Below are 144,179 nucleotides of genomic sequence, written 5' to 3'. Positions count from 1 at the left end.
TTCCTTACTGTATTATACAGTAAGTAGCTGGTATGTGGATTCCTGGGTAGTAAATCAAGTCTGTTGTGAGGATTCCTTGTCTTTGTTTATTCCATTTCAACAAAATTGTCTTGTTTTCCAGTCCCCGAGCTCTTTTGCCCGCGGCTCCATCTACTGAGGCGCCCCAGAGGGGCATGCGGGCGGGCACAGGCGCAGCGATGCCTTGTCTTCAGAGCAGCTCGCCGCTGTGGGACCCCACCAAAGACTTGCGTGCGATTGCGAGCAACTTTTGCTATCTGGAAACGTCAGGTATGAAGTACTGTTTACATGTCAGTTTTGCGACTGAAAGTAACACTGATGTCTGTGTATGTGTTTGCAGGATGGTACTGGGGGGGTATAAGTGCAGCTCAGGCCCACGATGCACTTCAAGGGGCCTCGGAGGGGGCTTTTTTGGTACGGGACAGCAGCCACCCTCTATACATGCTTACACTGTCGGTCAAGACAGCGCGGGGTCCCACCAGCATACGCATCCAGTACAGCTGCACTCAGTTCTTGCTGGACTGCAGCTCCCCGGCCAGACCGAGCCTGTCGTCCTTCCCCAACGTGCCCAGCCTGGTGCAGCACTACATGGGCTCAGAAAGGAGACCGGAAGACGGGCGGGCGGCGGAGCAGCAGGCTCTCTCTAAGGTGAGCGTCCAAGATGAGGCGTCGTCGTCGTCGTCATCGTCGTCGGTAGTGCTGAAATTAAAGCAGGCCGTGTACAAGCCCCAGAGCCTGCCGTCCCTGCAGCACCTCACTCGCCTGGTCATCAACAGGCACTCAGACCACTGCGCCCAGCTACCACTCCCTCGGCCCCTCCTGCGCTTCTTACAGGAATATCCCTTCAAGGTGTGACAAACGGGTTATTTTCCTAAACCTGGGAATGACAATGCTGCTCTGGAACTTGGCGGAGGAGGACGTCAAAAAAGGTTGGACACAGGGTTATTATTTTTATGTAACACTTCACTTTATATCCTCCTCTGTGAGTGAGTGTGTCACATTTGGACTGGATTGCATTAGTTGTACATACAGTGGTTCTATTTACACACCGTTGCCATTTTATTTTTCTCAGTAAATGATTTTTCTACCTTTTACACGTGTAGGCTTTTTTTTCTTCTTTGGCCCTTCTGACACGTCTTCCAAGCAGTTGTTTTTGTTTTTAAGATTAAGATTAAAGATTAAAGTACCAATGATTGTCACACACACACTAGATGTGGTGAAATTTGTCCTCTGCATTTGTCCCATCCCCTTGGGGAGCAGTGGGCAGCAGCGGCGCCGCGCCCGGGAATCCAGCAGGATTGCACTACTCCTTCGGCACAGAACTTTACACGAGGGGTGGAGCATGAGCCATTACATTTGGCAAAAGATCAGGAAATTTCCCAACCTTTTTTGTTTTCGTGGAAAAGTATCGTTTTACATTTTAGGTAACGACGCTAAAGGTGTTGATTCAAATTTGTATTGTTCCCTTAATTAAAATAGTCTGTGGCCTTTGAGTTTCCATAGTGAGATTGTGTGAGGCTGTAAAGGCCACAATCTGCGTGCATGTGTGTGTGTTCAACAACACACACATGCACGCACACAGGGCCTGCATCTGAGTCAGCTTGAGTGGACGGGCAAAGGGGAGGAACGTTCAGCAGCCGATTCACAGAACTACAAAATGCTTCCTGGGAGGAGGGTGCGATTCTGAGAGGGAGTGTTCTAAGAAAAGCCTTGGTAATTACCTTCAGCTTTGAGCCGCTTCTGTGCCATGACACACACATTTTTTGTGCTATTGAAACACAGGACACGCAAAAAAAATAAAAAAATACACAAAATGAGCGATTTAAAGGATTTGTGCTCCAAAAAAACAAGTGAGAATGTGGAACGATGGAAGCGGTGGCGCTAGTAAGCGTGTTTAACGGCTTACGCAGGGGTGGAGACGGGGGATCAGGCTATGGCCACCTGGACGAAAGCCAGCGTAATAGGATCTGACTTTCTCAATCCAGGTCCAGTGTGTGGACATTGGACTTCTTTCTCTGAAGGATGCAAAATCGGGGCCTAGGAATGAAAAAATAAATGAGTGTCATCTTTTCTGAGTTTGGACGCACAAAGCACGAATGTACCAGCTCGAATTTTGAAATGAAATTACAGATGATGAAATCTAATAGACAAGCCATGGGCTTGCAATATGAACTTTGGTGTGGACGGGACCTGCTGCTGATGTCGTGATGCGTCTCCACCAAATGCAGCTGCTTCACGTTGGTCTCCACCCACTGCCCAATGATCCCGGGGTGCCTTGGCTCCACCTCCAAGTAAACATGGCTGTTGAAGAAAAACAAAATGGCATATCAATTAACCTGAACTCTTATGATATTATTGCTGGAACATGCCCGTCATTTCACCCGTCGTCTGCCAGAATGTGTGGAGCCAGAGTCAGAATCTTCTGGATTACTTTCAAGCCGTCCTTGCCTCCGTCCAAAGCGGCGTGGTCCTCAAACCTGGCAAAGGAGTCGACATTCTTATTCATTTTTTTTTCATATATAAATATAAGAGCTGTCAAAGTTAACACGGTAATAACGTTAATTTCCCTTAACAACGCTGTGGAATACAATGGTCGCCCAAAACAGTCGCATGCCTCGACTGTCGTGAAGACTGAGGAGGCACCCTATCAACACGCGAACCCAGGCAATTTTTTTATTGCTATTTATTGTAGGTTTCTTTTTAAAGTGAGCCAGTGTCAAAAGTGGTAAGCATTTGTAAGACAGTATTGTATGTTTGTTTGTATGAGAGATAGTGTGTGTGTTTGCTGCATGATATATTGTCCCACAAACTATTGCAGATAAATGGTATCACTGTCAGCATTATTTATTAAGCACTAATGTAATCATATAGTATGTAATAACGATAATATAATAAAAGTAATTAATTTCAAAAGCAATAAATTGATTTCTCATTAGTTTTTTTTATCATTTTAATTGGAAGATCAGGAACTTTTTTTATTTTCATTAATTTAATCATCCTAAATATGTAAACAAACAAACAAAATTAACACTAAATCTCTGTTGGTTAAATATTGAACTTCTTAAATAGCAGTTTGTCCTCTGTTGGAAAAATTGGGTAGTGTGGCTTATTTTGTTCTTTTTTGCAATCATTTTTTTACCAATTTGACCAATGCGATCATCCGTGCAGAAGGGCTCAAGTTGTTCATTCGGTTTGAACCTGAAATATTCCCAGACAGGACTTTTGGCTTTGCAATCGTTTTTCCTCCTTAATTTTGTTACCTCGCGGTTCAACAAAGATTTGCATAGCGCAGACAAATTTTCTATTCTCATGATTAGGGATGGGTACTGAATCTGGTACTTGTTTGGCCACAACCAAATCCCGCCGGTCCTACCGGGCACCGATTCAAGTAAAATCCACGGTACCTGGGTTGTGCGTGACATCCTGCCTGGTTGCTGACTCTTCGCACTTTGGCCCTTGGCGATCACTCCAGCAGCACTGAGAACGGACTCAGCCAAACTACCTATATGTAATGTTGTCATTTCCAATGTCAACAAAGCAATTGACTAAAAAAATGCTCCAACATAAGTTAAGTAAGGCTCCACTTTTCCAAAAATGCATTAGCTTGTTGCTAATATACACTGGCTTTGCTACTGACAAGCTACTGGGTAGCATTAGTGATTTTACATGGCAATTTCAACCCCTCCAAATTTGTTAATGAAAACTACAACTAAGATGCATGTTACAGTCAAACAGCTAATGGGTAATGAGTACAATATTTACAGTATTAACACTTTTTAGGGCACAAAAAAAAGACTAAACTGCAAAGACTGAACTGACCAGCCAACACACCATAATCTATACACTAGTGCCAACTAACATCTTGGACTTGCAACTGTAATTGAGACTCAGAAATGTGATAATAAAACAATATATAGCAACTGCAAAGCAAATATCAAAATCAGCTCATTTTTAAATGTTGCACAAAAAATTATTTTAGTATATATTTATTAATACACACAAAAGTACCGTTGAGTACCAGTATTGATTCCCAGGTACGGTATTGGTGCACGTAGCCTAAGGTTCAAATGTAAACGGTATCCTGTTGATACTGTTAAAAACTTGAAAATGATCTGTCAAAGGTACACTTATTAAAGATAAAGATGAACCATGATTAATTACTCAGTTTTGCTTTTGTTTATTCATTGTGTACTATTGACTTTGTTTTGATCAAACAATTGTATGGAATCACAATTTATCTTGCCTTTTGCCTGAGTGCAGCTGAGATAGGCTCCAGCTTATATATTGTGTTGATATCGTTACACTGTCAATAGCCCTCGCTATACATAAAAATGTACAGTAAATACATGGGATTGGTGTTGAAATCAGCAACATAAAACCTTGATGGAACATCCTTAATTTATGTAGAAAAAAAGAAAGGGGGCATTTAATGTTCAAGGTCGCCAAGCCTTGTTTGCTGTGTCTCACTGAGCGTAAATATTTTGACACAGCTCTTTAACTGGATCAATTAGATACTGGTGGCTACTTCCTTTGTGCACAAATATTTTACACAATGTTATCAATTTCTGCACTTATTTTTTACCTAAAAATTTCCGGTTCCAGTGATGACAAATCCTCCGTGAAGAGATAAGGAGGGTTGCTGACTAATGCAGTCACGTTACGGCACAGCTTCAACACAGTGTCAGCATCTGGCAAGACACAAAAACATCAATTCCCTAGTATGTTTTTGAATCTACAGTACAGTACAGTAATATCTACAGCAGGGGTCACCAACCTTTTTGAAACCAAGGGCTACTTCTTGGGTACTGATTAATGCGAAGGGCTACCAGTTAGATACACACTTAAATAAATTGCCAGAAGTAGCCAATTTGCTCAATTTACCTTTAACTCTGTTATTATTAATAATTAATGATATTTATCTTTGTGGAAACACTGATCATCTTAATGATTTCTCACAATAAATATATATAGAAACAGATAAATATCAATATGCAACACTTTATTTTTATATTTTCTCTAAGTGCACATTTTTCAAATTGAACATTTTCAAATGATCACTTCTAAGACAGTCTTGTGAAATCACAATATCCCATTTTAACTAGCTAGCCACTAACATTTTTTAACAAATCATGAATTACTTTGCACCATGTTTGTACAAATAATAACTCATGTAAAATACAAAAGTAAACTCTCAAATTTTTAAATCATGTCACACTTTGAACTGGACACCAAATCTGTTATCTGTTTCTTTGTCAGTTAGTGGGAAGCCTGGCATTGCATGCTGTTAACTAGTGTGTTGTACTCTGGTGTGTAACTTGACACTGCAACTCTGAGTGAGTCTTGCAGATGTGCATCAGTGAGGCGTGTTCTGTGTTTGTTCTTGATGAAGTTCATGTCAGAAAAGGCTGATTCACAAAGATAAGATTTTTCCTCATTGTTTGCGGAACCTTCTTAATCTTTTGGACATATTTTCACAGCAATCTGGCCTTAAGCTTAATTATGATAAATGTAAAATGTTAAGGATCGGAAATCTAAAGAGAACGTCCTTTCGAATGGAATGCAAAGTGCCTGTTTTGTGGACAGATGGACCAGTTAACATACTTGGTGTTGTTGTCCCAGAAAATCTGGAAGATCTAGGCTCAGTAAATTATGATAATCGACTAAGAAAGCAGGACAAAATTATGCAATTATGGAAAGGGAAATCCCTAACCTTGTATGGTAAAATGTTTATTGCCAACTCGTTAATTATTCCTCAATTTATTTATTTGTTTTTGTCATTACCAGCTCCATCACAAAACTTGTTTAAGATTTATGAGCGGAGGGTCTTCGATTTTGTCTGGAACGGCAAACCAGAAAAGATTAAAAGAAAGGTTTTGTACAAAGAGTATGAATATGGGGGCCTGAAACTTCTCAACCTTGAAGCTATGTGTCTGTCTTTAAAAGCATCAATCGTTCCAAAGATGTATTTAAACATTGAGTGGTACACAAATGTCCTGTTGGACAAAAAACATGTACTGTATCAAAAGAAATTGTATCCTTTTTTACAAGTGATCCCCTCCCAGAGAGTCTGCTGGGAAACATGGCGGGGTTCATAAAGGAAACAATCCACTCATAGTGGTGTTTTCAATTTTATGTGCCAGAAAAAAGAGACGATATTTTGCAGCAGTTAATATGGATGAACTCTAATATTGTAATAGATGGAAAGCCTTTCTTTTGGAAAAATATGTTTGAAAGAGGAATCATTTTTGTCAATGATATTATCAATGAGAATGGTAAAATTATGAAGTATGATGAATTTAGAGCTATGTATGGTGATGCTTGCTCAAGCTTTTCATTTTATCAACTAACTGGAGTAATTGGGAAAAGATGGAAACAAATAATTAATTATGGAACTACTAAATTATTAGTTTGTAAACCTCTAATAAGAAATTCTAGTTGGCAAAAAGGAACTAAAATAAATAGAAAAATATATAATTTTTATTTAATAAAGAAATCTTTGAAGGCTGCCTCATACAACACAAATGGAAAATGGGAGGACTTTTTTGACTGCCCGTTGCCATGGGATGCCATATTCAAACTAATCTATAAAACCACTATCGATGTGCAAAATCGTTATTTTCAAATTAAAATTATTTATAACTTCTTACCCACAGGGAACATGTTAAAATTATGGAATATGACAGAGTCAGATGATTGCCGATTTTGTTGTCAGGAACCTGAATCCACCCTGCATTTGTTTTGGTATTGTCATATTGTGTCTTTGTTTTGGGTGGAAGTTGAAAAAATGTGTTTAAGGATTGGTTTGTTTATGAAGCTTAATGTGGTTTCTGTTATTTTAGGAGAGTTCATTGACAATCATGATTTAGTCAATTTAATTATAGTACTCGGTAAAATGTTTATTTTTAAGGCCAAAAACAGATATTCACTTAGTATTACTTTCTTTAAAACATTGATTCAGTATTTTCTAACTTTAGAAAGTTACATGGTTGAAAACGATAATGATGCCAAAAAACATTTAAAAAAAAGATGAGAAGTCCTCAAAGGCTTATTTTGAAAGTATAATTATGTTTATAGATTATATGATATCTGTTGTTGTGTTCCCTAATTTGAGTGACCTGGACATAATCTGGACTGTACATAAATGCTTATTTTGAAAATGTAATTTTGTTTATAAATTATATGCAATCTGTTGTGTTCCCTAATTTTTTTCTGTGTACATGAATGAAGGTGTGTGTTGCTGAGTCCTACTTGGACATTATCTGGACTGGGCCTGGTTTAAAAAACCCTTTAAACAAATCTAATTTCATTGACAACCTGGTCTGTTGAAGATAAGGCCCTTTTTTTAAAAATAAAATAAAATAAGATAAATAAATAAAAAACATTTTCTTGGATAAAAAAGAAAGTAAAACAATATAAAAATAATTACATAAAAAATAGTAATTAATGAAAATGTTAATGGACCAGCAGCCTATACAATCATGTGTGCTTCAGGGACTGTGTCCCTTGCAGATGTGTTGTCTATGTTGTGGGAACCAGAATATTGGTAGCAGAAAGAAATAACCCCCTTTGTGTGAGTGGGTGTGGATGAGTGTGCATGGGGGAGGTTGTTTGGGTTGATGCACTGATTGAAAGTGTATCTTGTGTTTTTTCTATGTAGATTTAATTTTAAAAAAATAAAAATAAAAAAAAAAAAATAATAATAATAATTTTTTTTTTTTAATTTTTTTTTTTAGAACAGGCCCGCGGGCGACTCATCTGGTCCTTACGGGCGACCTGGTGCCCGCGGGCACCGCGTTGGTGACCCCTGATCTACAGTATGGTATTGTTGCATTTACTTACCTTCCATGACATCCACATGATAAACCTTTAATCTATCCTGAAGTCCCAGCCTGTTGAGGAAATCCGTCATTCTGAGTAGATTTATTTTGAAATGATTGAAGTTTGCATTACCTTGATGCATTTTCTTTTGTCAGTTCCACGGCATCCAGACTTTGATCTAGTGCGATGGCTGTAAGCTAGAGAGAGAAGTAAGTAAACACACATAATTGGCATGATTGTGTTATTGTGCATCAAAGGAGAACTGCATCTCACTGAGATATTTCAAAGATCTACTGAGAAAAATATAAATATTAACAAGCAGAGATGTCCGATAATGGCTTTTTTGCCAATATCCGATATTGTCCAACTCTTAATTACAGATTAATTAATTCTGATTAAAATGTTTAATCGTTGTCCAACCCTAATATATGTCCGATAATGGCTTTTTTGCCGATATCCGATATTCCGATATTGTCCAACTCTTAATTACAGATTCCGATATCAACCGATACCGATATATACAGTCGTGGAATTAACACATTATTATGCCTAATTTTGTTGTGATGCCCCGCTGGATGCATTAAACAATGTAACAAGGTTTTCCAAAATAAATAAACTCAAGTTATGGAAAAAAATGCCAACATGGCACTGCCATATTTATTATTGAAGTCACAAAGTGCATTATTTTTTTTAACATGCCTCAAAACAGCAGCTTGGAATTTGGGACATGCTCTGAGAGAGCATGCGGAGGTTGTGGCGGGGGGCGGGGGGGGGGGGCTCTATATTGTAGTGTCCCGGAAGAGTTAGTGCTGCAAGGGGTTCTGGGTATTTGTTCTGTTGTGTTTATGTTGTGTTTATGTTGTGTTACGGTGCGGATGTTCTCCCGAAATGTGTTTTTCATTCTTGTTTGGTGTGGGGTCACAGTGTGGCGCATATTTGTAACAGTGTTAAAGTTGTTTGTACGGACACCCTCAGTGTGACCTGTATGGCTGTTGACCAAGTATGCCTTGCATTCACTTGTGTGTGTGAAAAGCCGTAGGTATTATGTGATTGGACCGGCACGCAAAGGCAGTGCTTTTAAGGCTTATTGGCGCTCTGTACTTCTCCCTACGGCCGTGTACCACTACGTACAGCGGCGTATTAAAAAGTCATACATTTTACTTTTTGAAACAGATACCGATAATTTTGGATATTACATTTTAAAGCATTTATCGGCCGATAATATTGGGCTATCTCTATTAACAAGGATGGGCATAGTAATCGAATAATTGATGGTTAATAATTTGGTTGATTGTGTGCAATTGAGTCGAAAGGAGGTGCACCACTTAGTTGCAACCAGCAGGTGCTGTAGATTCAATCTCCCTATTTCACTGATAGGGAAACGGTAGTTCCGAAAATTCAAGTTGATTCTCCCATCCCATCTAAGTATGTGTAGCATTATGTGTGAAGAAGTGACCTGAGGCAGGCTCTTGAGCAGGCTGAGAGAAATGGCCCCAGAGCCGCATCCCACTTCCAAACATGTAGGTGAGCCTCGTCTGCCGTCGTTTTTCCTCTGCAGATCCTTCAGTACCAGTTCTACCAACTCCTGCGACACACAGCACACCACTTAATGCACGCCGGTGCTGTTTCACAAAAGAAACCAGCAGCTCAACCTGTTGGTGTGTGTGTGTGAGGTCATGGTTTTGTTTACTATAGACACCAACATTAAATGACACATGTTGGAGCAAGAGAAAAGGTCACCAGAGAGCTTTTGTAATCTGCCGATAACTAATGTTGCACCTGAAGCAAGTAACACCGCATTGCTTACTGGAGTCAATCAAACAGCACACCAATGCGCACACTTGTAGAGTGTCCTTTCTAACCTCTGTTTCTGGTCGTGGGATGAACACAGGAGGCTTCATCTTCAGTGTCAGATCTCTGAAGTCCCACTCCTCAATCACATATTGCACAGGCATGCTGGAACACATACACACATTACTGCAAGGTTCTCGGACCAAAAGAGAAACATTAAAAAGTCCCCTAATGTGCAAACGTGGTGGCTTTTTAGTCAGAATCAGAAATACTTTAATAATCCCCGAGGGGAAATTAACATTTTCAGCACCTGTTTCAGTAATGCTGTAACAGTAACTTGTGGGTTTTAAGAATAGACAGAGAGGAAAAGTATTGCGGAAAGTGATTATGACTGGTTAATTTATCTTCTTTTGACTTATTTTTTGCTTAAATTCATTCTTGTTTCTGGTTATTGTTTTTATATTGATATTATCTTGATTTTGTATGCACTTTATGTCATATATTATTCATTGTGGTACTTTTTCGTCACTTAGAATATTGTTTGTCTTTGCTACACTAATGTGTATATGGTAGGCCATTGTTTTTTGGGGGGGGTTTTTTGCAAAAAATATATATATATTTTTATATTGCTCTTTTTTATCTTTGGTGTGAACATTATTATGTAAACTCCAAGTTATTGTATTTTTGTTTTTTGTTGTTGCTATTTTTGTATTACAACATTTTATTATTGATCATGTTGTACTGCATTGTAATCTTTTGTTTTGTGATTGTGTGATGTTTTTTGCCTGGACCCCAGGAAGAATAGTCTCTACTGCGGTGTAGACTAATGAGGGTCCTTAATAAACTAAACTAAACATGTATTTATTACAATTTTGGACTCATGTTTGTTATTTTTCCTGTTTTGTATCACCTTCCTGTCCAGCTTGCGCTCTTACTTGTTTTTTTCCATTTCCTGTTTGCTTCCATATGCCTCTAGTCTGAGCACTGGTTCCCTCACCTGTTCCTGATTGACAATCAGGGGACACACATGTCCCAGTTTGTCAATCAGGATATTTCTTATGCCCAGCATCTTCAGATGGTTGGCACTGGTTCATTGATTCTGTTTGCTGCATGTTGCTAGATGTATGTATGCAAATTATTGTGCGATCTTATCTGTGTTAGCGATGCTCTCTGCCCTGCTGTATTCACCAGCGGTCCACCACTTCGACCATGCTGGTCTCCTTTGGTTGTCTTTGCCTATCGTCTCTGCATCTTGGAGTTACGTTGGCATGCTCAAACGTAACAATTTGCTCCAAATGAGATAAAAATGTATGTGAAGGTGAGTGTAAATATTGTCTGTCTATCTGTGTTGGCCCTGTGATGAGGTGGCGACTTGTCCAGGGTGTACCCTGCCTTCCGCCCGATTGTAGCTGAGATAGGCTCCAGCACCCCTCGCACCCCAAAAGGGACAAGCGGTAGAAAATGGATGGATGGATGGATTTCTCTCACTTATTTGCTCTACTTTTAAAAGGCGCTCAAATGCTCGCTTTTCAAGTTGAAGTTGACTCGCATCAATTACACAATAGCAATTATTGGAGAAGCATATGATCTGTCGGAGACAAACAGCGCATTAGCGTGTCCCTGTAGGGCTTATTAAAAAACATTTTGAAACGGTCTAAATGCTAGCATTATGGCTAACTCTTCTGCTGTTCTACACTGTAAATCACCAAAAATGATTCCCGGGCGCAGCCACCGCTGCTGCTCACTGCTCCCCTCACCTCCCAGGGGGTAATTAAGGGTGATGGGTCAAATGCAGAGAATCATTTCGCCACACCTAGTGTGTGTGTGACAATCATGGGTACTTTAACTTAACTTTAACTGTCGTCTGCTGGGGAGTTCACACCTTCAAAGTGAATAAGCTAATACGTAGGTCTAATTCTGTAATTAGCATGACCTGGACTCTGGTGATATTTGCACAGAGAACATCTTAGACTTAGACTTGACTTAGACAAACTTTAATGATCCACAAGGGAAATTGTTCAACACAGTAGCTCAGGTACAATGATTCTGGACAAACTGCTGGCCATCATTGATGATGCCAGAACAGCTGTTGTTACTATTGTTTTGTATGCTCCATACAATGTTGCTGCTATTGGAACCTTAATTTCCCTGAGAACATACACCCAGGGCATCGATAAAGTATGTTCGAATGCATCACAATAGTCAAAAAATAGTATAACATTGAACCTGGAAAGGCGCCTCTTGCAGAGCGTCCATATTTGCTCTGTTTCCTCTTGAGTGAGAAAGGCGGACAATCGCTCCGGATCAACACTTTGAATCTGAGCGACAGAAGATTAAAGTCAAATCAAATCGTAGGGAATAAAGCACCTTTATGACTCACAGTTTTAGCCCCGAGCACATGAGCGATGATGTAGTGGCTGGAGAGGTCAGGTTCTGTCATACTTTTGACCTCAAAGCGTCTCCTCCAAAAGTCTGCAGCCTGTCTTGCGGTCATCCTGGCTGCAGGAGATGTCTCGGTACTGCATGGACGCACTGCACAGGCACCCCACAGTTCCTAAAAGTATTAGGTTAGAGCAGGGATCGGCAACCCAAAATGTTGAAAGAGCCAAACATGACCAAAAATACAAAAAAGTAATCTGTCTGGAGCCGCAAAAACTTTAAATACTTATGTAAGTGTTATAAGGAATTAGGCAACCCATGTAAGTGTCTATATTAGCTATATTAGCCTACTATCAAAATGACTATGTGTCGCAGGCTAACGCAAATCTTCGTTGAAAGAAATGTTGAAATGTAATATTTATTCTACACATTTTTACAACATTGGAAAACATTAGTAAAACTTCTCAGAAGGTGAGATAACTCCTGGAAATTACTGTCTTAGAATGGCCAAAGGTATTGATGTGTGTGTCCAAGTTAAAGGAAACGGCAGGCCGTCTTCTTCTAATGGATTTATTACAATCTTTGCAAGCTGGCTAACGTTTGCTGTGGTCTGGTACAACATGGCACACAAACAACTATCAGAAATGCAGCTAATATTACATACAGATAATGTGTCATTAGACGTGCACATAAAAATTAACATAAGTAAAGGAAATTAAATTAGCTCAAATATACACTACCGTTCAAAAGTTTTGGGTCACATTGAAATAATGGAGGTGTAGTTGGAGCAATATTCTTAGACCTCCGCAAGGCATTCGATACAGTCAGTCACCCCACGTTACTTACAAAATTAACATCTTTTAAACTGTCAACAGATACTCTGGCCTTTATTATGTCATATCTATCTGGTCGGACCCAATGTGTCCGTATTGATAACACAACATCCAGTTTCACTGCTACTGATATTGGCCTGCCACAAGGCTCTAATATCGGCCCTCTTCTTTTCTCCATGTATATAAACGACCTGCCATCTGTATGTGACGATGTAAATATCCAGATGTATGCAGATGACACGGTTATTTATACTTGGGGAAAGGACGCTGAAACGGTTGCCAGAAAACTTACAGCAGCCATGGAGAAGGTGGCAAGATGGCTACATGACTCTTGTCTTACATTAAACATTAAGAAAACTGCAACAATGTATTTTGTAAACAAATATAAAATTTCATCCTTTCCAAATATAACGGTTAATAAGGAAATAATACATAATGTTAGTGAATATCGTTACCTGGGTGTCATTTTAGAGCCAACACTTGGCTTTAAAAAACATATCAAACAGATGTGCCAGAGTCTTAAATACAACATAAAAACGTTCAAATGTATCAGGAATTCATTAACACTGGAGGCAGCTCAAACTTATTTTAATGCAATGATTATGTCTCGTTTTTATTATTGTATAACATGTTGGTCGCAGGCAAGCAAAATGACACTGAGGCCATTGGAAACTTTGCAGAAACAATCCCTCAAAATCCTTGACCGAAAACCACAACACCACCATCACTGTTTAGTTCTCCAAAAATATAGATTGTTAAATTTAGCTAACATTCAAAGATTAGCATCAATACGAATGGCCCATCGAATCCTAAATAACACTGCACCAGCGCCACTTAAGCACTTTGTCCAGTTTACATCTGCTGTGACAACTACAAACACACGAGCCTCCACCAGGGGGCAGTGTAGCGTACCCAGATGTAAAACCTCTTTTGCACAATCAGCCTTTTCATATAAAGCCATAAAGGAATGGAACGACCTCACAACAAACTTGAAAAGTCTAACAGATTACTCTTCATTCACAATTGAAGTTAAAAGGTGGCTTTGGAGCAATCAAAGCTGCTCACACGGTCACTAAGGTGGGCATTATGTTTGACACATCAACCTAATGTGTATTATATTTATCCATGAGAGCATTTTTATTGTAAATTGTGAGGTGTGGCTGTTAAAATCATGGTTGTTTTTACAAATGATGACAGATGTGAACAAAAGCATGTATTGTCTTTGTGTGATGATGTAAATGAGGTGTGGTTGTATTGTATATTAAGTATGTGTACATGAAAGGGCATTTTATGACTTTTCTTAATTTAAAAACATGCTACAGTATGTTTTTATTGTCATAATTTTATTGCATGAGTTTTGTATCCCTTTAATTTAGGTGGCCAGGGACTGCAGATGGAAATTAGCTATTTAGCTATAATCTGGTACAGAACATATCTGTCTTTGAGCTTAATGTTTCTGTGCATTGTCCCTTCAAATAAAGACTAAACTAAACTAAACTAAATGTCCTTATTTTTGAAGGAAAGGCACTGTACTTTTCAATGAAGATAAATTTAAACTAGTCTTAACTTTAAAGAAATACACTCTATACATTGCTAATGTGGTAAATGACTATTCTAGCTGCAAATGTCTGGTTTTTGGTGCAATATCTACATAGGTGTATAGAGGCCCAATTCCAGCAACTATCACTCCAGTGTTCTAATGGTACAATGTGTTTGCTCATTGGCTCAGAAGGCTAATTGATGATTAGAAAACCCTTGTGCAATCATGTTCACACATCTGAAAACAGTTTAGCTCGTTACAGAAGCTACAAAACTGACCTTCCTTTGAGCAGATTGAGTTTCTGGAGCATCACATTTGTGGGGTCAATTAAACGCTCAAAATGGCAAGAAAAAGAGAACTTTCTTCAGAAACTCGACAGTCTATTCTTGTTCTTAGAAATGAAGGCTATTCCACAAAATTGTTTGGGTGACCCCAAACTTTTGAACTGTAGTGTACCTACAAAGGAGGCATAATGATGCAATATGTACATACAGCTAGCCTAAATAGCATGTTAGCATCGATTAACTTGCAGTCATGCACTGACAGAATATGCCTGATTAGCACTCCATAACAAGTCAATAATATCAACAAAGCTGTCCTTTTTGCATTCACCCACAGTATAAAAGGTTTGGTGGACAAAATGAGACAAAGAAGGAGTGGCATAAAACACGTTTTTCTGTGGCAGCGTCGGAGAAAGTAATACATGTAAACAAACTGTTGAGTCACAGTCCACACAACGGTGAGTTCAAGGGCCGCTGAAATTAGTAGGACAAAACGGCGCTCGCCAAATACTCTCATCAGTGAAGCATAAACACAAACATACTAAAAAGTGGGCTTTCTAACAATTAGGATGGTTGGTGTCGTGTTTGTCCTCCTACAGAGACTATATTACAACAAAAAATATATTTTTCACCCCATTTTTTCCCCATTTCTATACATTTTTGGGAAAAGCTCCATGGAGCCACCAGGGCGCCGCTCAAGAGCCGCATGTGGCTCTAGAGCCGAGGGTTGCTGACCCCCGCCTTAAAATATGTCTAATTCATAACTATTTGACAACCGTCATTGGTGCAAACTCATTTGCATATGGTAATTTTTGTCATTGGGTGATGCAGTAGGGTTGTACTGTACACAAATGTAATGACAACTGTGTAATACTGAAAGGTGTTTTGTAAATGGACTTTTGACACGAAAGGTAAAAAGTTTACATAACTGTTAATTGTGATAATTGTTAACTATTAGTGACAATAAAGCGTCACTAATAAGTTATTAGGCGTGTTCGTCAAACATTAGTAAGCGAGTAACATATAACTAAGCACATGATTACTGCTAATTAATAATATTATTAATTATTCATTAATAATAACACAGCTTTCTGACGTGGGTCAAATGAGACTTACCTTAAAACTCCTTCCCACTAAAAAAGTATTTACTGCACTCACTGTCTTCCTCCACATTTTTGCAGTCGCTGCAGTTTAAAGGAAACACATTTAAGCGTTTTTATACGTATTCAAGTTCATTTTAACGCCCATCGTTGAGATTATTCGACATATTCGGCGTTGGCAGGAAGTAGTGTTGCAGCTTTTTAGACGCAGCGACAATTTTCTCCAACCTCTACAAGTGACGTCACTTGCAGTTGTGCGCAACGGCCGCGCAAAATTGACTCTGTTGAGGAGAGTTGCGTTTGGGAACGATAAAGAAAGAGGTGTTTTGCTAATTTACAATTTGCTCTCACTAATTGTATGAAGTTCGAACAACCGTGAAACAACCACGGACGGTTCCGAAATGTAATGGAAAGTACAAACCCAAATAGCAGTTGTGTCACGAGTGGGTTTGTTATTCAAGTCAAATGTAGATGTAGCTAACACAACCCCGAGTAGCCATTAAGCGCATCAGGGTTGTTTTCCAGCAAGGCGTGTGTGATTGCAAAACGGAAAGTAAATGTAAAATAACATACAAATACTCTGTGTGATCATTTTGGGTTTTTATGTCACTCCAAAACAATTGCAAATGTTTCAGTAGTTTGTTGTTTTAGTTTTGGAAAAGCGAGACGCTAAAATAAGAAGAAAGGTGTAGGTCATCTGAGACAGTTTGGAGGTCCATACATCCGTCCATTTATTACCGCTTGTGCCGTTCGGAGTCGTTTAATATATTTAAAATGTCATGGTTGTACACGATACACATATTTTTGAAGCATATAAATGTTTAGATTATTAAGATACCGTTTTTTATGACAATGTTTGAATATATGTGGGTTGATTCCATGGCGGAACCATGTTCGTGCGTGTTCTGTTGTGGGGCAGTAATGATTGGTGCACTATGTGCCACAGAGAAATAAGTCACTCTCAAGTTGCCTGTGGAACCAAAACAAGCTCGATTTACTCCTGTAGTGCGCATGCGGCCAATGAGGGAACATGAAGGCAATTATTTTTGTACTCTTGAGATGCTATTTGAAGATACTATGTTTAACGTCAATAAGTGTGTGCTATACATAGTAGAGTAATATTATTTACTCAAGTACACTTTCTATTAGAGTTGTGAATATGTTGTTTATATTTTCTACGAGAATTACATTGTTATTTCCCATTTTAATCATATTTTGTATTTGTACACACTTGACAGCAATGATTCACCCCAAAGGAAGACCTCTGGAGAGAGTAACTAAAGGCATAAAAGTGGAAGCTCAGTGAAAAGCATGGACACTCGACTAGAATGCATCTTCTTTAGCGAGTTTCACCCTACATTGGGTCCCAAAATAACATATCAGGTAAGTGAAATGTTTCTGGTGTTTTGTGTACAGAAAAATTAAAGGATGTACAAAACTCAAAACCAATGAAGTTGGCACGTTGTATAAAATCGTAAGTAAAAACATTATACAATTATTTGTAAATCCTTTTCAACCTATATTCAATTGAATAGACTGCAAAGACAAGATTTTAACATTTTAACTGAACATTCGAACTGGAAAACCTTATTTTTGGCAAATATTAGATCATTTGGAATTTGATGCCTGCACATGTTTCAAAAAAGCTGGTACAAGTGGCAAAAAAGACTGACAAAGTTGCGGAACACTCATCAAACACTTATTTAGAACATCCCAGAGGTGAACAGGCTAATTGGGAACAGGTGGGAGTCATGAGTGGGTATAAAAGCAGCTTCCGTGAAATGCTCGGTCATTCACAAACAAGGATGGGGCGAGGGTCACCACTTTGTAAACAAATGCGTGAGCAAATTGTCGAACAGTTTAAGGACAACATTTCTCAACGAGCTATTGTAAGGAATTTAGGGATTTCACCTTAAATTTTCAAAAATTGGTCTCCTCAGTTCCCAAACGTTTACTGAGTGTTGTTAAAAGGAAAGGCCATGTAACACAGTGGTAAAAGTGCCCCTGTGCCAACTTTTTTGCAATGTGTTGCTGCCATTCAATTTTAAGTTAATGATTGTTTGCAAAAAAAAAAAGTTTCTCAGTTCGAACATTCATTATCTTGTCTTTGCAGTGTATTCAATTAAATATATGTTGTCACCCCAAAACAATTGCAAATGTTTCAGTAGGATTTGCAAATCATTGTATTCTGTTTTTAGTTACATATTACACAACGTGCCAACTTCACTGGTTGTATGCATAAAGATACTAAAATGTAGGTTAATAAATGCTAAACTATCTGAACAAAACCTACAAGCTCTTAGTGCTGTGTTATAGCTGACCAAATAAATTAGTGTAATATTTAACCTACCCCCTTGAAATATTAAATTTGTTATTCATCTTTACAAATATAATTATTGCGCCACCTAAAACCTTTTTAAAGTGCTTCAGAAAACTCAAAAGTGTATTTGTACATGTTCATGATGGCAGGATGCATGGAATCAACATACATATATAGTATACCATATACAGGCCATTTTTGGTTTTCAGGTGCCATTTTCGGGGGGGATTTAGGCCGGTTACATTTTTTCTTTGTTTTTGTGCCTAATGTTCTTATCTGTTCTGTTTATTTTGTTTTTAGAATGTGTCGCAGGCCGCAAATGTTTGTACACCCCTGACATAAGGATTGCAGCTTTTGACAAAAAGAAATGAAAAATGACATTCATTGCTCTCATTTGAGGTGGAGATGCACCCTCATGTTCATGATTTCTGATTGTGTCCTCTTGCAGGTCCCAGAGGAATACATTTCAAGGGAGCTCTTTGACACAGTTCAGGTTTATATTATTACCAAACCAGAGCTGCAGAACAAATTAATAACAGTGTATGAAACTTCAATACAATTTGATCACGTTGATTAGTTTGACATTGTTATGCAACCTAACATCCTATTTGTTACTTTTGTAGCACTGCGATGGGCAAGAAGTTAATCGGGTGTCCAGTTTGCATAGAACATAAAAAGTACAGCCGCAACGCCCTCCTCTTCAACCTGGGCTTTGTTTGTGATGCGCAAGCCAACACCTGTGTCTTGGAGCCAATTGTCAAGAAGCTCTCTGGCTATCTCACAACTCTGGAGGTACAATTGTTCATATCATTTCATTTTCCTATGGAACCTTAAAAGTGGAACACTTAAAAAAAAAAATCTTAAAAGTCAGTTTCAAAGTCGAACACTGTATGACAGCAACGTTACGCAACATCTGACGCCCAGTAGGCAATAGGGGTGTAATGATTACTGGTATAATAATAAACTGTGTAAAATTCTAGACTCTTAGTATTACTGTTTAGAATTGTGATGATCATAAAACGGTGATTGATTACAACATATTTAAAAACTCACGGTTATATTGTAGATACCACTGTATTGCGGTTTCAAAATCTCCACAATAATGCTGTGACGTGTGACTGTAGCAAGCGAAAATTCTGTTAGTAGAGCTGCACGATTAATTGAAATCGGATCGGCATCAAAGTTTTAATTAGTGCAGTAAAAAAACGCAGGAAGGTGAGGGGTTTTTTTTCTTCGCCATTGACATCCATGTTCGCCAATCAGAATTGTTTAGCCTCGCGTTTGTTCATCTCTCGCTTCAAACAGGAAGAAAGACGTCTTACTTTGTGCAACGCTCTCAACACCTGAGCGTGTTTATTGAACAGTGGAATTAACTAAACAGAGTGACCCTTCTTAATCATTCACAATCTTTGTCTCAGCGCCTTCCGCCAACACACTCACAGTACAGAGAACCTCTAGACTCGCCAATGAGAAGTGTCGCAAAGTAACACAAATTTGGAGGAAAAACATAAGATTACAAAGCCAAATGTCACGTTGTGGTAAGATTTCAGCTTCAAATCGGATGGGCAATATGAGCCCATCAACACGGATGAATGAGCGAAAATGCCGGCATGATCACGTGACAGTAATAAAGAAAAAGACAACATTTGACCTCATTTTTCCAACTGGGAAAAAAATGCACTTTAAGATGTTTAATATCTATTTAGGACCATTTTTGCTGACAGAAATTAGTCCATTTGATAATTTTGTTTCTTTATTTCTTTAGAATAACAAAAGTATTCACCTTCCAATCACCTTACAATGGTAAGCAATTCTATAGTAGACAAATAAAAGTTTATATCCTTTTAAATGGTTCCCTGCATTATTATTATATATTATGATTACATTACATTATAAACACTGTATAGTTTTTATCGATAATTTTTTCAGTTAAGGAGCATGATGTAGACAAAAGCTCATTGACAGTCTAAAAGTAACATGTCTTCCTTCACTTGTTATTTTTGCAGTTTTATGCATTTACAGATATGAAATATAAAAAATCTCATATCTAACCGGAATTTTGGAGAGAAAAATGGCTATTATCTTTTTTCACCATATTGTGGACCTCTACTGGTGAGTGTAGTTTTTCCTGGCGCTTTTGTGTTAGCCAATATGAAAATAAACTACATTTCCCAAAATGTTCTGTACAGCGCAGTAAGGAGCGCAGTACTGGCAAAGTGGGGCCGTGGAACGGCGTAAGGAGGAAAAGAAGAGGAAGCATGTAGAAGTGGGTTTATAGTAGATAAGAGTAGTTTTTTTCTGACATTTTCTGAAAATTTCATCAAAATTTGTCCATAATATTTTTAATTATGTTGTTAACAAACAAACAGACCCATGCAAAAATATAACCTCTTTGGCGGAAACAATAAAGTCTGCGTATTGCAAAGCAAAGTGTGCCACTTTTTTCCCCGAGCGTTTCCAAGCCAACACAGAGGGAAAGCGCCCGGAGGTAGCACAGACACTGCACACCGCAGGGAATACGAGTAATATGAGAGGCTACTTGATAAACCATCATCCGGAAAATATATTTGAAGCCAGTGAGGCTAAACATAAATTTTTGAGGTATTTACATTACTGCATTTGAATTCAAATTGTTTAACTTTTCTTAAAATCAGCATTTTCAAAACTGATTTTAATATTCAATTAAATATAGGTTTAAAAGGATTTGCAAATCATTGTATTCTGTTTTTATTTACGATTTACACAACGTGCCAACTTCACTGGTTTTGTTTTTTTGTATTTTTTTCTAGGTAGCTGACAAAAGATTCTTGAGCGTTTTAAAAATTTTGATATAAATGTTACATTCTTGAGTGATTACCATTTATGTTTAATTTTGTTAAATTCTACAAAAGAATATTTAATTCTTAAATTTATTTGAAAAAAAGTATTTTTTTTTTCTATGCTATGTGCCTCTTAAGACCTCATTGTTGGTGTGTAAGGACATATTAGCTCTAAACTAATTACAATTCATTCTAATCTACCTTATAAGAATCAATAAGAGAACCGTTAAAAGAACCCATTTGTTAAGCAGAATCAAAAGTGGAATCAAAATCGGAAAAATCTTACCAATTCCCATCCCAAGGTGATGTGATGTTAAACAGTTTTCTGAACGACTTTTTAGGATGCGCCGTGGTAAGGCAGATCTTAATTACGTGGCTCCACTTCGACAGCGTCTTCTCCCTGTCATAATTGTTGTAGTTGTTAGCGCTTCCATAGCGAGGCTACTGACAGATTAAGATTGAATAGGCTACTTTGCAGCTGGGATAGGCTCCAGCACCCCTGAGAGGGACAATAGGCTACAGCACCCCCTTGACCCCTGAGAGGGACGAGCGGTAGGAAATGAATAGATAGATGGATAGATACGCTACTTTGCATTAGAAATGGCAACAGTGAGGAATGAATGCCCCACAACAAAAGGATAGAAAAATAAAGAAGCTTATTGACTACAGTGTGGGCTACAATGGCAGACATGTGAAAATGTTTGGGACTTTTGCATAGCCGAAATGCACATCAACAGTTACCAATAGGTAAGAAAAGTTAGTTTAGCATAATAGGTTGAAACAAAACGACAGATAATGCCTCCTAATAGGTGCCATTTTGGGGTCCATATACACACACATCATAATAATACCCGTAAGACATGCACCTGGGAATAGGTTGATTGGCAATACTAAATTGGCCCAAGTGTGTGAATGTGAGTGTGAATGTTGTCTATCTGTGTAGGGAAAAGCGGTCCAAAATGGATTGGTGGATAGATGTTGAAGCACAGCTGACTACGGTAGCCGTAATGCTCCGACAATCCATTAAGCAGTGCGAGTTTGTACTAATGGTACTAAAATATTCTGACAGATTTTTGAGCGCCATGTGTGATGTTCTGTATTCTCAATGAAACATCAAAGGTTTAGTCTTACCGGTGCTTGCTAGAGTCATTTATTGAAAAGGTTTCATTCAACCTGCAGTCCACATGTATTTCTCAGTCGTGTATAAAGAGAGTTTGGCCAACTTGGTTTCAGGCGATCTCCTCAATGATTGGTCAAAAAGCACTCACTACAAGACTACAGGACTCTGGTATCGCTTATGTGTGACTGCCATCTATTGGTCACACTTATCATTACACCATGTACCATTTAAAATTGGTTCGAGGTCCACACAAGAAATTATTCATACACAAGGCACACCAAGTTATAAGATGCACTGTCGATTTTTAGGAAAATGAAAGGATTTTAAGTGCGCCTTTTCGTCCGAAAAATACGGTACTCAATTACAGAAGGTTTAGCGAAGGCTTCGAAGGTCAAGACATTGTCATGCAGCGACATTAATGCTATTAACTTGTACAACACGTTATGTACAACATTTTAGAAGTATTTATTCAGGTAGAAATATTGCATATTACATTATCAAACATCTTTGACAATGAAACCATGATTGTAACAATCCAGATTTTGCTCAAACTGGTACCAAACATGGAAGTGTAGCCCCTCTCTAATGTAAGTTCTCCTACAGCAGAAATTTTAACTCTCCAAAGCACTGCTTATAAATGTATTTTACTGTCGATAAGTGTGTTTATGTCCATTTTGTGTTGAGCTGTTTAAAAGAGGCATACAAATAATAAACATGTCATTAAAGCTAACTAAATGTCCAGTCATAGTTTTAAAAACCTGAAAATGATATGTCTCTGGTACACTTATTAATAGGGTTATGTATCATTATAATTTTATCAATACTATACCCTCAATATTCCTTATTAATACCGGTATTTATCAGTACTGTTATCTGTACTATATGTAATTGATTTAGAGAAATCAATTACATTTGATTTGTTGTAGTTGTTAGAGCTTCCATAGCGAGTCTACTGACCGATTAAGATTGAATATACTACTTTGCAGCTGGGACCCCGAGAGGGACAATAGGCTACAGCTGGGGGTGTACCCATTAGGCTACACTCCTATATGAGCAAAGGTACATCCAATTATATCAATTATTAATTACATATCTATGATATTAATATAATTGACTAATAAATTAAGATGTTAAAAAATGCATTTTTTTTTTTACAATTTTTATTGGCACAAGATTAACAAGGTTAACATCATGTAACATCTCACAGCAGGGAAGTCTTATCAATACCTGCTTTTTAAGTCTTTAATAAGTCAAATATGTTTGCAGTGCAAGGTGCAATGCAGTTATGTCATCATCTTGTAAACACCACACAGGTCTATCACTGTGTTTCTATTCGTTACAATTAAGCGGAAGATGGATGGATGGACAATTACACTGAGCTGGAAATAATATATATTTAGGCAGAGCACAGATCTTTTACATGGTACTGTCGATCATATAATGCAGGGGTCCCCAAACTAAAAACATTTGGGGACCAAAAATCCCCAAAATCCGGCCCGCGGAAAGTCCCAAGTTTTTTTAATTATAATTTTTTAAAATCTGTCCTTTCTAATCCATTTTCTAGCCGCTCAGGCAAATCATATTGTCTAAAAATGCATTTTCCCATCGATAACGTGAAATCATTGGGCTTGGAATATATATATATATATATATATATATATATATATATATATATATATATATATATATATATATATATATATATATATATATATATATATATATATATATATATATATATATATATATGTATACAGTACATATATACATATATATGTATACATGTGTATATATGTATATATATATATAAATATATATACACATATATATACATACTATATTCATGTATGTATGTATATATATATATATATATATATATATATATATATATATATATATATATATATATACAGGTAAAAGCCAGTAAATTAGAATATTTTGAAAAACTTGATTTATTTCAGTAATTGCATTCAAAAGGTGTAACTTGTACATTATATTTATTCATTGCACACAGACTGATGCATTCAAATGTTTATTTCATTTAATTTTGATGATTTGAAGTGGCAACAAATGAAAATCCAAAATTCCGTGTGTCACAAAATTGCGTTGACCCTGGATCTCAGGAAACAGAGTGGACCGACACCAGCAGATGACATGGCACCCCAAACCATCACTGATGGTGGAAACTTTACACTAGACTTCAGGCAACGTGGATCCTGTGCCTCTCCTGTCTTCCTCCAGACTCTGGGACCTCGATTTCCAAAGGAAATGCAAAATTTGCTTTCGTCAGAAAACATGACTTTGGACCACTAAGCAGCAGTCCAGCTCTTTTTTCCAGGGTCAACGCAGCCGTCTGCCAGCAAGTTTTAGAGCACTTCATGCTTCCTGCTGCTGACCTGCTCTATGGAGATGGAGATTTCAAGTTCCAACAGGACTTGGCGCCTGCACACAGCGCAAAATCTACCCGTGCCTGGTTTACGGACCATGGTATTTCTGTTCTAAATTGGCCCGCCGACTCCCCTGACCTTAGCCCCATAGAAAATCTGTGGGGTATTGTGAAAAGGAAGATGCAGAATGCCAGACCCAAAAACGCAGAAGAGTTGAAGGCCACTATCAGAGCAACCTGGGCTCTCATAACACCTGAGCAGTGCCAGAAACTCATCGACTCCATGCCACGCCGCATTAACGCAGTAATTGAGGCAAAAGGAGCTCCAACCAAGTATTGAGTATTGTACATGCTCATATTTTTCATTTTCATACTTTTCAGTTGGCCAACATTTCTAAAAATCCCTTTTTTGTATTAGCCTTAAGTAATATTCTAATTTTGTGACACACGGAATTTTGGATTTTCATTTGTTGCCACTTCAAATCATCAAAATTAAATGAAATAAACATTTGAATGCATCAGTCTGTGTGCAATGAATAAATATAATGTACAAGTTACACCTTTTGAATGCAATTACTGAAATAAATCAAGTTTTTCAAAATATTCTAATTTACTGGCTTTTACCTGTGTGTGTATATATATATATATATATATACAGCCCAGCCCCCGGCCAAATTTTTTTAATCCAATGCGGCCCCCGATTCAAAAAGTTTGGGGACCCCTGATATAATGTATATCAAATATATCATATAAATCAATACAATTAGCATATTAGGTGGGTGTGCAGTTAAGCAAGGTGTTTTGATGTCACGCAAACGTGGCCCATGGAGTGACGTCGGACTGTGACTAGAGACTTGTCAGTGAATGCTATCTTGCTTCTGAGCACCTTTATGGATTATTATGTTACTTAAATTTTTCACTTTTTTGAGTGGATTAATTATTGGCCTTTGGATTACTGGATTGGTAGACACTGGAATGTGAGGGTCTTTTGAGGATAAAATATTGTTGTTACAAACTTTTGTGGGGTGTTCCCTCCTTAATTGTGATTACTTCAAGCTAATTATCACATCCTAGGGTTGGGTGATACGGAAACAAATGATCCAATCTCAATTAATATCAAGATTTTGTACCTTGTTTTTAATCTGCCAGTTTTATAGCATCTATACTGAAAACCAAATCAACTGTGAAATAATTAGTTTTATTAACATTTTAAGGAAATAAAAAAGTAAATTAAATAAGAAAAAGCACAAAAACAATGCACATGTTTCCAAGTAAAAGATTATTTCAACACTAATGGTCCAACTATAGTATTAGAAGCTGTCAAGTTATCAATAACTTACTTACCAATGAAGATGTCTAATCGGTGGTTGCTTCTACAACTGGCTGCAGAGTAGCAGGTGTTTTTCACACAGCTTTGTAGCGACAAGTAGTCATCATATTTGCAAAAAATATCAGTTTTGGAAAATATTCGGCTCTGTATTTTGGAGTGAGTTTGGTAGTTCGAGGTGCAAAGAGATGGCCCCAGAAGTGTGCAGGGCTGCTATATATAGAGTCCTGGCCCCTGGCTCCATGGAGGTGAATGTTTGTCAAGTAAACATGATTCTCTCTTTTCAATTTTCTCAATTACAACATCTCAGTAACATTACGCCAAATTCCGCTACTTTCCGCTTTTAGATTCTGTTTTTAGCAAACATTGATTTAAAATGTGATTCCAATGCCGCGTACCGTATTTTTCGGACTATAAGTCTCAGTTCTTTTCATAGTTTGGCCTGGGGTGCAACTTATACTCAGGAGCGACTTATGTGTGAAATTATTAACACATTACCGTAAAATATCAAATAATATTATTTAGCTCATTCACGTAAAAGACTACACGTATAAGATTTCAGCGGATTTAGCGATTAGGAGTGACAGATTGTTTGGTAAACGTATAGCATGTTCTATATGTTATAGTTATTTGAATGACTCTTACCATAATATGTTACGTTAACATACCAGGCACGTTCTCAGTTGGTTATTTATGCGTCATATAACGTACACTTATTCAGCCTGTTGTTCACTATTCTTTATTTATTTTAAATTGCCTTTCAAATGTCTATTCTTGGTGTTGGGTTTTATCAAATAAATTACCCCCAAAAATGCGACTTATACTCCAGTGCGACTTATATGTTTTTTTTCCTTCTTTATTATGCATTTTCGGCCGGTGCGACTTATACTCCGAAAAATACGGTAAATATATGATTCTGTTTACTTCTGCATACTACGTAACCGCAAGTGGCGCGGTCAAAACTGGACTCTGATTGGCTGTTGCACCGTGTCTTTTTTATGCTTTGCAGTGCTACCTGAATGAATGTGACAGCGCACGCATGTCATAATTACAACGGTCAGCTGCATGAAAAAAGTACCGATAGCAGTATCATTAGTCCAGAATTTTAACTATCCACTTGGACCAATCCAATTAGGAACCGGTATCGAAAAATACCGGGAGTCGGTATACATCTCTACTTATTAATGATGAAAAAAAAATCCTAGCTGCGATTAAGAGCGATTAATTTAGAATTAACTATGACAAAAATGCGATTGAATATTTTAATTGGTTGATAGCCCTAATTAGAACATTTGAGCATTATGTTTGTGTTCAATTACAGTAAATGTGTTTATCCTAAACATTCTTGCCATTTCATTTTACACACTGACATTTTCACCAAGTTTTTTATTTTTTTGGGCAATACCACAATGATATTGTACCGTGGCTTTAATACTGTGAGATTTTGATAACGTTACATTCCTAATACATAATAATGTGTATTATTTGTGTAGTAGTATCTACTGTATGTACTGCTTTTTTGGTTGTTGCAGCTGGAAAGTGGCTTCATCTCCAAAGAGGAGAGCAAACAGAAACTTCTGCCTATCATGTCCACCTTGCTGGAAGAGCTCAACGCGACAGGAGCTTGTACCTTACCCATAGGTAGAAATATTCCTCCTGTTGTGTTTATTGTGTCTCTAAACAGTTTAACCTTGTCAATATTTTTCACAATTACTAAGTTTAAGCCGTAAAACTTTTTACCGGCCCGAATAAAACAATTGGTGTTTACGGCAGTCGCTTACCCTGTCTCGTACACACAGGGAGCGTGTGCGCACATTTAAAAGCAGTCGAAGAGATGCAACTAACAATTTGCAGTCATGTTGATGTTATGATAAAATATTCATTCAATGACAGCTAAAGCTAGCTATCCAAATTGCTACCATTAGCCAGCAACACCTAAAGGTAATGCGCGTGCATGTGTTACATACGTATATATTGTGCTTTATTACATTCTAGAAGCCGAAAGACGGCGGGGTATGTGTAAAATATATTGGAATGTTAGCACCCTCTAGGTATATGTGTAAATGTTGCAAACAGCCCACTTAAGCATACATATCCCATAGCTGTAATTTACTCAGTTTTTACCCTAAACTAGGGGTCCCCAAACTTTTTGACTCGGGCGCCGCATTGGGTTAAAACAATTTAAAAAAAACTGTATATAATATATATATAGATATATATATATATATATATATTATATATATATATATTAGATATACAGTATATATATATCTAATATTTATATATATATATATATATATACTGTATATGTCTTAATTTGATTATCCAAAAAATAGTGCTCGATACCGTGGTAGAGCGTAATATGTATGTGTGGGAAAAAATCACAGGACTATTTCATCTCTACAGGACTGTTTCATGAGGGGTTTCCTCAATCCTCAGGAGATTTTTTTTTTCTTTTCTTTTCTAATCTCCTGAGGATTGAGGAAACCCCTCATGAAACAGGCCTGTAGAGATGAAATAGTCTTGTGATTTTTTCCCACACATACATATATATACTGTATATATATTAGATATATATATATATATTAGATATATATATATATATATATATATATATATATATATATATATATATATATATATATATATAGCGCACTTTCCGCGCACGTGATTTTGTCACGTTATCGATGAGAAAATGCATTTTTAGACAATATGATTTGCCTGAGCGGCTAGGAGACACCGTGAGCAGCAAGCGGTACAAAGTAGATAAGAAAAAAAATAATAATAATAAAAATAAAAATAAATTGTATACTTGGGACTTCCTGCGGGCCTGATTTTGGACGCTGGCGGGCCGGATTCGGCCCGCGGGCCGTAGTTTGGGGACCCCTACCCTAAACCATCTGTTACTCAAAAAAAAAAGTTGAGTTAGTGACATAATTCCTGTTTGTTATAATGTGGATCAGTACATCTTAAGTGATGTTATACACTTTAAAAAAAAATAATAATAATAATAATTTCTACTTTTGATGCTTCAGTACAATAAACGTTAGGTACTTTTGGACTTTAACTCAAGTAATATACAATAATAAAAATGACCTTAACTATGACTAAAGTGATTTGCTTTCAAGTACTTTAGACAAAACTGCTTAAAAGTGTTGTCCATCTATGATGTACTATTATGATTGCAGACATGGTGACTTGCAGACATCATGTGCAGAACACAATGTTCTAGTTTAGTGCTGCATCTCAAATGATAAAAATGGATCAGAAAAATTTGTTTTACAATTTATATTAGTTGTGGTTATTATTCTGTCATGTGTAGAAATAGACTGCGGAAATGTGCAATTTGTTTCAGTCTGGTTGTAAAAAGTGCGGCTCTCAATGTTATTAAACGCTAGACTGCATGAACATTGAAAAGCTGCTCTTGTTTTTTTTATATTATTTGGTCTAAATTTGCCATATATCTGTGTGTTTTTAGACGAATCTAACACCATCCACCTAAAGTTGATCCCCCTACGAAAGGATCCCCTAGTGGTCCAGGAGTACGATGTTCCTGTCTTCACCCAGAGCAAAGACCACTTCATTCAATCCCAATGGGATCTTACCACTCAGCAGGTGAGCTTTACGTCCATCCATTTTCTACACCAATCTTCCTGTTTGGGGTCACAGGTGACTACAAACATACAATAAACCTTTGTTTATCGCTGACCGTGGTAAATTAATTTCCACAAATTAGGATTTATTAATTATCCATCTTCTTCCGCTTATCCGAAATCGGGTCGTGGGGGCAGCAGCCTAAGCAGAGAAGCCCAGAGTTCTTTCTTCCCAGCTACTTTGTCCAGCTCTTCCCAGGGGATCCCGAGGCGTTCCTAGGCCAGCTGGTAAGCGTTCGGGGGGCATCCTGTCCAAATGCCCGGACCACCTCATCTGGTTCCTCTCGATGTGGAGGAGCTGCGGCTTTACTCTAAGCTCCTCCCGAATGTCATAGCTTCTTAACGTATCTCTAACGGCGAGCCACCAGACGGAGAAAACTAATTTCAGCCGCTTGTACCCGAACTTGTCCTTTCGGTCATAACCCAAAGCTCATGACCATAAGTGAGCATGCGACATAGATCGACCAGTAAATTGAGAGCTTTGCCTTCCGGCTCAGCTCCTTCTTCACCACAACGGTCTGCATCACTGCAGACGGTGCACCGATCAGCCTGTCGATCTCACGATCCACTCTTCCCCCACTAGCATTACCATTAGTATCACGGTATTGTTGAATGTGTTTAGAAAGTACCAAAACACACACATAGATATTTTAACAAAGGTTTAAAAAAAAAAGAAAAAAAAGACAATATATTTTCTTGTCGATTGAAACATTTAATATTTTTCTGGCTTCTTAAGAGCAATATTATTTGTTGACTGTTTAAGTATGTTTATATTTTTCCATTTTAATTTGTAAAAGTTTTAAAGTGTTTTTTTTTATGATAAATGCAAAACAGGTGTTTAAATGTCAGGTTTATGTGATGTCACAAGGGTTCACTTCCTGTTGTAGAAACCTCTGTCATATTCCTAGTATAGAGTATAAAAGGATCACTCTATCTGAGACAGCACATTGTTTCAATATGCACAATAAATTAGTTGCTCTGACATTGTCTTTTTACAAGTTTAGGTTGGGGTATGTTGGTTCTGAATGGGGAAATACATAAATGTTAGCTTTTATGTTAGCCATTACCGCGCTAGCTTGCCTCACCAGTAAATGAGCAATACTGGTCCTTGCGTTCATCGATGTGCAGTTATCAATCACGGTTTTACTTTGCTCGTTTGAGCTATTTGACATTTTCGTAGTTAAATAACATACTGTATGTTTCAGACTTTTGACCTGCGATATATTCAATATTACACAATTTAGAATGACATTTGTTGAATTGTTTTTGTTTTTAATTCAAGTTATTTACCTTCTAATGAACCTAAAGGACTTGGCGGTGGACTGATACCCTTTCTCAAGTTTTTAAACCTTCTTTACCAACAGAACAGGAGGTTGTTGACTTTCATCTGTTGGTGTCATTTGTTTAAGATACGCTCGTCTGAATGCATATACATTTGGAGGAGTGTGCATTTTTTAAAATGTCCTTGTTGGTGTGGTCAAAGTCATGTGACACGATAAGGCATCCCAAAATACCAAGAAAGACCAGGACAAAGTTTAAAGCTCTCTTATCATCTACGGCTGAGAAATCATTCATGCAGAAGCAGAAGAGGGTAAATAATTCCCAGGAAAGGAAGTAGCAGTGAGGAAAATAATTAATCTTGCAACTTTTGTGTGTTAACCTTAACCAAGAATTTACGCAAAAGAAAGAAAAATGCATGAAATGTTTCAAAGAGTTGAAATTCCAAACACGTTCTAATTGTATAGCATGAGAAAGTTTTAAGTGCCAACGTATTTATTGGTTATATATGATGTCCGATTTAATCCATCATGTCTGCCTGCGAGGAAACATCAACTAGTATTTGTCAATGACAAAGCAATGTTGATGACAATTTTAAAAAGTTACCAGTAGATTCAGTAGTCCAAAATTTGGAGACACCTTATTTTGTACGTACACCTTTGACTTCCCTTATTTTGCGATCCTGTGTCAATTTATATTTTTTTTTAAGTGTTAACTTGACAAAAACTCTTTAAATGTCACAAGAGAAGTTAACGATCTTGTCAGATTGATTAATTATAAACACGTTTTTTCTCCATGCATAATGTGACAAATGTCAAAATCGATAGGGTTCTTGAACATTTGAAAAAGATGAGGCAGCGATTTAACCAATGACCTCAGCAACCATGCAGTATTGTGACAAAATTCCAAATTCTGGCTTCTTATCCAAAATAAATCCCTTATTTTCCACTAGGGTTGTGCGATATTTACATGATATGATAAAATGTTGGCTGACGATGCAGATTTTAATTCTATCGCCATATCCTGATAATCCATGTTGATGACACATTCTAGCTGTGTCCTGCAGATTTGACAGCAACAAGCTGCAACAAATGCATGCACAACGCTATGTGGAGTCTTCGCTAGCAAGCTAACAGCCAACGTCCCTCCAAAGTGTGAAGCTAAGCTAAGACACAAATAAATAAAGTATGTTTCTAAATATAAGCATAATTATCATTAGAAGACAATGAATAGTAGCTAAACATGCTACACTACACACAGTAAGACGATGCAAGAAGCCATGGTAACCACTATGGTAAAGCTTTTGAATGTAAACAGATACAAAATATCGACTGTAACGATACAAAGTAGAGTATCAGTACCGTATATGCTTTTTTTCGTCATTTTGGTTACTATTTTTAAATTCAGGAAATAAGTCCTTGGACACAGAGGGGATTTAAGGTCAAAAACCGAATGTTTTAAATCAAAGCCAATAGCAGTTTCAGTTATTTTACATCAAAATCAGATTTATTGACCAAGTATGTTTATTAACACACAAGGAATTTGACTTGGTAGTCTGTGTTGTCTTTGTTCTGACTTTTATTATAGTTTTGGCCGGATTTTTATGAAACTTTAAAAAAATGTCCGAAGAACAGCTGATTTGGAGATTTTCAATTTTAACCATTTCTACTACTTGGGGTGCCAAAAAAAAATTGATTCACATCCGTTAACGTCAAAATTGTCAATCGATTTTTAGAAATGCGCTCAGTCGTTGCTGATATACATCATACGTCAGCAGCCAAGAGGAGCTGATGTTACCTGTTTTGAAAATGTTTTTTTATAATGTGTATACCAAATAATGAATTGAGAATTGATTCTCAATCAAAAATCGTCACCCTAAGAATCGGAATCGAATTGAATCGTGAGTTATTGTAAAATTCCAATCCCTATCTGCTGTTACTTTACGTTTACGCTTCTGCGTATGTGTGTGCGTGTGTCTATGACAGTGTGCGTGTGCACACGCGATGGAGTTTTTCATTCCACTATAGTTACTGTAATTCAAAATGTTATGAGCAGATTTTCATCAAACATTCAGAAAATGTCCGAAATTTAATGTGCACATTGTCGCTTTAAAACCGTAGGAAAAGACGTTCGCAAAAGTGGGCTATGTGAATCCTGGAAAATATGTCGTAACAAGGTGACCAATCACAGCCTTTTTTTTTCAACAACATAACAAACAACATTCAAACAATCAGAACATACAAGTAAACATGTCTTTATACATTTTTTCAAAACATGTACCGTACATAGAAATAATTTTTCTCTATAATTTTCAAACAGTAATTAAGAAATTGAAATTACTTATTTCCTTATTACCATAAGGAAAGAATAGACAAAAGAAACATGAAATATGTGCAAGGGGTATCAAAAGAAAATAGAATATAAAACTAAAAGCATTATATTATTATTATTTTTATTTTAACTTTGAAAATGTATTTTAGGATGTGGGAAGTTTTTATGACCATTTTGTTTTTCTTCGTCATCATTAGTGAACGCTGGTCAGAGCCCTTCGATGGTAAACCCAGAGAGGCATTCTGCGCTGTGTGCTAAATGACCTCCAAACTTTTCTCAATGGGCATCAACGCGGTGAAATCACACAGGCCATTAGCTAATCACAAGTCTGCGATTTAAAGGCAGGCAGCAGTTAAGTGTCAAATTTTTTTGCCGTGACCTACAAAGCAACTTTTGCTGTATAAAATCAATTAAAATAGAAATACATTCTCACATTAAACAGTCTTGTGAACCAATTCTATTTCGCTAAAGTAACAGTTAATGTAAAATGTTCAAATATTCTAAATTGTTGTCAAATACTTAACATTTTGTCTATAAAGACAATTGTAAGATTTTGCTTATATGTAATAACTATCTGCAGTAGGACATGAGCAATGAATGTATTTTAGGTGACATTAAAAAGGCATGAAAAAGCATTGAATTAGACTTGCTGGTGATACCTGCAGAAACCCCATATTATCATTTATATGCCAAATAATGAGGGACATGCCGATCCAGCGGCCACGATCAGCATCAGTCGATTTTCATAAAATATAATGTGATCGTCATTGCAGATTAATGCCTATCAATGCTGATCACAAATGCCAATCCCTCTGGATGTCACTGTATTTATTTTTAGTACTCTGGCTGACAAGCTGTCTATCACAGTGTGAAGCTTCTCCCCTAAGTTGATAATTATCACTTTCATTACAAGAAATAAACTGCATCTCTTTATACTTTAAGTATTATTATCAAGTATTAGGACAAGGCTAAACATGATGTTACACACCGAGAACAAGCCAGGAGCAGGCATGTAATAGCTAAGCTAGCCGCTAAGCGAACTTGAAACAACAGAAGAAATAAGTGCTTAGTGAAGTTTAAGAAGTGTAGATGGTAGCAGGTTGAAGCAGAAAGTAAGCAGTTGTTAACAAGTAGATTAATAGGAGTTAAAGAGAGGATAATATAACAACAACTGTTGGTGTGTCAGCATTGTCACAGACAATACACGACACATAATTTATGGCAAATCCATCCATAAATTGGTGGTGTTGATACCAAGAGATTTATCAGTACATGATCGATACTAGAGTGATTCGGACGATATTTTTATTTTCTCAAAATCTTTTTTTGTGTGTTAATGTTAACAAATTCAGGGAACAATTCCCTGGACACAGAAGGACTTTGGAAGCAAAAACCAAATGTTTTAAAAAGTAGTAGATAATTATTGTGTTATTGTGTACTATTGACTTCGTTTTGATCAAGCAATTGTATGTAATACAAGAGAATAAGGAACTGGTTTAAATAATGTGTTGATTTTGTTAAACTGGCAATAGCACTCACCACAATCAAACTGAAAAATCTACTGTTAATACATGTGATCAGTACCGGTATTGGTATCAGCCGATCTCATTCGTGGATGATTGGTAAGGAACACTCCACAAATAATATGTTGTGATGCACTTTATATTGTTAAAGCAAGAGGCTGCAATGTGCAGTATATATCGCAATGTAGGTTTTAGGCCAAATTGCTCATCGCTTACTTGCACCTGCAAAGAGAGCTGCAAAGTACTTCAAATGGAGCTCATCATCATGTACATTACGTTGTTGTTCATAAATTATTCATTGTTTTGTCTTCAGGTCAGTACAATCCTGTCTTCTTCCATATTATCCTCAGATTCTGCCCTATATAGACGGCTATCGACATGTCCAGAAAATCTCAGCTGAAGCAGACGTGGAGTTAAATATTGTTCGTATTGCTGTGCAAAATCTCCTGTGAGTACTGAGTACTTTGTATTGTGTACTTCACAGCAAAATATGTCTTGAGAGATTCAGACACTATTTGATTCCAATTGTATTGAGATTAAATTCCAACTCTCCTTTTCCAGGTATTATGATTTGGTGACTTTAGTGTCCATATTTCAGGTACAACACTCAGCAAAAGTCTCTTCAATGACATATTGTGTTATTTGTCCAAAGAAGGATTACGTAACATTCCCATGAAACTTGGTAGAAGCGTTGCTAAAGTGTCAAGGAAGAATCCATTACATTTTGGTGCTGAATTAAAAATGTCAGTTATAAAACAAAAAAAACGGCATCAATGTTAAGATAAATTAAATGTTGCTGTCAAAAGTTTGATAAGCTTGCTTGAATCAAATTAAGAATGTCTAAGACTGTCTAAACCCCCCTACCAAAAATACAAAATGATATGTGCCACTTGTATAGAGGCAAACCTAACATACAACACTTCACTCAGTATGTTTTTAAACAGTTGCATACCACAACAGTATTTTGTAACAAGGATGAGGAGATACAAGAAAGGTAAAAGTACACTACTTCTGCCTGTTGCAGCATAGGAGAAAGTTAGGTATAAGTTTCACTTTTGCATCTAATTGCACATAACCATGGTGCGTTGAAGGACCCTTGTTTATAGTTAACAAGCTTTAAAGACAAGTGGAACTCTTAGCATATGCACTAATAATAATAATATGGGGGTTAATTTGTGTCTTTATTACGAAAGTTTTTTTTTGACACTGAATTTATGTAACTGAATATTTTGCATTTGAATTTTTTTACATCAAATCATGCTGACAATTTCATTGAAAATTGTGTTCGCAAAATGCTTGTGTTTAAGAATGTAGTTTTTAAACATTCAGTGTAAAAAAATTTAATATATTAAACTGTTGTGTCGAAAAATTTGCAGCAAGACTCGCTTTCAGTAAATTAAGACGGAAGCAATCGATTCTGTCTCAGAACCAGCCAATGAGGTGTCAAGTTTGAAGTCACTTGACACGGGTCTTAAAACAGCATAAAAAAGATAGTTAAGTGGGCTACTTGGGCATAATACAACAATTTCAATGCGGCCCACTGGATATTTTCAAACTATAGAAATGATTCCAATGGTTAGAATCTGCACTTTTGAGTGACATACGGGTTACTACGGTGACCATAGGAAGCACTGCTTCATGCCCGCATGGCACGGGACAAAGTGGGCGGGGTAGCAACAAGCCTGAGACCTCGCAAATGTGAGTGTCAGACGGAGTCAGATTTCTACAGCAAAGTTCTGCAGAACATTGTTATTATATCAAATACGTGTTTGTTTTTTACCCTTTTGCCTTTATGTTTCTCCGTGTTTGTTGCATCTTTGTTGTTCTTGCCTGATTATAAAAGATGTCAATAAAGGAGGTGGTCTGCTGTAGAGGAGCAACGTTTATATATTTTAAATATTCCGTTTTTTATCGTTCATAGTTAGAATTGTAAATCCTACATTCCGTATTTTAATGTACATTCTGAGTGTTTTTCTTATTCAGTAAAAAAAAAAATAAACAGACCATCTCAAAAACGGACTGACTTTAGTTTTTTACTGAATTAAAAGACAGTCAGAATGTACATACAAATATAGAATGTGGGATTTACAATATTAACAATGAACAATAAAACACTCAATAGTGATAATTGTTTTAACGTTCCTTCTCTACTGCAGACCACCTACGTGATTGACATCTTTTATAATCGAGCAAGAACAAAGATACAACAAACACGGCGAAACAAAAACGCAAAGGGTAAAAAAACATTTCTATAGTTTGAAAGGATTTTATTTATGTTGTATTATGCCCAGGTAGCACAGTTAACTGCTTTTTTAATGTTTTGCGAGACCCGTGTCACGTGACAAACTTGACACCTCATTGGCTGGTTTTGAGACGGAATCGATTGCTTATGACTTAATTTACCCCAAGTGAGTCTTGCTTTTTGAAGCAGCACATTTTTTGACACTGACATTTTCAGCACTGAATTTTTTTACACTGAAACACACCCATTTTGCCAACAATTTTTTTCAATAAAAATGCCAGCATGATTTGATGTAAAAAAAAAAAATCAGTTTACAAATTCAGTGTCAAAAAAGCTTTGATAATATTTAATATTTAGCAAATTAACCTCCACATATTATAACCATCATAATGATAATATTGTACAAGTAGATAAAGCAGTTTCTGTAGAAATTGCGTGTGAATGTTGAAAAACCGATGCTGAACTGAAATGTTATAAGTTCCGATTTTAATTAAGACTTGATATTAGGGAATTTGGGTAAAACTGTGAAATGTTTTGAACAAAGCTCCTGCCACCCCCGCCACCCAGAGAGGGACAAGCGGTAGAAAATGGATTGATTGATGGTTGGATAAAAAATAGATAGCATGAATGTTCTGGTGAAGTGGAATGTTTTGATGGTGGAATTGTTAAAATCTGTTGAAAAATGTGATAGGAGTGGTCAAAAGAAAAAAAGGGAGAAATAGGGTTATAAAATCAAATGGAATTTTTTTTTTAAGTGGGACATTGGTAGTTAAAATTTATAGGATGAGTTGAATCTGTTGGAGGTGGAATGGATTGAATCATTTATTTTGAATGGCAAAATGTCAAATATTTTCAACGGGCTTTATGGGTTCAAGCATTAACTTTGAAAAGACAACGTGGTGGTCAGACATTGATGGTCCATGTGGTTTGTGTCCTCCAGTATTCCAACGTGTACTGCACCACCCCCAAGGTGCAGAGTTTGATGGATGACAAGCTTATCCAGGAGGACTGTCTCACCTACGTCACCAAGCAAGGTTGGTAAAGCCTGACGTGTGTAATATGTCCCTCCGCGTCTTTACAAGACACACCTTGTGCCCGTCAGGCCAGAAGCGTGCCAGTTTGAGAGACGTCTTCCAGCTGTACTGCGGTCTGAGCCCGGGAACCACGGTCCGAGACCTTTGTTCCCGTTACTCGCAGCAGCTGCAGAGAGTTGACGAGAGGTCAGTGGCACTCGTCTCACACACCAGGAAAGAAAAAAAACATGCGTTAATGTCAGTTGGCGGTCGGCTGGGTCATGCGCTAACTGTGCTCCCTCAGGAGGCTGATTCAATTCGGGCTGATGAAGTCTCTCATTCGGCGACTGCAGAAGTATCCAGTCAAGGTGTTGCGTGACGAGAAGAGCAGGCCTCCTCGCCTTTATACGGGCTGTCACAGTTACGATGAGATCTGCTGCAAGACAGGCACTGCTCCTTTGTTTTCAATGGGGGAATCATGCTGACGATCGATTATTGATGATTGATTGCTCTACAGGGATCAGCTACAAGGAGCTGGATGACCGCTTGGAAAATGATCCCAACATCGTTGTGTGCTGGAAATGACATCACAATGTGCTCCTCGAGAACGGTTCTAGACACATTTTTACCAGATGGGCCAAGGAGGGGCGCACTGACACATGGCAACAAATGATATTCAAGTATATGAACATGAAATGAGCAAATCCGCAAGGTACAACAATATGATTGTTTTCCTATTCATGGGATTTCCACTTTACTGTGTACAGTTTGAGTCCACAAATGACTTATGTCCACACTTTGCATGTACTGAAAACTCTGCATCGCTCATATTTGCCTTTTTTTAGTGTTTACGGGTATTTAGTGTGTTAAAATGCACTCCTCATCTGAGAAAAGTATCCAGAAGCTTCAATACACCCAGAACATCCCTGCCAGCATCCTGCTTGCCTCTTTGTCTCGTCCTGTCTTGTTTAACTTCAACTTTCTTGTTGCCTCTTTTTGCACCGCTCTCTAAAATCTCAACAATGGAATTAATCAACTTTCCTCTCAACAAAATTGACAAGGTCTCGGGTTTAGGGGAACCTGTTTGTCCTGTCAAAACGGTTGTTGCTGGACACACGACGGATTCTTGGGAGAAGAGGAGTGCTGCGTGCTTTGCGACCATTTCAGTGGAGGACAGTGACGATATCTACTAAGGGTGTAATGGTACACAAAAATAAGTACCTCAGTTGAGAGGTCACGGTTCGGTTCATTTTTGGTACAGTAAGAAAAAAACAAAATATACTGTACATTTTCTGGCTATTTACCAAAATGTGTAAACAATGGCTTTATTCTTTTAACATAACAATAACATACATATACACACAGGGTCGATTGCCAGGGTTAATGCAGTCAACATATATAAAATAAAAACTAAATAAGATAAGGCTCAGAATTGGTTTCTTAATAAAACCTTTCTACATATAAAGTGCAACATTTCCACATATAAAGTGCAACATTAAACTGCTTCAAGTTGTTGCTCAGATTAAATAAAATGACAAAACTTTTCTTCTACATACAAAAAGTGCAACATCTACCTATTTGGAACCATGATAACAGGACATCTGGAGTAAGCGTTGCCTGATGTTGGAAGCCATTCAAAGTACCCTAAAGCTGCCACAAATGATTGGAAGATGCTCAGACTTGGAAAACATCTGACCGTCTGCCCTTGCCCCATAGAGCCCAGTTTGAGATTTACTTTTTTTTTTTTACCCATCCTCCCCCAGCGTTTGCTCCTGTACGATGTTTGTTTGTCTAATCTTGAACGGATAACATTCACACCCTGGACAATGGGCATAAGCACACACACTCCCAGCCCATGCCACCACTTAAACCCCTTAAGGGTGGTGGACGGCTGAGCAGCGCTTAGAGAGCAGCAGCCTGCCACCGTAGCGCACCCCCTTTCCTCCCCCATTGCAAGTTGTATGGTGTCTGTGTAACATGTTTTTGTGTGTTGGTGGCTATACACCTTTTCACCACCTTTAAGGGCCGTCAAAAGTGGCAGACCTAACAGCGTTCTGTTTCTGTCTTCCTGTACAATGCATGTCTGCTCTTGAACGGAATTGTGCTGAAAACCCAAATTTCTCCCTGGGGATTATCAATTAAGTATTTCTGATTTCTGATTATGATCTTGATGAGGGTGCGCAAATACAACCACATCACTATTATTATGACATTTTTTTCACTGGCTTCTTATTCGATTCCAGAATCGAAAACAAGGTCCTCCTACTTACCCACCAGTGCATTTATGGACATGCCCCTTTCACTCAGACTCCACACGTTCCCTCTACCCTACATCCACATAAACCCACCAAGGTGTCTGGGCCTTCCTCTGCTGAATGCCCCACAGACTACAGCTGCATTTGAACAAAACTTAAAAACCTGTCTTTTTAAGAAAAGCATTTTGCTAAAAAGTCCCTGTAGGTTCTTCCTACAACTTTTGATTTTTGCTCTATAATACTTTTTACTATTAATTTATAATCAAATATTTTCTTGTTTCTTTTCCACTCTATAGCACTTTGAGATTCCAGAAATATAGTGTTATAATTTTTTGTAAATACATTTAAAAAAAAGTGTGTGGTAAATAAAAGATTACCCTGGAATAATTATTTTATCATGAGTCACCATTTGTGCGAATGCTGAAACAAACTCCAGTCAAATACTGTATTTTGGTACTTTGCGCTATCAATTTAGCTACCTTTGCAGGTATACGCCTATAGCAGGGGTGTCAAACTTGTTTTAGATTGGGGGCCACATGGAAAAAAATCTACTCCCAAGTGGGCCGGACTGGTAAAATCACGGCACGATAACTTAAAAATAAAGACAACTTCAGATTGTTTTCTTGGTTTAAAAATAGAACAAGCACATTGTGAAAATGTACAAATCATAATGTTGTTTGGGGTTTTTTACACTTACATGTTGCGGTTAATAGTATTCTATCTTTGTTTGTCGTTATTTATACTTTTTGAATAAATTATGTGATAATGTTCATCAGTCAACTCAGTGTTAATTTTCAATCTATCAAGATGCAAAAAAATAGTATCAAAATCAAATTACAGGATGTTATTTATGTAATTTGCTCATGTTCCTCAACTGGTGCACTAACATGTGGTTTTGGTTTTTTTACATGTGTAGCATAATCTACAAAGATACAAATAATTGCTATTGCGACATCTAAATGGTAAATGGTTGTACTTGTATAGCGCTTTTCTACCCCTTTTTAAGGAGCCCAAAGCGCTTTGACAGTATTTCCACATTCACCCATTCACACACACATTCACACACTGATGGCGGGAGCTGCCATGCAAGGCGCTAACCACGACCCATCAGGAGCAAGGGTGAAATGTCTTGCCAAGGACACAACGGACGTGACTAGGATGGTAGAAGGTGGGGATTGAACCAGTAACCCTCAGATTGCTGGCACGGCCACTCTCCCAACTTCGCCACGCCGTCCCCTAGTGGACACATTTAGAACAGCAGTTTCTTTCATTCAAACATTTCGGCTCTTTTTTTATACTTTGCAAACTCATCCCGCGGGCTGGATAAAACCTGGGCCGTACACTTGACACCCCTGGCCTATAGGGTCACATAACTATGCAAACTTGTTTTGCGCACTTTGCAGGTATACACCCAAAAGTCGTACATTTTGTAACTTGATGCTATCTGGCTAACGAGCTGTTAGCATTTCACTTGTGCATCGGCTTTTCAGAATTCACATTTCTAACAATTTCTAGTAATTGTATGCAAACCATTCCACGTATCTATGAGATGCTATAATTTTTATTTTTTACAAAAAAATCCCACATTTCCAGGAATTTACTCATCCCAAAGCATTTTCACCATTCGAAATGAATGCACAATATTTCCAACATCCGCATTTCTCAACCACGACCAACACATTCTAGTGAAGGGAATTGAAGTGAAGTGAATTATATTTATATAGCGTTTTTTCTCTAGTGACTCAAAGCGCTTTACATAGTGCAAGGGTGTCCAAAGTACGGCCCGCGGGCCAAAAGCGGCCCGCCGGCGTCTTCAAATTGGCCCGCGAGACGTCATGAGTTTAATAAGGAATCTTATATTCATTTAAAAAGTACAACATTTTAAATGCTGCTATTTTGACACAATATAGTGGATAACATGAGTTTTTCCTGGTCAAAGACTTTTCATGTTTGGAATGTGCAGCATCTATTTATATGACCAAATGCAAACAACATTCCTAAATCTAAAAAAAATTTGTGGATATAAAAATTAAAAAAAAGTCCATTCACCATAAAAAGAGAAAATCAAAATTACACCCATTTAAATCCATTACAAAGCATTATGGGAACATGCTTTACACTCTCCACACTTATCCATGTTTGGTGCATTTAAGCTGCTTGATCATTCTGATTGATTACAAAACTTTAAGTAGGTTGTCACTAGTGGTTAGAGTGTCCGCCCTGAGATCGGTAGGTTGTGAGTTCAAACCCCAGCCGAGTCATACCAACGACTATAAAAATGGGACCCATTACTTCCCTGCTTGGCACTCAGCATCAAGGGTTGGAATTGGGGGTTAAATCACCAAAAATGATTCCCGGGCGCGGCCACCGCTGCTGCCCACTGCTCCCCTCACCTCCCAGGGGGTGATCAAGGGTGATGGGTCAAATGCAGAGAATAATTTCGCCACACCTAGTGTTGTGTGTGACAATCATTGGCACTTTAACTTTAACTTAACAGAAGTAAACAAGGCAGAAGTCAAACTTTTGCATACTCTTAATATCCAATTGTATTAATATATCATGTGTGTGTGTGTATATATTATATATATATACATATACACTGTATATATATATATATATATATATATATATATATATATATATATATAGTTACTTTATATAGTTACTTTATATGCAGTCGGCTTTTGGCCCTCAACGACATTTTTTTAGCCCTATGCGGCCCCCAAGTCAAAATGTTTGGACACCCCTGACATAGTGAAACCCAATATCTAAGTTACATTTAAACCAGTGTGGGTGGCACTGGGAGCAGGTGGGTAAAGTGTCTTGCCCAAGGACACAACGGCAGTGACTAGGATGGCGGAAGCGGGGATCGAACCTGGAACCCTCAAGTTGCTGGCACGGCCACTCTAATCATCCTGGACTTTCAAAATGAACTTTCAAATTTCCAAAAATTCATGCTTCTCCTAAAAATCCCATGTTTCAATGCCAGTTGTTTTTTTTCCGACTACATCTCCCACATTGTTCATCCAATTTCAAAGCATTCAGGCTATTTTTTTTAATGTCAGAAGGTTTCCTGCATTCCCCGCCTTCCCGTAAAATTTGGTTCCTTCACGCATGTTAACTGTAAGCATGCTAGCTTTTTCTGTAATTTTGCAGGGACATGCCTCAGAGTCACGTTTATACTATGTTGACCATTAGAATGTTGATATGCTAAAAGTTTTTTATTAGGCATGCAGCCATGACTCAAATATTTTGTTACTTGATGCCATGGCTGGCGTGCCAACTGTTTTACAATTAAACTGATTTACCCAAAAGGAGGACCACAAAAACCGAACGACAGGTCAAGTATTTTACAAAGTTTATGAACAAAAATGTACTTGTGTAAAGTAAATTTAAAGTCAAGTCAAGTAAAGTACGAGGGATAATGAGGCCATATGATAACTAGGTGTAGAATGCAATAAATAGGACGCTTTAGTCCATAACCCTTCCCAGGCAGGCTTGGAAGGCCTAAGCACCAACTGCCTCAGGTGCGCCAGGTGTGTGCCAGTGGCTCCGCCCCGGAACGCCACAGGAGGTAATGCAAGAGCAAGCAGACAGGCGGCCGTAGAAAACAATCACCCACAAAGTCGATCACCCAGTCCCAAGTGTCATGCAGCAACCTCACCATACTCCGGTACAGTTATGGCTGAAAATTGCCAGAAAACAAGAAAAAAAAACTAATGCAGACCGTAAAGCAGGGGTGCCAAACGTATGGCCCGCGGGCCGGATCGGGCCCACGAACAGGTTTTATCCGACCCGCGGGATGAGTTTGCTAAGTATAAAAATAAGCCGAAATTTTTGAATGAAAGAAACTGCTGTTCTAAATGTGTCCACTAAATGTAGCAATAGCAATTCTTTGTATCTTTGTAGATGATGCATGATACATATGTAAAAATATGATGTTAGTGCACCAGTTGAGGAAAATGAGCAAACTACATAAATAACATCCTGTAATTTGATTTGGATATTTTTTTATCTTGGTAGATTGAAAATGAACACCAATGAGTTGACTGATGAACATGATCACATCATTTAGTCATAAAGTATAAATAACGACAAATAAAGATAGAATACTATTAACCGCAACATGTAAGTGTAGATTTGTACATTTTCAGAATGTGCTTGTTCTATTTTTAAACAAAGAAAACAATCTGAAGTTGTCTTTATTTCTAAGTTATCGTGCTGTGATTTTACCAGTCCGGCCCACTTGGGAGTAGATGTTTCTCCATGTGGCCCCCGATCTAAAATTTGCTTTTGACACCTCTGCCGTAAACTTTTAGCATTTCAGTTTAGCTTTTCAGCATCACATGCAGTTTCTACAAAAATGTTCTAGTTGTTTAGTGTTCTGTTTTATTATGAGGATTCAGTATTATTCAAATGTACAGTTAATACTTTTAAATTGCTGCTTGTAATCATTTATAGTTTATTATTAGTAATATTATATAGTTATTGTATTTTAATATAAATGAAATGTCACGGCATTTGTGATTTATTTTATTTTTAATGTTAGCAGTATTTCCATTACACATTAATGACAGATTCCATATTAGTTACTAAAAAGCTGAATGATACTGTCCGATTTTTATTTTATTGTTAATATTACAAGTGCTGTATTAGCTACACTTTCGTGAGTGTATGTGAACTTTACTCCCTGACGTCTTAAGAGTTTGCTGGACATGGAGCAGGCAGCCATGCCTTTAGCTTCAGGGCCGGTGTTGTGCCTGAAAACGCACCCCTGCCATAGAATGCACCCCCTGACGCGGGAGCGCGCTTACGTCACTCGCTTACGTCACTCTTCTCGAAAAATATATCTAAACTCGGCTGTAATCACCGAAGTGGCTGATATCGCCTCTTTTAAATCGCCTCTTTCGGCATAAAAAAAGTACATAAAGTGAAATAATCCAAGTTTTCTTTACTTTTGGATGGATTAAAAATTGTGAGCCTTTAATGATTTCGCCGTCATTCAAGTGGCTGAAATCGCCTCTTTCGGCATAAAAAAGTACATAAAGTGAAATAATCCACGTATTCTTTACTTGTGGATGGATTAAAAATTGTGAGCCTTTAGTGATTTCGCCGTCATTAGATCAGATAAGGCGAAAACAATAACCAATTAATATTGGAATATTTGCTGTCCCGAAAATGTAGTATTAATTGTCTACCTTGACAGCTTACTGTAAAGAATATATACACCAAAGTAAACCTCACTATGTACTTTTTTAGAGACATCAAGGAGAACGAATGTTTGCTGCTTCATTCGACGTGTTGTCGTGATCCAATACTCGTATTTTAAAAAATATGAAATTTTCTTTAACTTTAAGAAGCTCATGGGTGGATGGATGAATAAATAAATGAATGCAACTGATATCTACGATTGATTTGGTTTTAAGAAGTTTCAAATTGAACATTCACAAATAACGTTAAGTACCCGAAGTACCAGAGGTGGAGTTATGATGGGGGTGCATTTTCCACAGCTGCCGTAAAATGCACCCCCTATCTATCTCTGGTTAGGAAGTTCATAGAGACTTGGCACTCATCCTGGTGACTCATCATAGCCCCCTCAGTGCACAGTGAAAACCATGTGAAAATTGGACCACCAGAAGTGGAGTTAGGGTGGGGGTGCATTTTCAGGCAGGACGTTCAGGCCTGCTGCCTGAAAATGCACCCCCTATCTATCTCTGGCTAGGAAGGTCATAGAGACTTGGCACTCACCGTGGTGACTCATCATAGCCCCCTCCGTGTACAGTGAAAACCATGTGATGATCGGACTACCAGAAGTGGAGTTATGATGGGGGTGCATTTTCCACAGCTGCCTGAAAATGCACCCCCTATCTATCTCTGGCTAGGAAGGTCATAGAGATTTGGCACTCACCCTGGTGACTCATCATAGCCCCCTCAGTGCACAGTGAAAACCATGTGAAAATTGGACCACCAGAAGTGGAGTTAGGGTGGGGGTGCATTTTCCACAGCTGCCTGAAAATGCACCCCCTATCTATCTCTGGCTAGGAAGGTCATAGAGACTTGGCACTCACCCTGGTGACTCATCATAGCCCCCTCAGTGTACAGTGAAAACCATGTGAAAATTGGACCACCAGAAGTGGAGTTAGGGTGGGGGTGCATTTTCCACAGCTGCCGTAAAATGCACCCCCTATCTATCTCTGGCTAGGAAGGTCATAGAGACTTGGCACTCACCCTGGTGACTCATAATAGCCCCATCAATGTACAGTGAAAACCATGTGAAAATTGGACCACCCGAAGTGGAGTTAGGGTGGGGGTGCATTTTCCACAGCTGCCTGAAAATGCACCCCCTATCTATCTCTGGCTAGGAAGGTCATAGAGACTTGGCACTCACCCTGGTGACTCATAATAGCCCCATCAGTGTACAGTGAAAACCATGTGATGATCGGACTACCAGAAGTGGAGTTATGATGGGGGTGCATTTTCCACAGCTGCCTGAAAATGCACCCCCTATCTATCTCTGGCTAGGAAGGTCATAGAGACTTGGCACTCACCCTGGTGACTCATCATAGCCCCCTCAGTGTATAGTGAAAACCATGTGAAAATTGGACCACCAGAAGTGGAGTTAGGGTGGGGGTGCATTTTCAGGCAGGACGTTCAGGCCTGCTGCCTGAAAATGCTCCCCCTATCTATCTCTGGCTAGGAAGGTCATAGAGACTTGGCACTCACCGTGGTGACTCATCATAGCCCCCTCCGTGTACAGTGAAAACCATGTGATGATCGGACTACCAGAAGTGGAGTTATGATGGGGGTGCATTTTCCACAGCTGCCTGAAAATGCACCCCCTATCTATCTCTGGCTAGGAAGGTCATAGAGACTTGGCACTCACCCTGGTGACTCATCATAGCCCCCTCAGTGCACAGTGAAAACCATGTGAAAATTGGACCACCAGAAGTGGAGTTAGGGTGGGGGTACATTTTCCACAGCTGCCGTAAAATGCACCCCCTATCTATCTCTGGCTATGAAGGTCATAGAGACTTGGCACTCACCCTGGTGACTCATCATAGCCCCCTCAGTGTACAGTGAAAACCATGTGAAAATTGGACCACCAGAAGTGGAGTTAGGGTGGGGGTGCATTTTCCACAGCTGCCGTAAAATGCACCCCCTATCTATCTCTGGCTAGGAAGGTCATAGAGACTTGGCACTCACCCTGGTGACTCATCATAGGCCCCTCAGTGTACAGTGAAAACCATGTGAAAATTGGACCACCAGAAGTGGAGTTAGGGTGGGGGTGCATTTTCAGGCAGGACGTTCAGGCTGCTGCCTGAAAATGCACCCCCTATCTATCTCTGGCTAGGAAGGTCATAGAGACATGACACTCACCCTGGTGACTCATCATAGCCCTTTCCTTGCAGTGGGGGGTGCATTATATATATTTATATATATATATATATATATATATATATATATATATATTACACACACGCGCACACACACACTCTCACACACACTGCTGTGTCAATCCAAAACACAAAACTTATTGGTCTCTTAGCATGTTTCCAGAAGAAAAGAAAATGATGGTTTCAAAGTTGGTTCCTTTTGGATGTTCCAATTCAGAAGAAGTGCAGTGTTATTTCTATGTAACACAAAATAAATAAAAATCTATACCAATATTACTGCGTTTGTTTTTATTTGCCAGTGATTTTGATAGGAAGCCATATTACCTTCTCACAATTTACGTTTTCTTTTCTCGATTAAACTCTAGAGTAAATTTGAATAAACTAATCATAGTTGATTTTACCTTATTGTGTATCAATGTATGTTGAATTGCAACAATATCATTTAAGCAAGCTGTAATGTTTGTAGGTGTACTTTATGCATCAGGCGTAACTGTTGTGACATTGTCCACTATAGTGCGTGTTGACGTCACCACGCAGCCAGCGTATATCTAAATATCACACAAGCATATTAACTTCTCACAATTTACGTTTTCTTTTCTCGATTAAACTCTAGAGTAAATTTGAATAAACTGATTATAGTTGATTTTACCTTATTGTGTATCAATGTATGTTGAATTGCAACAATATCATTTAAGCAAGCCATATTACCTTCTCACAATTTACCTTTTCTTTTTTCAATTAAACTCTAGAGTAAATTTGAATAAACTAATTATAGTTGATTTTACGTTATTGTGCATCAATGTATGTTAAATTGCAACAATATCATTTAAATCCCTTTGAAGGTGACATATCACCACGGGTGTTTTTCCATTGCCAGGTATCAATCCGCGGTCGCACTTAATTGATAGCTTTCAGATTTTGAGGAAAATCGATAGTTTGGCAAATGTGCAAAGTGGTTTCAAGATTTACTAGTGGAAATGGATCCTTCGTTGTACAGAGCTATTTTGGACTATAAAACAAAAGGTATTTATTCAACAGCCATCTCCAAAGTTGAAAAAAATGAAATTCGCCGAAAGTCCGCAAGGTACAATGTTGAAGGTGAGTGTCATTTTCAGAAACTTTTATATTCAAGAGATTTGAAGAAGTCACATGTCATATTGGCCTACTTTTAGCTATGTAACTGTGCAGGATTGACTCCCCAAGTATTATCCAAGACACTTAGTAAACAACTTAGAGCGATATATGTTGGCGCTAGAGAGTTTTTCTGACAAGTTTGGCATGTTCTTTCTGACATGTGTTTATGTTATTCCCCTGGGAATGTGAAAAAAACATGAAAACCAGTAATACATTTGCAGATACAGAACTTGCACTCTTTGACAATAATGGTATTATATAATTGTGTTATCAAATATATATATATATGTATATATAGTATATATATATATATATATATATATATATATATATATATATATATATATATATATATATATATATATATATATATATATATACTGTATATATATATATATACAGTATATATATATGTATATATACTGTATATATATGTATATATATATAAATATATATATATACATATATACACAGTATATGAATATATATATATATATATATATATATATATATACATATATATATATATATATATATATATATATATATATATATATATATATATATATATATATATATATATATATATATATATATATATATATATATATATATATATATATATATATATATATATATACATTGTCTTTATAATCTGTTTTGTCATTGATGTTAACATTGATGTTCATCAACATTTAACATTGTCACGTTATCAATGGGAAAATTCATTTTTAGACAATATGATTTGCCTGAGCAGCTAGGAGACATCAAGAGTAACAAGCGGTAGGAAATGGATTAGAAAGGAAAGATTTAAAAAAAATTAAATTAAAAAAAAATAAAATAAAAACTTTTTGTTTAACTTGGGACTTCCTGTGGGCCGGATTTTGGATGCTTGGGGGCCGGATCCGGCCCACGGGCCGTAGTTTGGGGACCCCTGCTCTAGGTAATACAAGACAGTCTTGATTTTAAGCATTTGAAAATTGGTTGACTGCTTAACATCTTGCTTTACTTTAACACATTTAAAAACAGATTCTAACATGTAAATATTTCTCGGTAAATGATGACGTATTTCAAATTAGGTTTGCCACTAACATTTTTAAACCATAAAAAATATTGATGGCACAGATTAAATCAAATAATCAGGACAGCCTAATACAATTACATATTACTGGAGTTTATTTTAATTTCAGCAAGATATTTGAAGAAATTTGAGAGTGAATATTGATACATACTCTTTTTTGGAACAGATGATCTCAGCAATGTCTGTCACAGCTGTGGGATGGAGGAGAGCGAGAACCCTCAATGGGTATGTTTTCACTGTGCAATACAGTCAGGCTGTGAAATAGCAGGGCGTAGATAACATAATTATTGTAGTATATAGAGCTGTAACAGTGATAATGATGAATTATTTAAATCCGGAATTTATATACAGTACATTTAATGGCCCAACTTATCTGCCTCCTCACCTCCATCCTCTCTCACCTTAGATCTGCTGTGACATCTGTGACAGGTGGTTTCACCACGAGTGTGTCCTGAGGCCAGATGTGGATGGGGATTACCTGTGCCCTGCATGTTCATGATGAGGGATGGGGGGGTTGGAAGTATTAAACTATATTTATGTTACAACCTTCTGCCCAATATCTAATAATATTTCTGTTTGTAGATGTATAGTTGCTTCTGAGAAGTTAAATTTTATTACAAAAAAGTGTTCTATTTTGATTGTCTTTGGGTTTACTTTATTTGACGTTTGACTTTGAATATTGTATATATAAATGATTTAACTATGTGTGGATTTTGTTATTTGTTTGCATTAAAAGAAATTGCATTATACCTTGTTTGATAAGAAATTATATTTCTTCTCCTCTGACCTGAAGACTGGGGACACTGTACATACCAAGAAAAACATAGGGGGTGCATTCTCAGGCAACTGTGGAAAATGCACCCCCACCCTAACTCCACTTCTGGTAGTCCGATCATCACATGGTTTTCACTGTACACTGAGGGGGCTATGATGAGTCACCAGGGTGAGTGGCAAGTCTCTATGACCTTCCTAGCCAGAGATAGATAGGGGGTGCATTTTCAGGCAGCTGTGGAAAATGCACCCCCACCCTAACTCCACTTCTGGTAGTCCGATCATCACATGGTTTTCACTGTACACTGAGGGGGCTATGATGAGTCACCAGGGTGAGTGCCAAGTCTCTATGACCTTCCTAGCCAGAGATAGATAGGGGGTGCATTTTCAGGCAGCAGCCTTAACGTCCTGCCTGAAAATGCACCCCCACCCTAACTCCACTTCTGGTGGTCCAATTTTCACATGGTTTTCACTGTACACTGAGGGGGCTATGATGAGTCACCAGGGTGAGTGCCAAGTCTCTATGACCTTCCTAGCCAGAGATAGATAGGGGGTGCATTTTCAGGCAGCAGCCTTAACGTCCTGCCTGAAAATGCACCCCCACCGTAACTCCACTTCTGGTGGTCCAATTTTCACATGGTTTTCACTGTACACTGAGGGGGCTATGATGAGTCACCAGGGTGAGTGCCAAGTCTCTATGACCTTCCTAGCCAGAGATAGATAGGGGTGCATTTTACGGCAGCTGTGGAAAATGCACCCCCACCCTAACTCCACTTCTGGTGGTCCAATTTTCACATGGTTTTCACTGTGCACTGAGGGGGCTATGATGAGTCACCAGGGTGAGTGCCAAGTCTCTATGACCTTCCTAGCCAGAGATAGATAGGGGGTGCATTTTCAGGCAGCTGTGGAAAATGCGCCCCCACCCTAACTCCACTTCGGGTGGTCCAATTTTCACATGGTTTTCACTGTACACTGATGGGGCTATTATGAGTCACCAGGGTGAGTGCCAAGTCTCTATGACCTTCCTAGCCAGAGATAGATAGGGGGTGCATTTTACGGCAGCTGTGGAAAATGCACCCCCATCATAACTCCACCTCTGGTACTTCGGGTACTTAACGTTATTTGTGAATGTTCAATTTGAAACTTCTTAAAACCAAATCAATCGTAGATATCAGTTGCATTCATTTATTTATTCATCCATCCACCCATGAGCTTCTTAAAGTTAAAGAAAATTTCATATTTTTTAAAATACGAGTATTGGATCACGACAACACGTCGAATGAAGCAGCAAACATTCGTTCTCCTTGATGTCTCTAAAAAAGTACATAGTGAGGTTTACTTTGGTGTATATATTCTTTACAGTAAGCTGTCAAGGTAGACAATTAATACTACATTTTCGGGACAGCAAATATTCCAATATTAATTGGTTATTGTTTTCGCCTTATCTGATCTAATGACGGCGAAATCATTAAAGGCTCACAATTTTTAATCCATCCACAAGTAAAGAATACGTGGATTATTTCGCTTTATGTACTTTTTTATGCCGAAAGAGGCGATTTCAGCCACTTGAATGACGGCGAAATCATTAAAGGCTCACAATTTTTAATCCGTCCAAAAGTAAAGAAAACTTGGATTATTTCACTTAATGTACTTTTTTTATGCCGAAAGAGGCGATTTAAAAGAGGCGATATCAGCCACTTCGGTGATTACAGCCGAGTTTACATATACTTTTCGAGACGAGTGACGTAAGCGAGTGACGTAAGCGAGTGACGTAAGCGAGTGACGTAAGCGCGCTCCCGCGTCAGGGGGTGCATTTTATGGCAGGGGTGCGTTTTCAGGCACAACACCGGCCCGTGGCATAGGCCGTATAGGCCAGGGGTCGGCAACCCGCGGCTCCGGAGCCGCATGCGGCTCCTTGACCACTCTGATGCGGCTCAGCTACATGCATGCCGACCCCCTCGATTTTCCCAGGAGACTTATGGATGTCAGTGTCTCTCATAGACTACTCCCAGGGAAAAATAATCCTATTAACACTCTGATTACTATATAAAGGGCGTGCCCTAATTGCACTGCAGTAATAGTCCGCTTTAGCATTTACTTACAGCATGCCAGGCCAGTCACATGTTGTATGTTATTACTTGCTCACACAGGAGACAGCAAAGCATAGTTACTCATCAGCCACACAGCTTACACTGACGGTAGCCGTATCAAACAACTTCAACATTGTTACGTTACAAATATGCGCCACACTGTGAACCCACACCAAAAAAGAATGAAAAACACATTTCTGGAGAACATCCCACTGTAACACAACATAAACACAACACAACCATTACCCAGAATCCCATGCAGTCCTAACTCTTCCGGTCTACATTATACACCCCGCTACCACCAAATCCCCCCACACATCAACCCCCCCCCCTCTTCGTGGTTGGTTGAGCGGAAGAGTTAGGGCTGCATGGGATTCTGGGTATTGGTACCGTCAGTGTAAGATGTGTGGCTGCTGAGTTAGTAGCCTTGCTGTCTCTTACGTGAGCAAGCTAAAGCTGCATTCCACTTGTGATCGAGCAGGTACACTGATTGGGCAGACTGTAGAGGGCGCCAAATGCAGTGTCATCACGCTCTGATATTCGGGAGTCTTCCGGGAAAAATGAGAGGGTTGGCAAGTGTGACGCAAGCGACATTAATCCAAAACTCGCGGGCTGCACTAACATCCAATTCCCACATTAAAGTGCGTGCCGGTGCGTGTGTCTGAGACCCCTGGTTAACATAGCACAAAGCATGTAAGCTTTGTATGCGGTGTTTTTCATTTTAAATTTTAAAAACATTTTTGTGGCTCCCATTACTTTCTTTAATGTGTGAAACTTGCCAAAATGGCTCTTTGAGTGGTAAAGGTTGCCGACCCCTGCTTTAGGAGGACAAACATGACACAAACCTCCCTAATTGTTAGAAATCCCACGGTTTATATTAAACATGCTTATCTGATGAGAGTATTTGGTGAGCGCTGTTTTGTCCTACTAATTTTGGCCGTCCTTGAACTGACCGTAGTTTGTTTACATGTATAACTTTCTTCAAGGATGCCACAGAAAGACATATTTTATGCCACTCATTCTTTGTCTCATTTTGTCCGCCAAACTTTTTATGCTGTGCGCGAATGCACAAACGTGAACTTTGTTGATGTTATTGACTTGTGTGGAGTGCTTATCAGGCATATTTGGTCACTGCATGACTGCAAGCTAATCGATGCTAACATGCTATTTAGTCTAGCTGCATGTACATATTACATCATTATGCCTCACTTGTAGGTATATTTAAGCTCATTTAATTTCCTTAACTTATGACATCTGTGTATTTAATGTATATTATGACATATTATCTGTATGTAATATTGCCTGCATTTCTGATAATTGTTAAAGACCATAGCAAACTTTACCCAGCTTGCATAGATTGTTATAAATCCATTCGAAGAAGACAGCCTTTCCTTTAACTTGGGCACACACACGGGGACTGCGTGGCGCGGTTGGGACAGTGGCCGTGCCAGCAACCTGAGGGTTCCTGGTTCAATCCCCACCTTCTAACAACTTCATCATGTCCGTTGTGTCCTTGAGCAAGACACTTCACCCTTGCTCCTGATGGGTCGTGGTTAGAGCCTTGCATGGCAGCTCCCGCCATCAGTGTGTGAATGTGTGTGTGAATGGGTGAATGTGGAAATAGTGTCACAAGTATAACCCATTTACACATCTATACTTATGGCCATTCTGAACCAGTAATTTCCAGGAGTTATCTCACCCTCTGAAAAGCCTCTGTTTTACTAATGTTTTCCAATGTTGTAAAAATGGGTAGAATAAATATTACATTTCAACATTTATGTCAACAAAGATTTGTGTAAGACTGCGACACATAGTCATTTTGATAGTAGGCTAGCTAATAAAGACACTTATATCATGTGTTGACTTCATTAAAACACTTATAAAAGACTTTGATTGTTTTGCAGCTCCAGACAGATTTGTTTTTTTTTTATTTTTGGTCCAATATATGGCTCTTCCAACATTTTGGGTTGCCGACGCCTGCTCAAAGTATTGGTACCTAATCTAGTGTCCTAATGTGAGACTAGCTCTTTATGATGTAGCGCCCCTTAGTGACGAATTCTAGGTACTGCACTCGGTCGGCATGCTGCTGCCATGGCGACCGTCGAGTAACAACAACTTGGGCTCGACTGTTCATTTATCCCCGTAAACTCGTTACCGGTACAGAATATGGAAGGTTCGGTACTTTTACCAGTGGAGGCAGAGGCTTTTGTCGAAGGTTTAGAGATACTTTCTCTCAAAGACGTGGGATCGACGAGGTAAGAAGCTCATAGCTAACAATTGAATGCAAATTAAGATAGCTTAACTCGTGGCAAGCAGAAATTGATCGATATATCGTTTTAAACATTCGTTTACAGGTAAATAGAAATAAACACGATATGATTTGAAAATAAAGGTCAAAAGTGCTGAAGAAAGTACTTTAGTGCACACATTGTACTGTAGTCGTTTGTGATGTTTCTGTGTGTGATATCTGTGCGATACCATGGATTTTCTTTCTGATCAGATACTGAGTCAAATTCAGTCTGGTATATCGGCTATATTGATCCGATACTTTGTGCAAATATACATACAATTATGTTATATTCCTGTGCAAAATCAACAAACTATACAAACTGAGGTAGAAACTATTCAAAAGGATTGAGTTAGGGAAATTAAAGCTATGCAATGTGTGAACAATTTTAACAAACGAAAAACTAAACACTTAACAGACTGACAGTGTTGCAGTGAATCACACACTGTTCACTTTCTTTAAGTTTGTACAGAAGACAATTATTTTCACAGAACTATATCAATGTGCAGTGTCTCATACAGCCTTTAAAATGGGGTTACCAATTTCATTTTACACCTGTTTGTTTTCCGCTTTAGCATGTACCTCTTGCTTGGTGTACTTGCTCGCCCCGGTGTAAACCATTTGCTTGCCTAACAGAATTGCTATTGTGACATCCAGTGGACATATTTAGAACAACAGTTACTTTCATTTAAAATGCAGCTCAATTTTACACTTAGTAAACTCATCTCGCATGTCTGACGTCCCTAATCGAAAGCTTATTTGATGTTTTTGCAGGTGGTTCAGACAACATGAGCACATTGAAAAACTCAACATGCAAGCAATACTGAGTGCTTCTGCCATGCATGACGAGTTCATCAAAGACATGCTGGTGACTTTTGCAAAGGTGACCTCATGCTACTTATTACACAACCAGCTGAGTAGGTTTGCTTTTTCTCAGTCTATCATAGCAAGTCTAACATTACACACATATGAGGGACGATACATCACAGTATATCATAACGATCTCCATATTTCGTACATATGAAGGATGACATCATGATGACAGCAACCTGACTGGATGCTTTGTTTGCTTTAGGCAGAGAAAAATAATTGCTCACTCAATTTGAACAATTTAAAAGTGGGATCGACACTCTTTTAGAAGTAGTTGTATTTTAAATTAACTCTGGGCTCTGTACCGAGGATGTCGTTGTGGCTTGTACAGCCCTTTGAGACACTTGTGATTTAGGGCTATATAAATAAACATTGATTGATTGATTGATTGATAATACATTATATTGCCAAAAGTATTTGGCCACCCATCCAAAGGATCATAATCAGGTGTCCTAATTACGTGGCCTGGCCACAGGTGTACAATATCAAGCACTTAGGCATGGAGACTGTTTCTACAAACATTTGTGAAAGAATGGGCCGCTCTCAGGAGCTCAGTGATTTCCATCATGGAACTGTCATAGGATGCCATCTGTGCAACAAATCCAGTCGTGAAATTTCCTCGCTCCTAAATATTCCAAAGTCCACTGTCGGCTTTTTTATAAGAAAATGGAAGAGTTTGGGAACAACAGCAACTCAGCCACAAAGTGGTAGGCCACGTAAACTGACAGAGAAGGGTCAGCGGATGCTGAAGCGCATTGTGCAAAGACTTTCTGCACAGTCAGTTGCTACAGAGCTCCAAACTTCATGTGACCTTCCAATTAGCCCACGTACAGTACGCAGAGAGCTTCATGGAATGGGTTTCCATGGCCGAGCAGCTGCATCTAAGCCATACATTAGGCAAGGCAAGGCAAAGCAAGGCAAGGCAAGGCAAGGCAACTTTATTTGTATAGCACTTTTCATACACAAGGCAGACTCAAAGTGCTTCACAGATAACAAAGTGAAATGAAAGAAAATAAAAGCAAAATTAAAATGCAGACAATAAAAATAAAAACAGTGCAAAAGTTAAAAGACTAAAAGATTGAGCTGAAAGCTAAGTTGAACATAAAAGTTTTCAGTGTAGTTTTAAAAATAGTCAGAGTTGGGGAAAGTCTGACATCTTCAGGAAGTTTATTCCAGCTATTTGTTGCATAGTGCCTGAATGATGCTCTCCCTTGATTTGAGTTTACTTTGGGAACCGCTAACAGATTGGTCTCAGAAGATCTTAGTGATCTAGAGGGCTTATATAGTGGGAGCATATCAGTGATGGCCCTAGACCATGTAGTGATTTATATGTGAGCAGGAGGATTTTGAAATCAATTCTCTGATGTACAGGGAGCCAATGTAAGGATTTAAGATTTGGTGTAATGTGCTCACATTTTTTGGTCTTTGTTAGAACTCTAGCAGCAGCGTTCTGAACAAGTTGTAGTTGCCTGACAATTTTTTTGGGAAGACCTGCAAGGAGACCATTACAATAGTCTAGCCTACTGGTAAAGGCATGTACAAGTTTTTCTAAGTCTTGAGCTGACATGAGCCCTCTAAGTACCAAGTCCAATGCAAAGCGTTGGATGCAGTGGTGTACAGCACATCGCTACTGGACTCTAGAGCAGTGGGGACGCGTTCTTTGGAGTGATGAATCACGCTTTTCCATCTGGCAATCTGATGGACGAGTCTGGGTTTGGAGGTTGCCAGGAGAACGGTACATTTCGGACTGCATTGTGCCGAGTGTGAAATTTGGTGGAGGAGAAATTATGGTTTAGGGTTGTTTTTCAGGAGATGGGCTTGGCCCCTTAGTTCCAGTAAAAGGAACTTTGAATGCTCCAGAATACCAAAACATTTTGGACAATTCCATGCTCCCAACCTTGTGGGAACAGTTTGGAGCGGGCCCCTTCCAACATGACAAGCAAGGTCCATAAAGACTTGAGCTTTGTCCCAATTCAGGGTCTGCATCCTTTGTAGGGCGAATTTAAAAGGCCGCTTACGTCACAACGCTGCGCGAAGGCTGTCCCAATTCAATCAAATTCGAAGGCTCCTCCAAATGCAGTCGACGAATGCGCCCTCCTTTTCCCTGTATTCGGAGGATGCACCGCGACTATCCTTCGTGGCCTCACATATCCCAAGATGCTTTGCGCGCCTTTGTTCAACCCGGATCTATTTGACGATGACGGAAAATACAAGCAGCGGCACCGGCAGCGGCACCGGCAGCGGCACCGGCAGCGGCACCGGCAGCGAATACACTTTCAAATGTAAGTATCCTCCGCAGGCTAGACTGTCCCATTTAACAACGGGTGACGCATCCTTTGGAGGTGCCTCCGAAGGTGCAGCCTTCTGAGGCTGCTTAGGCCGGGTCCTTCAAAGGATGCAGACCCTGAATTGGGACACAGCTATGGATCAATCAATCAATCAATGTTTATTTATATAGCCCTAAATCACAAGTGTCTCAAAGGGCTGCACAAGCCACAACGACATCCTCGGTACAGAGCCCACATACGGGCAAGGAAAAACTCACCCCATTGGGACGTCGATGTGAATGACTATGAGAAACTTTGGAGAGGACCGCATATGTGGGTAACCCCCCCTAGGGGAGACCGAAAGCAATGGATGTCGAGTGGATCTGACATAATATTGTGAAAGTCCAGTCCACAGTGGATCCAACACATCAGCGAGAGTCCAGTCCATAGTGGGAGCGCAGAGATGTCCCCAACCGATGCACAGGCTAGCGGTCCACCCCGTGTCCCGACTCTGGACAGCCAGCACTTCATCCATGGCCACCGGACCTGTGCAACTCCCCCTCCACAAAGGAGAGGGGAGCAGAGGAGAGAAGAAAAGAAACGGCAGATCAACTGGTATAAAAAGGGGGTCTATTTAAAGGCTAGAGTATACAAATGAGTTTTAAGATGGGACTTAAATGCTTCTATTGAGGTAGCATCTGTAACTGTTACCGGGAGGGCATTCCAGAGTACTGGAGCCCGAATAGAAAACGCTCTATAGCCCGCAGACCTTTTTTTGGGCTCTGGGAATCACTAATAAGCCGGAGTTCTTTGAACGCAGATTTCTTGCTGGGACATATGGTACAATACAATCGGCAAGATAGGCTGGAGCTAGACCGTGTAGTATTTTATGCGTAAGTAGTAAAACTTTAAAGTCACATCTTAAGTGCACAGGTAGCCAGTGCAAGTGAGCCAGTATAGGCGTAATATGATCAAACTTTCTTGTTTTTGTCAAAAGTCTAGCAGCCGCATTTTGTAGCAACTGTAATCTTTTAATGCTAGACATAGGGAGACCCGAAAATAATACGTTACAGTAATCGAGACGAGACGTAACGAACGCATGAATAATGATCTCAGCGTCGCTAGTGGACAAAATGGAACACATTTTTGCGATATTACGGAGATGAAAGAAGGCCGTTTTAGTAACACTCTTAATGTGTGACTCAAACGAGAGAGTTGTGTCGAAGATAATACCCAGATTCTTTACCGAGTCGCCTTGTGTAATTGTTTGGTTGTCAAATGTTAAGGTGGTATTATTAAATAGATGTCGGTGTCTAGCAGGACCGATAATCAGCATTTCCGTTTTCTTAGCGTTGAGTTGCAAAAAGTTAGCGGACATCCATTGTTTAATTTCATTAAGACACGCCTCCAGCTGACTACAATCCGGCGTGTTGGTCAGCTTCAGGGGCATGTAGAGTTGGGTGTCATCAGCATAACAGTGAAAGCTAACACCGTATTTGCGTATGATGTCACATAGCGGCAGCATGTAAATACTAAAGAGTGCAGGGCCAAGAACCGAACCCTGGGGAACTCCGCACGTTACCTTGACATAGTCCGAGGTCACATTGTTATAGGAGACGCACTGCATCCTGTCAGTAAGATAAGAGGTAAACCAAGACAAGGCTAAGTCTGACATACCAACACGTGTTTTGATACGCTCTAATAAAATACTATGATCGACGGTATCGAAAGCAGCGCTAAGATCAAGAAGCAGCAACATAGATGACGCATCAGAATCCATCGTTAGCAGTAGATCATTAGTCATTTTTGCGAGGGCTGTCTCCGTAGAGTGATTTGCGCTGAAACCGGATTGAAAAGGTTCACAGAGATTGTTAGTCACTAAGTGTTCATTTAGCTGCTGCGCAACAATTTTTTTGAGAATTTTGGAAATAAACGGAAGGTGGGAGACCGGTCGGTAGTTTACCATGAGGTCAGGATCGAGGTTAGGTCTTTTGAGCAGAGGATGAATAACCGCTTTTTTGAATGCTAGGGGAACAGTGCCGGAGGAAAGTGATAAGTTTATAATATTTAACACTGATGGACCTAATAAAACAAAAAGCTCCTTGATAAGTTTCCCAGGAAGTGGGTCAAGTAAACATGTTGTTTGTTTTATCCCACTTACACGCTGTAATAATTCCTCTAATGTTATTTCATCAAAAATAGAGAGACTATTTTGGAGGGTGGTATCCGTGGTATATACAGTCGTATTCGTGTTAATAGAACCCAGTTGTAGCTGGGATGCGTTGTCTTTAATCTCCTTTCTAATGAGTTCAATTTTCTTATTAAAGAAATTGATAAAGTGGGTGGAGTTACTGGGAGGAGTCCCTTGTTGGGTTAGCGATGCTACTGTACTAAACAGAAATTTAGGATCGTTTTTGTTGAGGGGGATGAGATTTGAGTAATATTTAGCTTTAGCTAAGGTAAGCATGCTTGATCACTCCATGCTTGATGGAAAACCTCAAGTTTAGTCGCGCACCATTTGCGTGCCAGCTTTCTACATGATAATTTATGAGCTCTAATTTCTTCTGTAAACCATGGGGTACGCCTTTTAGGGGCCCTTTTTAGCTTTAGCGGTGCTACACTATCAATGGTTTCGCACAGGGCATCGTCAAAGTTGTTAGTGAGGTTATCAATAGAGCCGACATAATTTGGGAATGGTGCCATTACCGAAGGCAGTAGGTCAGCAAGAGTCATCGTTGTAGCAGCATTAATGTTGCGGGCGCTATAACAATTATTATTATTATTAGTTTGTTGACAATGAGTCAAAACTTCAAATTTTATAAGGTAATGAACGGACATTACTTTAGTAAATGGAAGTATCATAATTTTGGAGGTGGTGACACCCCTGACAAGCACTAGATCTATCGTATTACCGTTGCGATGCGTGGGTTCATGTATTATTTGTGTAAGACCACAGCTATCAATTATGGTCTGGAGCGCCACGCACTGAGGATCCGATGGGGTATTCATATGGATATTAAAGTCCCCCATTATGATTATATTGTCGGCGTGCGTCACTAGATCAGCAACGAACTCTGAGAATTCACTGATAAAGTCCAAATAGGGCCCAGGGGGGCGGTAGATAACAGCCAGGTCGAGAGGTAGCGGTGTGACAGACCTCATAGTAAGCACCTCAAAGGATTTATATTTATTATTTAGGTTAGGGGTAAGGTTAAAGTTTTCATTGTATATTAGTGCGACACCCCCTCCCCTTTTAAGAGGACGGGCAACATGGATGACAGAGTCTGGTGTGGATGAACTTGACTGGCCTGCACAGAGTCGTGACCTGAACCCGATAGAACACATTTGGGATGAATTAGAACGGAGAATGAGAGCCAGGCCTTCTCGGCCAACATTAGTGTGTGACCTCATCAATGCACTTTTGGAAGAATGGTCGAAAATTTCTATAAACACACTCCGCAACCTTGTGGACAGCCTTCCCAGAAGAGTTGAAGCTGTAATAACTGCAAAAGGTGGACCGACATCATATTGAACCCTATGGGTTAGGAATGGGATGACACTTCAAGTTCATATGTGAGTCAAGGCAGGTGGCCAAATACTTTTGGCAATATAGTGTATACTGTCAAGCATCCTTGGATCCCTTGAAAGGCAATTGTTTGTAGGAAATGTGAGTACTGGACTCTCTCGACAGTGTAACAAACTTAAAATGTTGTCTTTCCTCCTTTGCAGATTCCAGTCCTGGTCCATGAGATGATCCTGACTGAAGTATGGAAGCACAGAATATTCCCTATCTTATGCCAACTGCAGGATTTCACCCCCAAGAACACATTTCCTCTTTACATGGTGGTGAGTGGATCAGCAGCTTGTCATACATCAGGAAAACATGCTTTTGTAGGTGTTTTCTGACGTCTCAAACTCACCCTTGTATCTAAAATATGAAGGAAAAAACAGAAGGCTTCTCTACACATCCTAAAATAAAGCCTGCAGCCCTGCTAACTATTCATCAGTAGTTACAGATGTGAGAGTTGAAATTTTGATCACTTTTTTCTTTGCCAGTGAATATGCTAACCTAATGCATACCTGTCAACCCTCCCGATTTTACCGGGAGACTCCCGAATTTCAGTGCCCCTCCCAAAAATCTCCCGGGGAAACCATTCTCCTGAATTCCTCCCGATTTCCACCCGGACAACAATATTGGGGGCGTGCCTTAAAGGCACTGCCTTTAGCGTCCTCTACAACCTGTCGTCACGTCCGCTTTTCCTTCATACAAACAGCGTGCCGGCCCAGACACATAATATCTACGGCCTATACACACACACGTAAGTGAATGCAAGCCATACTTGATCAACAGCCATACAGGTCACACTGAGGGTGACCGTATAAACAACTTTAACACTGTTAAAATATGCGCCAAAATATGCGCCACACTGTGAACCCACACCAAACAAGAATGACAAGCACATTTCGGGAGAACATCCGCACCGTAACACAACATAAACACAACAGAACAAATACCAAGAACCCCTTGCAGCACTAACTCTTCCGGGACGCTACAATATACACCCCCGCTACTTACCATATGTCCGTCGAGTAATCTGTCTTGTCTGTGTGTGTCTTCATGGCAGATCCACTATGAAGCCACCATCATTAACCTGCTAGAGACCATCCTGTTTCATAAGGTGAGTGCAGAGGCTCACTGCCTGATCACCTGCCACCATCACAGGCGTCAGCTGCAGCGTAATTGCGGCCTTTAAAGGACATTTTCTGTCTTGTGTAGGAATCTTGCGAGGCCGCTGATGACGCCATTCTCGACCTGGTGGATTACTGCCACCGCAAGCTCATCCCCCTGGCCGCCAACACCAGCAAAGATGGCAACGAAACTCGTAAGACGCACAACAACGCGTCCGGCGAGGCGCTTCTGTGTTCCAAAGAGGTCAAAGAATAATAAAGCAAATACAATAATGGGATGGTCTTGATGAGCCTTTTCTTATTTTCCAGGAGTTGCAGATTCAGGCTGCTGAGCTCGAGTTTGACATCTCGTTGAAGGCTCTGTCTGTGCTGCGATACATCACTGACAACACTGACAGGTGGGTACTTAGCATTAGCATCTGTCACCTTCTCATTTATTCAATGTATAAAGCCGCTAACATGAAAAAACTATTATATTTAGACATTATCGTACTTCTTTGTCCCTATTCAATAAAAATAAAATGCATTATATTATTTAATGTCAATAAAAAAATGACAGGGTGCTTATGTAAATATACATACATATAATATATACATATATATATATGACGTATATATATATATATATATATATATATATATATATATATATATATATATATATATATATATATATATATATATATATATATATATATATATATATATATATATATATATGTATGTATATGTATATTTACATAAGCACTCTGTCATTTTTTTTATTGACATTTTACAAACTGTATAAATCTCTCGATGGTCCTGCTCTCGTCCCTATATATATTGTACTTTAAACTTAAGTTTATGATGTCACTCACCAGTTTAAATCTCCTATGAACGATCATGACTGGCTCTTAAGCGCATCTGACCACTGATTGGCCAGCTGGCGAGAAGGAAGGCAACCTTAAAAAGCCAATTTAATGAGCTTGTGGGCGATCGAAAGGGACATGTTTCTGTCTGAGCGGTGGTTTTGCGTCTGGCACAAGTGTTTGACTCGCCTCCATTCAATAGCGTTACCTTATTTTTGGACATTAAAAAGTGCAGGGGACAAACACCGCCCTTTGTAAAATAATAAAACCACATTGCTTGGTAGAAGTAATATTTGTTTCTCTGATTTTATGCCAGTCATTTATGAATGAAATGTGTTGATGTACAGTATCAGTGCCCTAAACCGCATGCTGTGCACACACAACGTGCCGTGTCTACTGGTGCGCCTGTTGGAGATTTGTCCATGGAGTCGCTGCAGATCAGGTCAACCTCAAACTACACTTTTGTTTCTTCTTGTGCTACAAAATGAGCGCTGCTTCACTTTCTTTCCCGCCGACTACTGCCCTCTGTAGGTGAGGTAGAAAAGTACATGAACGGGAAATGGGAGACAATTCCAGTGGAAGACCGAGTGAAGATGACAAAAGTGGAAGGACAGGTGTGGCTTTCACTTTACAATCTGTTGCTGAAGGAAGACTGCCAAAGAAAATATGACTTCAACACTTTTAATAAGAGTCAGCTTTTGAAGGTCAGTGGAAAAAACAGTAGTACATTAAGTACTTTGCAATATATTAGTACAATACACCTCAGTATACTACAACCCCTTGCAAAAATGATGGAATCACCAGACTTGGAGGATGTTCATTAAAAACCTTCCTTAAAGAAAGGTACATACGGTTAATGTCATAGCCTGTAAATAGTCCAAATCTCAATCCAATGTAAAGTCTGTGGTGGAAATTGACAAAAATAGCCCATGACAAGACTGCAACCTGCAAAGCTGATTTGACAACAGCAATCAAAGAAAGTTGGTGCAAGATTGATGAAGAGTACTGTTTGTCACTCGTTTTGTCCATGCCCCGGAGACTGCAAGCCGTTATAAAAGCCAGAGGTGGTTCAACAAAGTACTAGTAGTGTGTTTTTATCTTTGTTTCGATTATTCCATCTTTTTTTTCTTCAGAATTGAGTGATTCCATGTTTTTTCATTCTTCTTGATCTAAAAATTAAACTGTTACTGACTATCACAATTATTATTTTTTTATTTACAGTATTTTAGTGTTTCTAAATGCCAGAAATTTTGCCATTTGAAATGACTATAGTAGTGATGGGTCCGGCAACACCGATGCATCGGCGCATGCGTCGAGCTCATAGAGCGATACCCTGTGTCGGTGTGCGTATCGCTTTTAGAAAGTCACGTGACCGAACACGAGCTGTTTTGGTCACGTGACCGCTCATGAGCTGTTCTGGTCACGTGACCGCTCATGAACTGTATCGCACTGACGCCTGCGCGCCAAACTGTGTTTATTAGGAAGCGGCGCAATGCGTGTTGTTGACGAACACCGTTAGGGCCGCTTGTTGTCACTGTCACTCAAAGTTGCATTTCAAAATTACACAGAATAAATGTGTTTATTTTGTTTAGAATTCAGATGGGTTTGATTTGGTGCGCGGCATATATTGGCTGTGCGGCGCACGGTGTGCGCGGAGGACGCTTGAGCACTGCGCAATTGCGCAGGCGCGCACCTTAGAGGGAACGTTGCTCACAGGGCACAGAGGAGGCGTCAGTGCGATACAGTTCGCGTATCGGTCACGTGACCAAAGCAGCTCATGATCGGTCACGTGACTTTCTAAAAGCGGTACGCGCACCGAAACAGGGTTTCGCTCTATGAGCTCGACACATGCATCTGTGTTGCAGGACCCATCACTACTGTTACTAGAGAAGATACAGGAATGACGGCGTGGTGAAGTTGGTAGAGTGGCCGTGCCAGCAATCGGAGGGTTGCTGGTTACTGGGGTTCAATCCCCACCTTCTGCCATCCTAGTCACGATACATGTTCACATTATTTGACTGTATCTAAAAAAGATTAAAATGTATTTTTATTTAAATGAAGATATTAAATAATCCTAAATGAAATACAATGACTTGGTTTATATTATTGTATATACTAAGTCATAAAATCAGTGTCAGTTGAGTCGGTCCATAGGTTGCCTGTAGGGATTTTTAATGTCCAGCAGATGTCAGTATTTAGTGACACAGTATCGACACAGTATCAATACAGTTTTGCAATGTGTCGAAACGCTTCATGAGGCCTCATCAACCCAACACTAGACTATAGTTTTGTGTCATGTCTGTCTTTTTTTCTACAAAATTAAACAACTAAATAAACATCCTCCAAGTCTGCTGATAATATTGTTTTTTTCCAGGGGTTGTACAATACAGTACATTAGTATATTAATTGCCTTCGAGTAAATTAGTATAATATAGTAGTACAGTATAAAAAAAAACATGCTATGATTGTTTAGACCAAGACGTTTCTTATGACCAATTTACTCATTCACTTCCTCTTCATATTTCTCCATCACCTTCTCACACTTCATGCATTTGTGTGAATGTTTGGGATGATGATGATGATGATGATGATGATGATGATAATGATGATGTCTGACAGCTGCGCAGCTTCCTGACAGAAGTGTTGGTTGACCAACTTCCAAACTTGGTGGAGCTTCAGCGCTTCTTGGCTCATCTTGCAGTGACAGAAGCTGAACCTCCAAAGAAGAGTTTTCTTCTAGAACAGGTACACCTGGTCAAATGATTAGGTACACCTGGACATATGATTAGGTACACGTAGACATATGATTAAGTACCCTTGGACACAGGATTATGTACATCTATACTCATATTTAGGTATACTTGGCCTCATAATTAGGTACACCTGGACACATGAATAGGTACACCTGAACACCCGGATAAAGGTACACGTGGACGTATGATTAGGTACACAAGGACATATGACTAGGTACACTTGGTCACAGGATTAGGGACAGCTAGACTCATAATTAGGTATACCTGCCCTCATGATTAGGTACAGATGGTTAGGTACACCGAGACACATGATTCAGTACATCTGGACACATGATTGGGTACACCTGGACACAATTAGATACACATGAACACATGATTAGAAACACTTGGAAACATGATTAGGTACACCTGGACACACGATTAGGTACACCTGGACACACGGTTAGGTGCATCTGGACACATGATTAGGTACACTTGGACACATGATCAGGTAGACTTGGACAATCATAAGACAGAAATAATTAATATTATCAAATAATTGTGTTTATTGTTGTTTGCAGTGTTGTGTGTTCACCCAAATTAATATATTTGTAAATACTATTCTTAATTGAATGGGAGAATCTCTCTTGGAAAGTTCTGAACTCCTGTTTCATTTTATGTTAATGCAATTGCTCAATTTAACTCAGCGGAAGGATGTTTGACTTTTTCGGACAGTAAATTGTTAACCAACAGCGCCCCTCTTGGTTGGTTAATATACTTAACATTCTATTTGACAGAATTCTTAGGAATCACTTCTTCAATGTATTGATTGTTATTGTAGTGAAGAGCTGCACTGTGTCACAGGTGTCATGACCGGTCCCTCCCGGTAATTTTCTGTGCTGTGTTTGTTGTATATATTGCCTACGCTAGTGTTTAGTTCTTGTAGAGCGCTCCTATTTTGTTTTCTCCTTCCTGTGTGTATTGTGCTGCGTTGACGTAACCACTCACCAAGCGCTGTTGTCCTCACCTTTCCCTGTGTTATGATTTGTGTTCCAACCTGTTGCCACAACTAATCACTCCCCTTTATATATCCATCTGACCCTGCCAGTCCTTGCAGGATTTTTTATCTTCCTTGAGGACAGTTACGTTTGGTACAGTCTCTGCTACTGTTGGTTTGTTAGGCTAGCTCCACACTACTCCCTTTTTTCTTGTCATTCATGCAATGCCAAGTTTGCCGTGAGCTCCACGCATGCTTCCTTGTGGCGCACTGTTTTTGTATTTTGCCTGTCTTACCTGCACGCTGCTTCCTGGCAGTCTTTTCGCGTACCAGGGAACAAAACCTTCACAGACATGCGACCCAAACATGACAACAGGTTAATAAAATAAACAGTAACATAAATCCACTGCCTGCCTGCTCCACTAGGTGCGTAGACCAGATAACCATCTTGAAAAGCGGGCTGAATTGTGTGCACCTAACAAAAACCATACTACATTCAAAAAGAAGACTCCAGCTCTTCGAATTGAAAGCTGGAATGTCAGGATCATGTGTCCTGGCCTATATAATAACCAATGTCAACACCAGTCTTGCCCAAGTCAACAATCATTGACAAAGAACTAAACCGTCTGATCATCGACACTGCATTTCTCTAAGAAACAAGACTAGCTGAAAGTGGCAACAATCAAGAAGCTAATTACACTTCCTTTTGGCAGGGTAAATCCCAAAGTGAACCTAGGCATTATGGGGTTGGGTTTGCAGTAAAAAACAAATTAGTTGCATCAATTGAGATCCCGCCATTTAGATCTGAGAATATACTGGCCCTCCGTCTGTCAACAAATACTGGAATAGCCCAGATTATTAGCATGTATGGACCAACTCTACACTCATCTCCTGAGGAAAAAGATTGGTTCTATAAAGCACTGACTGAAGTGACAGACAGGATTCCCAACACTGATAGTCTCTACTTGCTAGGTGACTTCAACGCCAGAGTTGGTAGACATTATGAAGCATAGCCAGGCTGCCTCGGTACTCATGGACGAGGGAACTGTAACGAAAATGGTCAAAGGCTACTTGAACTATGCTGCTTCCACAAACTCTGTGTTACCAATACTTTCTTCAAATGTAAGGATATCCACCAAGTGTCCTGGAGACAACCACGTTATGGCCACTGGCATCAGCTCGATCTAGTTATCACTAGAAGGAAACAACTCAACAGTGTGCTTTTAACATGCAGTTAGCATAGTGCAGATTGTGACACAGAGAAGACCCAACAGTTCGGGGAACTATTCAAAGAAGCTTTCGCTTTCGAGACACTGTGTACAACTCGGCCATTGTTGTCTACGGAAAGAAGGAGCACAATATATAGCAGTATAGCAGTATAGCTCGGTTGGTAGAGCGGCCATGCCAGCAACTTGAGGGTTGCAGGTTCGATCCCCGCTTCCGCCATCCTAGTCACTGCTGTTGTCTCCTTGGGCAAGACACTTTACCCACCTGCTCCCAGTGCCACCCACACTGGTTTAAATGTAACTTAGATATTGGGTTTCACTATGTAAAGCGCTTTGAGTCACTAGAGAAAAGCGCTTTATAAATATAATTCACTTCACTTCACAATTCAAAAACTCAGACTGGTACGATACATAATCTGAGGAAATGGAACCAGTGACAGAGAAAGAGACAAGCTCTTATCAACTATAAACTAACGCCAAACCCCAACACGCTGGAAGCCCTCATGACCGCCAAAAGAAATGCTCAGCAGACGGCCCGCCATTGTGCTAATTCCTATTGGCGGAACCTCTGTGACAGTATACAAATAGCTGCAGATACAGGGGATATAAGAGGGATGTGTGACAGCATAAAGAAAGCGGTGGGTCCTGTTGCTACTAAAACTGCCCCAATCAAATCAAAAACAGGTGAAGCTATAACTGACCAGAAAAAGCAGCGGCAACGATGGGTCAAGCACTACCTTGAACTGTATAAAACCCGAAGCGTAGTCACTGATGAGGCCTTGAACACTAATCCTCCCAGTCATGGAGGATTTAGATATATCACTGTTAATAGAAGAGCTCGAAAGAGCCATCAACGGTCTCATCCCTAAGAAAATCCCAGGAGGGGATGGCATACCAAAAGATAGATAGATAGATAGATAGATAGATAGATAGATAGATAGATAGATAGATAGATAGATAGATAGATAGATAGATAGATAGATAGATAGTACTTTATTGATTCCTTCAGGAGAGTTCCCTCAGGAAAATTAAAATTCCAGCAGCAGTGTACAGAATTGAGATCGAATTTAAAAAGTGAAAAGTAAATAATGGGGGTACAAATGGAAACAAAAAAGAAACAAATTACAATAGAATAAAAATAAAAAGCAACAATGAGAATACAAATATAACAGTTAAATAAGAATATAACAAGAGAAACTAGACAGTAGTGACCATGTTATGAAAAAGTATTGCACTGTTATTGTTTTGCATCCCCTGTCATCCTGGTACCCTCCCTCCCTCCCAGAGAGGAGTTGTACAGTCTAATGGTGTGAGGGACAAAGGAGTTTTTTAGTCTATTAGTCCTGCACTTGGGATGAAGCAGTCGAGCACTGAACAGGCTCCTCTGGCTACTGACAGCGGTATGCAGAGGGTGACTGGCATCATTCAGGATGCTCATTAGTTTTTCCACAGTCCTCTTCTCTGCCACCGTCACCAGTGAGTCCAGTTTTATTCCGATTGTAGGACCGGCCCGCCTGATCAGTTTCTCCAGTCTGGAGCTGTCCTTCTTAAATGTACTGCCCCCCCCCCCCCCCCCCAGCACACTACGATGTAGTACAGAACACTGGCAACCACAGACTAGTAGTACATCCACAAGAGTTTTTTTTACAGACGTTGAAGGAGTGCAGCCTCCTCAGGAAGTACAGCCTGCTCTGTCCTTTCCTGTACAAGTGGTCCGTGTTAACAGTCCAGTCCAGCTTATAGTCCACCCACACCCCGAGGTACTTGAATGAGTCCACGGTCTGTACCTCGACTCCCTCGATCACAATAGGTTGTGACCTTGGACTTGACCTCCCAAAGTCAATGACCAGCGCTTTGGTCTTTGACGGATTGAGCTGCAAGAGGTTCCTGTGGCACCAGACAACAAAGTCCCTCACCAGCCTCCGAAACTCCTCCTCTCTGCCGTCCCTGATGCACCCGACGATGGCTGTGTCATCCGCATACTTCTGGATGTGACACATCTCTGAGTTGTAGCAGAAGTCAGCGGTGTACAGGGTGAAGAGAAGAGGGGCCAGCACCGTTCCCTGCGGTGCTCCGGTGCTGCTGATCACAGTGTCAGATGTGATGTCCTTCAGTCTGACGTACTGTGGTCTATCGGTGAGGTAGTCTGAAATCCAGGCAACCAGGCAGGGGCCCACTCGCATTCTGTCCAGCTTGTCCTGGAGAAGGCGGGGCTGGATAGTATTAAAGGCACTCGAGAAGTCCAGGAACAGGATCCTCACAGCGCCATTTCCCTTATCCAGGTGTGAGTGGGCTCGGTGCAGCAGGTAAAGGATAGCATCCTCCACACCAACGCCTGCCTGGTACGCAAGCTGCAGGCTGTCCTGGGCATGTTGCACCTGTGGTCTGAGGAGGCTGGGAAAGAGCCGCTCCATTGTCTTCATTATATGAGAGGTGAGCGCCACTGGTCTGTAGTCGTTCAGCTCACTGGGGCAGTTCTTTTTGGGAACTGGAACGGTGCACGACGTCTTCCAGAGGGTGGGCACTCTCCCCAGCTGCAGGCTGAGGTTGAAGATCCGCTGGAGTGGTTCACCCAGTTCTGCAGCACAGGTCTTCAGGAGTCGGGGGCACACCTTCTCTGGGCCTGCTGCTTTCCTAGGCTGTAGCTTCCTCAGTTGACCTCTGACCTGGTCCGCAGAGATGACTAATGTCTGCGTAGAGATGGTGGAGGGGGGTGTTGCCATGGCTGGGGGGGAGGTTCGTTGAGGGGAAAAGAAGAGGGGGTGGCTGCGATGGGGAGTGAGGGGTGGAGAGGACACGGGCTGGTTGAACCGGTTGAAGAAGTTATTCATCTCATTGGCCCTTTCTATTGTCCCCCCAACAGCTCTGGTCTTTGCCTTGTGGCCTGTGATGGTTTTCACACCTTCCCAGACCTCCCTCAGGTTGTTCTGCTGCAGCTTCTGCTCCAGCTTCTTCCTGTAGCTGTCCTTAGCTTCCCTCATGCGTCATTTCACCTCTCGCTGTGCTGCTCTCATTGCCTCCCTGTCTCCACTCCTGAAGGCAGCTTTCTTGTTGTTGAGGACAGCTTTAACCTCTTGTGTTACCCAGGGTTTGTTATTAGGGTAGCATCGGACAGTCTTAGGGGCAGATCATGTCCACACAGAAGTTGAGGTAATCCGTGAGACAGTGAGTCAGCCCATCAATGTCCTCACCCTGTGGAAGCAGCACGTCCCAGTCTGTGGTGTTGTTGCAGTCCTTGAGGGCATCTTCCATTTCAGGGGACCACCTCCTCACAGAGCAAGTGTTAACAGGCTGCCTTTGGACCAGGGGGTGTATTTTGGCTGCAAATGGACAAGATTGTGGTCAGACTTCCCTAGTGGGGGGAGGGGTGTGACCTTGTATGCATCCTTGACATTAGCATACAGTAGGTCAATTGTCCTGTTGCTTCTCGTGGGACAATCCACAGCCTGGTAAAAAGCAGCTAACGTTGAGTCCAAAGTAGCATGATTGAAGTCCCCAGAAATGATTAAAAAAGCCTCAGAATGTTTTGTCTGTAGCCTTGATGTGATGGCGTGGATCAGGGGTCACCAACCTTTTCGAAACCAAGAGCTACTTCTTGGGTACTGATTAATGCGAAGGGCTACCAGTTTGATACACACTTAAATAAATTGCCAGAAATAGCCAATTTGCTCAATTCACCTTTAACTCTGTTATTATTATTAATTAATGATATTTATCTTAGCGGAAACACTGATCTTCTTAATGATTTCTCACAATAAATATATATAGAAACAGATAAATATCAATATGCAACACTTTATTTTTATATTTTCTCTAAGTGCACATTTTTCAAATTGCACATTTTAAAATGATCACTTCTAAGACAGTCTTGTGAAATCACAATATCCCATTTTAACTAGCTAGCCACTAACATTTTTTAACAAATCATGAATTACTTTGCACCATGTTTGTACAAATAATAACTCATGTAAAATACTAAAGTCAACTCTCAAATTTTTAAATAAATCATGTCACACTTTGAACTGGACACCAAAACTGTTATCTGTTTCTTTGTCAGTTAGTGAAGACCAAGTCTTTAAAATAATTTCTTGGTTTTTCAAATTCTATTTGAGTTTTGTCTCTCTTAGAATTAAAAATGTCCAGCAAAGTGAGACCAGCTTGCTAGTAAATACTGTACATAAAATTTAAAAAATAGAGGCAGCTCACTGGTAAGTGCTGCTATTTGAGCTATTTTTAGAACAGGCCAGCGGGCTACTCGTCTGGTCCTTACGGGCTACCTGGTGCCCGCGGGCACCACGTTGGTGACCCCTGGCGTGGATCATCTCACATGCATTGGCTGCATCTGCCCTCGGGGGAATGTAAACACAGAGGGAGATCACGTGACTGAACTCCCTCTGCAGATAGTATGGCCGGAGGCTAACAGCTAGTAGGTCCAGGTCCGGGCAACACAAGACTGTCTTCATGGAGATGTGTCCCGGGTTACACCAGCGGTTGTTAACGTATATGATGAGCCCCCCACCTTTGCTGTACTTAAGTTGTACTTAAGAGCGGAAAAAGAATACTGCTCCAGCCCCGTTATGAGCTTTTCTGTTTATGATAGGAACAAGGAAGCATTCCACAAGTTACGTGTGATGCTAACATCGTAACCTTGTAAAAAAAAAAAAAAAAAGGGGCGACAGAAGTGATTGCAACAATTATCGGGGAATCTCACTTCTGAGCACTGTTGGAAAGACCTTCGCCCATGTCATACTAACTTAACCTGCAGACTCTGGCCTCATTCATATACTCAGAATCCCTAAAACTGTGGTTTTAGTGCTCGCCGTTCAACAATGGACATGATCTTCTCACTGCGTGAGTTGAAAGGGAAGTGCAATGAACAACGCAAGCCGCTATTCATTGCCTTTGTGGACTTGACCAAGGCATTCTCATTGTTATCCCATTGGGTTGAGTTTTTTCTTGCCCTGATGTGGGATCTGAGCCGAGGATGTCGTTGTGGCTTGTGCAGCCCTTTGAGACACTCGGGATTTAGGGCTATATAAGTAAACATTGATTGATTGATTGATTCGATCAAGTTAGCAGGACAGGACTTTTCAACCGTTTACAGAAGATCGGGTGTCCACCTCGACTTCTCAAGCTGATCGCCTCATTCCTTGATAATGCAGGGTACAATATCATTAAAAAATACGTGTTCTGATGCCTTCTCTGTCCGCAGTGGTGTGAAACATGGCTGTGTCTTTGCACCAACCCTTTTCTGTATATTTTTCTCTACGCTTCTGCACTTCGCTTTCAAGGACTGCAGTGAGGGTGTGTACATCCATACATGAGTTGATAGTAAACTTTTCAACACTGCCCGCCTATGCGCCAAACTAAAGTCACAAAGGTCTTAATTTGTGATTTGCTGTATGCTGATGATGTAGCCCTAGTATCTCACACTCAAGATGGCCTTCAACAGCTGATTAATCGACTATATCATGCTTGTCAAGAATCCTCACCACATAAGCACAGATAAAACAAAAGTAATGACATAGGGTGTGGATCACCCACCCCAAATCAACATTAATGGCCAAAACCTCGAGACCGTTGAGAAATGAACCTCAGGTCTAAAATTTCTAGTTCTAATGCAATAGACGCTAAATTAAACAATAGAGTGTGGAGCAACTCTTGCCTCACTGAGAAAACCAAACTGCGTCTGTCATACATGTATCCTCACCACGCTTCTCTATGTAGTGAATCATGGACCACAAACGCATGGTATGAAAGGAAACCCTATAGTTTTCACTTGAGGTGTTTCCACTGCACTTTGCACATCACGTGGGAGGATAAAGTGTCCAATCTTGAGGTGTCGAACAGAGCCAATATAGACAGCCTGTTTGCAACCCACTGCGAACGCCGCCTCCGTTGGTTTGGTCATGTTAGAAAAATGGAACCGGGAAGAAAACCGAATGACTTATTGTATGGCCAGCTGGCGGAGGATCTCTATCCACAGGACAACCTTGTCTCCGTTTCAAAGACGTGCGTAAACAAGATATGAAGAGATGCGACATCAACACCACGTCATGGGAACACAGTGCTGACGATCTGTTAACCTGGCGTCTAGCTGTGAGAAAAGGTGTTCAAAAGTCTGAGACTTCTAGGATGTTAAACAATCCAAAAAAAGAGACAGAAGGAAGACAGCACAAAATCAACCCCAACCGGCGTCTCAGTTCGCATGTTCAACATGCAATCGCGATTGCCACTCTTGAAGAGGACTGCTCAGCCATTCACGACAATCTCCCATTTAATACCTGTTTGGAGCTACACCACCATCGTCTCTCGTAGATGGAAGGATGCCAGAGACAGAGAGCTATGGAGTTAAATCATTGATTAAATAATTCATGAAATAATTAAAACATGAAATAATTAAAACATTGAATAATTAAATTGTGAAATATTAAATTGTACAATAATAAGTAATTATTGAAATATATTAAATGTTTAAATAAACAAGTACTTAACTAAATGATTATAATTCTATATTACATTAATTAATGACACTTTCATTTATTTATTTATTATTATTATTATTTATTTATTATTAAAGATGTAGTTGTCTCCTTTTTTCCCATTTAACGCGCCATAATATCATAGTGACGGTTATTGTTTTGTTCCTCTTATGTGGATAAATAAATCAATCGATAATGTACTACGTAAGATGCACAAGCATCAACATATTATTCGATGACTACCTATTTTCTTGTATTAGATGTCATGAAATAGATCTACTATATACTGTTGTTTCATGCTTGTCATGTGTAGGTGCCTGAAATGTGGAACCGTATCGTGAAGGAAAATGCTGGCAAGTGGAAGGCAATAGCCAAGTATCAAGTCAAGGAAACGTTCAGCGCTTCTGAAGAGGACCTGAGACACCAAGCTCGGAGGTAGCACTGCTAAAAGAGCCTGAAACGATAAAGTACTGTAAGTTATAAAAGGAACTGTTGATCCAGGCTGGCTCAGACGTACAATCTGGACGTAATGGAGAGTCTACTCCCTGACAAGCCGAAGTGTGGATGCTGCGGAAAAGCGGCGGCCAAGAGATGCTCTCGATGTCAAGAGGAGTGGTACTGTCACAGGTGAGCACACCTCAGACGCAGTACTAGTACCACGAGTACTGCTAGTACTAGTTCCAGTTTTTCAATGACGTCCATGTGTTGTTTGTAGAGAATGTCAGGTGAAGCAGTGGCCCAAACACAAGAAGGCCTGCCAGGTCATGGTCGAGGCCAACAAGAGGATCCAGACAGACTTGTGCAATAACAACAACCAGAAAGCCCAGACCTAAATCCAACTGCTCAAGAACCCTGCTCATTTGTTCACATTTTCACAAGTACCATAATTACTTTAATAAACCAGTCTTTACATTGACAGCTTTATTACAGACTTTTTAAATCATATCTTTAATTGTAAACATTTTCTTTACAGCTTGTCCTAAATAGGGGGTGAACAAGGGTGATGGGTCAAATGCAGAGAATAATTTCGCCACACTTAGTGTGTGTGTGTGACAATCATTGGTACTTTAACTTTTAAGGTCACAAATACAGTAAGCTGCAGCATATTTGGATAGAATAGCTAAAAATTGTACTCAGGTAGGAGTACTGTTACTTTAGAGTAATTTTTAATTACAGAGTAACTGAGTTATTTGTACTTTTTTTAATAGTACTGTCTTACACTACAACTTTAATTGGTGGCGTGTGAGAGAGAGGGAGCGAGAGAGAGAGAGAGAGAGAGAGAGAGAGAGAGAGAGAAAAGCATGTACTACAAAAGATACACATTTTACACAGCATGTACTACAAAAGATACACATTTTACAGTCACTTAATGATGTGATAACAGGGCTAATGTTAGCATATGAGCAGCTAAAACAAAAAAAAACATCTCAACCTTACCGCAACATGTTTTCTCTAGTTGTAAGTGGAATTTTTGTAGTCTGAAATGTGAACATTTCTACTGACACCGATGACATAAATGTTATTTTTCATAGTTTGTAAGTAAACATTGCAGAGTTATGACATGTCACTTTTTACAGTGTGCAGTTTAAGCGCAGTCATGGCTGCATTTGATTGGTTAAATGGAGGCAAAATGTTGTGTACAGGAGGAGTAGACGGCACAGACAACAAGGGACATAGTACAGCTCTATGATTTATTATATATATACTTTATATATATATATATAATATTAATGAACAAGGGAATGGAGTGTGACAAATATCAAAGGGTGTATGGTGTGCGACTATGTGTGAATTAACTGTTGTGGGTTACTGGGAGTGTTCGGCGAAAGGCGGAAGTCCCAGAGGGGAAAGGCAGGCTCGAATGTCCGTAAGACAGGCAGGTAAGTCGGGGTATAGCGAGGCTACAAAGGGTCCGTGTCCAAGCGGGAGGTCGAGATACAAGAGGCAGCCAGGGAAGCCAAGGGAACAAGGAAAGACGAGCCACACAGCTCGTCAACGCGGGAACGAGGTCTGCAGTTGGAATGACAAGGAGGACACGAGACAATCAATACGTCGAGGAAGAAAACAGCAGGATTGCACATAGCGTGGAATACGGCTTACTGTACGGGAACAGATGATTACGTTCTGGCCCGGAACGCAGGTCTGCACTGGCTTAAGAAGCCCAGGAAGATCATCAATGACAGGTGCGTTGAGTGCTGATTGATTGCAGCTGCTTGCTGCCACCGGAGTGACGCGCGCAGGAGATGAGCGGCTGTGGGCGTGTCCTGAGGTGCGCTCCGCAGGGCTCATTGATGAATGCGCAGCAGCATGCGCTTGCGCCGTGACACAAAGGTCACTAATGCTTACATTGGATTGGTGACAGAAGTCTCTCTCACAAGCCAAATCAATACATCTTTGCAAGCAATCCATCCATCTATGTTCTGCTGCTTGTCAATAGATTATAAATAAATATATAATGATGATGTAAATAAATAGTGAATGGAATGAAAGTTGATGTAACAAGGTCAAAGAAGCTTTCTTCACAAAAATACTCAAGGAAAAATAAAAACCATGTTGCATTAAAACTACATATACAAAAATAAAACTACGGTGACAAGCACAATTTATACAAAAAGTTACTTGAGTGAATGCAACTTAGTAAATTTTGTGCTTTATTACACACCTCTGCTATCAATTGTACTGTATGTATTTTCTTTAATTACAGGTACAGCAGGGGTGTAAAACTCATTTTAGACCGGGGGCAACATGGAGAAAAATCTACTCCCAAGTGAGCCGGACTGGTAAAATCCCGGCACAATAACTTAAAAATAAAGACAACTTCCGATTGTTTTCTTTGTTTAAAAATAGAACAAGCAGATTCTGAAAATGCACAAATCATAACATTGTTTCTTTTTTTTTTTTTTACACTTACATGTTGTGGTTAATAGTATTCTATCTTTATTTGTCTTTATTTATACTTTCTGTCAGGGGTCGGCAACCCGCGGCTCCGGAGCCGCATGCGGCTCTTTGACCCCTCTGATGCGGCTCAGCTGCATACTTGCCGACCCTCCCGATTTTCCCGGGAGACTTCCGGATTTCAGTGCCTCTCCCAGAGCTAATATTCTCCGATTTTCACCCTAACAACAATAATAAGGGCGTGCCGTGATTGCACAGCATTTAACGCCCTCTACAACCTGTACAAACAGCGTGCCAGCCCAGCCACATGATGTATGCAGCTTCTGCTTGCACATGTAAGTGACAGCAAGGCATACTTGGTCAACAGCCATACAGGTTACACTGACGGTGGCCGTATAAAACAACTTTAACACTGTTACAAATATGCGCCACACTGTGAACCCACACCAAACAAGAATGACGAACACATTTTGGGAGAACATCTGCACCGTAACACAACAGAACAAATACCCAGAATCCCATGCAGCACTAACTCTTCCGGCTACATTATACACCCCCGCTACCACCAAACCCCCCCCCCCTCCCCTCCAACCCTGCCCCCCACACATCAACCCTCCCCCTCTCCGTGCGTCGGTTGAGGTGGGCGGGGTTTGATGGTAGCGGGAGTGTATAATGTAGCCCGGAAGAGTTAGGGCTGCATGGGATTCTGGTTATTTGTTCTGTTGTGTTTATGTTGAGTTACGGTGCAGATGTTCTCCCGAAATGTGTTTGTCATTCTTGTTTGGTGTGGGTTCACAGTGTGGCGCATATTAGTAAGAGTTTAAAAGTTGTTTTATACGGCTACCGTCAGTGTAACCTGTATGGCTGTTGACCAAGTATGCCTTGTTGTCACTTAGTGTGCAAGCAGAAGCTGCATACTTCATGTGGCTGGGCTGGCAAGCTGTTTGTACAGGTTGTAGAGGGCGTTAAATGATGTGCCATCACGGCACGCCCTTATTATTGTTGTTAGGGTGAAAATCAGCAGACATTCGAGAGAAAAGTTGCCCCGAAATTCGGGAGTCTCTTTGAAAAATCGGGAGGGTTGGCAAGTACAAAACAATACAAAACTCGCGGGCCGCACTAACATTACATTTTCACATTAAGGTGCGGACTGCGTGTCTGAGACCCCTAGTTTATACATAGAACAAAGCAAAAAAAACTTTGTATGCAGTGTTATTTCATTTTAAATTTCAAAAGAGTTTTGTGGCTCCCATTGTTTTCTTTAATTTGTGAAACTGGTCAAAATGGCTCTTTGAGTGGTAAAGGTTGCCGACCCCTGAATGATGTGATAATGTTCATCAGTCAACTCATTGGTGTCAATTTTCAATCTATCAAGATAAAAAAAATAATATCAAAATCAAATTACAGGATGTTGTTAATGTAGTTTGATCATTTTCTTCGACTGATGTACTAACATCATGTTTTTTTTTTTGTTTTTGTTTTTTTTTACATATGTAGCATAATCTACAAAGATACAAAGGATTGCTATTGTGACATCTAGTGGCCGCATTTAGAAAAGCGGTTTCTTTTATTCAAACTATTTCGGCTCATTTTTATACTTAGCAAACTCATCCCGCGGGCCGGATAAAACCTGTTCGCAGGCCTGTTCTGGCCCGCAGGCCGTACGTTTGACACCCCTGGTGTAAAGTCACCCTTCGAATTCCAGCAGCCATTTTTGTGACAGATGTCTTGTCGGGGGATAATATCAGTGATATGCGGTCAGGGGAGGCCGCTGAGACAGTCTTTTCTAAAATTTATAATACAATAAGCTAAAATAAACATGAGTATTTGTACATTAAACTCCGTTAAAAAAGTATTTTCTGTATAAGTATAAATCGTTTTCAGCACTTTGTGAAGGAAAGATTGCTGCACACAAGCGTGTGTGTGAAATGTGCAGCAATCTTTGGGGCGGTTTGCTCGGTTGGTAGAGTGGCCGTGCCAGCAACTTGAGGGTTCCAGGTTCGATCCCCGCTTCCGCATAGTCACTGCCGTTGTGTCCTTGGGCAAGATACTTTACCTACCTGCTCCCAGTGCCACCCACACTGGTTTAAATGCAACTTAGATATTGGGTTTCACTATGTAAAAGCGTTTAAAGTCACTAGAGAAAAGCGCTATATAAATATAATTCACTTCACGCACACACATAGATTCTTACTGTTGAGAGTTGCGAAGATCCCGGATGTTACTGCTCATCTCCAGATGTAGTCTTCTTCACGCACTAATGTTTGCAACCAGCGCCCAGGAGGCTCTCCTCCGTGACTGAACTAGGAAGATATTACTTTGCTGCATTATTGCTTTACTGCTGAATTAATGTACTACAGTATTGCTTAAATGCCTTATTCCATCACAATATGAAGCTGCTCACCGCCGTTATTTCTAACTGCGGCGAAAGTTTACTTCAGAGGGAAGATGTCTTTGAGACAAAGCGATCTTTCCTCCGGTCGGGTGAGTTAAATAAACACGCCGAACGATAGCTATTTTACGTTACATTTGGAAAATAGTTTTTATTAATGACTTCAGTCGGTCAGCGTTTACATCTTAACGTGTCTGGTTAAAAAGTGGCTATTTCTTCATGGAAATCAAGCGTTCATGCTAGGCTAATACAGCGCGACTAGTGTACACTTCGCGTCCCGTAAAAAACTTTGCTTGTAAAGTTTCAAACTTACACTTCGAGCTCATACTTCAGTCAGTCTTGGCTGTTTTGTTTAGAGGCGTTGTTTTTCCTTAAAACACATACAACGAGAGTTTAATAGAAAATGTACAATCAAGTATTTTGTAGCTGTATTCTAGCTCTTGAGTGAAAATTATGTTTACACCTGAAGGCATCAGCACATCAAGGCGTTACTGCTCCATTTTCACCATTTCTTAATTGATGGGATAACTAGTCAGTGTAGCATACATAACATATACAACACCAAACTTCTAAAAGTAAATGATAAACACAAAAATACATAATTAAATTGCATTACATTTTCATTAAATACAACTTTTGACTGTTGTAATAATAACCAGGGGTGTTTGGATACAACTTTTTCACGTCCGATTTAATTAAAAAGTTGCAAGAATATTTTTTAATTTAAAAAGAGTTACAAAAAGAGACAACTGGCATTATATCAAAATTATTTTTTGATTTTGATTGGACGTGTCATTGTGAAAATGCTTAAACGAAAATTAAAAGTATGTTGGAGTTTGGGTGTTTGTGGAGGGAACAGTGATACAGTCATCTAAAATAATGTGTGTTAAAAAAAGGGGGCAGATAAATATAAGAATGTTATTATTCCATCTGTTCCTTTCTGATCATGGAATTGTATAAGAAACAAAAACAAAAAAAACACAATGAAAGTGTGAACTGTACATGGCTTGTATATATGCATTTTCATGAAAGGAATAAAAAGAAATGATGATGATGCATTTGACATTCTTGTTTTATGGTATTCTTTTTCTGCCTTTAAAAGCGATCATGGAGGGATAGACGTTTCAACGCGGCGCAAAGTCCATGGGGGAGTTCATCGAACTCCAGGACCTGAGGCCAGGCGAGAATCACGTCCGATTGGCGGCCGCACATTCGCCATGCTGGCCTCCGCGTCTGGAGAGAGCCAACGCCCTGAGGATCAGCCCGGGGAAGGTCCCGGATATGCTGAGCCGGGTGGGCATCATCCGCATCCTGAGCAGCTCTGAGCTGGACCACCACCTCACGGAGGAGACGGGAGCAGGTCATGACTTTCAACCCTGCAGCCACGCTCAGCCCACCTGGTGTGACCTGTGTGGAGACTTCATCTGGGGTCTCTACAAGCAGAGCCTGCGCTGTGCCAGTGAGTTTGCCTATGCCATCTTTCTCTTTTCTTCAGCCGAAGGTGGTGTTCAAATGTTTACGTTAAGAACTCTGCAGTAACTTCACACTTATGTAAAGTACTCGCCTCTTACTCATCTCTCGCTTGAATATGAAACAAAGTCTTCAACTTCCTGTTCTTCAACTGAAAGCCTCACAAAACGAGCCTGCGGTTTGTTGTGCATACAGTGTGCAGCAACACTTCTAAAGATTATTACAGCAAACGTCAATTGTTCTGTAATAAAGCAACAGTTAAAAGTGTTTGCAAATATCTTACACACATTTCTTTCAAATTAATGCGGTAGACAAGAAATTATGTTTGTTAAACATTGGTTTAAATCAGTGGTTCTCAAACTTTTTCTGTCAGGACCCCTTTCAGATGAAAAAAACATTTGGGTCCCCCCTCACACCAACAAAAGTCACAATAGTCACAGAATTAGTCAAGTTTAGATTTATTGACATAACATAAATATGTCTTTTTCAAAAAGATAAAACATCTTAAAGTTTTTTTTTTAATGTGCAAAAAATGAAAAAAAATGCAGCCATTTGGTGAAAAGATGAACAGTTTACTTTGCTAAAAAAAATAGTTTTATCACAGCGTTAGTGGCTGCAATGAGCCTGTTTTGCACTGCACATTTTTTCAAAGCGGGGTTGCAGGCTTGATACTGCCACTCTTAAGTCATGCTCAACGTTGAGTTGAGATTAGAAATTAGGGTAGCTAGCTACTTTCTGATATTCAGCGCGGTTTTTGTCTTCTGCTTTCTGACTTGCGGTGGGCGTGACTCGCGGTGGGTGAGCGGAACAACGCGATTTGTTTATTAAGTCGGCATAGAGATGGTGTTCCGCCGTAAGAGACATTATTTATTCCTATTTTTATAGTATGTTAATTTAATGCTTGTCTGGGTTTTTAAATGAAATGACATATGTATTTGTATAAATAATAATAAAAAATTTAAAAAAACAATTTGTTAAAAAAACTTCTCGTCACTCGCGCCCCACCAGTCATGCCTCCGTGCCCCTCAACGGGGGCCCGCCCCCAACTTTGAGAACCACTGGTTTAAATAAACACACCTGGTGGTTTCTAACCATAGGGCCGTGGCCCATTGTTGGGCTGTGAGCTCCCTCTAGAAGGCCACCAAAATATATCAATTTCTCAGTTGTGGTCCGTATGGGCCGCAGCAGTACCAAGGTGTAATACCATTTTCTACCACTTGTGGCAGTCATTGACAATCTCAAACAGAATCGTGTATAAAGAGAGTGTGACCAACTCGGTTTCAGGCGATTTCATCAATGATTGGTCAAAAGACACTCACGTGACTACAGGGCACCATAACTGCTACTAACTTTGAACTGATCCTGTGTGTTTGTGGCACTTCCTCGTTAGGTTTTCGACATGTGAAAATGTCCTGTTGTTCATGGTGGGGCTGCTCCACCCGTGAGAATTGTGCATGTTAAAAAAGAGAAAGATCAGTTAGAATATTATATAATGAGTGATACACTATATTACCCAAAAGTATTTGGCCACCTGCCTTGACTCACATATAAACTTGAAGTGCCATCCCATTCCTAACCCATAGGGTTCAATATGATGTCGGTCCACCTTTTGCAGCTATTACAGCTTCAACTCTTCTGGGAAGGCTGTCCACAAGGTTGCAGAGTGTGTTTATAGGAATTTTCGACCATTCTTCCAAAAGCGCATTGGTGAGGTCACACACTGATGTTGGTCGAGAAGCCTTGGCTCTCATTCTCCGTTCTAATTCATCCCAAAGGGGTTCTATCGGGTTCAGGTCAGGACTCTGTGCAGGCCAGTCAAGTTCATCCACACCAGACTCTGTCATCCATGTCTTTATTGACCTTGCTTTGTGCACTGGTGCACAGTCATGTTGGAAGAGGAAGGGGCCCGCTCCAAACTGTTCCCACAAGGTTTGGAGCATGGAATTGTCCAAAATGTTTTGGTATCATTCAAAGTTCCTTTCACTGAAACTAAGGGGCCAAGCCCAACTACTGAAAAACAACCCCACACCATAATTCCTCCTCCACCGAATTTCACACTCGGCACAATGCAGTCCGAAATGTACCCTCCTCCTGGCAACCTCCAAACCCAGACTCGTCCATCAGATTGCCAGATGGAAAAGCGTGATTCATCACTCCTGAGAACGCGTCTCTACTGCTCTAGAGTCCAGTGGCGACGTGCTTTACACCACTGCATCCGACGCTTTGCATTGGACTTGGTGATGTATGGCTTAGATGCAGCTGATCAGCCATGGAAACCCATTCCATGAAGCTCTCTGCGTACTGTACGTGGGCTAATTGGAAGGTCACATGAAGTTTGGAGCTCTGGAGCAACTGACAGAAAGTCTTTGCACTATGCGCTTCAGCATCCGCTGACCCCTCTCTGTCAGTTTACGTGGCCTACCACTTCGTGACTGAGTTGCTGTTGTTCCCAAACTCTTCCATTTTCTTATAATAAAGCCGACAGTTTACTTTGGAATATTTAGGAGCGAGGAAATTTCACGACTGGATTTGTGGCACAGATGGCATCCTATGACAGTTCCACGCTGTTAGAGTGCCTGCTGGGCACTAAACACTGCAGGAATGTACCAGTTGAGTATGTCAAATATGGCCACAAAATTATACTTTCACAAAATCAAAGCATGTTTTATTGTAAGTTTATGAGCTATATGAAGTATGTTTACAACTATTTATAGACATATTATTTTGGTGTATGTTGTCAGAAAACCTAACGTCAAAACAACTGCAATTCCATGCATTCAGGCACAGCCGCACACGTCCTTGGTAGCAGTCATGGCGCCTGTTGTTTAGTTGGCCATACTCTCTTTATACATGAGTCTGATCTCAAAAAAACAGAAGAAGTCTGGAGATAAAGTCATAAATAAGTTTCTTAAAGGCAAAAATTATGAATGAAGTGGTGAAGCTGTATTTTCATTTGTCCTTAAATTTTACTGACAGGTTATTTAAAAAACATGTATATATATATATATATATATATATATATATATATATATATATATATATATATATATATATATATATATATATATATATATAATTTTTATTTATTTATTTGTTTTTTTTAATTATTAATGTAGATATAATTTATTTATTTTAGCATTGGGTAATTGTAATTTTGTTTTTTTCATCAGTTTTTTATGAGTCCCTTATTTTGCAGTATATTTGATTAGTATTTATTTTTTCAACCAACCAGACAGAATCCTTGATATTAATCTTTCTGAATAACATGTTTTTATATCATTTGATAAGGTTTATCCTGATAAACTGTAAGTAGGTTAAATATAGATATTGAATATGATTAAAATCAAGAGTAAGATTACTAAATAGGTGTAAATATTTGAGTGGGACCCAGGCCCCTCTGTAGTGGTAAAGTACAGTATTGACCATGTTGGCTTGTCGGATTTCAGAGGGTTTGGTAGATGACAATAGCGTCTAATTTGCATGAAGCCAGCTAAACTGAGCCTTCTGGTTTTTGTCATCAGAAATATTCTGTCATGTTTTTAAAGTTTATCTAACAGCAGGACATAAAGTATTGGACTTGAAAGTGTTTCTTTCTTTCCATGCTGCACGAGCTATTTAAAACACTTCCTGTATGGACGGTAAACTGGGACAAAATTAAATAAATCAATAAATCTTTAGATACTAAATTACTTACAGGTGTTATTAATTGATTACAATTGAAGTAAATGCCTAAACCTGTTATTGTGTAATTAATTATTTTAATGTTAAAACACAAATATTTAATTATTTTATTAATTATGTCATTACTTATTTAAATATTTCACAATTTAACTCTACATTTCATGATTTCATTGATTATTTCATTATTTTCATTTATTTATAATTAATTGTTTATTTAATTATGTAATTATTTCCATGAGCCTGTGTGGCACAGAGGGTCAAATGGGACAGAATAAAATAATACATCTTTGCATAATTAATTAAATGTGTCATTAATAATTTAAAATTGTGATTGAATATATATGTGTTATTAAATGTGACATTAATTAATTTAATGTAAAATATATATATTTGTAACTATTTAATTAATTATTTCACAATTCAATTAATTGTTTTAATATTTAATCAATTATTTATTTAATTATTTCACAATTCCGTAAAAAAAATGTTTGTTTTAAATAACAATTTCATGATTAATTATTTCACGATTTAATAAATTATATCATGAACACATTCTTTTATTTGTCAAACTCACCCATAAAGTCAGTCAGCAGAGATATTAGGATTCGCCCACTGACTTTGACGGCTAACCTGTAACTTCGCAGACACATTAGGTACAATGTCACCAGTGCGCTAATTCACGCAATTTGCACAGAATTATGTGCGGCCTTGCAACTTTGTCCAGAGCCCATAATCGGCGTAATTTTTGCCAATGCAATCTGTCTCTGTGTGGCGCTCAAACTTTTCAACTGTCTAATCTAAATGTATGTATGTTTCACATGTCGACGAAACAGCAACGTGTAAGTTGTAACAATATATCAACTCTTTATTGATCAAACCACACAACTATTGTCCTCCCACATAGTTCAGAGCTACTTCCTGTTCCAGTCTACAGTGCAGTATATAAACATGTTACTTCCTAGTTTACATGTATTTCTATATTTACCCAACATTTATTTATCCAAGGTAAGACAATTAAGAACATATTTTCGTTCGCTATGCTGACCTAACAAAGAGGCAGCATTTACATGTTAGAGATGGTGAAGTGTGATGATAATCTCTCATTGTCTCTTATGTACCAACCAAAATTAGTGCTGTAGATAACTCTCAACAGTTCACAAAAGCTCTTAATGTGAGGGGCTAAATGTGTTGGAACATAAATGAATGTTTAAGATGGACAAATACTTTTTAAGTGTAAAACATACACAAAGAATAGCTGCACCTTGTGGACTACAGAACAGATAGCGGACAATAAGGTAGCCTTTGATGATGCTTCTGATTGTAATTAGAATCAGTTATTACTATTATTAGATATAATGAACGAAAAGACTACAGTAATTTGACAATGAGTTCTAAGTACAAACGTACATGCTTTTTCTGCCATCAAGTATCTACTTATAAGTCTGTTTGGTATAAAATGAGTAAAACACCAATACAGGATAATTTTTTCAACTTTGTTGAAATCCTGTGATTTTTGAGGTTTTGAGGAACACTTAAAAGATTGATGAACAAATTCCAAGAATTACAAGATGATTAACTGTTATTTAAAAAGCCTCAAAACATGGCAACTTTTGCCACAACATTTCTAAGAAAAGGGCTTCAGCAAATTCAGGAATTTGACTTGTAGGGGTGTCAAAAAAAGTTGATTTTCAAGTGTAATCACAATTCTTATTTGCAACGATTCTTAATCGATTCAAAAATCTATTTATTTATTTTCCCAATCTGTCCTGTCCAGCCACTCAGGCATATCATATTGTTGATGTAGATGTCCATATTTGCTGTCCAGATTTACTTTAGAAAAGAGATGTGTTGGATACTTCTCTTGTTGACTTATTTGTATTTGACTTTATTAAATGTTAGGGCAGCATTTTATTAAACAAAACTAGTTTTGTTTTAAGTAATATAGAAATTAATCAGAGCTGTTTATCTATTTTACGGAGTAATGTAGATAATCATGCAATTGCCAATCAATGTTATTTGAAAAAAATTTATAGATTTTGTTTCGAGAATCGTTTTGAATTGAGAATAAAATCTGAATAGAAAATAATCGAATCGAATCGTGTGGTGCCCAAAGATTCACAGCCCTATTGTTTTCCATTTTTTTGTTGGAAGTCCTGTGCTTTTTTGCTTTTTGTGGCTCAGGTTACAAGAAACACTTAAAACATTGATAACAAAGTCATAGAATCACATGTTAATTAGATGTTATTTTAAAAAAGCCTCAAAACATCTAACTTTTTCTGCAGCGCTCTGAAAAAGTTTCTGTCTGCATTAATTTTAGGCTGCAAGAATTATCCGCCAAACCCTGGAGTCACTGAAAATAGATATCAATGCCTGACACTGTCAGGAAATCATAGAACAAGATGTTCATTACCGTGCGTGTAGCGTGCACTGGTGTACAGCTGTACATTAACGTCACGTTTGTTATGTTTCATGAATCTCTTCCAGATTGCAGGTTCACATGTCACTACCGCTGCCGTCCGCTCATCCGCTTAGACTGCAGCTGGGACCAAGGCTGCGACCAAGCGTGTGTGGTAGAGCTCACCATAGAAACTGACACAAATGTGGTAAGACAAAGTTACACGACATACACTTGATGTATAAAGCACTTTTCACTGTCATCCCAGCAGGCACCAGACAATAAAACAACGTTGAGAACTTGTTGAATTAGGTCCTGACGTTGAGTAACTCAAACATAACGATGAAACAACATGCTTTTTGACTATGTTTAATCAATGTTGGGTTCTGACGTTGATTTGACCGTTGAATTTTGGTCATTTCCCAACTAATATTCAACACAAATACGGCGTTGAAACCGCATACTTTTTCACAACGTTTATTCAATGTCAGGTTGTGATGTTGATTTGAGCATTGAAATTTGGTCATTTCCAAACCAACTACATGAATCCAACGTTGGACATCAATGTTGTCTCAATTTACAAAATACTATTTTGCAACATTGTTTTCGAAGTCAGTTTTAAAGGACATGTATGTATAATTAACGTTGTATCAATGTCTTGTGCCTGCGGGGATTCCATCCTACCAATTAGTTTAACTGTTTGCCTAGGTGTGCTGGTTAACAGGATTAAGATTAAATGAATGTGTAAAATTATACAAGTGCATTTACAATCGTTTCTAAAGCCAAAACAGGAATTACATGTCATTCAACTATTTTTATTGTTGACAAATTAGATTAGACGACTTGTCAAGGGTGTACCCCGCCTTCCGCAAAAATGCAGCTGAGATAGGCTCCAGCACCCCCCGTGGCCCCTAGAGGGACAAGTGGTAGAAAATGGATTGATGGATGGAAATTAGATTAGATTACATTTGATAAATTAAGGTTTTAATGACAGCGGTAGGTTAGAGTTCAAATCCCAGCCGAGTCATACCAAAGACTATAAAAATGGGACCCATAACCTCCCTGCTTGGCACTCAGCAACAAAGGGTTGGAGTTGGGGGTTAAATCACCAAAATGATTCCCGGGCGCGGCGCCGCTGCTGCCCACTGCTCCCCAAGGGGATGGGACAAATGCAGAGGACAAATTTCACCACATCTAGTGTGTGTGTGACAATCATTGGTACTTTAAAAAAAAAAAAAAAAAAAACAACAACAACAATTAGTAGCTTTTATTAGGTAAGAATAAAAATACAATTAAAAAAATGAATCATATTTATATACTCATAATTAACATAAATTTGCTAATATATTTTGTGTCCATCTGCTGCTACTATTGTACATATAATAATAGTGATGTGCGGGCTTAAACTTTGCGCAATATCTCAATGCTGCTAAAGACCGCTGCACCTCTCTGTCACTGCTTAACTGCTTGTCTTTGTATTAGTATACTTCCTTAACATGTCTTTATTTTTCAACATATCATGGGTACACTTTATATCTACTGTATATTCATAGTATTTTTTTTTAAATGTCCTAATGCTTCTAGAAATTGGAAGCGGAACTCTGAAGTTTCATTTTATATTGTATGAAATGTCAAGAAAAGCATTTTATAATATATAATTATTAAATACGTTAAAATGATGAGTAACATTTCCAATTGGGTCTTTATATTTGACTGGTCCCTTGTACTGGAACATTTGGGCCCTGAGGTCAGCGGGGTTAAGAACAATAGGTTAAAAGCCTATTTTTACTGCTATCTGTTCGCGAGCGTTTTTAAACTGATCATGTGAGCAAATACAAAGAAGAAAAAAGAAATCAGAACGATGTATTTATGATGGCACTAAGGGGCCACCCCTTCCTTGTGCGTAGGGCCGCGCCATCTTTGGGGGACTCCTGTTTTGCGAGAATAAGCGCATTTAAAATGTCAATTAATGAATGACATGGTACTTTATGTGAAGTTTTATCACAAATGTAATCCTCGGCCTTTCCTGCTCCGTCACTGATAAGAATTTAATAACAAATTTCCACAATATTGTCACTGTCCCCTCTTTATGTTTATGTTTTGATTATGTTACAGTTGTTATATTGCAGTTGCAAACTTCCCTCTTCAATTTAGTATGAAATTAATATGCAGACTTAAATCATTCAGATTACTGATTACCTGTTAAAAGAGCTGTCTAAAGTTGAACAACACGCGCACACTGGCAATATGAATGAAACGGCACACAGAGTTGAAATTAATAATTTTAAAAAGTGAGGTTTTGCCTCAAAATAATAACTACAACTGAAGTTAGTTTAAAGGCCTACTGAAATGATTTTTTTTAATTCAAACTGGGATAGCAGATCTATTCTATGTGTCATACTTGATCATTTCGCGATATTGCCATATTTTTGCTGAAAGGATTTAGTATAGAACAACGACGATAAAGATCGCAACTTTTGGTATCTGATAAAAAAAGGCTTGCCCCTACCGGAAGTAGCGTGACGTAGTCAATTGAACATATACGCAAAGTTCCCTATTGTTTACAATGATGGCCGCATGAAGTGAGAGAGATTCGGACCGAGAAAGCGACAATTTCCCCATTAATTTGAGCGAGGATGAAAGATTTGTGGATGAGTAAAGTGCAAGTGAAGGACTAGTGGGGAGTTGAAGCTATTCAGATAGGGAAGATGCTGTGAGAGCCGGGGGTGACCTGATATTCAGCTGGGAATGACTACAACAGTAAATAAACACAAGACATATATATACTCTATTAGCCAAAACACAACCAGGCTTATATTTAATATGCCACAAATTAATCCTGCATAAAAACACCTATGTGTTTGTTATGCTAGCTCCTAGCTCCTCTGCTAGCTCCTAGCTCCATAGAACGCGCCAATACAATTCAAACACCTGATCAACACACACAATCACTCAGCCCAAAAGACCGTTCACCTAACACAAGGTTCATAAAGCTTATATATTTTTAAAAAGTTACGTACGTGACGCGCACATACGGTCAAGCTATCAAATGTTTAGCAGCCAAGGCTGCATACTCACGGTACCTGATATTCAGCTGGGAATGACTACAACAGTAAATAAACACAAGACATATATATACTCTATTAGCCACAACACAACCAGGCTTATATTTAATATGCCACAAATTAATCCTGCATAAAAACACCTACGTGTTTGTTATGCTAGCTCCTAGCTCCTCTGCTAGCTCCTAGCTCCATAGAACACGCCAATACAATTCAAACACCTGATCAACACACACAATCACTCAGCCCAAAAGACCGTTCACCTAACCCAAGGTTCATAAAGCTTATATATTTTTAAAAAGTTACGTACGTGACGCGCACATATGGTCAAGCTATCAAATGTTTAGCAGCCAAGGCTGCATACTCACGGTACCTGATATTCAGCTGGGAATGACTACAACAGTATATAAACACAAGACATATATATACTCTATTAGCCACAACACAACCAGACTTATATTTAATATGCCACAAATTAATCCTGCATAAAAACACCTATGTGTTTGTTATGCTAGCTCCTAGCTCCTCTGCTAGCTCTTAGCTCCATAGAAGACGCCAATACAATTCAAACACCTGATCAACACACACAATCACTCAGCCCAAAAGACAGTTCACCTAACCCAATGTTCATAAAGCTTATATATTTTTAAAAAGTTACGTACGTGACGCGCACATACGGTCAAGCTATCAAATGTTTAGCAGCCAAGGCTGCATACTCACGGTACCTGGTATTCAGCTGGGAATGACCAAAACAGTAAATAAACACAAGACATATATTGACTCTATTAGCCACAACACAACCAGGCTTATATTTAATATGACACAAATTAATCCTGCATAAAAACACCTACGTCTTTGTTATGCTAACTCCTAGCTCCTATGCTAGCTCCTAGCTCCATAGAACACGCCAATACAATTCAAACACCTGATCAACACACACAATCACTCAGCCCAAAAGACCGTTCACCTAACCCAAGGTTCATAAAGCTTATATATTTAAAAAAAGTTACGTACATACGCAAAAAAAAGTTGCGCACATACGGTCAAGCGATCAAATGTTTAGAAGCCAAAGCTGCATACTCACGGTAGCACGTCTGCGTCTTTGTCATCCAAATCAAAGTAATCCTGGTAAGAGTCTGTGTTGTCCCAGTTCTCTACAGGCGTCTGTGTATCGAAGTCAAAAGTCCTCCTGGTTAGAGTCTCTGTTATCCGAGTTCTTCCATCTTGACTGCATCTTTCGGGAATGTAAACAAAGACGCGCCGGCTGTGTACTGTTGTTGCTGACTTCGTTCGAAAAATATGTCTGTTTCGCACCGACAACTTTCTTCTTTGCTTGCTCAGCTTCTTTCTCCATAATGCAATGAACATAATTGCAACAGATTCACGAACACAGATGTCCAGAATACTGTGGAATTATGAAATGAAAACAGAGCTTTTTTGTACTGTATTCAATGGGGAAGGCATACCTCTGTTCCCCGGGCTACGTCACGCGCATACGTCATCCTCAGAGGCGTTTCGAACCGGAAGTTTAGCGGCAAATTTAAAATGTCACTTTATAAGTTAACCCGGCCGTATTGGCATGTGTTATAATGTTAAGATTTCATCATTGATATATAAACTATCAGACTGCGTGGTCGGTAGTAGTGGGTTTCAGTAGGCCTTTAATGGTTTAGATATCAAATTTATTTAGGTGAATTATCTAATTACCTTAGATATATGTATTATCTGTATCACTACATTAACTTCAGAACTGTATATATTGTATATACTGTATATTGTGTGCATATATATACCCATATATAGTACATATATATTGTATTTATGTATGTTTATATATAGTATATATAGTATGTTGTATATTTGTATGATATTATATAAATATATGTATATACACATGTATAGGCTATATATGTGTGTGTATATATATATATATATATATATATATATATATATATATATATATATATATATATATATATATATATATATATATATATATGAATATATTGTTACTTTTCATACAGTCTGCTTTTTTTAGCCCAATGTGGCCCTGAAGGCAAAACATTTGGACACCCCCAAACAAGCAGCCTATTTTGCATAAAATGTTCCTAGTATTGTACCCTTTATAGTCTTTATAGTGACATTACAACCTCAAAAGTACTGTATCAAAAAAAATTAACATACCTGAATATTACTATAATTGAAAGAATGAACGTTGGTGTTTAACTGGTGTCTTTTTTAATAATTTTTCTATTTATTTATTTTTTAGAAAATGTCACTGTATCAAATACAACGTGAAAAAGTTGATGAAAACCAAAGTTATAAAAATGCTGTGTTCCCAGTGGGAGACAGCAAACTATGCAGCTGACAATATAACAGCCTAAAAACCTCAGAGCTAATATGACAGTTGGCTGTGTGCTGATTATCTGCTTCAATAGTTGTTTTTTTTACGAATTTTAAAGGATGACCACGTGATATTGGCCACGTGAGTAGGTGATTGGCCCGACTCGAACGTCACTTCCTGGTACGTGATCCAATCAGAAAGCGCTGTGCTGGATTTGTTTATTTTCTAAAATCCAACGCCTTGTTTTTTTTTACACGGGCGGGGCTCAGGAAATGACGCCTCCCGGGCGGGTCTAAGGAAGTGCCAGCACATCCTGTTTCATACGAGCAACTCTCCTCTACGAAGGCGGAAACGTGGCCGGTTAGAAGCTAAAGTTAATATCTATTAATAGCTGGCCGTGCGAGTGCTACATTAGCTAACATAAGAATAAGGCTTATACACTTTTGCCCGGCTTCGTAATAATAGCAACCATGTCAAGCGCGGTTAGTGACTCGGATAAGGCGCCTTCATTTGAGAAGACCTGGGGCAGCTCCACCAGCAGCGGCTACTGCAGCGCGGATGACTCCGACTCGGAGTTCGAACAGTTCTTCACTGCCAAGACATCCTTTTTCACAAAACGCCAGAAATGTAAAGTACCGGCAAAGAAGGTGAGATGCGAAACTACGAAAAAAATACAAACGTGGAAGTTACATTCCAATCCGTTATGGGCGCTTCCTCTTTTTTAATGGAGTACTCAAACTTCCGAGTTGTCCGCGAACGCAGCAGCATTCGCCGTTAAATTCCTTTCTGTGCAGTTTGAAACTAAACCCAAAATGTAAGTATAATAACTTCATGTACATATCATAGCAGAATGGTTTCACACCGGGACAATTAAAATGTAATATTTTAACAAACACAAATATAAAACATTCAGCTAAAAATGTTTGATGATGCAAGACTGTTTCCATGGCTACACCCATCATTCATAATATCTTTTTCCCCGCACATTTTTTCCATGACTCATGAAATGTGTGGAGTTGTATCGTAGTAAACCACACACACATTTTTACGGGCCGCGTTTGCATTATTTGTGTTTATAGCCCATTAGTATTCAGTCAATAGAAGTCAACATTGATGTATTGATTGGTTTACATCACAATTAGAGTGCTTCCATTAAGATTTTCTGCTTTATGTGCATATAAGAGTTCCAAATATCAAGGAGTTTATTTGACCGTATATGGCTCTACTTGTTCTATTTAGCATATGTATTCCATCGATCCATCCATTTCCTAACGCTTGTCCCTATGTCAGCGGCATTCCGGGGGAATGTGGAGTACACCCTGGACAAGTCGCCACCTCATCACAGGGCCAACACAGATAGACAGACAACATTCACACTCACATTCACACACTAGGGCCAATTTAGTATTTAACTTCATTGATTGTTGCCAATCAATGAAGTTAAATACTGCAGTATTAGGAAAAGTGATGGATATTGATTTCTGGCGGGCTAATTCCCCAGTTGTGGAAATAAATGTTTGTTCAGTTCATGCAAGCAGGAAATGCCATTGTGTGGGTTCACACAGGAAAAAGGCCATTTCATGCTACTAATGATACTGCAGATGCCAGCAGCCAAATGTGAACATAAGTGGAACATGACTGGCGGAGGAGTCAGATGACCTCACAGGATGTGTCTGCTACACAAGGAAAGCATTGTATCTCTGCTGGAGGCTATTTTTACATCGATAGACAGTGAAGGAATGCAGTGTGTTGAACCTACACTCATTGCAAACAGCTGCAGGTGGCACATGCACCCCTCGCATTATTACTACCGTTATCGCTCCTTTCATTACTCCTTAATTACTTCCTTCATGCTCCTCCGCTCCTCCAGCAGGGCTGCGGTGTGACAGGATTTGTCCACGCTGACATCATCACTTTGGCTGCGTTGGCAGGAAGTGTTAGGACTGACGCAACAAGCGTTCACTGTTTTTATGGAGGCCATTTTTTTCTCTATAATGAACAGCATTGTTTTCTGTTTGAATCTAGTCGTGAACACTGTTTTGTGTACATGAGCTTATAATCAATACTTTTCTAGAACACACCATCTGTGTGATCTTGGATTTGAGTTTAGGTCGAGTTTTTTCAAGGAGTATTAACAACAAACTCAAAAATGTAACTTTCAGCAAGTTGCAAACACCGCTTTAAAACCCCACGTAAAAGAAAACAAGTCATAATCAGGAGAAGAAAGCTAAACAATTTAAGACAATTGAATTTTATGAAAACAAAGTGAATGTTTTGGGGGAAATAGTCATGAGGGAAAAAACATTGTCATTTTAGAATAATAAGTAATAGTAATAATAAGTAAACATATTAAAAAGTTGTAATTTTAAGAGAATAAAGATTTTAATTTTACTGGAATAAAAAAAAAGTATTTCTGAGAATAGAGTGATGGTATGAGAGAAAAATACATTTTCTTAGAAAAATAAGAAGTTAAGTTGGGCAGTTTGTAAGTACATAATTTTACAAGAATAAATGTGCTATTGCAAGGGGTAAATGTTGTACATTAGTACAATTGTCCATCCATCCATTTTCTACCGCACGTCCCGCTGGGTCGCGGGTTGTAATTTTTGCAACAAAAAATATCAAGTTGTCCTATTATGAGAATAAACTAATTGTCTGAAAACAACAAATTGAAAGAAATAACTTTGAGCAAGTTGCAAACAGCTCCTTTAAGGCCACGCAAAAGAAAACAAATCATAATCTGGAGAACAAAGCCAAATCATTCGAGACGATTCAGTTTTATAACTTTATTTTTAGTAGTAACATTTTAGAATAAGGACTTTTCAGAATTATGTTGAAATATTCAAAAAGTTGCAAATTTAAGAAAATTAAAAGTAATAATTTTACTGCAAAAAAGTAGTAATTTTTTTAAGAATAGCGTAATATTATAAGAGAACAATTACGAGAAGTAAAGTTGAACATTTTGAAATGACAAACGAAACATCTTGAGAGTAAAGGCGTAAATTTACAAAAATAAATGTGCAGTTGCAACAGGAAAATGTTACTCTATGATTGTAAAATTGAAAGAAAGTTGTAATTTATGAGAGAAAATAACTTATTGTCTGAAAATAACAAATTACATGAACAAACACAATTTAGCCAAAACTAATAACTTACAAAATGGTTGGTTGAAGTTTATTTCGAACATGTATGCAATTTCAACATGATTCGTCACATATTTTCCATTTGTCTTTACAACATGCTCAAAGAAGAGTAGGAAGAAGCTAAGCTTATTTAATCATACCCACTTTCCACTTCATAGCGTGCACACACTAGCGATCAGCGCTCTAGTTGCCAGCCTGTGGATCACTTCGCTAGCTTTCTTCTCCATGAAATGAGCAGTATCACCAGTTCATGAGTTTATTGAATTGCGGTTATCAATCACGGTTTTACGATAATTTTGATTTGAAACAGTAATACTAACCATTAACAATTTTATGGCGGTCTATCAATAGTACCGGTAATTGTTACGTCCCTGAAGTAAGACCTTGGTGGGATGTTTATAAAGCTAGTGAGTGTTCCTTATTAACGTCTGAGTCGAAATGGCTGCGTTGGTTAGCATCTCTGGAGGCTAGCATAGAAAGCTAACAACTCACAAGAGCAGCTCTGTTCAGTTTTAATAGGTGTGCCACAGAGTTAAAGTTAAAGTTAAAGTTGCCGGCCTTGCCAGCAACTTTAAGGTTCCCGGTTTGATCCCAGCTTCCGTCATCCTATTCACGGCCTATTCACACTTTATCCTTGCTCCTGATGAATCGTGGTTAGCGCCTTGGATAGCAGCTTTCGCCATCAGTGTGTTGAGTGTGAATGTGACGTATAATGTAAAGCACTTTGGGTATCATTCCAGGTATAGTAAAAGCGCTATATAAATACAGACCATTTAATAGACGTTCTGAACAGCCCAGTTGTTGTTGATTGACAATTCAATGACCTGAACAATGCGAATATCCATAGAAGTTGTGGAAAAACAATTGAAAGGTTTAAATAATAAAGACTTGGTTTAACAAAGACTGACATATTTAATGTTTGACCATTGAATAAAGTGATGTTTAATTGTAAATCCTGGAAATTACTCTGTGCTGAGCACTGACACCTAATGGTTTTCCCATGTAACTGCAGGATGAAGCGACCGAGTGTGGTAAGCAGGAGTTGAGCACAGGCGACGTTCAGAAGCAGGTGAAGGAGTACAACTCCCAGATCAACAGCAACCTCTTCATGCACATGGTAAGTGTGTGTGTGTACGTTTATTATTGTCATGTTCACACACACGTTCACGCGTAACCTTTGCTTTGCTGGGCGCAGAACAAGGATGGATCATACATCGGCTTCATTAAAGTGCAGTTCAAGCTGGCGCGGCCCGTGTCAGTCTCTCCCTCCCAAAAGAAGGCGCTTAGCGAGAAGAGGCGCAGTGGAGTCAAGCGCCGCACCTCCTTCTACCTGCCAAAAGAGACGTCCAAGCACCTTCACATCAGCTCGCACACGTCTGCTCGCGAGGTCATTGAGGCTCTGCTGAAGAAGTTCACCGTCGTGGACAACCCCGCTAAGTTTGCTCTGTTTGAGCGTCGGGAACGTCACGAACAAGGTATGGCCTTGCGTCACGCGGCATTTACTTGGAGAATTTGTAAAGTGAGCGTATTTGTCCTGCTTTCTAGTTTACATCCGTAAGATGTCTGATACCGAGCGGCCCCTCCCTCTGCGACTGAGCGCTGGACCCAGCCAGAAAGTTCTCAGCTTTGTGCTCAAAGAGAACGAAACTGGCGACGTCAACGTAAGTGTAGCATTCTTTACAACATTGTACTTATTATACTCCAGCTGTTTGATTATAGTGTGCATCGTAGTTGTAGTTTTCAGTAACACATTCAGAGGTGTTGAAATTTCTTATGCTACTCAGTAGCATGTATATGGCATATTCAATGTATATTAGCATCAACCTAGCACATCTTACTTTCTATCAGGCATGTTTGCTTTGTTGGCATGGAAAATTACAGGTTCACATAGAGAATGTCCTACTAAGTTTGCACTGAGTTCTGCTTGTTTCCCCGCCAAGTGTTTGAGCCGGTGCCGAGTTTTCAACCGTACTTGACTTTACGGGCAACAAAGGTATCAAATATGGTACCGTGTGATCTTATGTGGATTGATACCCAGCAGTAGTGCCTATAAAAGTACTGAATTCGATTAGGGCTGCAACTAATGATTATTTTTATAGTCGACTAGTCAACGATTATCTTAACGATTAGTCGACTAATCAGATAATAAAGCGTACTTGTATTTAATGGCTCTAATTTTTCCTCCGACTTCTAAATGCAGCCTAAGTTATTTTGGGCATGTGTTTACCAGCAACAGATATGACCAATTCATTCACAAATATTTATTCATACTGTAACTGTGCGGCTCATTCAGCTGTTACAAAAAATAAAATGACTAATAAAATGTCCATTTGAAAGAAAGGAAAGGCAAAGTGCTAAAATAAACATAACAATTAACCTTGTTTTATGTATTAAAAAAAACAGTTAAAATAGCAGCAATGAAAACAAACAACAGAACACAAAATCTAACTTCTTTGAAAAGAAAAGCATGTTGTGATGTTTACAAAGCTGCACACTGGTATATTGACTATTGATTAACACTTGGCAGTTTTAGCACTCTAATAGACTCAATGTTTAGAAGTCTATCTTTGATTAATTCTTAAAATAGTGGCTTTTTAATAGATTGTATGTTTAATTTTATGATACCTACGCATTGGTGCTTGTCAGTTTCTCTGTGTGCGCATGCGCGCGCAGTTCGCGTTGGCATTGCAAATTGACGTAGCTTTAAAACGTACTGGAATTGATGTAGTTTCGGTGGCTGACTTTGCCTAAAATGATGGTTAGTTCTTTTTCACACAACTTCGTTTTACTCTGGTTAGCTAGCTAGCAAGGTAGAAGCTAGCACTGAGGTTGAGATGCATCCTCCCTCCAAATGTCGGACATCATGTCTCCGCTTTAAATGCAGGCGTATTACAGATACACTGCTATAAGAACATGGTCCATTTTACATAATGAGTAAGGTATTCATGTTTTTAACAAATATAAGAGGAAATATCCTCAAAATGTACATGTTATCACTGTCGTTGTTTTTGCGAGTGACCCACTTCCGCCCGGAAAAACACGAGTGATGACGTCACGACTATTGTCGACAAATATAATTGTCGGCAACAAATTTTATTGTTCACATTTGTCGGCAAATTGTTTCAGCCCTGAATTCAATACCCATCCCTACACTTGGGTTCGTCCAGTTTTGATTTTAAAATGTTTGTTCGCTTCATAACCTGAATACAAGACACCTTTTTTACCATTTTTATTAGAAAAAAATTATGATTTGGGTCCATCTGGTATTTGTAAAAAGGTTGTACCTTTAATAGGCACCCGGGAGTGCTCTTTGTTGGGGTTTTGCTCCGGACGAAGTCGTTTAGCGCCATCTGTTGGTTCGAATGTAGAACTCTCTAGACCTTCGACTTTTCTTTTTCTGACCTTTTGTAAAGGGAAACATGTTCTATAATCAGTTTCATACATACAAATACACTAAGGATGTAATGATATGAACATCTCATATCATGGTTGATCATGACCAAAATTATCCTGGTTATCATTATCCCTGTATTGGTAAATGTACTAAAAAAATACTTATACACGCATTAAGATCTTTTAATAGATTTTTTTAGAATATGCACACGGTTAGAAAAGCCCCTATTTCGCAAGTTTTGTGTTGCTTATGCTTCACTGAAAGTGTTTTAGTGTTAGGATTACATCTGTTTTAATGGCTGAGGTCTTATTGTTTTTAATATTGGTTTGTATGGTAGCACATTAAGATTTATTTAAAAGAAAAGTGTGTAACAATTTAAATCTATTATTCTTGTTTATTATGTCTGGGGGGTGTTGCGGTGTCCTACTCTGTTCAGGAGTCATTGAACACACAATAAAAACACCTCTGTCTTTTATTCCTCTGAGTGTAAAACGATGACACTGTCAAAGGAGAGCACAGCTTGTAAGGTTAATTTGCACAATTGAATATCTTAGTTTGTATTGGGGTGTGTTTTTTCATAATGGGGGAAATGTGTTAATGACTTTTGTTTTCATGTTATTAGCATGTAAGCTCGCGGGTCCATGAGTTTATTAAAGTGCAGTACGGTCTTTCCATAATAGAAATTTAAAACCCTAATACTAACCGTCGGGAGTTTTACCACGGTTAATAATACCGTTTATTGTTACAAACCTAATATTAAGTCGTACATACATATATTTGTATTAAAAAAACTAACAGGTGCCGCCTGGTAATTTCTGCAATTGGGTAACTATATTGCAAAATAGTGTAAACTAACAAAATATATATATTTCAATAAACACAATAGCGTTGTTGCCCATCAATATCTGCATGCCTTGAATGATCCACCGTAATTGCAAACACAATCCAGGTGCATTTATTTTGCTCAAATGTGGTCCGATCTTTGTGCTTCTCTTCCCCGCAGTGGCACGCCTTCTCCATGCCCGAACTCAACAACTTCCTGCGCATTCTGCAGCGCGAGGAAGAGGAGCACGTCAAGCAGATCATGCAAAAATACGCTGCAGCTCGAGCCAAGATGCGGGACGCCCTGCAAGGCTCCACGCCCGGATGACGAGCACCTGTCATGGATCCATGTGACGTCTTCAAAGAATCCAAGCGCCTCTTGGTTGAACGAGTGTGAAAGGGCACGAGCGAAAGAGAGACGATGAAAGCGAGCGAGAGCTGGCGCGGGATGTGCGTGTGAAGTGATGCGAGATATGAGCAGTGCCTTCCACCTGGAGAGTCTGACGTGCCTGAGAGAATGGGTTGAGAGGAACGAGGAGCGGCGGAACACACGGTGGATGTTGGCGTCGGCTAGCTGACAATTTGCAGTTTTAACGATGCCACATCCTCAAAGCCGCAACGTGTGTTCACGCCCTCCCTGCAACTCTTACCAGTCTTGTTGTTTTGCACGGTGTCAAAGGTCACACAGGTTGACTGTGATTGTGAATGCATTTGTATGTATTGTACCTACTTCCATGTTTTGTGTTGTCACTCAAATCTATCATGTCACTTTCTATATTTGTGTATATGCACAAGGCCAATCATCAGTCCTGCTGCTAAAATAGTCTTCTATATTGTCATAATGATACCATGAATTGATTAACGTGGACCCCGACTTAAACAAGTTGAAAAACGTATTCGGGTGTTACCATTTAGTGGTCAATTGTACGGAATATGTACTGTACTGGCAGAGGGGTTAGTGCGTCTGCCTCACAATACGAAGGTCCTGATTTTAATCCCGGGCTCTGGATCTTTCTGTGTGGAGTTTGCATGTTCTCCCCGTGACTGCGTGGGTTCCCTCCGGGTACTCCGGCTTCCTCCCACCTCCAAAAACATGCACCTGGGGATAAGTTGATTGGCAACACTAAATTGGCCCTAGTGTGTGAATGTTGTCTGTCTATCTGTGTTGGCCCTGCGATGAGGTGGCGACTTGTCCAGGGTGTACCCCGCCTTCCGCCCAATTGTAGCTGAGATAGGCTCCAGCACCCTCCGTGACCCCGAAGGGAATAAGCGGTAGAAAATGGATGGATGGATGGATGTACTGTACTGTGTGCAATCTACTATTACAAGTTTCAATCAATCAATGAATATCAAAATATGGTTAGCAGGGCTGGTCTAAATTGGTGCCAACAAGTGCACTTTTCACAGTTATTCAAATGTGCACTACTTTCAATAAACACACTTGTCTATAAATCAGGTGTTTGTGTGTTGAGAGAAAGTTTTAGTGCGACAAAAAGTTTTGATGGATTATGTTTGGTGATGCTAGCTAGCAACTGTTGGCGTGAGATCAGCTGATCGTCACCACCACAGCCACCATAGTAACGAAAGCTTCACGTCATGGCAAATAAACGGTGTAAAATAAGGTAAACCGTCCAACTGCGACACATTTTTATAGGACTATGTGTGCGGTGTTGTGATTTAAAAGGCTCAATGTGTTTTGTTTTTTAAACGACAGGTGCTTTATGCGGTTTAGCTCCTGTTGCTAACCTGCGTAACAAGCTAATGAGCTAGCTTAGCTCACCTAGCAGATTATTGTCGGGACACGTTTGAGTTGTTACGTATAATTGAGTAAATAGTGTAATATATCAGTAAGACCATGGTGAGACGTTCATGAAGCGCCACGAGTCTTTCAAGTCAAACAAAAAAGTCGTATTTGATATGACGAATGGTCTCGTTGGTTAGCATTTCTGTAGGCTAGCATACGAAGCTAACACATGGCTCAAAATAAAGATCATCTTATTTAGTTAAATCTGCTCAATCTTAAAGATAGTTGCATTTTACAAAACATAAATCCTAGTATTGTATGCACATTCACAATACAATGCACAGTAACACAAGAGATACAATGATGATTAATAATTATATGATTTGTCTTTTGCAGATCGCCCGATTATTGAGGAATAAAGAGGCTTATATGAGAGCTTCGCCTGAGAAGTAACAATGTCTTCCCTCTAAGGATGGGAGGAAGTGCATCCAAAGCCAAAGGTGTGTGGCCTTTCTCAGGCAGTGGAGCTGCAGGTGATTCTACCTGTGAAGCCAATGAGCAGACATTGGCCCGCCTCAAATGTTCCAGTATTGCCACACCTTTTGTCTTTACCAGGAGAAGGTACATGCAGCAGCACACCTGTTCGGCATACATTTGAACACGTATATATTTTATTATGAATATTATTCACTTTCAAAATTGAAGTGACATTTTACAGCCTCCATTTTTTCAAGCCATTTTGGCATGTACAGTCGTGGTCAAAAGTTTAGATACACGTGTAAAGAACATAATGTCATGGCCGTCTTGAGTTTCCAATAACTTCTACAACTCAATTTTTTTTATAGTGATTGGAGCACATACTTGTTTGTCACAAAAAACATTCATGAAGTTTGGTTCTTTTATGAATTTATTATGGGTCTACTGAAAATGTGACCAAATCTGTTGGGTCAAAAGTATACATACAGCAATGTTAATATTTGGTTACATGTCTCTTGGCAAGTTTCACTGCAATAAGGCGCTTTTGGTAGCCATCCACAAGCTTCTGGCAAGCTTTTGGTTGAATTTTTTACTACTCTTGACAAAATTGGTGCAGTTCGGCTAAATTTGTTGGTTTTCTGACATGGACTTGTTTCTTCAGCATTGTCCACATGTTCTCAATGAGGTGTAAGTCAGGACTTTGGGAAGGCCATTCTAAAACCTTAATTGTAGCCTGATTTAACCATTCCTTTACCACTTTTGACATGTGTTTGGGGTCATTGTCCTGTTGGAACACCCAACTGCGCCCAAGACCCAACCTGCGGGCTGATGATTTTAGGTTGTCCTGAAGAATTTGGAGGTAATCCTCCTTTTTCATTGTCCCATTTACTCTGTAAAGCACCAGTTCCATTGGCAGCAAAACAGGCCCAGAGCATAATACTACCACCACCATGCTTGACGGTAGGCATGATGTTCCTGGGATTAAAGGCCTCACCTTTTCTCCTCCAAACATATTGCTGGGTATTGTGGCCAAACAGCTACATTTGTGTTTCATCTGACCACAGAACTTTCCTCCAGAAGGTCTTATCTTTGTCCATGTGATCAGCAGCAAACTTTAGACGAGCCTTAAGGTGTCGCTTCTGGAGCAAGTCCATGGCGATGCAAAACACGCTTGACTGTGGACACTGACACCTGTGTTCCAGCAGCTTCCAATTCATTGCAGACCTGCTTTTTGGTGGTTCTCGGTTGACTCTTGATCATGCTGACCAATTTTCTCTCAGCTGCAGGTGATAGCTCGCGTTTTCTTCCTGATCGTGGCAGTGACAAAACTGTGCCATGCACTTTATACTTATGAACAATTGTCTGCACAGTTGCTTGTTCAAGTCAATGATTTGTTTTTTCGGATCTGTGCTGAGTTCCTTTGACTTTCCCATTGTCGCGTTTGTAACCTTGTCTAACGACTGCATCACATGAGCCCTATTTAAATGAGCTCAGAGAAGTCAACATGTGTCCTCAATCATAATCACTCACATGAAGGTAAGAGGCCATGCCATGAAGCTAATTTGATTTGATTCTACTTTTCTACATCACCAAAATTTATCACGTATGTTGCTGTATAGCTCGGTTGGTAGAGTCACCGTGCCAGCAACTTGAGGGTTCCAGGTTCGATTCCCGCTTTCGCCATCCTAGTCACTGTCGTTGTGTCCTTGGGCAAGACACTTTACCCACCTGCTCTCAGTGCCACCCACACTGGTTTAAATGTAACTTAAATATTGGGTTTCACTATGTAAAGTGCTTTAAGTCACTAGAGAAAAACGCTATATAAATATAATTCACTTCACTGTATGTATACTTTTGACCCAGCAGATTTGGTCACATTTTCAGTGGACCCATAATAAATTCATAAAAGAACCAAACTTCATGAATGTTTTTTGTGACAAACAAGTATGTGCTCCAATCACTCTATCACAAAAAATAGGAGTTGTAGAAATTATTTGAAACTCAAGACAGCCATGACATTATGTTCTTTACAAGTGTATGTCAACTTTTGACCACGACTGTATTTTATTACTGACGTGCCGCTTACTTGACTTCCTGTTGGCAGCTCGCTATACTACGACGAGGATGGCGACCTCGCCCACGAATTTTACGAAGAGATGGTGGTGACGAAAAATGGCAGGAAAAAGTCCAAATTGAAGAGGATCCAAAAGAATCTGATTCCACAGGTGAGCCAGAGCCAAAGAGCGCTGTTCGTGAATCCGACTTTAAAAATCACTTTGAATATTTTGGACTTTTTTTTAGGGAATTGTAAAGCTCGACCATCCCTGCATCCATGTGGACTTCCCCATCATCCTCTCTGAGGTGTGATGCTTTTTCTCTCACATATCAAGTACTCCTACTCTACTGAAGAGCGCAGGACTAACTTGTCTTACTTTGGGACATTTAACATCAAATATTGTCATCATAATGTATACAAATATGATATAATTCACGCGCGCATACTCTTGAAGGAGCTAGCTAGCCTTGCCAACATATCAAATATTGTCACCTTAGTGAATAATAATATTAATATCATTCACACACACATAGTCATGGAGGAGCTAGCTAGCTTTGCCAAAACGTCAAATATAGTTATCAAAAGGAATAATAGTATCATTTACAAACACATCGTCATGGAGAAGCTAGCTAGCTTTGCCAAAACGTCAACATTATTAAAATGAATAATAATGTTAATGATATCATTCACACACACAGGTAGTAATGGAGGAGCTAGCAAGCTTTGTCAACAAAACAAATATTGTCATAAAGAACAATAATAATATCATTCACACACACGTAGTCATGGAAGAGCGAGCTAGCGTTGCCAACACAACAAATATCATAACGAACAATAATACACACGTGGTCTTGGAGGAGCTAGCTAGCTTTGCCAAAGCGTCAAATATTGTTGTCAAAAGGAATAACATTATTCACACACACACATAGTCGTGGAGGAGCTAACTATCTTTGCCAACATGTCAAATTTGGCATCATAATGAGCATTGAACAGCAACAATGATAGTAATAGTTGTGGAGAAACTAGCCAGCTTTGCCCAAAGTTGAACATTGTCATAATGAACAATGATAATGATATCTTTCACACACATAGTCATGGAGGAGCAAGCAAGCTTTGCCAACATGTCAAATATTGTCATCATAATGAACGATAATAACATAATAATGATAATAATCATGTAGTTATGTAGAAGATAGCTAGCTTTGCCAACGTGTCAAATATTGTCATCATAAATCATAATGAACAATAACAACAACATAATAATAATAATAACAATAATAATTGATGAAAATAATCATGTAGTCATGGAGGAGCTAGCTAGCTTTGCCAACACGTCAAGTATTGTCATCATAGTGAACAATATTAATAATTATACCATTCACACATAGTCATGGAGGAGCTAGCTAGCTTTGCCAACACGTCAAGTATTGTCATCATAGTGAACAATATTAATAATTATATCATTCACTCATAGTCATGGAGGAGCTAGCTAGCGTTACCAACACGTGCGTGCGTTGCTTTTCTCTCTGATGTTGTGGCAACAACAAAAAGGACTTTTAGGGCCACGGGGAAAATAAACAAAAATGCCAGGAATGAATATACATTCGTTGTCAAAAGTTTACATACACTTGTTAAGGACATAATGTCATGGCTGACTTGAGTTTCCAATCATTTCTACAACTCTCATTTTTTTTGTGATAGAGTGATTGGAGCACATACTTGTTTGTCACAAAAAACATTCATGAAGTTTGGTTCTTTTAAGAATTTATTATGGGTCTATTGAAAATGTGACCAAATCTGCTGGGTCAAAAGTATACATACAGCAACATACATGGTCAATTTTGGTGATGTAGAAAAGTTACAATCAAATCAAATTAGCTTCATGGCATGGCCTCTAACCTTCATGTGAGTGATTATGATTGAGGACACCTGTTGACTTCTCTGAGCCCATTTAAATAGGGCTCATGTGATGCAGTCATTAGACTCGGTTACAAACACGACAATGGGAAAGTCAAAGGAACTCAGCACAGATCTGAAAAAACGAATCATTGACTTAAACAAGTCAGGAAAGTCACTTGGAGCCATTTCAGAGCAGCTTAAGGTCCCAAGAGCAACTGTGCAGACAAATGTTCGTAAGTATAAAGTGCATGGCACAGTTTTGTCACTGCCACGATCAAGAAGAAAATGCAAGCTATCACCTGCTGCTGAGAGAAAATGGGTCAGGATGATCAAGAGTCAACCGAGAACCACCAAAAAGCACGTCTGCAATGAATTGGAAGCCTCTCGAACACAGGTGTCAGTGTCCACTGTCAAGCGTGTTTTGCATTGACATGGACTGAGAGGCTACCATGCAAGAAGGAAGCCCTTGCTCCAGAAGCGACACCTTAAGGCTAGTCTAAAGTTTGCTGCTGATCACATGGACAAACATATGACCTTCTGGAGGAAAGTTCTGTGGTCAGATGAAACATAAACTGAGCTGTTTGGCCACAATACCCAGCAATATTTTTGGAGGAGAAAAGGTGAGGCCTTTAATCCCAGGAATACCATGCCTACAGTCAAGCATGGTGGTGGTAGTATTATGCTCTGGGCCTGTTTTGCTGCCAGTGGAACTGGTGCTTTACAGAGAGTAAATGGGACAATGAAAAAGGAGGATTACCTCCAAATTCTGGAATGGCTAAATCAGGCTAGAATTCAGATTTTATAATGGCCTTCCCAAAGTTCTGACTTAAATGCCATTGAGAACATGTGGACAATGCTGAATAAACAAGTCCATGTCAGAAAACCAACAAATTTAGCCGAACTGCACCAATTTTGTCAAGAGGAGTGGTCAAAAATTCTAGAAGCTTGTGGATGGCTACCCAGAGCGCCCTATTGCAGTGAAACTTGCCGAGGGACATGTAACCAAATAATAAAATTGCTGTATGTATACTTTTGACCCAGCAGATTTGGTCACATTTTCAGTAGACCTATAATAAATTCATAAAAGAACCTAATTTCATGAATGTTTTTTGTGACAAACAAGTATGTGCTCCAATCACTCTATCACAAAAAAATAGAATGATTGTAAACTTTTGACCACGACTGTGTATATACCTGTGGTATTATGAGAAAAGTGCTCTTTTTTTGATGCAATTAATAATATTGTGAGAATGTCATAAGAGTCAAATGACAACATTTTCATTCTCAAAATATTTGTATCTTCTCAACCAATTTTTTTCTTTAATATATTTTTCTCTCGTAAAATTAAAATGTTTGTCTTGTAATATTACATAATTTAATTAACTTAATTTCATTATCTTCATCCCTGTAATATTATGAAGTTTTTCTTATAAATATATAATTTTCTTTTCATTGTAATATTACATCGATATTGTAATAAACTATATTTATTGTGTAATTTTCTACTTTATTTTTATATATCATTACCATAGAAATATGACTTTTAAAAAATGGTATACTACACTTATTTCTGAAATATGAGAAGTGTTAGTACCATAAAAATATTTCTTGTAGTTTACTACTTTATTTTGGTAATATTTTCAATAAAATGTGTCATGTTTCATGTAATATTGCAATATTGTTATGTCTTGTTGTTATTTGTCTTTATTTACTGTGGTCCTAAAACTTATTTGTACAGAAATACAGTTTATAAGTAAGTGTATGCCTTTTGTGGAATGTGGAATTGTAGCAACGTTGTGTGTGTGTGTGTGTGTGTGTGTGTGTGTGTGTGTGTGTGTGTGTGTGTGTGTGTGTGTGTGTGTGTGTGTGTGTGTGTGTGTGTGTGTGTGTGTGTGTGTGTGTGTGTGTGTGTGTGTGTGTGTGTGTGTGTGTGTGTGTGTGTGTGCAAATGGGTTGTGTAGTTCCAGGATAATTGTACGTAAAATACATTTTGTGTGTGTCAGCCTTCTCAATCACGTTTGCTCGGACCTGCACTAGTGAACTTGATGCACTGTACATATTTGACATAATCGTTGGAAATACTTGAATAAATGATTTACTGAGCTCAATGTCTCCAGTCAGGACAGTTTTTCTTCAGATGTTTGAAGTTTTCACTTTCTTATGTTGAGACAAGATTTAGTGATTGAAGATAAAGGTTTTTACTTTGATATGTTCGTATTTTATTTGCAGTCCTAAATCATTTGTTAACAGAAGACGAGTGCCGTAAGTAAGAAGACGTAATAAATGTATTCACAACATGACTTTTGCTTTTGAATAAGACGCAAGAAATATAATCAATAGTCACGTATCACATTTCTTTACTTGATACCAGTGGCGGGCTGTGCGTTTCTCACCTAGGCCTTCACTGATGTCCTACTTAGTCCGACTTCACCTCTCAAAATACCGTAATGTATGTCACCACATGGACACAGCTGAAGATACTATACAGAAATATGCGAGCACAGTACTGCAAATTGAATCCCCTCAACAGTGTACAAAAGGGTCTATTTTTCGGCGCATTTAACATTTAATAAACCCGCTTCAGTATCTTAAGTGGTACTGTCAAAATTAAAATAATTGTATAAAACGAATGAACATGAAAAAAATAAAGAAATAAAATATTTTAACTCACAATTTGTATCACCCATCCGACTCCATATAAGCCAGTGGTACTGTCGTAGTTGGTTGATTTGTGTGAAAGTGGCGGGCATTTCCCCATTTCACCGCCGGTGTTGTGCCAAAAGGAAATTGCCTGCAAAAAATGTATTTCCTTCGCAGGAGCGTGCACTGCTTGCTAAACCTGCATTGCTTGGCTTTGTCTGTCCACAGCGGATTACTAGGTGTAAGACAAAAACACTTTATCTTCGTGGTTATTGTACCGGTAAGTTTACTATGGCTTGTATGTTCCGGTGCACCTTCCTGTTTTCGCAACTTGTGATTGGATACTTACTTGGGACTCCCAAGTGAGTATCCAATCACAGCATTAGGCCAGTTAGAAGGCCTTGCTGACAACAACTCGTGATCTGATTGGTTATCGCAATTGTCTATCAACCAGAGGTATGGACTCGAGTCACATGACTTGGACTCGAGTCAGACTCGAGTCATGAATTTGATGACTTTAGACTCGACTTGACAAAATGTAAAGAGACTTGCAACTCGACTTAGACTTTAACATCAATGACTTGTGACTTCACTTGGACTTGAGGCTTTTGACTTGACATGACTTGCTACTTTCCCCAAAACCCAAACCTTAAAAAGTTATTTGGGAGCGCTCCGTATCTTTCATTTTATACGTCTGTGTCTATAAGCGTGTGTGCTGCTTGTCAGCTGGTGTGCTGTCAGTACAACAGCCAATCAAATTAAACCTACGTTGTTTTCATCCCACAGCTCTCATCCAATCCAATTGCAGGACAACCACCGAACATGAGTTGTCAAACAATGCGGCAGTGAGAAACAATTATGCCAAAGTTGGTTTCGTTCGGGTATAAAAACTACGACTTGGTCAACAAAAAACGAATTGCCGTATGCAAATCACGCAGTTCGAATTTTACAGACGGAGACGCAACAACTTCCAACTTCGTTCGACATTTGAAGTTGCACAAAGAAGGGTAAGTTTTGAATGTAAGATAACGTTTATTGGCTAAGTAACATGACTTTTATTTGCTGTGTAGTTAAATCAGTGAGGCTGTAAACTCACTGCTAACGTTATAACCATAGACATCTTATAAGGGTACGCAGCATCGAGCGCTACTGCCTACTGGCGCAGACGAGACGCGGAGCCGCCATCTTGGAGTGGTGATCCGCTCCACTCAGTGCAATTCATTTGGCAGGAGCAATGAACTGTCAGCAAATTTAATTCATCTTACCTCACTGAATACCACTGATTTTCACGCGTTTTTTTGTCATACGTGTAGCTATGATAACGGACACATGTTTTGGCGTTTTTATTATTCATAGTTTGCTTAACAGTAATATAATATTCTTATACGCTATAAATGACCAGACGTCCGAGATCAAAACTGGGAATATAATCCCAGAGAAGGGGGAAAAAAACGGTCAGCTATTTTTAAGTTGAAGAAACAATATGATTAGATTATATATACATGCGTATATCCTACATAAACAATGTATGAATACATTAGATATCTATATATTTTTGGGACCTATAGACTGTATCTCTGTTGCTGCAGCAGCAGAGAGTTTATTCTGTCTTGACACTTTGTATTGATATTTTGTATTACATTCTTCCCTTAAATGATAATGTTTACAGTGATTGTTTTATATCTATTTTTTATGTATGTCGCTTTGGATAAAAGCGTCTGCCAAATACTTAAACATATATAAACACCTGAAAGTCTTTATATCAGCTAAAACCACCAATATGTTTCACTGGATTCAGAATAAAACCAAATGCTGTCTTACCCAACAATGTTAGTATTTGAATATTGTTACTTGAAGACTTATTCCTGGTTACAATTATACTGTTAAAGTATTGTCTTATACTTTGCCTAAAATGAGAATGCATCATAATCAGTGGCGGCTGGTGAATTTTGTTTTAGGTGGGGCTGAAAGTTTGTAAACCAAACCCCTGTAGGGGCGTCATCCTCCCCCAGAAGATTTCTTTGTGATTCTCACATACAAATATTGAAGATCTTTGCTCCTTCTCAACTTTATGGTAATGTTATTTTCTTAAGATACAACCAATAGTATGTTAATGTTTGTTTTTGCAAATGTGTTTATTCTGTAAAGGAATGAGTTAAATGTTTAAAATTGTTTAAACTATTAAAATGACTGGTTAATAGTGCTATTATGAATTGCAATGTCAGCACCATTTTTTTTCCTGCAATTTCAAATGCACTTGTTTTAATTAATAAATACAGCATTTTAAAAGCATACACAATCTGTGTAAAAATATTAGTCTGTGGTTAAAAGGACTTGAAAGGACTCGAAACTCAAAATGCAGGACTTGGGACTTGACTTGAGACTTTCTAGTCTTGACTTTGGACTTGACTCGGGACTTGCCTGTCTTGACTCGGGACTTGACTCGAGACTTGAGGGCAAAGACTTGAGACTTACTTGTGACTTGCAAAGCAATGACTTGGTCCCACCTCTGCTATCAACTCTGTGTGTCCATTCACTTACAATGCATAGACGCCTGCATTGTTGATTCTGAAGGCCCCGGGCATATTTGGTACAGCATGGCAACATAAGCTAGCTGAATTCTGATTGGATACAAACTAAAACTAAAAACAACAGCATTGGAAGGAGCATAATATGACATGAAGAGATTATGAATACCTTTAGATATTTGGGGAAAGTAACATAAAAAGTACTTTTACCTTTAATTATGATCATGATTTCTGGTTATGTTAGGCCAGCAGAGAAGGCCTTGCTGGCCCTGACGACACACCACTGCTTGATATCAGAACAACAATGAAAGAATTCAAGAATGTCTACAAATTCAACCAATCCCCACAAATTATGTGCGGCCTCACAATTTATGCCGAGAACTTCCCCGTATATTTTGGCCAATCAGCGTCATTTTTGCCAATGGAATTTGCAGGGCTGCAAAGTTGAATAAAATGACAAGAGTGAGACTAAGTTTAGTGTCATAAAACATTCAAAAATTTGGGGCCTTTTTTTATAATCGATTTAGCCCGTTTTAACATCGATATATACCTTAAGACCAATATCCTCACCTCCAGCAGCTCTCCCTGCACTGTTTGATTGAAAAATGTTTTACAGTAGAGGGGGGCGGGGACTGGAGACTATTCCAGCTGAATTTGGGCGAAAGGCGGGGTAGACCCGGGACAAGTCACCACATCCCAGACAGACAACATTCACACTCACATTCACACACTAGGGCCAATTTAGTGTTGCCAATACCGTACTCTAAATTATTTTATTCAACCCTGTCTTTTTAAAAATGTATGTATTGTTTTGTATACTACATGTTCCAAATGCAATCTTAAATAATCATCTACTGCTAAACTAACCTATTCTTTCACTAACTTTTTTTTCATTATTTCCCCTTTTCTATTATATTTCCTGCACTGTATGGGAAAATTAAATTTTTAGATGTATCGCTATTTGTAAATCGATTACTAAACATAAATAATTGATTATTTATTTATTGTAAATGAAGTACTGCAGACAGTTCTAAAATGTGTCTGAGCCACCTCTTTAGGAGCTGGTCGGATCTAGTTTTGCACACCACCTATCCATCAATTTTTTACCGCTTGTCCCTCTTGGAGTCGCTGGGGGTGCTGGAGCCTAACCCAGCTGCACTCGGGCAGGAGGCGGGGTACACCCTGGACAAGTCGCCACCTCATCGAAGGGCCAACACAGATAGACAGACAACATTCACATTCACACACTAGGGCCAATCAACCTATCCCCAGGTGCATGTCTTTTGAGGTGGGAGGGAGCCGGAGTACCCGGAGGGAACCCACGCAGTCACAGGAAGAACATGAAAACTCCAAACAGAAAGACGCAAAACCCGGGGTTTGAACCCAGGACCTTCTTATTGTGAGGCACACACACTAACCCCTGTTTTACCGTGCTACCCACAGTTTTGCACACATTTCCATTAATTTAATAAATGTAATGGAAATTAATTAAACTGTTTCTTAATAGAAAAACACTGTTTTTAAAAGTTGCAAGTGATGAATGTGTGGTGGATGTTTGAAAATGTTGAAAGTTTTTTTATTTTATTGTATTTTTTATTTTTTTATTGAACAACAAACATACATTTATAATTTACACAAAAGTCAAGGCGCTTTCAACATCAAGGAAAGAAAACAAAAGCAAATACAGATAGAGTATAAAATATAATAATAATAAATCATATGACCAAAAAAAGACAAAAAGGGCTACCTAAATCATTTTAAATGTTTTTAACAAAGATATCAACTTAAGGGCTTTTGTACTCTTAATCATTCTCCAAGATTTGATGGATAATTGTAAACCATAGATGTGTTGAAAGTGCCCTAATGTGTGTGTACATTGTGAATATATGTTGTGTGTACAATTGTTCAATAATAAACTTTTATTAAAAAAAATTTTTAAATCATTTTTCTCATTTACAACCAAAAATTTAAATAACATAATTTATTTTAATATTTGTATTACTTTATTGCGTATTTCAATAGAGCTCAACATGGTTTATTTATTATTGTATTTACTGAAAACGTAATTAATGAACACCTTTATGCCACAAAGTGTAGCACCAACTTTTATCTATATCGAGAAGAAATACCCCTGTGGAGCCCATCAAAATCCAGGGCCCGGAGGTGGCACTAGTACAAGTACCTGCGAGTCCACTTGAACAGTAGACTGGACTGCAAGGACAACAGCAAAGTTGCATACATGAAGGGCATGGGCAGACTCTTTTTCCTGAGGAAGCTTAGGTCCTTTAATGTGTGCAGCAAGCTGTTGGAGATCTTTTTTCAGTCTGTTGTGGCCAGTGCCCTGTACTTTGCAGTGGTTTGTTGGGGGAGCAGCACCAGCAAAAAGGACTTAAACCGGATCGACAAACTGATCCGGAAAGCCAGAAAAACTATTGGCATGCAGTTGGAGGCGTTTGTGTCAGAGGGACAGGAGGACACTGGACAAACTGCTCGCCATCATGGACAATCCTGACCACCCACTCCACCAGACAATTGAGGGACAGCGGAGCTCATACTCCAACAGGCTCCTTCGGCTTCATTCCCACAGTGTTCGATTCAAGAACTCCTTCATTCCGCACTCCATCCAGCTGTATAATCACTCGCCATACAGCAATAGATGATATCTGTCTAATACTTGACACCTTCTATGTTAGCTACCTCTATTTATTTATAATGTCTATTTTCTGCTGGATCTACTCTCTATTTTATGCTGCAGCTGTTACATATACTGTAATATTGTACATGGTAATTGGGATTTGTTATATATTGTATATATTATATAAAAATAAAGTATAATATAATATATCAGTATATGTGTTGGCCCTGTGATGAGGTGGCGACTTGTCCAGGGTATACCCCGCCTTCCGCCCAAATGCAGCTGAGATAGGCTCCAGCACCCCCTGCAACCCCGTAAGGGACAAGCGGTAGGAAATGGATGGATGTTATATACCAGGGGTCACCAACCTTTTCGAAACCAAGAGCTACTTCTTGGGTACTGATTAATGCGAAGGGCTACCAGTTTGATACACGCTTAAATAAATTGCCAGAAATAGCCAATTTGCTCAATTCACCTTTAACTCTATGTTATTATTATTAATTAATGATATTTATCTTAGCGGAAACACTGATCTTCTTAATGATTTCTCACAATAAATATATATAGAAACAGATAAATATCAATATGCAACACTTTATTTTTATATTTTCTCTAAGTGCACATTTTTCAAATTGCACATTTTCAAATGATCACTTCTAAGACAGTCTTGTGAAATCACAATATCCCATTTTAACTAGCTAGCCACTAACATTTTTTAACAAATCATGAATTACTTTGCACCATGTTTGTACAAATAATAACTCATGTAAAATACTAAAGTCAACTCTCAAATTTTTTAATAAATCATGTCACACTTTGAACTGGACACCAAAACTGTTATCTGTTTCTTTGTCAGTTAGTGAAGACCAAGTCTTTAAAATAATTTCTTGGTTTTTCAAATTCTATTTGAGTTTTGTCTCTCTTAGAATTAAAAATGTCCAGCAAAGTGAGACCAGCTTGCTAGTAAATACTGTACATAAAATTTAAAAAATAGAGGCAGCTCACTGGTAAGTGCTGCTATTTGAGCTATTTTTAGAACAGGCCAGCGGGCTACTCGTCTGGTCCTTACGGGCTACCTGGTGCCCGCGGGCACCACGTTGGTGACCCCTGCTATATACTGTATATATAATATGTACATTTTACATATGTTATATTTTATGTTGCTACTGTTGTACATTTTTAGTCTACTTTATACCTGCATTATCCTTTCCATCCTTACCCTTTCAAGCCTTTGTAACTGAGCTACTGTGTGGAAAAATTTCCCATGTAGATCAATAAAGTTTGTCTAAGTCTATATCATTATTTTATTGGTGTAAAAAATAGATAAGAAATTCGGAGGTGCACATTGTGGACGTGTGCAATTAGTATATTTGACAAAAATTTCAAGTCAAACTATGCGACAGCTGTTTTGAAATATACGTTTATACACATGCAATGAAGTGTTGCACCGTTAGATGGCAGCAAAGACATCGGGGGATGTGTTGCTTCCTCTTCATCATAATCCTTGGCTATTGTGCTGCACACTAATGATATATGATGATGATGATAGTCTTTAACCAGCACGCGAAGACGACAGTCCTTCAAATTTGAGGATCCTGTTGCTGCTGGGAAGCCAACCAAAGCTTAATGGCAATGTAAACATATGTGAGCTGACAAAAAAATCCACAAAAAAGGCCTGCTGTTCTTTTGCTGACCTGTACTTGGGTGCAATGTGGTCAGCTGGGGTTTTTTTTGTGCTCCACTGACTTTCACAGTGCTGCTTTTCAGCATCAAGACTAACCCATTTTCTCTGAGGACCACCCGGCTCCATCACACGTGTGTGTGTGCGTGTGTGTAAATTAATTATGGCGAAGTTGGTAGAGTGGCCGTGCCAGCAATCGGAGGGTTGCTTGTTACCGGGGTTCAATCCCCACCTACCATCCTAGTCAAGGGAGGCGGATTTAAGGGGGAGGAGTATATTTATAGCTAGAATTCACTGAAATTCAAGTATTTCATATATATATATATAAAATAAATACTTTACTTTCAGTGAATTCTAGCTATATATATATATATATATATATATATATATATATATATATATATATATATATATATATATATATATATATATATATATATATATATATATATATTTATTTATTTTATTATATATATATATATATACCGTATTTTTCGGACTATAAGTCGCAGTTTTTGTCATAGTTTGGCCGGGGGTGCGACTTATACTCAGGAGCGACTTATGTGTGAAATTATTAACACATTACCGTAAAATATCAAATAATATTATTTCACTCACGTAAGAGACTAGACGTATAAGATTTCATCGGATTTAGCGATTAGGAGTGACAGATTGTTTGGTAAACGTATAGCATGTTCTAAATGTTATAGTTATTTGAATGACTCTTACCATAATATGTTACGTTAACATACCAGGCACGTTCTCAGTTGGTTATTTATGTGTCATATAACGTACACTTATTCAGCCTGTTGTTCACTATTCTTTATTTATTTTAAATTGCCTTTCAAATGTCTATTCTTGGTGTTGAGTTTTATCAAATAAATTTCCCCAAAAAATGCGACTTATACTCCAGTGCGACTTATATATGGTTTTTTCCTTCTTTATTATGCATTTTCGGCCGGTGCGACTTATACTCCGGAGCGACTTATACTCCGAAAAATACGGTTTATATATATATATATATATATATATATATATATATATATATATATATATATATATATATATATATATATATATATATATATACACTACCGTTTAAAAGTTTGGGGTCACATTGAAATGTCCTTATTTTTGAAGGAAAAGCACTGTACTTTTCAATGAAGATAACTTTAAACTAGTCTTAACTTTAAAGAAATACACTCTATACATTGCTAATGTGGTAAATGACTATTCTAGCTGCAAATGTCTGGATTTTGGTGCAATATCTACATAGGTGTATAGAGGCCCATTTCCAGCAACTATCACTCCAGTGTTCTAATGGTACAATGTGTTTGCTCATTGGCTCAGAAGGCTAATTGATTATTAGAAAACCCTTGTGCAATCATGTTCACACATCTGAAAACAGTTTAGCTCGTTACAGAAGCTACAAAACTGACCTTCCTTTGAGCAGATTGAGTTTCTGGAGCATCACATTTGTGGGGTCAATTAACTGCTCAAAATGGCCAGAAAAAGAGAACTTTCATCTGAAACTCGACAGTCTATTCTTGTTCTTAGAAATGAAGGCTATTCCACAAAATTGTTTGGGTGACCCCAAACTTTTGAACGGTAGTGTATATATATATACATACATACAGGTATAAATAAAATAAATACTTGAATTTCAGTGTTCATTTATTTACACATATACACACACATAACACTCCTCTACTCATTGTTGTATTTGAAAGTGCAATGCTTTGCAGCCAGTAGCACAGCCTTTGAAGGAGCATAGGTATGGGCAGCATCTGTGAAATTTAATTTGCAGGAAAGGAGTGAGTTTAGGATTGAATTGTCCATCCTCGTTCTATTCTCTGTCACTATCTTTCTAAGCATGCTCAACACCCTCTCTGATGACTTGCAAGCGTACTTCTTCTTACTCGTCGCCGCCATGACTGTCTCTTTTTTGTTCTTCTGCTTCGTCTCCTTCTTGTTGTGTGTGCAGTTGTGCACTCTCCAAAAGCCGTAGATGTTATAACGTGACTGGGCCGGCACGCTGTTTATATGGAGAAAAAGCAGACGTGATGAAATGCTGTCCTCACTCAGAACCGCATGGACCTGGAGGGGGCGTGCCTTGTTGTCCGGCTGGAAATCGGGAGAAATTCGGGAGAATGGTTGTCCCGGGAGATTTTCGGGAGAGGCACTGAAATTCGGGAGTCTCCCGGAAAATTCGGGAGGGTTGGCAAGTATGGGTTAGGAACAAAAATTAGTGTTACAAGCCTCCCCACCACTAGTTGGCATAGTGAATGTTACAGTGAATCCTGTAAAATAAGCCGCAAATATGCAATTTTAATTGCTAGCATTAGCATATAGCTAGAGATGGATATAACTTTGATTTTTCCAAGCAACGGAGGAAAGTGAGTGTGAAGGGCAGTGCCTAGAACAGGGGTCGGCAACCCGCGGCTCTAGAGCCGCATGCGGCTCTTTAGCGCCGCCCTAGTGGCTCTCTGGACCTTTTTCAGAAATGTATCAATCAATCAATCAATGTTTATTTACATAGCCCTAAATCACAAAAGTCTCAAAGGGCTGCACAAGCCACAACGACATCCTCGGTACAGAGCCCACACAAGGAACGTCGATGTGAATGACAATGAGAAACCTTGGGGAGGATCTCATATGTGGGTAACCCCCCCTCTAAGTACAGTCCTTAGTGGATCCAACATAACAGTGAGAGTCCAGTCCATAGTGGATCTAACATAGTATGAAAAATGGAAAAAGATGAGGGGAAAAAAATATATTCTTTGTGTTAATATGGGTGCTGTAGGACAGGGGTGTCCAAACATTTTCCACTGAGGGCCGTACACGGAAAAATTTAAGCATGCGGGGGCCATTTTGATATTTTTCATTTCCAAATCTTAATAAAATATATGGATTTTTTTTTAACCTTTATGGCTCCCGGGGACTATAAAGGTTCTCAGTCATTAAACTGTTAAAAATAAGTCAAATTATTATTATTTTTTTTTATTTAACGCTTACAGTAAATCTCTATATCAACTTGAGGTTGATATAAAGTAAAAAAAAAAAAAAGGTTTTCTGTCAAAGACAACTTTGTTTTTTATAGTAAAACTGACATTTTATTTAATATTTTTGAGTAATCACAGTGAAAAGTTAAATAAAATCCTACTAAATATATTTGGGATCCAAAAGGTCCCCCACTCATAAAGTGGTACATTTTTATTAGTTTCTTTTTACTTTTAACACTTAAATTACGAGATCAACTTCAGATATATCTGTCGATTTTACGTTTTAACTATTATTTTGTTTGTTTTATGCTCTTTTGTCAAATAAAACTTTGATGTTTTTATATGGCAACCACACAATATATGCAATATTTTTTCCTCATAAAATTTTTTAAAGTGATATTTTTTAAGTAATGATTCATTATAACATAGATTTTTAGTGTTTTTTTTTTTTTTTAGCAATGGAAAAAAATATATATATACAAAGACAAAAGAAAAAAAACAGCCTGCATGGCAGCTTTGTGTCAACATTGCAACTTTTTCTTGTTAGATTTCACCTCATTCACTTTTTTTAAATGTTTTTTAAAATTTTTACAATATTATCAATTTTGCAATTTTTGCAGAATGTGTGGCGGGCCGGTAAACAATTAGCTGCGGGCCGCAAATGGCCCCCGTGCCGCACTTTGGACACCCCTGCTGTAGGAGAACAAACATGACACAAACCTCCCTAATTGTTATAAAGCACACTGTTTATATTAAACATGCTTCGCTGATTCGAGTATTTGGCGACCGCCGTTTTGTCCTACTAATTTTGGCGGTCCTTGAACTTTACATGTACAACTTTCTCCGACTTTCTAGGACCTGTTTTATGCCACTTCTTTTTCTGTCTCATTTTGTCCATCAAACTTTTAATGTTGTGCGCGAAGGCACAAAGGTGAGTTTTATTGATGTTATTAACTTGTGTGGAGTGCTAATCGGGCATATTTGGTCACTGCATGACTGCAAGCTAATCGATGCTAACATGCTATTTAGGCTAGCTATATGTACATATTGCATCATTATGCCTCATTTGTAAGTATATTTGAGGTCATTTAGTTTCCTTTAAGTCATCTTAATTCAATTTATATCTCATGACACACTATCTGTATGTAATATGGCTTTTAATTTTTTGTGGCTCCAGACAGATTTGTTTTTGTATTTTTGGTCCAATATGGCTCCTTCAACATTTTGGGTTGCTGACCCCTGGCCTAGAAGATGATATTCAAATAAATAAAATAAATAAATAATCAAAAACATGACAGCCTGCAGCCAGGGCGGTTGTATAGGGGGAAAAGTGATGACAATTCGAAGAACCCACAGCCGTTGCCTCCATGACAAAATTATAATGCATACACTGAAGTAATATATATTCATTCAAATGAAGCTGAATTAATAAACAAAGCCACAAGTCATACAATATTCTAATTTAATTAATTCAACAATCTCTTGGCCCCTCCCTAAAAATGGTTTGGTCCAAATCGCAGTTCGTTCATCCTGCCCTAGTTCCTCATTGCAATTAAGTGACTGCGAGCGAACTCCAGCAGGGTTAGGATGTTCCCCAAAAAGAGTTGGGAAGGAGGCCAGGAGTAGAAGCAACACCGCAGGGGCCCAGGACATTAAAAACTTTATTTCTAAAAGGTGAGCAACGTTCCGCTCTGCGCTTCTGAAGTTACGCACTGGTCAGTGGCCTTGTGGTTAGAGTGGTTAGAGACTGGGAGGTCGTGAGTTCAAACCCAGGCCGAGTCATACCAAAGACTATAAAAATGGGACCCATTGCCTCCCTGCTTGGCACTCAGCTTCAAGGGTTGGAATTGGGGGTTAAATCACCAAATGATTCCAGAGCGCGGCCACCGCTGCTGCTCACTGCTCCCCTCAACTCCCAGGGGGTGGAACAAGGGGATGGGTCAAATGCAGAGGACAAATTTCACCACACCTAGTGTGTGCGTGTGACTAACTCATGCGTCCTCTGCGCACAGCAAATAATATGGAGCGCACAAAATCAAATCCAATCGGAACTTTTGACAAAATAAACTCATAACATTTTTTCTGTAGGATTTTGCAATGCAACTATGTGAGCGACAGGTGACACCAAGCGGCCCTAACAGGTAAAACAATGTTCATCAACACTGTTCAATTATTGTAACGTCTGTCGAGACGCTTTAAGGAGAACATGAATTCAATCGAGCACTTCATCGAGCAAAACTGTTTGTTTGGCTGTAACTACACCAAAAACATTAGTAAAAAACTTATATCTGGCAAAACTGGGCATTTTTATGAACCCACTAGCTACGGAAGCTAGCTCTCCAATTAGCTTAAGAGACTACATTAGTCCATGGTAACGTCGTGGTGAATTTACTGGGGAATTTGTGAAACTGAGACAATACAAAAAGAATGCCATAGTAAGTTGATAATATTAACACAAACATTCGTAAACGTGTTATCTTATTAGCTAATGCTAACAACGCTTGCTTGAGTACATTACAATAGCACGTACAAATAAGCATGAAAACACCCCTACAGACATCACACGGAAAGGTTTAGTAAGTATAAATAGTTTTAAGTATACTGTAATACTTACAAACATTGCTCAGAGTGATGAAGGAAGAATCCATAAGAGTAGAAACGCTATGGACAACTAAAAGACGCAACGGCACCTTTACTTCCTGTTGAAAGCTCTAACAAAAGGGCACTGAAGCACCTGCAGTGAGCAAACTCGTCCAGAAGATGGTGCTATAGCACAAACAACAATACACCTTATCAGGGTCTTTTTTTTTTTTTTTGAACTATTTGCATTATTGCCGTCAGCCAAGAAAAATCTATTTTATAAGCTGCAGGATCCAAAGCGTCGGAACAAAGTAGCGACTTATAGTCCGGTATTTATGGTAATGTCTAAACATTTATCCATGCAAATATGGAGAAGCTGCTGATGGTGTGTTTGACGGAGAAGGAGCTACTTTAGAGGTCCACTGTCCAAGGTGAATGCAGTACAATATTATTACATTACTTAAAACTACTGTACTTGTTTGTACTGCATCAAATTGTATTGTTAGTACTGTATATAATGTGTATTATCTAAAAGTTTGTTTTTATCTTTTAAAAGGCACGATACATGTTAAAATTGTGATCTTTTGCGGGGCCAATTATTCACTTAATTGATTTTGATTTATTTCAGTGGGAGATGCTGTTTCGTAATTTGAGTTTTTTCAGGTAGGAACTGCGTCACAGAAGCAGTTAAACTGGTAAACTAATGCTTCAATCTGCCGAAGAGGAATTTATGGTGCATTATTCTAGCCTCAAAGTGAAGGTGGTCGGTTATCCTCCCACTTTTCCCTGCCATTGTTTGGACTTCCTGTCTGCCCCTGACTTGTGCTGGTGTCATGTTCAGGAAGAAAGAGTTTAAAGGACGACCATGAGGGAAAGCAGACCAGTTCTTTGTTCCCATTGTCCCCCCCACACACCCCCCGCCCTGCTTTTGCCATTTACTGGCTCTGAGCGAGGAGACCCCCGTGACACCAAAAGGTGAGTCAGCAAACATTTTTGTCAAACAAACAGCGGAAAACGTCTCACTTCCACCTCGCTGCCGTCATGGGGTGCTAACAAGTCCTGTCGGGAGCTTTTCTCCGCACAAACGTGCATGACTTTTAAAAGTTTAACATCTTATAAGTTACCTGTGTTTTATAGAGCACAAAGAAGTAGATAATATCGGTGTTAACCCACTAAAACCAGTGTATCAACACAATACAATTAGTATTTTAACGCAGTATAACCAGTATGTTAACCCACCGTATGTTTTAAACCAGTAGAACTACTATGTTTAACCACTATATTAACCAATATACTGTATGTTTGAATCCAATATAACCAGTATATTAACCCAATATAACCAGTATGTTAACCCAGTATATGTTTGAATCCAATACAAACAGTATGTTGATCCAGTACAACCAGTATGTTAATCCAGTAAGACCAGTATGTTAACTCAGTATAACCAATATGTTAACCCAGTATGTCTTTTAGGCCAGTACAGCCAGTATGTTAACACAGTATAACCGGAATGTAAACCCAGTATATGATTGAGTCCAATACAACCATTATGTTATTTCAGTATAACCATTGTGTAAACCCAGTATGTGTTTTAACTCAGTACAAGCAGTATGTTAACCGAGTCTAACCGGTAATATTAACCAGTACGTTAACAAGTATAATTTCCCCCGGGCATCAATAAAGTTTGTTTAAGTCTAAGCAGTACATCAACACAATATAACTAGTATTTTAACACAGTATAACCAGTATGTTTACCCAGCATATGTTTTAAACCAGTAGAACTAGTATGTTTAACCACTATATTAACCAATATATGTTTGAATCCAGTATAACCAGTACATTAACCCAATATAACTAGTATGTTAACCCAGTATATGTTTGAATCCAATACAAATAGTATGTTGATCCAGTATAACCAGTATGTTAACTCAGTTTAACCAATATGTTAATCCTGTATATCTTTTAGGCCAGTACAGCCAGTATGTTAACACAGTATAACCGAAATGTAAACCCAGTATATGATTGAGTCCAATACAACCATTTTGTTAATCCAGTATAACCGTAAACCCAGTATGTGTTTTAACTCAGTACAAGCAGTATGTTAACCGAGTCTAACCAGTAATATTAACCTATTAAACCCAGTATGTTAACCAGTATGATTTCCCTGGGCATCAATAAAGTTGGTCTAAGTCTAAGCAGTATATCAACACAATATAACTAGTATTTTAACGCAGTATAACCAGTATGTTAACCCAGCATATGTTTTAAACCAGTAGAACTAGTATGTTTAACCACTATATTAACCAATATATGTTTGAATCCAGTATAACCAGTACATTAACCCAATATAACCAGTAAATTAACCCAGTATATGTTTGAATCCAATACAAACAGTATGTTGATCCAGTATAACCAGTACTTTAACTCAGTATAACCAATATGTTAATCCAGTATGTCTTTTAGGCCAGTACAGCCAGTATGTTAACACAGTATAACCGGAATGTAAACCCAGTATATGATTGAGTCCAATACAACCATTTTGTAATTCCAGTATAACCATTGTGTAAACGCAGTATGTGTTTTAACTCAGTACAAGCAGTATGTTAACCGAGTCTAACCAGTAATATTAACCGATTAAACCCAGTATGTTAACCAGGACGTTAACAAGTATAATTTCTCTTGGGCATCAATAAAGTTTGTCTAAGTCTAAGCAGTATATCAACACAAAATAACTAGTATTTTAACGCAGTATAACCAGTATGTTAACCCAGCATATGTTTTAAACCAGTAGAACTAGTATGTTTAACCACTATATTAACCAATATATGTTTGAATCCAGTATAACCAGTACATTAACCCAATATAACCAGTATGTTAACCCAGTATATGTTTCAATCCTATACAAACAGTATGTTGATCCAGTATAACCAGTATGTCAGTATAACCAATATGTTAATCCAGTATATCTTTTAGGCCAGTACAGCCAGTATGTTAACACAGTATAACTGGAATGTAAACCCAGTATATGATTGAGTCCAATACAACAATTATGTTAATCCAGAATAACCGTAAACCCAGTATGTGTTTTAACTCAGTACAAGCCGTATGTTAACCGAGTCTAACCGGTAATATTAACCCATTAAAACCAGTATGTTAACCAGTGCGTTAACAAGTATAATTTCTCTTGGGCATCAATAAAGTTTGTCTAAGTCTAAGCAGTATGTTAACCCAGTTTAACCAGTATGTTAACCCAGGATATGTTTTAACACAGTATAAGCAGTCTGTAAATATCCCATAGACATGCACCTGGGGATAGGTTGATTGGCATCACTAAATTGGCCCTAGTGTGTGAATGTTGTCTGTCAATGTGTGTTGGATGGCCTCATGGCCTTCATTCCTCAAACTGTGAAAACACGTTGACGCTTTATCTGCCGTCTTTGGCAACACGGGCCTTGGCAACAAAGGCCCCGGGCACCAGAGACAGCAGATGCTCAATGCCTGCCAATAAGACAACAATAAATGCCGCGTTTAAGTATGGGCTCCAAGAAGAAGCCTATCACAAGTCTTGACGAAAAGCTGTGATTCTACGGCAATAAAGGAGTAGAAGGCAAAGTAGTCATTGAGTTGTGTAAAGCATTGATTGTGTCTGCTGCTCCTCTGATAAGACAAAAGTGTGTTTGTTGGTAGAAACTATGTTTGGACTCACATCGCTGTTCCTTCGCTACAAAGTCAGGCCTCCGGATGCTTCTTATGCCACTAATTGTAGATTGTAGAGCGACCATACAACACAGTAGCAATCACGACCTTCAAAACGCACGCGTTTCATGCTCAGAGGACATGAACATTTTTAGAACTCATCCTTACAAAATATCATAAATATACCTTAAAGCCTTGCAATAACTTGGTGATGTCACACACGAGACTTCAGCCAATCCTGCAATATTTCAAAGTAGCTTTCAGCAATTTGGACTTTTTCAATAATTTCAAATATGTCTCATATGTCCAACAATATTCATAATCCTAGATAACCAGGGGTATGTTTTACCATGTGTAGTGAAGCCTACCCCTGTGGCGTCAAAACAGTGGCAAAATCCGTGTGTGTAACAACCACTCTTTTTACAGTCGCGTGACCTCTGTTTGCGCTTGTGCGGTCTCTCTCATAGTGACGTACAATATTTGTAGTAAAAATGCATGACAGTTTGTGTAGTAAGAAGACATGAATATATTTGTAGTAAATATACATGATAATATTTGTAGTAAAATACATCATAGTATTTGTAGTAAAATACATAATAGTATTTGCAGTAAAGAAATATAGTATTTTTAGTAAAAATACATAATAATGTTTGTAGTAAAGATACATAATAGTATTTGTAGTAAAAATACATAATAGTATTTGTTGTAAAAATACATAATAGTATTTGTCGTAAAAATACATAATAGTATTTGTAGTAAAATACGTAATAGTATTTGCAGTAAAGGGGCATTTTAGTAGTTTTAGTAAAAATACATAATAGTATTTGCAGTAAAGAGACATAGTACTTTTTGTAAAAAATACATAATAGTATTTGTAGTAAAATACATAATAATATTTGTAGTAAAATACATAATAGTGTTTGCAGTAAAGAGACATTATAGTATTTGTAGTACAATTCATAATAGTATGTGCAGTAAAGAGGCATTATAGTATTTTTAGTAAAAATACATAATAGTATTTGCAGTAAAGAGACATAACAGTATTTGCAGTAAAGAGACATAGTACTTTTTGTAAAAAATACATAATAGTATTTGTAGTAAAATACATAATAATATTTGTAGTAAAATACATAATAGTGTTTGCAGTAAAGAGACATTATAGTATTTGTAGTACAATACATAATAGTATGTGCAGTAAAGAGGCATTATAGTATTTTTAGTAAAAATACATATTTGTAATAAAGATACATACTAGTATTTGCAGTAAAGAGACATTATAGTATTTGTAGTAAAGATACATAATAGTAGTTGCAGTAAAGAGACATTGTAGTATTTTTTAGTAAAAATACATAATTGTAGTAAAAATACATAATAGTATTTGTAGTAAAGATACATACTCATACTTTTAAGTATTATATATGTCCGCCCTGAGAACGGTAGGTTGAGAGTTCAAACCCCGGCCGAGTCATACCAAAGACTATAAAAATGGGACCCATTATTACCTCCCTGCATGGCACTCAGCATCAAGGGTTGGAATTGGGGGATAAATCACCAAAAATGATTCCCGGGCGCGGCCACCGCTGCTGCCCACTGCTACCCTCACCTCCCAGGGGGTGATCAAGGGTGATGGGTCAAATGCAGAGAATAATTTCGCCACACCTAGTGTGTGTGTGTGACAATCATTGGTACTTTAACTTTAACTTTTTTATATGTATTTATTGATTTTTTTATTTTTTACCACAAATACTATTGTGTATCTGTACTGCAAATACAATTATTTATTTTTACTACAAATACTATGTATTTTTCACTACAAATACTATGTATTTTTTACCACAAATACACAATTTACTACAAATATTATGTATTTTTACTAAAAACATATTTGTAGTAAAAATAAACATTTGTATTTTTACCATAAATACGATTGTGTATCTATACTACAAATACAATTATTTATTTTTTACTACAAATACTATGTATTTTTTACTAGAAATACACAATTTACTACAAATATTGTGTATTTTTTTACTAAAAACATATTTGTAGTAGAAATAATTTTTTTTAATTGTAGTACAGATACATAATAGTATTGTTGGTAAAATACATACCATACATGTAATAAAAAGAAAACGGTACTTGTAGTAAAATGACATATAGTATTCGTAGTAAAAATACGCAATAGTATTTGTAGTAAAAGGACTTGATAGTACTTGCAGTAAAGAGACATATAGTATTTGTAGTATAAATACCTTTTATTTGTTGTAAAATACATTGTAATTTTATTAAAATTACACAATAGTATTTGTAGTAATAAGACATATAGTATTGGTAGTAAATGCACATCTAGTATTTGTAGTAAACAAGATCTATAGTATTTGTATTAAAAATACATTATTGTAGTTGTAGTAAAAAATACATGAGAGTATTTTTAGTAGAGACATGCTAGTCTTTGTAGTAAAAATACATAATAGTACAGTATTTTTAGTACAAAATACATGACAGTATATGCGTAGTAAAAAGACATGTAGTAAAAATGTAATAAAGACACACGATAGTATTTGCAGTAAAAATACATATTACAGTATTTGTAGTAAAAATACATAATAGTATTGGTGTTTAAGAGACCTGATAGTATTTGTAGGAAAATACATAATTGTAATTGTAGTAAAAATATGTATTCATATTTGTTGTCAAAAGATTTGTAGTAAAAATATATGATAGTATTTGTAGTAAGAATCTGTAATAGTATTCGTGGTGAAAATACACAATATTATTTGTGGTAAAAATAAATGATAGTATATGTATTGAAGAGACATAGTATTTTCAGTAAAAAATACATATTATATTTGTTGTAAAAGATATGTAGTATTCATGATAGTATTTGTAGTGAAAAAAGACATGAAAATATTTGTAGTAAAAATGCATGATACTATTTGTAATAAAAATACACAATAGTATTTGTAGTAAAGAGACATATTGTATTTGTAGTACAATACATAGTATTTTAGTTAAACTACATAACAGTATTTTTTAGTAATAATTAGACATATAGTATTTGTAGTAAAAAGAGTAATTGTGTTTGTAGTAAAGATATATTACAGTATATGTAGTATAAGACGTACAGTATATGCATTAAAAGGACATAGTATTTGTAGCAAAAATAGTAACCGTGTATGTAGTAGTACATAGTGTACTTGATATTATTAGTGATGATTGCATTTGCTTTTATATTGAAAGTCACTTTGTGGATGAGCTCATTTGCTGCTTCTTCATAGGGGAGTTTAGAGGACTACGTTAAGTAAAAGTCACCAAAATTAAGGCAGGAAAGTCCCCAAATACACACAAGTACATGTATAATTACAGTTTAAATATGTTATAATACATTTTTGTGATTCATAAGCTATTTTTTAAATGAGATAATAGGACATTTTGTCCGTTATTCCCCCATGCTGGAATGGTAGCGGCCGAGTCGTTGGAGCTCCCAGCTCGCAGGGGGGCAGCTGCTGCTGTCTGCAGTCCGCCGGCACACGATGTGATCACTACTCAAACTTCTACTCCTGCTTCATTATTTCCCCGTTTTTACCGAGAAATATCTTCTTTTAATTCGAATAAACACAAACGCAGGATCGATTTAAGGCAGACCTGTGGGAATGCTTCTCTGACAGGAAAGGTAAGAAAGTTCGACTATTATTGCATTTTATATTTATTCACTTTTTAGGAATTAAATTCAACGAACAGTCAAAGGAAATAACTTTTATTCGATATAATCCTGTCAAAAAAGCTGATATTGCTAGTTTTTCATTGCCACTGTCATTTACTATTATTGTAGGTCAGTATTGTAGATAGATAGTACTTTATTGATTCCTTATGGAGGGTTCCCTCAGGAAAATTAAAATTCCAGCAGCAGTGTACAGAATTGAGATCGAACTTAAAAAGTAAATAATGGGGGTATAAATGGATATAAAATAGAAAATATAACAATAAGAATAAACATAAAAAGCAACAATAGGAATACAAATATAACAGTAAAAATAAGAATGTAACAAGAGAAACTATGCAGTAGTGACCATGTTATGAAAATGTATTGCACTGTTGTACTTAGTTTCCCAAATATTACCTCCAAGTACCCGGAGGGAATATGTGACAATAATATTCCATTTGAATTCAATAATTAAATAATTGATTTATGAAAGTGTATTTGTACAAATATGTTTCTCATATTATTTGATGGAGTACCACTAAACTGAGCCCACCTACTTGTGGCACAGTTGGATCTTTTTGTCAGGGAAATGATCCAATTAGAAACCACTTTCATTGTAATACCGAACAAACCAGCGTCATCATTGTTAAATAAAGTGAAGTTACAGTGTTAACAGATGTCATTGTGTGTGTGCCGGGCAGAAAAGTGACAGATATGTGTGCTACTTGTAGATCAGAGAGTGCCAGTCTATTGTGTCAGTAGCTGTCAGGAGACATGCGCTGGACTCTGCTGCTGATTGTTCTGCTGCGGGATGGACTGGCTGTTTTTCAACTGAAAGCCACAAGATGGCCGCTGTACTCCCAGAAGCCTCTGCTGCTAGCATGGAACGCCCCCACGGAGGACTGTTCCCCTCGCCATCGCGTCGCCCTTCCGCTGGAGCAGTTTCAGATTGTGGCCTCTCCCAACGAAGGCTTCGTTAGACAAAACCTGACCATCTTCTACAAGGCCCGTCTGGGTTTGTACCCCTACTTTGAGCCAGATGACACGCCTGTGAACGGGGGTCTCCCGCAGGTGTCCAGTCTCACTAAGCACATGGACAAGATGCCGGAGGGGGTGAAGAAGTACATACGAGAACCAGACGCCAAAGGCCTGGCGGTTATCGACTGGGAAGAATGGCGCCCCCTGTGGATACGCAACTGGGAAGCCAAGGACGTCTACAGGAGACTTTCCCGCGAACTGGTGCGCCAGAAGAACCCCACCTGGCCGCCTGAGATGGTGTCCAAAGTGGCCCAGCAGGAGTTCGAGATGTCGGCCAAGAAGTTCATGCTGGAGACGCTGAAGCGGGCCAAAAGCCTAAGACCCAATCAGCTGTGGGGGTTCTACTTGTTCCCGGACTGCTACAATCACGACTACAGGCGCACGCTGGAGAACTATACGGGGCGCTGCCCTGACGTGGAGGTGGCGCGAAATGAGCAGCTCAAGTGGCTGTGGACCGAGAGCACGGCCCTCTTCCCGTCCATCTACATTGGCACCGTGCTGCGCTCCTTGCCGTCCGGGCGCCAGTTTGTCAGAAACCGAGTCAAGGAAGGGATGCGCTTGGCATCGTCCGGCGACGGGCTGGCTCGGCCCGTCTTTGTGTACACGCGGCCGACGTACATCAACTCTCTGGAACAGCTGACAGAGGTGAGCGCACACGTGATCTCTCGGACACACAAGTGTCTTTTTTTTTCTTCCCCTCTGTGTGATCAGCGCCAGCGTCACGGACTTATCAGCAAGCACAGTCATTTCCTGGACGGATGGGTGGCGTTTCTTCAAGAACGCCGTGCTGACAGCTTCCTTTAGAGGGAGCAACCAACCAGGGCTGCTACTAAATGTCACACGGAGTCTCCGATTACCACGACTGATTAATCCTGTCTCTACCTGACTACTTGTGATTATTTAGGGTGACGCAAAATAGAGTGCAGTACTTGGCTGCAGCCAGCAGAGGTGCTGTTGATTCCGTCTCAACTAGTTTGCTGCCTAAAGAAGCCCCAACACAACGCCAGCTAACAACACCTTCTGGGAGCGATGTTCTGTTTTACACAGCACTGGCTTGGAAACAGGAGTCCAGAACATTCTTATCCAATGAAATTGATTAATTAAGTCGACCTAGGACATATAATCAGAAACCCATTCCTTGTTCGTGTTGGTGAATCTTGTTCAGTCCTGCGTATCCTCTTTGCTACATCATAGCAGAGGGACAACTCATTAAAATAGGGGGAAAACGCTCTATTGAGATATCTTGAGATTAATAAAAACTAACTTGTGCTGCCCTTTGAGACACTCGTGATTTAGGGCTATGTAAATAATCTTTGATTGATTGATTGATTGAACTTCATGTTTTCAGTATTCAGCTCCACCAACACAAGCAAACAAGTTTTGTGGTGTAAATCTTCAACTCACAATTCGATTCAGATTTTTGGGGAGACGATTTAATTCAGGGTTGGGGAGGAGATCTTGCCCCAAGTGGAGGAGTTCAAGTACCTCGGAGTCTTGTTCACGAGTGAGGGAAGAGTGGATCGTGAGATCGACAGGAGGATCGGTGCGGCGTCTTCAGTAATGCGGACACTGTATCGATCCGTTGTGGTGAAGAAGGAGCTGAGCCGTAAGGCAAAGCTCTCAATTTACCGGTCGATCTACGTTCCCATCCTCACCTATGGTCATGAGCTTTGGGTTATGACCGAAAGGACAAGATCACAGGTACAAGCGGCCGAAATGAGCTTCCTCCGCCGGGTGGCGGGGCTCTTCCTTAGAGATAGGGTGAGAAGCTCTGTCATCCGGGGGGAGCTCAAAGTAAAGCCGCTGCTCCTCCACATCGAGAGGAGCCAGATGAGGTGGTTCGGGCATCTGGTCAGGATGCCACCCGAACGCCTCCCGAGGGAGGTGTTTAGGGCACGTTCGACCGGTAGGAGGCCACGGGGAAGACCCAGGACACGTTGGGAAGACTATGTCTCCCGGCTGGCCTGGGAACGCCTCGGGATCCCCCGGGAAGAGCTAGACAAAGTGGCTGGGGAGAGGGAAGTCTGGGCTTCCCTGCTTAGGCTGCTGCCCCCGCGACCCAACCTCGGATAAGCGGAAGAAGATGGATGGATTTAATTCCGAATCGATTCTCGATTCAAACCGATTCTTGCAATGTATTATTTTGTACATAAATATAATGAAACAGGTTACAAGTTACAAAAGCTCCTCTTGGCGTATGACATATGCGTTCAGCAAATAAGCCCAGATATGGCCTGGTAAATATATTTAAAAAAATTGATTCTTTAAAGAAAAAAAAAATCTTGAAAATTAAGAATGCATTTAGAATCGGAATAAATAAGAATCATTATTCAGATGTGAATACATTTTTCCATTACCCCGATGTACTGAATCTGGCACAACACACAATTGAGACGGCACAGTTTGGATGTTTTGTCAGCCTTTTTAACTGTAAAATAAATACAGAATAAAGTATACTTGGTGTGAAACTGGTCTCACTACATTTACAAGAACAGAAAAAGCAATTTTTTCCACCAAGCTGTACAGTTTGGCCCATTCCTTTATCTTGCCGTATCATTCGCGACTGCGTGGTTACAGTACCCGAGGGGTGAAATTACACGCACTGCAGTCCACTTCTTGTCAACTCATCGCTTTCATTGTGACATTTTATTTTCCAGACTGACCTGGTGTCCACCATCGGCGAGAGCGTGGCTTTAGGGGCAGCAGGCATCATCCTGTGGGGAGACGTAGCCTACGCAAGCAACAAAGTGAGCCTCTATGACCAAGCATGTCGTGTTGTGTAAACGCCGAGTATTATGCGTTTATAAAAGACGAGTATGTCGTGTTGAGTAAATGATGTATATGACCCCGAAAGGGACAAGCGGTAGAAAATGGATTGATGGATGTCATGTTAAGTAAATAATGAGTATGTCGTGTTGAGTAATGACGAACATATCTCGTTGATTAAATGACGAGTATGTTGTGTGAGTAATGATGAGTTTGTCTTGAGTAAATAACGAGTGTGTTGTGTTTAATAAATGACAAGCATGTGGTGGTAAATGAATAACGAGAATGTTGTGTTGAGTGAAAGATGAATATGTTGTATTATTACGTTTTAAGTGTATGACGTGTTGAGTAAATGTCATGTTGGGCAACATGTTAAGTAAATGTAGTATTGAGTAAATGACAAGAATGTGGTGTTGAGTAAATGTCGTATTTACCAAATGACGTGTCGAGTTAACAAGAATGTAGTGTTGCCTAAAAGACACGTTGAGTAAATGTATGGAATAAATGACTTGTTGAGTAAAGGACGAGAATGTTGTGTTGAGTAAATGTTGTGTTTAGTAAATGAAACTTCATGACTTTGAAGGCAGCTGCTCCAGTCCAGTGTTGTCGTGTGTGTGCTTGTTTCATCGCCTTTCTTTCTCCTCTGGGCGACACTTCAAAGTTAGCAGCTGCAGTCCCATGGATGGACGTCATATTCTGTTCTGCTGCCTTAACCCTTCACACCCTTTAAAAATCAAATGACTGTTTTTAACATAGAAAAATGATTGATTATTTTTTTTAAATTTTACCACATTAGATTTTCGAACTACTTCAGACCAAACCACATATATATTTGTTTGAAACACTTGTGTATCTCTCTCTCTCTCTCTCTCTCTCTCTCTCTCTCTCTCTCTCTCTCTCTCTCTCTCTCTCTCTCTCTCTCTCTCTCTCTCTCTCTCTCTCTCTCTCTCTCTCTCTCTCTCTCTCTATATATATATAGATAGATAGTACTTTATTGATTCCTTCAGGAGAGTTCCCTCAGGAAAATTAAAATATATATATATATATATATATATATATATATATATATATATATATATATATATATATATATATATATATATATATATATATATATATATATATATATATGTATATGTATAAAATATATATATTTATATATATATTTATATATAATGTATGTATGTATATACATATACGTATGTATATACATATATGTATGTATATATATATTATACGGTAATTATATATATATATAGATATATATACAGTATATATACATAATGTGTATATATGTGTGTGTATACATATAATATATATATATATATATATATATATATATATATATATATATATATATATATATATATATATATACATATATATGTGTGTATATACATATATAATATGTGTATATACATATGTGTACATATACATATATTATGCTGTAATAATATATATATATATATATATATTATTATATATAAATGAGTTATACTTCAATAGCGTTTTTCTATCTTCAAGGTACTCAAAGTATATATATGTATATATATGTATGTATATTGTGTATGTGTGTGTGTGTGTGTGTGTATATATATATACAGTACATAGGGCAGCTGTGGCTACAAATGTAGCTTACCACCAGGTGTGAATGAATGATGGGTTCCCACTTATCTGTGAGCGCTTTGAGTATCTAATAATAGAAAAGCGCGATATAAAATCTAATCCATTCTTCTTATTATTATTTTATATATATATATATATATATATATAAAATAATCATAATTCTTCTTCTTATTATTTTATATATATATATATATATATATATATATATATATATATATATATATATATATATATATATATATATATATATATATATATATATATATATATATATATATATATATATATATATATATATATATATATATATATATATATATATGTGTGTGTGTATGCTTTGGAGCCCCTGTAAAAGAAAATAATGTTTATATTTATATATAAATATATTTTATATATATATATATATGTGTATGTCTATATATATGTATATACTGTATATATATATATGTAGGGGGAAAAAAGAAATTAATTGTAAAAAGAAAAGCCAAAGAAACAGAATATAAATAGAAGCTTTTTTTTCCCAAGTCAAATTAATTTAATCGATTATTTGTTGCAGCTCTAATAGTATTATACTATTATTATTAAGTTTGTTTTTAGCATTTTAATTATCAACATTTTCTTGGAACATTACAATTTTACTTCAACTTTATAATTTTTTAAAAATTTTTACTCTCTATTATCCTCTTTTGTATTGTTATAGTTCTAGAATATTCCTTCAGCTAATCTAAAGCAGTTCAAATTACCCTGGGGCTGCACATTGGACATCAATGTTATCCAATGGAAGGCCTTGCAGCCGAGCCTGTGCATAAATCCTTCCTGTCCTCAAGCGCTAACTCTTATTTCTCTTCTCAGACCACCTGCTCAGAGCTGGATGCTTATCTTCGGGGTCCTCTGGGCAAATACCTCCTCAACGTCTCCACGGCAGCAGAGTTATGCAGCCACAGCTTGTGCACTTCTCATGGGCGCTGTCTGCGCCGCGACCCCGGACTCCGATGTTTACTTGCACCTGAACCCTTTCACCCACAGCGTCCAGGCCAGCGCCGGCGGGAAGCTGACCGTCACGGTCCAGCCCGGCCAAGTGGAAGCGACGGGTTTTGCTGACAATTTTCAGTGCCAGTGCTACAGCGGCTTTGAGGGGGAGCGCTGCGAGAAGCAGGACCCTCAGTACCAGAAAGGGGCGGCCTATCGGGCGTCCGCATTGACACTGCCAGGTGTGATCTTGCTGCTTTTTTCTGTCAGCGTGTCGCACGTGCTGTAGACTTAGGTCCGGGTCAAGTGTCTTTCAAATGCTGTAAAAACAAAAAATTTGCAACACTGTGCAAGTTGGGGAAAAAAAGTTATTATTGTAACTTTTTCACATACTGCTGGAACAATGGAACATGGTGTTGCTCTCCCCAAAGTGTCAGATTCCCTTTCTCACAGCCAGGATGTTTATTGAGGGAAATGTGACGAATGAGTGCATGGATGTAGGTTGCCAAGCGACCACAACGGTTAAGAACATCCAGATATTTCTTTTTCCTCAGAGAAGAACATCCTGGTATTTCTTTTTCCTCACTATGATCTGAAAATTTGGATAGATTTTTTTTATGAAGGCCATGGCAGTATTTATTTGAATGTATTTTTCCATTCTAAAACATGACGACTACTACTTTACTACTCCTGTAAATTGTACTCTGTCGCTCCATTTATTCTTAAGAGAAACTGCATATTTTATCTGCAAGCACAACAGATGTAAAGGTGTCCTTTATAAATACATGATTTTACATGATTTTGTGTTTGTGTTCTGTGAAAAGCGCCATTATGAATGTATTGGTTTAGGTTGTGAGAACACAGTACATTATAGAGCCTTTGTAGCTTGCAGTGTAGGCCACTAGGGTGGGCGCTACTATCAGTTTTGTCCATGTTGTTTTTAAAAGGCTCCTTAACTTCTTCCCCCCTCCTCAAGGTAATTGCAGGTTGCTGTTAAACCAAGAGCTATTTTTTACTTCTAATTAGGGGGGACACATTATATCGGGAGGGTGAGTTTAGTGTGTGTACGTGGGTCTCTGTGTTTTTGTATGAAGACTATTGTTATGTGCAAAGTATATATGACCTGGTACACATTCGGTTTTCCCCTTGATATCTATAAAGAATGTGTGTCTGCCCCACTCCATATTTATGTAATGCAGCATACATTTTACTTAAATAAGGAAATGACTAAGTTTTTAAGCGGTCTGTCACTTTTAAAAAATCTCGACTAGTATTGTCTCCTTCGGATTGGCTGTGAGACATCCAGTAAGCGTCTTCTTATTGGGCTGTGCGAAAACAACACGTATTCTGATTGGTTGTAACACTTCCCCATCTGTTTTTTAACGCTTCCCCTTTTCTTGTTGATCATTTAGTCATGAGACTGATTTTTTGTGTTTTTTCCCCTCCGAGCATGTCTAAACTATAATCGACCAATTAATCCTTTTTTTGCGTTTTGAAGTCGGTAAGTGTGGCGGTTTTTAGCAAATAACCACAAGTTCACGTTTGTACTTTATTTGCTTGTTAAGAAATCATGTCTGGCAGTGCGGCTTCTCCACGACAGTGTTTTCTTATTAGAGAACTTTCGAGTAATAATGAGTGCTTAAAAAGTCAACATTGAATTTTTTCTGTCTTAAAAGTGGGTAGTTACGTGACTTGGTGTCCAAACATTTTGACTTGGGGGCCGCATTGGACTCTGCCTTGTTTATTTCTGTGACAACCTACTTAAAGTTTTGTAATCAACCACAATGATCAAGCAGCTTAAATGCACCAAACATGGATAAGTGTGGAGAGTGTAAAGCATTTTCCCATAATGCTTTCTAATGGATTTAAATGGGTGTAAATTTAGATTTTTTTTTATATGGTGATGGACTTTTTTTTTTTTAATATCCACAAATTTTTTTTTGATTTAGGAAGGTTGTTTGCATTTGGTCATATAAATAGGTGCTGCACATTCCAAACATGAAAAGTCTTTGACTAGGAAAAACTCATGTTGTCCACTATATTGTGTCAAAATAGCAGCATTTAAAATGTTGTACTTTTTTAAATGAATATAAGATTCCTTATTAAAACTCATGACGTCTCGCGGGCCAATTTGAAGACGCCGGGTGGGCCGCTTTTGGCCCGTGGGGCCGTAACTTTGGACACCCTTGGTCAAGAACAAAGTTACAACATACTAGATGAGGGCAATTCCTGAAGGAATTGTGATCGTTGAATTGAAATCCTGGATTTCTGCGATGAGGTGGCGACTTGTCCAGGGTGTACCCCGCCTTCCGCCCGATTTGTAGCTGAGATAGGCTCCAGCGCCCCCCGCGACCCCGACGGGAATAAGCGGTAGAAAATGGGATGGATGGAAATCCTGGATTTTTTTTTTTTTTTAGAATTATTTAAGTAGAGCACACAATTCCCAAACAGGCTGAATATTTTTGAAGTTAGAACAGTTTGAGTCAGATGAACAATGTGAGAATTGTGGAACTTTGAATGTCCCATTGATTTTCAATGGGAATTTCCAAAACATTTGGGGAATTTCGGGAAAAAGCGGGAATTTTTTTGAAAATGGTAAAAAACTTGAATGAGTTGAAATGATTGGGTTGTTGGGAATTTTTCAAATCGGTTAGAGAATTGTTGAAGTAGTAACATGTTGAGTTGGAGAATGGTATTACGGAATTCCTGGAATTTCGGGAAAACCGGGCATTTTTGGCAGTTCAAAAAACCACTTCAATCAATCAATAATCAATGTTTTATTTGTATAGCCCTAAATCACAAGTGTCTCAAAGGGCTGCACAAGCCACAACGACATCCTCGGTACAGAGCCCACATACGGGCAAGGAAAAACTCACCCCAGTGGGACGTCAATGTGAATGACTATGAGAAACCTTTGGAGAGGACCGCATATTGTGGGTAAACCCCCCCCCCCCCACCCCCCCCTCTAGGGGAGACCAAAAGCAATGGATGTCGAGTGGGTCTGACATAATATTGTGAAAGTCCAGTCCACAGCGGATCCAACACATCAGCGAAAGTCCAGTCCATAGTGGGGCCAGCAGGAAACCATTTTTTTTGTCCTAATTAAGAGGAATGTTTTGAGGGTGGAACGGTTGAAGTGGGGTTGAAAAATGTGGAAGGAGTAGCCACCAGAAAAAAAGGGTGGAAATAGGGCTTTGGGGAAAAGTATAGGAATTCTGGAAAATCCTGGAATTTTTTTGAACTTGGAAAAAAGGGTAGTTTGAATTCCCAGATGGTGGAATGTGTTGAATCGGTTGAAAAATGTGGAAATGGTGGAGGTTTGAAAAATGGCCAATTCATTTTGAATGGGGAAAAATGTCCCGGAAAACCTGGAATTATGGGAAATCTGTGAATTTTTGGAATTTGTCAAGGGAAAGCCCGCGATTCCAGAATAAGCTGAACAGTTTGAAGTTAGAACGGTTTGAATCGGGGGTGAAAAATGTGGAAGGTAGAGCGCGCCAAAATCTGGGAGAAGAAGAAGTTGATAATAAATAGATGGATTTTGGTGTAGAAAACCATATGTGTGAATACTTTAGAGCCAGTCGTCCCCGACCACCGGGCCGCGGCCCGGTAACCGGTCCGTGGATCGATTGGTACCGGGCCGCGACAAAAAAACCAAAAAACTTTTTATTTTTATTTTTAATTAAATCAACATAAAAAACACAAGATACACTTACAATTAGTGCACCACCCCAAAAAAACCTCCCTCCCCCTTTTACACTCATTCGCACAAAAGGGTTGTTTCTTTCTGTTATATTATAGTGTAGCAACAGCCTCTGCCAGGGGTATTTAGGCAATGTGTCACTTACCAAGAAAGGGCAATTTTAAACATGAATGTACATGAATACAACAGTTTACAGCCTGTTTTTTGTGAGATTTGATAGAGATAAAAGCATTTACTACATAAATGTGTTTTCTATGTAAGCTTTCAGAAAAACAAGTTGGTGATTAATGCTCCCTTTTAGCTTGATTCGGCAGCTTTCTTTTAACTGACGAGCTCGTATGGCGTCGGAGAAATTACGACGTCACAGGCAAAACAAGGAAGCTGGTACACAACATGAATTGGTGTATTAATAGTAACACCACATTGATACGTGTATCAATATTGTCATTGACAACACACCATGATACTTTCATTATTAGTGTCATTTACAACACAACATGAATACTTGCATTAATAGTGTTGTCAATAATAACACAACATTGATACTTGTAAGAATAGTGCCATTGACAACACAACATGAATAATTACTAGTTGCCGTCAATAACATAACATGAATACTTGTATTACATGCTTGTCAATAACAACACAACATGAATACTTGTATCAATAGTGTCATTGCCAACATAACATGAATACTTTTATTAATTGTAACACTACAGGGATGCTTGTATAAATACTGTCATTGACAATACATCAATGAAAAATGAATTAGTATAATCAATAACACAACATTAATACATGTATTAATAGTGTTATTGACAACACAACATAATAGTCATCAATAACAACATAACATGAATACTTGTATTAAAAGTGTCATGAATTGCGTTGCCAGTGAAAAGATTATCCACACAATTGATACAAATGTACAGCAGTGATGTAAGAATGTTAGTTTGTGCATGTTTAATTCAAATCAAGTTTAAAACTACCCTACTTGCATTTAGGTAAATAAAGACTTTTTACATTTAAACCCCCCCCCCCCCCAAAAAAAACAAAAAAAACAACAAACAAGGAAGCTGGTAGCAAACACTACAAAACCGAGGCTGGTAAATGCAAGTATAGGCCTTCTACTATCTTATTTTTTTAAACAACGGTTTGCAAAAGTATCTACTGATAACCTCTTATTATTCGACAACTACAACGCCCCCCGCGTAACCTGAGCGAACTACAAGGATCTGGCGAGAGTCAGTTACCCCCGCGACCCGAAAGGGACAAGCAGTAGAAAATGGATGGATACACTTAAAAAAAACAACTTGTATCCATCCACATCGTTCATTGTTCAAATTTGAGGCTGCCCTTTTCATCTCCAGTTACATTGCCCAAACTAAATAAGCTTGCATTTCATGCTAATACATCAATTGCTAGAATTTCTCAAAATAAGTTTTGCTATCTGAAATTGCACGTTATTTTAAAATATTTTTTACAACTCATAGTGTCGTAAATCTGTAGTAGCACTACAGAAAGTTATTTTGCCGCACGCATGCGCAAACGCATTGGCCCAATAACTTTTTTTTTTTAAGGCTTGAGAGGGGCTATCGTTTCCACAGCACATTGCTAAAACCAAAGTACTGTCATCTGGTCCCTTGATCTAGGATCTTTGACAAGCATTTTATGCAGTAGTTTTTAAAAAGCTTGAGAGTACTGCATTTTTCAAAGTTAGAATAATATTAAAAGGAGAAGTAAGCCCTTCTTGCTTTTTTAAAAATGGGGTAGTTTGTGATGCTGCCTTTCTCTTCCTAATAGGGATACGGCGTCTTCATCCTAACATGCTGCTGTTCCTCACTGTGATCAGCCATGTTTCCATGGCAACCTCATCTTCTTTCCTGCTGCCCTTCCGGACCGTATGGAACGCCCCCTCTGCTGACTGCCTTTCCAAGTACAACGTGGATCTTGACCTGGGAACGTTCAGCATCGGCCAGAACCAGAACCTAACCTTCATGGGTGAAAACATAACCATCTTTTATTCAGAGAAACTGGGTCTGTATCCCAGGTACAGCCAAGGGAAGGCGGTTTACGGAGGGGTGCCTCAGAACGCCAGTCTGGATGATCACCTGAGTGTTGCCAGAGAGAATATCAGTGCATGTATCCCTGACAAGGATTTCCAAGGCTTGGCTGTTGTGGACTGGGAGAGCTGGAGGCCTGTGTGGGAGAGAAACTGGGACACAAAGCAGGTGTACTGGGAAGGATCAAAAACCCTTGTCAGATCTAGGTATCCAAACTTGAAACCTGCACAGGTGGACGCTTTAGCCCAGGCAGACTTTGAGGCGGCGGCTAGAAAGTTCATGGAGGAGACGCTGAAACTGGGCCAGAAGGAGAGGCCGGGCGGATTGTGGGGTTTTTATGGCTTCCCCGACTGCTATAACTCTTACAAAAACACCAACTACTCAGGCAAGTGTTCGGCCGTGGAGTCTGGGAGGAACGACCAGCTGGCGTGGCTATGGAACGTCTCCTCCGCTCTCTATCCCGACATCTACCTAAGCTTGGCGCTGCGAGGCCTCGGCAAGGAGGTGTCGCTCTACGCTCATCACCGCGTCCTGGAGGCCATGAGGGTCGGCGCTCAGGCGTCTCGGTACGCCCGGCCCGTCATCCCCTACGCTTGCATCGTCTACACTTACTCGCTGGAGTTTCTCTCACAGGCAAGCGACAGGAAAAACACTTTGGAGTTTCCAGAAAGTCATTGTTTGGTCTCCCACAGGAGCATCTTATCTACACCATTGGAGAGAGTGCCGCCTTGGGATCTGCAGGGGTGGTGCTGTGGGGGAACAACAATTTATCCAGGTCTAAGGTACCACCAAACTCGCGGTCACATCCACACCTCCACAGTCTGCATGAAATAGAAATATTTTTTTCTTCTCAGGCAACTTGTGATGCCGTCAAGTGGTACGTCGATAACACTCTAGGTCCGTATCTGGTCAACGTCACCTCGGCCGCCATCCTCTGCAGCCAAGCCGTATGCTCCTCAAGGGGGAGGTGCGCCAGGAAGGACCCCAAGTCGCGGGTCTACCTCCATCTGGACCCCGCATGGTGGAAGGTGGTGGCCGCGAGGAAAGCAGAAGGCGGGCGGGGCTACGCCGTGATGGGACGTGTCAGCACACAGGAGGTAACGCGCATGAAGGCCCAGTTTGAGTGCAGGTGTTACCCAGGCTGGGCTGGGGAGCGCTGCTCCACACCCAACAACAGATACTTTTAGATTAGACTTTTATTTTATACTTTGACACAAGTCTTTTAGAATGTATGCATGCTTGCATGGGTTGCCATTGTAACATCGCCACATAAGCCAAGTGTGTAATCAAAATGCCTTTGAAGCAAGAATAAAACCAAATCCAACCTTTTTGAAAGGGAAATGAAAAGCTTTTATTGTGTAGTATTGTTGTCTATCAGCAGGGGGGGCAGTTATACAGCTAATGGGCGCTTCATGGATGTCAAATACTCTGCAGATTAAGTCAATACTTGCTCATTTTACAGCAATTACACACAATAAAAGGTCAAAAAAAAAGAAAAAAATTGCGACCTAGGCGGATTCAGTGGTGCTGTGAAAAATCTTGTATTATTTTTTCCTGTCACTTTGATTTTTTCAGTCATTTCCAACAGAAGACTCCCACTGTGTTCATTCCGCCTTTTTTGGATGGTTTTGAAAGTGAGGAGAATATTTATTTTTCTTGCTACAAAATGAATTTTGAAACAATTTGTCTTGTTTACAACTTAACCACTTAAAATTATTCTATTATTTGATTGTGCTTTGCTGATTCTAATCAAATTACTATTAATTTTCTCATATTTTGTAACACTGTTGCAATGATCTGTTTTTATATATAATTCATAATTAACTTACTTCTGAATAGATAGAGAATAACTCATATACCGTAAAGGCTATAACTAAAAGCGAGGCATTTATTCACTTTAACGACAAAGATAAATAATATATTAGACGGCGGATTTTTTACAAACTTTAAAATGATTTAACAATTTACTCTGTAACTTTAATTATATTAAGGAGTTCATGAGAAAGTGGAACCAAAAACTGGGCTCTCTTTGACCGCATGTAGATTTATCAACAAGTATCTTGTGCAACACAACTAATGTTGTAATAGTGCAACATTTTTTACGGAACGGCTTGGCAGCTGGTGGCGGGACCCTGTAGGATGCAGAGACGGCAGGCGACGTGCAGTAAAATGCCCTTTAATTGGGAACAACCGATGGAGCACAACCGCTGTCGAGGCAGTGGACTACAGGTGACAAATAGCAAGGCAAAGACAGATGCTAAGACGCTAAACCAAAGTATGTATCACTGCCATACTGTAGAAGGAATTGATGAGGGACACAATGTAAAAGTAGGTACTATTTTTTTTTAATCTACTTTTTAATATTTTATCTTTTTTTAACTGATTTTTTTCATTTGACCGTTTTACCTACTTTTTACCTTTTTCTTTTTATGCCTTTTAACTTTTTAACCTATGTTTGACTTTCTTTTACCTTTTCTTTTTTATGCCTTTTAACTTTTTAACCTGTTTTACCTTCTTTCAGTTATTTTTACCGATTTTATGTATTTTACGTACTTCTTACCTTATTTTTACCTTTTTAGCTTACCTTTTTACCTTTTACTTTTTACCTTTTTATTATACTTACTTTTTACTTTTTTTTTTAAATTTTACCTTTTTTAACATACTTTTTACCTTCTTTTAATTTTTACCTTTTTTATGTACTTACCTTCTTTTACCTACAATAATCTACTTCGTACCTTTGTGGCGGTTGCTTTAATGACAGGATTGACCACACCCGTTTACTTGAGTTTGCCGTAATTATTTGCTGCCATGTTTCTTTAGTGCACATAACAATGTTGTGAGTTGGTTACCATTCAGTTTTGCAGTCAAGAGCGAGTAATT

At 38.8% G+C, this 144,179-nt stretch overlaps 8 protein-coding genes across 18 annotated transcripts in view; 7 read left to right on the top strand and 1 right to left on the bottom strand.

The window, feature by feature from the left end:
* cish (cytokine inducible SH2-containing protein) overlaps window positions 1-7,837 on the top strand; it is a 9,919-nt gene extending 2,082 nt beyond the window's left edge. The window contains exons 2-4 of one of the 2 annotated variants that reach the window (XM_062049694.1): window positions 122-288; window positions 359-666; window positions 7,752-7,837. In XM_062049694.1, the coding sequence (XP_061905678.1) occupies window positions 122-288; window positions 359-666; window positions 7,752-7,826 (550 nt within the window). In that variant the 3' untranslated portion in view covers window positions 7,827-7,837. Of the gene's footprint in view, window positions 1-121; window positions 289-358; window positions 1,113-7,751 lie in introns of those variants that run through there. The other variant, XM_062049686.1, reaches the window with a different exon arrangement.
* The window catches only part of hemk1 (HemK methyltransferase family member 1), a 16,321-nt gene extending 325 nt beyond the window's left edge, over window positions 1-15,996 (bottom strand). The window contains exons 1-11 of one of the 2 annotated variants that reach the window (XM_062049665.1): window positions 15,777-15,996; window positions 12,008-12,181; window positions 11,854-11,945; window positions 9,699-9,792; window positions 9,293-9,421; window positions 7,969-8,033; window positions 7,858-7,907; window positions 4,601-4,706; window positions 2,400-2,495; window positions 2,209-2,319; window positions 1-2,055 (exon numbers count right to left, since the gene is read on the bottom strand). The exon at window positions 1-2,055 is cut by the window's left edge and continues 325 nt beyond it. In XM_062049665.1, the coding sequence (XP_061905649.1) occupies window positions 1,995-2,055; window positions 2,209-2,319; window positions 2,400-2,495; window positions 4,601-4,706; window positions 7,858-7,907; window positions 7,969-8,033; window positions 9,293-9,421; window positions 9,699-9,792; window positions 11,854-11,945; window positions 12,008-12,181; window positions 15,777-15,833 (1,035 nt within the window). In that variant the 5' untranslated portion in view covers window positions 15,834-15,996 and the 3' untranslated portion in view covers window positions 1-1,994. Of the gene's footprint in view, window positions 2,056-2,208; window positions 2,320-2,387; window positions 2,496-4,600; window positions 4,707-7,857; window positions 7,908-7,968; window positions 8,034-9,292; window positions 9,422-9,698; window positions 9,793-11,853; window positions 11,946-12,007; window positions 12,182-15,776 lie in introns of those variants that run through there. The other variant, XM_062049673.1, reaches the window with a different exon arrangement.
* On the top strand, window positions 10,705-40,418 carry nprl2 (NPR2 like, GATOR1 complex subunit). 7 transcript variants are annotated; one of them, XM_062049615.1, is made up of 12 exons: window positions 10,705-10,935; window positions 16,999-17,143; window positions 18,529-18,620; window positions 18,704-18,872; window positions 27,265-27,373; window positions 29,211-29,347; window positions 34,868-34,965; window positions 35,079-35,115; window positions 37,700-37,793; window positions 37,862-37,979; window positions 38,077-38,219; window positions 38,290-40,413. In XM_062049615.1, exons 2-12 carry the CDS (start codon window positions 17,072-17,074, stop codon window positions 38,355-38,357), a joined length of 1,137 nt encoding a protein of 378 aa, XP_061905599.1. In that variant the 5' UTR covers window positions 10,705-10,935; window positions 16,999-17,071; the 3' UTR covers window positions 38,358-40,413. The 7 variants fall into 7 exon arrangements, with proteins under 7 accessions (XP_061905599.1, XP_061905604.1, XP_061905591.1 ...); XM_062049620.1 differs by having other exon boundaries at window positions 10,705-10,945; XM_062049607.1 differs by lacking the exon at window positions 10,705-10,935 and adding an exon at window positions 15,954-16,081 and having other exon boundaries at window positions 38,290-40,412.
* Window positions 40,419-54,576: 14,158 nt separating this feature from the next.
* On the top strand, window positions 54,577-75,811 carry zmynd10 (zinc finger, MYND-type containing 10). Of its 2 annotated transcripts, XM_062067776.1 has the most exons (12): window positions 54,577-54,752; window positions 55,559-55,667; window positions 61,651-61,767; window positions 62,547-62,600; window positions 62,699-62,854; window positions 62,920-63,008; window positions 63,806-63,900; window positions 63,990-64,162; window positions 66,078-66,203; window positions 75,209-75,330; window positions 75,397-75,522; window positions 75,611-75,811. In XM_062067776.1, the coding sequence occupies exons 1-12, from the start codon at window positions 54,664-54,666 to the stop codon at window positions 75,726-75,728; spliced, it is 1,374 nt and encodes a 457-aa protein (XP_061923760.1). In that variant the 5' UTR covers window positions 54,577-54,663; the 3' UTR covers window positions 75,729-75,811. The 2 variants fall into 2 exon arrangements, with proteins under 2 accessions (XP_061923760.1, XP_061923819.1); XM_062067835.1 differs by lacking the exon at window positions 66,078-66,203.
* Window positions 75,812-80,006: 4,195 nt separating this feature from the next.
* LOC133651773 (ras association domain-containing protein 1-like) lies at window positions 80,007-125,100 on the top strand. Of its 2 annotated transcripts, XM_062049894.1 has the most exons (8): window positions 80,007-80,274; window positions 81,285-81,641; window positions 87,818-87,936; window positions 97,290-97,394; window positions 97,473-97,752; window positions 97,823-97,938; window positions 100,675-101,643; window positions 125,081-125,100. In XM_062049894.1, exons 2-7 carry the CDS (start codon window positions 81,326-81,328, stop codon window positions 100,819-100,821), a joined length of 1,083 nt encoding a protein of 360 aa, XP_061905878.1. In that variant the 5' UTR covers window positions 80,007-80,274; window positions 81,285-81,325; the 3' UTR covers window positions 100,822-101,643; window positions 125,081-125,100. The 2 variants fall into 2 exon arrangements, with proteins under 2 accessions (XP_061905878.1, XP_061905886.1); XM_062049902.1 differs by lacking the exons at window positions 80,007-80,274; window positions 81,285-81,641; window positions 87,818-87,936; window positions 125,081-125,100 and adding an exon at window positions 93,407-93,781 and having other exon boundaries at window positions 100,675-100,821.
* On the top strand, window positions 101,985-108,913 carry tusc2a (tumor suppressor 2, mitochondrial calcium regulator a). The gene is made up of 4 exons (XM_062049960.1): window positions 101,985-102,115; window positions 102,634-102,858; window positions 104,819-104,939; window positions 105,016-108,913. The coding sequence occupies exons 2-4, from the start codon at window positions 102,710-102,712 to the stop codon at window positions 105,079-105,081; spliced, it is 336 nt and encodes a 111-aa protein (XP_061905944.1). The 5' UTR covers window positions 101,985-102,115; window positions 102,634-102,709; the 3' UTR covers window positions 105,082-108,913.
* A 3,851-nt stretch (window positions 125,101-128,951) lies between the features above and the next one.
* On the top strand, window positions 128,952-136,332 carry hyal2a (hyaluronidase 2a). Its single transcript, XM_062049881.1, is given in 5 exon segments — window positions 128,952-129,104; window positions 129,866-130,817; window positions 132,830-132,919; window positions 135,417-135,545; window positions 135,547-136,332. Coding segments are annotated over 4 exon segments (1,404 nt in total). The 5' UTR covers window positions 128,952-129,104; window positions 129,866-129,908; the 3' UTR covers window positions 135,823-136,332.
* A 4,685-nt stretch (window positions 136,333-141,017) lies between these two features.
* On the top strand, window positions 141,018-142,695 carry hyal1 (hyaluronidase 1). Its single transcript, XM_062067652.1, has 3 exons — window positions 141,018-141,932; window positions 141,992-142,081; window positions 142,154-142,695. Exons 1-3 carry the CDS (start codon window positions 141,063-141,065, stop codon window positions 142,484-142,486), a joined length of 1,293 nt encoding a protein of 430 aa, XP_061923636.1. The 5' UTR covers window positions 141,018-141,062; the 3' UTR covers window positions 142,487-142,695.
* The last annotated feature ends 1,484 nt before the right edge of the window (window positions 142,696-144,179 follow it).

Source organism: Entelurus aequoreus, linkage group LG01, assembly GCF_033978785.1.
Source record: "Entelurus aequoreus isolate RoL-2023_Sb linkage group LG01, RoL_Eaeq_v1.1, whole genome shotgun sequence".
In the NCBI taxonomy this organism is placed as follows: Eukaryota; Metazoa; Chordata; class Actinopteri; order Syngnathiformes; family Syngnathidae; genus Entelurus; species Entelurus aequoreus.
This window is presented reverse-complemented; position numbering and strand designations above follow the sequence as displayed.

Coding starts and splice junctions, on each gene's coding strand:
- hyal1 (XM_062067652.1), top strand. CDS start 141,063: ATGCTGCTGTTCCTCACTGTGATCAGCCATGTTTCCATGGCAACCTCA. Junction 141,933..141,991: donor CGCTGGAGTTTCTCTCACAG/GCAAGCGACAGG, acceptor GGTCTCCCACAG/GAGCATCTTATCTACACCAT. Junction 142,082..142,153: donor ACAATTTATCCAGGTCTAAG/GTACCACCAAAC, acceptor TTTTCTTCTCAG/GCAACTTGTGATGCCGTCAA.
- tusc2a (XM_062049960.1), top strand. CDS start 102,710: ATGGGAGGAAGTGCATCCAAAGCCAAAGGTGTGTGGCCTTTCTCAGGC. Junction 102,859..104,818: donor TTTGTCTTTACCAGGAGAAG/GTACATGCAGCA, acceptor TCCTGTTGGCAG/CTCGCTATACTACGACGAGG. Junction 104,940..105,015: donor AAAAGAATCTGATTCCACAG/GTGAGCCAGAGC, acceptor ACTTTTTTTTAG/GGAATTGTAAAGCTCGACCA.
- zmynd10 (XM_062067776.1), top strand. CDS start 54,664: ATGGAAGGTTCGGTACTTTTACCAGTGGAGGCAGAGGCTTTTGTCGAA. Junction 62,855..62,919: donor CGCTTCTGTGTTCCAAAGAG/GTCAAAGAATAA, acceptor CTTATTTTCCAG/GAGTTGCAGATTCAGGCTGC. Junction 75,523..75,610: donor GAGGAGTGGTACTGTCACAG/GTGAGCACACCT, acceptor TGTTGTTTGTAG/AGAATGTCAGGTGAAGCAGT.
- LOC133651773 (XM_062049894.1), top strand. CDS start 81,326: ATGGGGGAGTTCATCGAACTCCAGGACCTGAGGCCAGGCGAGAATCAC. Junction 97,395..97,472: donor GCAACCTCTTCATGCACATG/GTAAGTGTGTGT, acceptor TGCTGGGCGCAG/AACAAGGATGGATCATACAT. Junction 97,939..100,674: donor ACGAAACTGGCGACGTCAAC/GTAAGTGTAGCA, acceptor TCTTCCCCGCAG/TGGCACGCCTTCTCCATGCC.
- nprl2 (XM_062049615.1), top strand. CDS start 17,072: ATGGACACTCGACTAGAATGCATCTTCTTTAGCGAGTTTCACCCTACA. Junction 37,980..38,076: donor CTGCAGAGAGTTGACGAGAG/GTCAGTGGCACT, acceptor GTGCTCCCTCAG/GAGGCTGATTCAATTCGGGC. Junction 38,220..38,289: donor TGAGATCTGCTGCAAGACAG/GCACTGCTCCTT, acceptor ATTGCTCTACAG/GGATCAGCTACAAGGAGCTG.